The 110311-nt window shown below is 50.4% G+C and overlaps 3 protein-coding genes, 1 long non-coding RNA gene and 1 pseudogene across 20 annotated transcripts; 2 read left to right on the forward strand and 3 right to left on the reverse strand.

Moving 5' to 3' along the window:
• Positions 1–11891: 11891 nt before the first annotated feature.
• PKNOX1 (PBX/knotted 1 homeobox 1) lies at positions 11892–61662 on the reverse strand. 5 transcript variants are annotated; one of them, XM_027086047.1, is made up of 12 exons: positions 61516–61649; positions 42671–42739; positions 41612–41718; positions 38016–38143; positions 35829–36000; positions 33867–34037; positions 30027–30126; positions 29043–29140; positions 23459–23587; positions 19733–19809; positions 17412–17584; positions 12550–15072 (listed from the first exon to the last, which is right to left on the reverse strand). In XM_027086047.1, exons 3-12 carry the CDS (start codon positions 41660–41662, stop codon positions 14861–14863), a joined length of 1311 nt encoding a protein of 436 aa, XP_026941848.1. In that variant the 5' UTR covers positions 41663–41718; positions 42671–42739; positions 61516–61649; the 3' UTR covers positions 12550–14860. The 5 variants fall into 5 exon arrangements, with proteins under 5 accessions (XP_026942008.1, XP_026942090.1, XP_026941937.1 ...); XM_027086207.1 differs by lacking the exon at positions 23459–23587 and having other exon boundaries at positions 11892–15072; positions 61516–61622; XM_027086136.1 differs by lacking the exons at positions 42671–42739; positions 61516–61649 and adding an exon at positions 41969–42624 and having other exon boundaries at positions 11896–15072.
• On the reverse strand, positions 52467–54042 carry LOC113609701 (40S ribosomal protein S26-like; annotated as a pseudogene).
• A 235-nt stretch (positions 61663–61897) lies between the features above and the next one.
• Positions 61898–80726, forward strand: LOC113609227 (translation initiation factor IF-2-like). Of its 11 annotated transcripts, none has more exons than XM_027086598.1 (7): positions 61898–62638; positions 63262–63315; positions 76117–76246; positions 77141–77270; positions 77672–77982; positions 78210–80284; positions 80474–80726. In XM_027086598.1, the coding sequence occupies exon 6, from the start codon at positions 78837–78839 to the stop codon at positions 79752–79754; it is 918 nt and encodes a 305-aa protein (XP_026942399.1). In that variant the 5' UTR covers positions 61898–62638; positions 63262–63315; positions 76117–76246; positions 77141–77270; positions 77672–77982; positions 78210–78836; the 3' UTR covers positions 79755–80284; positions 80474–80726. The 11 variants fall into 11 exon arrangements, 10 of the variants coding, with proteins under 10 accessions (XP_026942399.1, XP_026942645.1, XP_026942269.1 ...); XM_027086844.1 differs by lacking the exon at positions 77141–77270 and having other exon boundaries at positions 61898–62361; positions 62545–62646; XM_027086468.1 differs by lacking the exon at positions 77141–77270 and having other exon boundaries at positions 61898–62361; positions 62545–62638.
• A 10849-nt stretch (positions 80727–91575) lies between these two features.
• On the reverse strand, positions 91576–101911 carry NDUFV3 (NADH:ubiquinone oxidoreductase subunit V3). 3 transcript variants are annotated; one of them, XM_027087354.1, is made up of 4 exons: positions 101752–101911; positions 100409–100529; positions 94345–95436; positions 91576–91818 (listed from the first exon to the last, which is right to left on the reverse strand). In XM_027087354.1, exons 1-4 carry the CDS (start codon positions 101803–101805, stop codon positions 91655–91657), a joined length of 1431 nt encoding a protein of 476 aa, XP_026943155.1. In that variant the 5' UTR covers positions 101806–101911; the 3' UTR covers positions 91576–91654. The 3 variants fall into 3 exon arrangements, with proteins under 3 accessions (XP_026943155.1, XP_026943300.1, XP_026943231.1); XM_027087499.1 differs by lacking the exon at positions 94345–95436; XM_027087430.1 differs by lacking the exon at positions 100409–100529 and having other exon boundaries at positions 101752–101860.
• A 140-nt stretch (positions 101912–102051) lies between these two features.
• LOC113609874 (uncharacterized) lies at positions 102052–107249 on the forward strand. The gene is made up of 2 exons (XR_003428867.1): positions 102052–103007; positions 105553–107249. It is a non-coding gene; the product is annotated as an uncharacterized LOC113609874 (long non-coding RNA).
• The last annotated feature ends 3062 nt before the right edge of the window (positions 107250–110311 follow it).

The following is a 110311-nucleotide window of genomic DNA, read 5'->3' on the forward strand; positions in this document are numbered from 1 at the left end:
TCACCCCTTTTTATAAGAACCCCAGTCATCAGGTTAGGGCCACCCTAATGACCTCATCTTAATTAACTGCATCTATAACTACCTCATTCCAAATAAGGTCACATTCAGAGGTGCTGGGTTAGGACTTCAACCTATGGATTTGGAGGGGATGCAGTCAGCCCCTGACGCCCCCAACATAACCTGCCCTCATCCCTTTGTTGACACTCCTGACGTCATACCCGACACTTCCACTTGGATCCTATTGGCTGATCCAGCTGCCAGCACACAGGGTACCTTTGAGGGAATTTGAAACAGGCAATCCCGCTGCTAGATGCAGCCCTGGGGGCACACAGCTTGGCAAGGCGACAGTGCCTTTGTGCAAATTGTGCTGGGACTGTTAGACCCCAACAAGCATTGAGTCCCGCAGAGAGCAGCGTCCTGGGCCCAGTTCAATCTGGGTTTGAATCCTGACTCTCCCACTTATCAGTGCGGGGTTCTTGGGCAGATTGCCCTGATTTCTGTGTCTGTAAAGAAGGAGGTAAGTTCGACCTCACTGGTATTTGGAATCCAATCAAACTAGATCAGGGTCCACCCACGGTCATGGTAAGCCTCAATCATGGTAATATTACCATCCCTCTCCCCCTGTCCCGCTTCCCCGTTTGCCCCTCCTCAGGGCACTGCCTTGTGGGACATGCCCCCGTGCTTCCATGCACTCACTTCCCAGAACTTGCACACCCTTGGGACTTACATCAACCCATCACTATGCGATGGGACTAAATTCAGACTCTGCAGGGAGCAGTTCCAAAAGCTAGTTATTTGAGGACAGATTTTTTTTTTTTTTTTTTTTTTTGCGGTACACGGGCCTCTCACTGTTGTGGCCTCTCCCATTGCGGGGCACAGGCTCCGGACGCGCAGGCTCAGCAGCCATGGCTCACGGGCCTAGTTGCTCTGCGGCATGTGGGATCTTCCCGGACCGGGGCACGAACCCGTGTCCCCTGCATCGGCAGGCGGACTCTCAACCACTGTGCCACCAGGGAAGCCTGAGGACAGATGTTTTTAAACACAGTTGAGAGCCTGAAACCTCACCGTATCTATGCCTGAGACAGTTGACTCTTTCCCTCTCCCACCCATTATTGAGAAATGGAATCCCAGGAACCCAGAACGTCTCCAACCAATCACTGTGGATTAAGTCTTTAGAATGTGTGCTTTCACATGTGTTCATTATTGAGTCATAATTTGTGTGGTGCTGTCACCCCCAAACGCTGTTCCTCTAAATAAAGGAACTCCTAAGGGGCGAAGAGCTGGGAGGTGAGAGAGTTCTGTGGCTGACTGTTTGGCAAGCACTGGGGAAACAGTTGTTTTTTTTGCAGGACTTCTCAGAGCCTTCAGTTTGCTAATGAGCATCAACACTCTCTGTATCACTTATAATTCGGTTCTCCTGCAAGTGATAGAAAACCCAGATGACAATGGCTCCATTCAGGTTAGAGGAGATTCTCTCTCACTGAATCACAGTGCAGAGGCCAGCAGTTCCATCAGCAGCAGAAACCCAAGACCTTTCTACCTTGCTGCTCCTCCATCCTCAACGCAGGCTTCTACCTCATGATCCCAGATGGCTGCTGGAGCACCAGCCATTATGTGTATGCTCCAGCAAGCAGGGAGGAGAAGGGGATAAAGAAGAGTGCCTGGGCTTCCCTGGTGGCGCAGTGGTTGGGAGTCCGCCTGCCAATGCAGGGGACGCGGGTTCGTGCCCCGGTCCGGGAAGATCCCACATGCCGCGAAGCGGTTGGGCCTGTGAGCCATGGCTGCTGAGCCTGCGCGTCCAGAGCCTGTGCTCCGCAACGGGAGAGGCCACAACAGTGAGAGGCCCGCGTACCGCAAAAGAAAAAAAAAAAGAAGAGTGCCCTCATCCCTTTGTTGACACTTCTGACGTCATACACGACACTTCCACTTGGATCCTATTGGCTGATCCAGCTGCCAGCACATGAGGTACCTTTGGGTGAGTTTGAAAAAGGCAATCCCTCTGCTAGATGCAGCCCTGAGGGCACACAGCTTGGTAAGGTGACAGTGCCTTTGTGCAAATTGGAAAAATGGTGAATTAGTCCATCGCTGCCATTTCTCCAGGCAGACCCAGGACGCAGGCCTGTGCTGGGGACCCTCTAGTGAGCAGAGGTCGGCCTGGAGTCAGCTAGCCTCACCGTCTCTGCTCCACACCCTCGCTCTGGCCACAGCAGTATTAGCACAGGAGGCTGCCCTGCCCACTGGCCTGAATGTGGGAACGTGTCCCACCTTAGCTGCAAGGGAGGCTGGGCAGTGGAACATTTATTCCGTGGCCACAGGCTCAGCTTAAAATGGGGGGGGGTGTCTAAGGAAGTCCTAAGGAAGAAGAAAAAGTAAAAATTGGGTGCCAGTTTCAATCTCTGCCATACCCTCACACCTTCCCAAGGTGCCCTTTTTAATAAAAACCCAAATGACAGAGAGAGCTGGCTCAGGACACTGGTGTCCCAGAGAGCAAGCAAACTGATGGAGCTCCTTGGGTCCAAACCCATGGTCAGCCCACGTGGCTGGTGGACCCTCCCTCCCCCGAGCTGGGGTGGTGGACATGGGTCATGCCTGGCCGTGCTCAGCAGGAAGGGGGTCTTCCTGGGTTGTGGATTGCCTCGTCTCATGACTCAAGTCCTGGGGGGAGACAAAGCCCACCTCCTAACCTCTGGACCGGAAGCGCCAGCCACTCCCGCATCATCCCTTGCAGCTAGGGTGCAGGCCCCCCGACATGCCTGGAGGATGAGATTCGCCACCCCGACCAGGTCCGGGGCCAGGGCCGCCAGGAGGGAGGAGGGACGGCGAGCCTCTCTGCAGGGTCCGGCCGGCATGCAGAGGGCAGTGCCGTCCCACCCACTGGTGACAGCAGCGTGGCCCCCTCCCCATCCCTGGTGTGACCAGCCATGGGTGGGTGGCCAGCCTGAGCCTGGCCCTCCCACTTCGTGGCCATCAGTCAGGCCCCCCTGACAGTTTCCCTTCTGCCGAACAAGCCGCGGGCTGTGCCGGTTGCAGCAGGAGCCCTGAGCAGGGACATGTCCCCTCCACCGCCGCCAGGGATGGCTGGGTTTTCATCCCGCCCTCATTCTCCCTCAAGCTGAGCGCACAGTGGGTTCCAGAACCCTTCCCGCTTCCCGGAGCCAAGCCAGCTGGAGAAAGAAGCAGCTGTTCTCCGTGGCGGTCTCGGTAGTGCTGGGAAGACTCCTGCCCCCATTAATAGAGCTCTTCAGCTTGAAATACTGTCAGCAGCCCCACGCTCCTTAGGAGACGTGCCTCCACGTGCGCACAGAGACCTGCAGGCTCACAGCGAGGCTCTTCTTTATCTACCAAATCGGTCAGCATTAGAGAGGAAGCAGTGGGAGGTGCTGGGCATCCCTGCCCACCCGGCGTGGGCCTCCACCAGCTCCCGATGAGGGCAGATCAAACCGGGACAACCCCCGGGGAGGGCGGCTTGAGAGCAGGAGCCTTAGAATCCTCCCTCATTCACTCACTCGCTCACCAGATAGCCACTGAGGTCCCACCACTGATCAGGCACCGGGGCCTCCCTGCTCGTGGGAAGAATCAAAGAAGAAATAAAACAACTGCAAAGGTGATCTGTGCCACCAGGAAAAAGCAAGAGACCTATGGACGATGGATAAAAAGCGCCGTCTATGCACGCGGTAGAATAGTATTGGGCCTCGAAAAGGGGCATCTGACACACGCCACAACGTGGATGAGCCTGCGGGACATTACGCCGAGTGACATCAGCTGGTCACAGAAGGACAGGTACTGTACGGTTCCTAACTCACAGAGGTCCCTAGAGGAGTCAGATTCATAGGGACAGAAAGTGAGAATAGTTGGGGCCCGGGGCTGGCGGGGGGCAGTGACAGGGAGCGAGTGTTTAACGGGGACAGAGTTTCCGTTTGGGAGGATGAAATAAACTGTGCACTTAAAAATAGTGAAGATGGGCTTCCCTGGTGGCGCAGTGGTTGAGAGTCCGCCTGCCGATGCAGGGGACACGGGTTCGTGCCCCGGTCCAGGAAGATCCCACATGCCGCGGAGCGGCTAGGCCCGTGAGCCAGGGCTGCTGAGCCTGCACATCCGGAGCCTGTGCTCTGAAACTGGAGAGGCCGCAACAGTGAGAGGCCCGTGTACCACAAAAAAAAAAAAAAAAAAAAAAGTTAAGATGGTACATGTTACGATATGTGTATTTTACTACAATTTTTAAAAAATTTATTTAATTAATTTATTTTTGGCTGCTTTGGGTCTTCGTTGCTGCGTGCGGGCTTTCTCTAGTTGTGGCAAGTGGGGGCTACTCTTCATTGCAGTGCACGGGCTTCTCATTGTGGTGGCTTCTCTTGTTGCAGAGCATGGGCTCTAGCCGCGCAGGCTTCAGTGGTCGTGTCGCGTGGGCTCTAGAGTGCGGGCTCTAGAGCACAGGCTCAGTAATTGTGGCTCGCAGGCTCAGTAATTGTGGCTCACGGGCTCAGTAGTTGTGGCTTGCAGGCTCTAGAGTGCAGGCTCAGTAGTTGTGGCTCATAGACTCAGTAGGTGTGGCACACAGGCTCAGTAGTTGTGGCTTGTGGGCTCTAGAGCGTGGGCTCGGTAGTTGTGGCACATGGGCTCAGGAGTTGTGGCTCACAGACTCAGTAGTTGTGGCTCGTGGGCTCTACAGCGTGGGCTCAGTAGTTGTGGCTTGCGGGCTCAGTTGTGGCATGTGAGCTCAGTAGCTGTGGCTTGCAGGCTCTAGAGCACAGGCTCAGTAGTTGTGGCTCGCAGGCTCTAGAGCAGAGGCTCAGTAGTTGTGGCTCATGGGCTCAGTAGTTGTGGCTCAGGCTCAGTAGTTGTGGCACATGGGCTCAGTAATTGTGGCTTGCAGGCTCTAGAGCACAGGCTCAGTAGTTGTGGCTCAGGGCTCAGTAGTTGTGGCTCATGAGCTCTGTAGTTGTGGCATGCGGGCTCAGTAGTTGTGGCTCATGGGCTCTAGAGCGCAGGCACAGCAGTTGTGGTGCACAGTCTCAGCTGCTCCGCGACATGTGGGATCTTCCCGGACCAGGGCTTGAAGCCGTGTCCCCTGCGTTGGCAGGTGGATTCTTCACCACCACGCCACCAGGGAGGCCCTCACCGCAATTTTAAAAAGAAAGAAAAAGCAAGGAAAGGGTTGAAGATCTCTGGGAGGCAGAGTGGCCGCGTTTCCCAACAGACTGGCAGGGCTGCGCGGTGGACAGCAGGGGAAGAGCCCAGCAAGCTGAAGGTACAGAAGGTGCAAAGGCCCTGGGGCAGGAGATGCTCTCCAAGTCAGGGCATGGGCCGAGGACCAGGCGCGCAGCGGGAGCAGGTTCAGGGCCGAGTCAGAGGGCAGCCCCGCAGCTGAGGTGGCCCGTCGCTTCTGGCTCGGTGCTCTGCTTCCTGCAGGAGCACGTCTGCCCTGGTCTGAGCCATGCACCCACCAGAGGCTGGCTCTGGTGGAGTTCACGTCGGCTCTTTGGTGAACGGAAGCCCCGTGCGGCATGCGTGTGCCGGTGCTCTGGACACGGCAAGTCCACGGTGTGCAGAGGTCTCGCCGAGCATCTCCTGATGCGGTTCTTACAGCAGAGGCCATGAAACCACGAGAACAGAGGAGGGGTCCAGGCCGGCAGGCGTCGTCAGAGCTGCATCGCCAGCTCCTCCTCAACCCTTTACCACAGGGGTCCCCAACCCCTGGGGGCCGCGGCCTGTTAGGAACCGGGCCGCACAGCAGGAGGTGAGCAGCGGGCATTCAGGCAAAGCTTCACTGCTGCTCCCTGCCGCCGGCATCACCACCTAGACCATCCCCCACCCCACATCAGTGGGAAAACTGTCTTCCACGAAATCGGTCCCTGGTGCCAAAAAGGTTGGGGACCGCTGCTTTACCAGAATGGCCGGGAGGACAGCAGGGGAGCAGAGAGGGAGGTCGGGCCGTGAGCAGGGAGAGACAGCCCGGCATCTGGGAGCTGGGGAGAGCCAGTGGGTGTGATGAGGTCGGCTCTGCATGAAGGCTGGCCCTGCCTCAGAGACTGCCCCCCGCCCGGGGTCCCTAAAAGCTGGCCGTGGAACTGGAGCTTTGCCCAGACGGCTCAGTGTGCCCCCCGGGGTCCCCTGGGCAGGATGCTCGCGTGGGCTCTGCCAGTGGACACACCTCCCTCGAGTCCAGGATCCCCACCCTTGAGTCACCATGGCAAGGCGGGCGGGCGGCGTGCCTTTGGGAGTCGATCTCCTCAGAACTTTTTAAGTTCTCTAATTTTTTTGAAATTTAAAATTAAGTGAGCATCTCAGTATTGTGTAATAATAAATACATGTCAGCTATTTTTAACTGGGTGGGTAGAATTGTAGAGTGCAGTATTTTGGAGCACGTATTTACTTGAAGGTTTACAACTTGAAAGAAAGGGGGAGATGGACGAACCACGTGTGCCACTGGAAGACTATGGGAACCGTCAAAGGCCAGTTGATGAGCCCCGAGGGAACGAACACACCCCGAAGGGGGGCAGCTGGGGAGGAGACGAGGAAGTGCTGCGGGACCATCAGATCTACCCCCTCCACGTGTGACGCTGCAGCAAGGGGAACACGATGCAGGGTGGCCCCCGCGGAGGCACCGCGTCCCCTTGCTTCCCGGCCGGGGTCTTGCGGGAGCCCCCAAGGCAGGACAGGAGGAGGAAGCCGGGGTCCTGGACGCTGCTGAGGGGCTCCCCCAGCCCCCAGCCCCTCCCTACAGCCATGAGGTTGGAGATGGGGGCGGCAGTGACTCCCCCACCCGGGGAGGGGCCTTGGCTCGGGCAAGCCCTTGGTGCCTACGTCCCCGGCCGGGCACGTGACCTCGCGGGACGGGCAGCCCGCAGCCCCAGTTGCTGCGGCTGCCCCTGCAGGACATGGAGCCTCCTGGGCAAGGCAGGCACTGGGGGGTCCGCGGAGGGCGGCCACGTGCGCATTTGTGCAGCCGTTGGCGGTTCGAGAACACGCATCATCGCTTCAGAAACGCAGCGGCACTTAATCGCCAGGACGCGCAGGCTGCTCGTTACAGACGGGCCATAATTTAAACAAGGCCCTAAAGCCTCCGTCCTAGGGACACCTGATTTGCCGCTGGCGCGTTTCTTGTGCGTTTTAGCGACAGGACTGGTCTCTCTGCAGTCTATGGCTCAGCCTTCTCATGGACGCCTCCGGCTCCCGTGATCTAGCCCAGCCATGTCCCCCGGTGGGACCGGGCCGGCCCACGTGGGGATGGCCACATCCACCTCCTCCATCAGGTCAGGAGTGTCCCAGGCAGGCCCGACCTCCTGCAGCCCCAGGGCTCTCAGCAGGCAGGGTTGAGTTACAAGCACACCAGTCGGGAGGGAGCGGGTGGGAAGCTGAGCCCCTCGCTGCACAGCCCCGGATGCCTGTCCTCGCTGAAGACACCACCGCAGGGCCAAACGTAAGCTCCGCACCCTGGACAAGGCAGGTGACTGGCTGGAGGGCGGCGTCCCTGGCAAGATGGGCCCTTCGAGCCCCTCTCAGTGCCTCTCCTCGGGCCCAGTATCCAAGTGGGGGGAAGGTTAGTGACTGGATCCAGACCAGCATCAAAATCGACGCGGCTCACTCTCTTCTCCTGGGTCCAGTGCCTGACGTGGTGAAGGAGAAGGGGCACCGCGAAGGCAGGGCACCGCGGAGCGCTGGCACCGGGGCTGCCCAGGTAGGCACCCCCAGCAGCATCGGGCAACGACGACATCTACCTGCTCACACTTCCCACGTCTAGCAGCTGCCCCACCTCCCAGCGCAGCTCCCAGCGTCTGCGAGGCCACCCGCCCGTGCGTGGCAGGAGGCTGATGCCGTGGCTGGAACCTCTGCACGTGGCCTGGGCTTCCTTACAAGGGCACACGTCCTGAGTGGTACAGCGCCAACAGGACGCTGTCCACTTTTGTTCTAACCTCAGTCACCAGCGTCACAGACACGCATCCTGCCTGACGGCAAGGCGGAGGAGCCAGACCTCAGCCAGTTTCTAGAGAAGGGGACTTGCTCGACGGACAAAGTTCTAGAAGAGCACATGGGCCTGGAAAGACTGCTGTGCCACTGCGGGGAAATTAACCTGTGGAGACCCCAAGGCTTGCCGCGAACCAGCATTGCCTGGCAAAGAAGCAAGACGGGAACGGCTTTAGGTCGCTCAACAGTAAGGTGGGAGGCGACCGAACAGCCCCTTCAATTCCCCATAAAAACAGTCTCTAGGCACAGTTCTTCCCACTCCCGATTCCCATTTTTAATTCCTGACCTGCGGTGCAGAGAGCTCGTTGTGCACTCCGACCCTGTCTGGACAAGGCCCCACCTCATCTGAGACGGGCTCATCCTCAGGACCCACTCCTAATGCCTGCCCTCCCCGCTCCCTCCCAGGCATCCTCCCTGGGACCTTCAGAAAGATATGTATCCTTGAAAAACAGCGTTTCGTACATTTCCCATGTGCCTAAATGGTGAAACAGGTCTGGTTCCACTTCCTTTTTCTCCACTCAAACCGATCGTAAAATCTTGTTTTCAGTAATCATTTTGGGGCCCCAGTTCCATTTTGGATGTAGAGGCCATGAGAACACTTCGCAGCCTATCAAGGAGAAAAAGTGGATAATCTACATCTTTAATGCTGCTTGAGCTCAGAGAGCTGCGGTTGCAAGGCGAGCAGGTGACTGAATCCGAAAGAGGGACAAGCCCCCCAAGGCGGGAGGCGGGGTTGCAGGCTGGTTCCCCTTTGGCAAAGCCGGCAGCCCAGCTGCAAAGGGCACCGCCTCGGCCGGCGAGCGTTCTCTCCCCCGTGTGCCGGGGAGCAGGGCAGGGGCTGGAGACCTCCCCCACACCCCCAGCCCGGTGCCCCGGGGGAGCAAACGCCACCCACCACCCTGACCCTCCCCTCCTTCGAAGCAAAGCCTTAATCCAGCGGTGGAGGGACAACCCCCCGACCCCACCCAGGTGAAGGCTGCTGCTTCTGGGGAGGAGCAGGGAGCCTCTCAGCCCCGCCCCAGGGACACGCCCCCAAACCCCGAACCACACCCAGACGCGAGGCAGAGGCTGCGGCAGAGGCGGGAGGGGGCAGGATGGCTGGAAAGGCTGACCCCTGGGCCCCAGGACGCAGGACCTGCCTGCGACCGAGCCTGGACTAGGAGAACACCTGCCTCCACCTGGGGGGCGGGGCGGGGGGGGGAACAAAGCAGAGAGACACGCCCCCCCCGCCCCCGCCCCCGGCAGTGGGCAGGCAGAAAGCTGGAGGCCGGGCAGGAACACGGACGGAGGCCACGAAAGCAGCGACCAAACTAAACCCCAAACCCAGCACGAGGGCCCAACAGACGGACTCAGCCCCGCACCGCGAGCCTGCCGCTGGCTGCACCCACTTCCGCGCGAGGCCTCTCGGCTTTGGTCTCTGCCCTTCTACAAAAAGTGTCCGGCATTCGGCCACGTAGCATGAGACACGCGGCGAAGAGAAGACAACCCCTCGTCCTCAGAACCAGCCCCGAGAGTGTCCTCGTGCCGCCCGTCGCTGTCCGAGCCCGGACCGCACGGCCGCTCCACTCGGCAGGGACCCCCAGGGCGCTTCCCTGACTCCTGCCGCCACGGACAGCACGGCCGCGGGCACCTCTGCAGGTCCTCACGTGACCCTGCAGAGGAATTCTGGCAGAGCCTGTAGGACCAGAGTCCAGCTCCATCTCCTCGGGGACGGCCATCCCGGTGACGCTCCCACACTCCGTGCCACCTTCCGAACCGTTGCCGGGCAAGGGGCAGAGTCTCCTCGTGGTCTTGGTTTAGTCTGGTGGCGGTGAGGCCCAGAACGTCTTCACGTGCTTGTTGGCTGCGCGGGTTTTCCCTTCAGTGAACTGACTGACGATCCTCTGCCCTGTTCTTTTGATTTCCGAGAATCCTCCCTTTACCCTCAATATGAACTCCTTGCCAGCTTTGGATGCTAACAAGGAAAGCGAGGGAGCCGCGCTTCTCCCCGAGTGTCGCCCGTCGGCGGTCCGGGCTGCCGCCCTTTTGCTTTGGCCGCATCCCCCAGGCCTCGTCCTCTGACTCGTGCATTCGGCCTCGTAGGTCCTCCTCGCCCTGTGGTAATGACGGTGAGCTCCTCCATTAGCTTCCGCTGGCTTCGTGGCCACCAGCCCTGGGAGCCTGGGGCCCCGCCCCTCGTCCCCACACTCTGCTCCTCCTGGAAACACCCCTTCCTTGGCTTCTCTGGCTTATGCCCGGGAGCACTTCCTGCAGCTCCAGGGCTGTCCTCCTGCAACAGAACTCTCTGGCTGGAAAACTCAGGTCTACACTCAGAGCATAAACTACAAAGGGCTTCACCACTTACTTGGATTGACTGCAGTGTTAATATCAAAAAAAAAAACAAAACAAAACTGAGTTAACATAAAGCAAAATATTTTTTAAATATACCTGATTTTTTTCTCCCAACCATTTTCTAAAATTGTGTAAGCAACTAGAGCCATCAACATCACTAAAATGTTCCTTTTCAAAGACACTGGGATAAAAGAATTCCTGATTTATCCCTGTATGTTAAAGCCATTATTGGCTTTTATAGGGTGCTCTCTTGGGTTCGTTTAAACAGTGATATAAAAAAATGGAAACATCTGTGCGAGAAATGCCTTCTCAATACTATTTGTATGTAAAATACTTACCAAATTATTTCATTAAGCAACACTAACTAGTCCTTTATAGACTAACAAGGAAGAGCTGGAAGAGATCTTGCTGAGCTGAGATGGCCCTGGACCCTCCTCTGCAGAGGCCGGGCCTGGGCTGGGGGTCAGTGTGATGAGCGGAGCAGGCTCCCAGCCGTGGGCGGAAGTGCCCGCCCCCTAGGCCAGCATTCATTAAGTGATTAAGCTATGGCTCTACTGTTTTGCAAATTTTAGTTTTAAAATGGTCCGGAGACCTTAGGTCTTAGTGAAAATAAGAGGATCTGTTTGTAAAAGGGCAAAACTAGCTTGTGCTAAGAATTTCTTAAGAGTGTGTATAACACAGCACGTGGGCTAAACATAATACATACATTATTCAGGACATCTCCTAATGCAACAAGATGCAAAAACACTGGGTATTTGGTCCAAATTCAGTTCTTATTTTCACGATTTGCTAGCTCATTACTTATTCACTCACCTCTCTCTAGGTAGAATTTTATTCATCAAATATTACCTTGAGCTAGACCAAATCTTATAAACCAATTTCTTCCTTTGATAAACCAACTTCTTCCCATTTACAAATGAAGCCCTTGAAGCCCAGAGGGGCCCAGGGCTGAGCCAAGGTCTCACCTGGTGAAATTTCACGCCTACCCTCTCACCTCTGACCTCAAAAGAGTTGGAGAGAGAGGAGGGTGACTCCCTTTTTCTGTCAAATGGATCCGAACAATGTCTTGGAGCAACACATTTCATAGCTGTCACTCCTCATTCCAGCCAAGTTCACGATTTCAGATGCACTTTACAAAATCACTTAAGTCTGCTGACTTTAGCTTGTAAGTATAAACGGTTTGGGAGTTAAAACTCTCTGACAGTGTTGCAGTGGACACCCCCCTTCAGTATGTCCGGGAACTGCTCTGGCGGGTAATGTGACAACGTGAACCATCAAAGGCAATACCTTACGAATGAATCATTTTCTCATTACTATCAAAGTAATTAGACTTGTGGCGAACTACGATAAAAAACAAGTAAAAACTTTCCAGTTTTTCTCCTGGAAAACCAATGACGACCTGAAGAAACTTAGAAAAGATTCTTGAAAATGTAACCGGGCCCGAACGTGCCAGGGCGGTGCGGCCCTCATTTTAAGGATGCGCGGGGCTCACCGCGGACCCCGAGCGCCACCAGCAAACACGCCAACATCTGAACGTTGTTCTCAAAATGGAAAAGCAGCTGCGGTGACACGGACTCTAGAAAATAAAACGTCCATGAAGCATGTTTCTGTTTTTAATTTTTTTGCTTTGATAGATCAGTTGCTTCACAAAAATCCCTTTCAAAGACAGCCATCCGAGAAAACAACTGTTACAGTATTCACATGTAAAGATTGTCAGTTCACAGACCAAACAACGGAAACGGGAGGACGGCGGAGTTATTCCTGTCCCTAACTGCCAGAGGTGGGCCGTTCTCACCTTCCGGGGATGTCTGAGCTTGTCTAAAAGAAAAAGTGCTCCAACACTTTGTCGCCCAGGTAAGAGTCGGGTCACGGGCAGGTTATGCAGAGATGACTCCCGGGACCCTCGGGGCTGAGGTTCCAGCATCAGGGCTCTGTGGTCTGTGAGCGAGCTGGGGCCGGGGCCCATCTCACTTTGCATGCTGGATAAATGCTTACACTGTCTTATTTCTGGAATCAAGACACGGAAAGCTCCGTTAGTGCAGCAGCTGGAGCGTGGCCAGGGCACGGACCAGCCATCCGCTACCGGCTCGCAAGCTGAGCAGCAGGTAACACACCGCGCTTAACCTGGGTCTCAAACCACCGTCAAAAGCATCCTTCACAGGGAAAGAATTTAACAAAAGCAAAGTCAAGGTCGAATTTGTTCATTTAAAATGAAAGCTCAACGGGTCGTGCTCTCACAGATGCTCTCAAAAATCCGAGGGCTGGAAAACGGGTATTTATTAGGGACCAAGTGACCACCAATACGCCGGGCAGCGGTTAACAGTCTGCCTGTCGGGTTGTTTCAGATCCCCTTGGTTACTCAGGGGAAGGGCTTAAAGGAACCTCAGGCTGTGTCCAGAGCGCCCTCTCTCGAGTGGGCTTCATCCTTGTCCTCTGACAGTGGCGAGCAGCACGCAGACTTCGGCTGGAGGGAGTGTGGCCGAGACCCCGGGCACCGACGGCTGGACCCCCACGCGGCCCCGTGTGAGCACTGCCGTGGCCTGTGCAGCATGCATCCCGGGACAGGATTTCTGCTGCAGGGAAACGGGGACCTGGAGCGACCACCTGCCCCTGTCACTGATCTGAGCCCAAGGGCAGAGGGATGGGGGGGCGCGCGGGGGGTGGGGGGGGAGGCGAAGGGAGGGAGGTGGGAGGGAGGGGCTGGCCGGTTTCCACAGGGCCTCGTCTTAAATTCTAACTTCGTTGGACTTCAAATGATCTTTTAAACTGGTGTAGACTTGACTTAAAATATTTGAAATTGTTTACAAATGAGGGACGCAATAGCTGCTTTATAATGTTATTTTCTCCCCCAAAAGAGTCGAGAATCAAGTTTTTCTTTTAAACCTCCTGAAATATTTTAAAAGAAATTCCTGTGTGTTTCTTGCTTCCTTCTGAGTTACCTAGGAAGTGCTCTCCTATGAGTAACTTTAATTATTAATAATTTCGGGGGGGAAAGTCAGTTCCAGAAAACAACGTGCACCAGCTCAGAATACCCCCATGTAGCCTTGGTCCACAACCAGTTACTGTCACTGCTTCTCAGGAGCTGACGACCTTCCCGACCGTAAGACTGTCCTTGAGAAGTGCGCTGAGCTTGACGGTAACACGAAGATTTCCTCCGTGAAACCAGGGCCTCTGCTTCCTCTCTGAGGAAGAGCCCCACTTGAAAGCAAACCAACAGAAACAAATCAAAACCCAAGGAAACAAACCCAGTCTGCTCTGCGGTTCGTCTGGTCACCAGGAACCGAAGTCCCAACACTACTCCAGATCTGATGTGATCGAGTCAGAGGGAAGGACCACGTGCAGGAGAGAACACCGACCCAGGACCAGCGTGAGACGCGGCGGCAGGAGGGCCACCGTCACCCCGTCCTCCAGGCCCCACTCGTTCCCGTCCCGCAGGGGATGTTTGTTAATCGTGTAACAAAGCCGAGGGCTTGCTCTTTACCCCGGCTCTGAGCCAGCGGGATAGAGGACACTTCATATTAGTTTATCATAAACATTCTACACGTAACATATGGCTGACTAAAAAATTCTAAAACAACACCCAGCTAACATGGTACACTAACCATTTAACTGTGGTCAAATTTAAATTAGACTGAAATATGTCAGTAAGAGCTTTGAACTGACCACTGGCTACCATTTCTTAACTTACCTAAGCTCTACTTAGCAAGTACCTTTAGATGTTTGTTTAAGATAAGTGTAGGATGCAATCTGAGCATGTACGGACAGACTAAAATTTGAAGATATCAAACCTTCATTAAATAGGTGTTTCTTTTATAGGAGTAAATGTAAATTGCTACCCTGGGATAGCAGAGAGCCATGGAACGCTAGCTAACTTTGGGCAGGTTCGTCAAATTTGGTCAATTCAGAACATTCCAAATTGAGACAGTAAGCAGGTACTGTTTCTCCTCTAGAAATTTTATCCTCGATATAGTCATAATCCAATTCATAACGAATTTATAAAAATAGCTTTTTATCCAATAATTGCAGCAAGGTAAAAATAGGAGTTTCTTTTCACATACAGCAAATGACACAGGCTCACGGAACCACATTAGACTCGCCATACATTCGCCGCCAGGTCGCACGCGGTTTATTGCTGTGTGCTGTCATCCGCCTCACACCGGCAGTTTTCAGGGCCAGAAGCTGCTTCCTAATCCACGGGCTCCGTCAATAAACCAGCCCACTGAGACCTGCCTTCACCACAGAGCTAAATTAAAACTGCATGATTTTCTAAAAATGGCAGCACTATTCCTTAATCTAGTCGGGGGTTCAGGGGGCGGGGGAGGGGGTCTGTCATTCATCATACTTTTAGCGTTAAACCTTGAAAGAATTTCCTTAAAAACACGCACACACACGCACACACACGCACACACACACCTTGAAAGAAGTCGCTGCACCAGCAAAGACGCCCTGGAAGCTTACTAGGAAATACAAAAGTGCACTCTTCTATGCCTACATATAAAACATATTAGAAATAAAACTGTGTAAAATGTTTGCTGTGCCAACTATAAAAGGCGGGGCGGCGGCCCTACTGCAGGGAGTCGCTGTTCTCCAGCACCAGCCCGCCCAGGTGGCCGGGCGCCAGCGCCGCCCCGCCGTCCCCCGTGCTGTCCACCGAGTCGTCCTCGCTCTGCTCGGCCATCATCACCTGCTGTACCGCCAGCGTGGCCCCGTCCGACGACAGGGACTGCAGGCTGTCCACGTTCATGCCCACGGGCGCGGTGATGGTCACGACGGCTCCTGCGGCACAAGGCGGCTGTCACCACACCATCGGCGCTCGGACGCCAACTGTTACCCCTCGACCTGTGGGGCCGGGCTGCCTGACCTCCCGCGAAGCCCCCTGCCCATTCCTGGGACCATCCGCAGGGAGTTAAGGACCCGTGTCTCTAGGATGGGCCCCAGACCCTGCGCGGCTAAGCTCTCAGTCTACAGAGGGTCCGAGGGTCAGGACGGTAAAGGGCACAGACGCCCGGGGTGCAGAGCGAGTGCCACACAGAGGACAAGAGACCCAGGACACGGGGGAGAGGCCTCGAGACAACAAAGCGGGGAGACGGGGTGGGAGGACTGGGTCAGAGGAAGGCAGGCCGGTCTGAGACGGAGACGGAGAACCTGCGACACGCGTTCCTGCTCCCCCAGCCACCAGCGGAGGGGGGAGAGCACCAAGGGCCCGCGAGCGGGACGCCGATGAGACACGCTGGGCCGAGGACGGCGCTGCGCTAGGGAACCCCACATGGTGGGTCACACGTGCCCGTCCATAAAAATCTGCACAGCACCAGCGGGGGAAGAAAGCAAGAAGGGGTCATCTGGGGTTTACGTAATTCACGCGGCGTTACGCTTAGGGAACGTCTAAAAACGATTCATTCACGCATTCATTCCTGTCTGTGCACAGACCACGGCATCAGACACGCACTGGGAGCCTCCACGGGAAACTGGTACTAAGGGTTGTCTCTGGAGAAGATAAGAAGCCAGGGTGGAGGAAAGGTTACTTCTCCCTGGATATCCTTGCCTGAAGTTCTTCCCCAGTGGATAGGTATTGCCTTTTCCAGGAGCGGGGCAAGGGAGGGGGAGAGAGAGAGGAAAAAAACCTTTCTAACTAATCCTTGAATTAAAAAGGAAAACAAAAATGGAAGATACAAATGATTTAAGTACGAAGGTAAAACCACTGCCTATCAAAACCCAAATAAAGAAGCCAAGGCTTTACAGGCACATCCCGTGAGGGGCCCCTTCCGAGCCCAGGGCCAGCCCGGCTCTGGGACACCCTGAGCATCGGCAGAGGACAGATGAGTGCATGTGCGCAGGAAACAACCGAGGCCAGGAAGAGAATCAGCCCCAAAGATCACAGAGCACAGTGTCCAGAGCTGGCAGAGCTGGACTGGACACACCCTGGAGCACAGGCCCTGGGCCGGGCACTGACAGGTCTTGCCTCTGTCGAGGGGGAAAAGCAGGCCAGGACCCAGCACTGCTGGGACCACCAGGCAAGAACCAATTGCAAAAGCAAAGCCCAAGAGGATCAGAGAGTGCCCAGTAACCTGACCGCTAGAACATAGCTCAGGAAGAGCCGGAGCGATACGGAAACACCCATCCCCCGATAAGGTCACACCCACAATGTCTGGCCTCTAGTCAAAGATTACCAGGCACGCAAACAGGCAGGAAAACAGCCCATAATGAGAATTCAGTCACCAGAAACGAGCCCAGAGCTGACAGATGTTACAAGTAGCAGAGGAGGTCATCCAAACAGTTACTGGCGACTGTGTGCTGTTTGTTCCAAACTTCAGTAGACCGTGAAAGATACGAAAGCTCCCATGGAGCTTCTAGACAATGCCCAACATGAAAAACACAGGGATGGGATTAGCGGAAGATTAAACATCACAGAGCACAAGACTGGGGAAGCTTAAGAATAGAAACAGAGAAACTATCCAGGATGAAACAGAGAAGAAGAATCCAAAATCCTGGAGAAAGCAGCAGTAACTGTGTGAGTTGTAACGCCCTATCACAGGGGCAACTGCAGCCCCTGGGGGAGGGGAGCTCAGAAAATATATTTGAAGAAATAATAGCCCCAAAGTTTCCCAACTGAGTAACAGTAAACTGCTGAGCGGAAAACGTAAGAGGAGAACGAGAAGGTAAGAATGTGATAATAACACAACTTATTACATTTAAAAATACACACACACAACCATCTTAAGTGTGAGGAACTCACGCACACAGAAGATGCTCGTCAACTAAACACAGAAGGAGCGGCCCGTGATGAGGGGACGCGGGTCAGAGGGAAGAGAAAAGCTGGATGAGGGCCGCAGGGACAGAAAGGGTGAAGCGCCAGGCAGTGAGCGCACGACACGTCCACTCGCTGCACCGAAGCAGGAGGGACAGAAAGAGGCGGGAGGGACCTCGGGGGACTGGCCTGGGACCCGGCTCTCCCGGGCACACCTGCACCCCTAACAAGCACCAGGCCCAGCGCTCTCTCATGGTCAGATGCAGAACGACCACGGCCTGCCCTTGGTTCACAGCCTCACACACCCCCAGCCCCCAGGACAGCGGCCGCCCACCGGCTGCGAGGGCACAGGCCCGGGCCCGGTCCCCACCTTCGGACACGGTCAGCTCGCTGGCGGCTGGCTGTGCGGCTCCTGAGGCGATGGAATCGGGCCAAAACCTCTGGACGGGTCTGTTCTGAGCAGTTTTCTTCTTTGTTTTTGGAGTTTCTGAGCAACTAGAATCCAACATCGGCTGCAGGATGCGTCTTCTCGCATTGATGAACCTGCGAGCAGGAAACAGGTCAAAACGGCCCTTCTGAGGCCGCCCAGGGCAGTCACAGGCCCGCCTGGCGAGCCACACGAGCAGGAACACGTATTCCCTGTTAGAAGCAGCACTCAGTGACGACACGCTATTATCTAAATGCCCAGAGAACACGGCTGCTTTTAAAGTGATCCATCTGAATACAGACCAGCTCTTCCATGGGGCCTTTCCTCCACTTTAACCGACGTTTCCCTGTCGGTGAAACTGCTATTCATAATGACACTGATGATACTGTCAACGTTGTGAATGTGGCATGATTTTCTCCGAGGAAGAGAAAGGTCAAAGCAGCAAAACTACATGCCCTGCAGTCGTGACGCCCGAGGACTCGCAGGCTGTGCGTCTCCTATCTGGGGGTCCCACCCGGCCGAGCCCTGAGTGTGGACAGATGTCCGGCTCTGAGGTTGCCTAACTTCAAAGTCCTAAGATTCAAAAACACCTACAATTGCACTAGGACATATTCTAATAATACAAATGACCGGGCTGGCGCCTCAGAGCTTCGTTCAGCGTCGATCTCTGGTCCCTGCAGCTGAGCGTGAGCTGGACTCCCCGGAAGCTCACCGCCGACCCCAGCGCCACCTGGGAAGGGACACCCGCTGCTACCTTTCAATCTGTCTCTTTATCCATCTTTGTCAAAGCTGCTACGAGGCAGAGGCATAAGCTAACGATGAGTGTTGTCCAATCCCGCTCCAAGATATAATTTTTGCAAATATAAAAGGAAAGAAAGTCAGAAGAGGTAAAAATAGCTTCAAATATTAACTAAAAGACTTTAGAAAGTTTAGAATTTATAAAAGTCATGTTTTAAACGGTGATGAATTTCAAAATTAAAAGTTGAGGTCAAACCTTCTAGATAAGACAATTCTCTTAAGACAGCAGAGGAGCAACTTAGGGAAGGGCAGGGAGCCCACGAATGAGGAACAAATAGCGAGGAGAAGGCTGATTGGCGACAAACACATCAGAACATCCAGAGCCGCACCTCTGCGTCTCTCATCCCTCAATCCATCCATCACTAAACCAGACACAGTCTCTACGTGGGGCCGCATGAAAATAACGGAGAACATGCTAAGACATTACAAAACTCACAGCCACACAGTACTCGAAACCTTTGAACTCTTGTTAACACTCTATCTAAAAGGTCTAACAGGAGCTAATTCAACGGGTATGGTCTATTACGGCTAGCTAAGTAAAAAGTACTGGCCCAAGTGCAAGATACTGGAAACACCTGATGCAACGCCAAAGCATACCTCCTGCATACACAACTGCCCAAAACGGAAGAATTTATCATTTATATTGGAACTCACCTGACCTTCAAGTTTAAATTTTAACAGTTAAAATGAAAAGATAACAATGTTTACAAGTGGTAGAATCTGTATTTCCTTTTCTTTTACGCGAGCCAATTTCATTAACCTGAAATCAATTCCTACATCTGAATAAGAAGTAAATAAAAATGAGGCCAATGACTGCCAAGCAGAACGCAAGTGCACACCCAGACCTCAACGCCGCTCAGTGATGTGAGCGCCTCTTGTGTGAGGGGAAACCATCACGGTCAGGGTCCAAGTGTCCACACTGCCATGTGACACAAGAAGCAGAACAGGGTGTTTCATAAAGAAACGCTTCCCTCTCAGGACCCTGAGGCCTCCTGTGGGGCAGGACCACCGCGCGGCCGGCCGGCCATGGGACTCCCTCCCCCAGTCACTGCTGAACAAGTGACACGGGTTTCAAAAGGTGTGAGGGGTGCGGAGGGGCCACCAGGGGTGAGGGGAACTCACCTCGGCCGTCCACCGCCCAGAGGAGCTCGTCCACAGAAACGTGGTGTTTGTGAGTGGAGGCTGGGGTGAGGGGCGCTGGCTAATGCCCTGGAGAAACCCATTTCTAATCGAGGGAGGGGGATGTCGGCCAAAGGCCCTTAGTGGGGTACTGAGCATTGAAAATTTAAGGTGGAAGTGTGTGATTTACGCTTACCTGGCTGCCACCGATTCCAGACTCTGATAACACAGGAATGCTAGTTAAAAGAACTCATGTACTTCAACCGAAATTTACTACCTATTGGCGTGAGGCCTGCAGGCGCTCCGCCGTGCGGACGGCACCGTTTCGGAAAGCAGGGGCAGCTTACCAGTTGTTCACCTGGAGTAGCGTCAAATTTGTCTGAGCAGCAATCTGTTTTTTCTCATCTTCTGTCGGGTAGGGATGCTGAAAATAAAAAGAAGGGTCACCGTGAGCTCCAGCTTTTAAAAAGGAACTCAAGATCATCCTGGTGAAACAGAAGCACACAAACAATCGTTAGTAAAAACCGGCGTCAAGGGTGCTTGCAGCTAAAACCTAACTTCAGTCTCATCATGTTTTCCAGAAATGCCTAAAACAAATGAAGCCTTTCTCCCAGCAGCCCAAGAACACAGGTGTTGCAGCAGCTAGTGAAAGCCCAGGCAGAGGTGTGACGCAGACAGGAGTCCGCACACTCAAAGGCCACGGTGAAGGGAAGGGCGCGGGGCACGCAGAGGGGCTCCTGGGCTGCACCAGCTGCTGCTCTAAGCACCCGACACAACCTATGGCTTTTGTATCAACGTTACAGGTGTAATTCAAGGACCATAAACCGCATCCATTTAAAGCAGATAAATGGCTGAGTTTCGACCCACAGCAAGACAGAGCGCGCAGGTCACCCCTGTACATCCTACGGAGATTCACTGATTCCTCACGGACACAGAGCTGCCGCCACCTTGATGTTACGATGAGGAAACTGAGCAGGGCAGTGCACACCCTCCCCGCATCCTGGGCCGGCTGAACAAGAGGAGGCAGGAAGCGGATGGGGCTGCTCCAGGCCGTCACATTCAGGCGACACGTTTCCGTCACGGGGAGCGCCAGCACGAGCTGACACGGATGCACAGGTGTCACCTACGGCGTCACTAGACTCGTGTGTGCGGCTGGCAGAGAACCGAACTGAGGGCTGGGGACGGGGTGTCTGCTATTTACTCTTCCTTTCACGTATGACCGAAATATTTCACTCAGAAAAAGCCAGAAGTATAATAAATACAGACACACCTAGGAAATACTGCAGGTTCAGTTCCAGACCACCTCAGTAAAGAGAATATTGCGATAAAGCGAGTCACGAATTTTTGTGTTTCCAAAAATGTTATATAAAAGTTATGTTTAGGCTCTACTGTAGTCCATGAAGTGTGCAGTAACATTACATCTAATAGAACAATGTACATACCTTATTTTAAAATACTTTATTGCTAAAAAATGCTAACCATATCTGAGCCTTCTTGCAAAAGTCACATCACAGATGACTGAGCACAGATCATATCAAATAATAATGGAAAAGTTTGAAATATTGAGAGAATTACCAAAATGTGACACAGAGATATGAAGTAAGCAAACGCTGCTGGAAACAATGGCACCGACAGATGTGACCACGCAGGGCTGCCACAACCTTCAGTTTGTGAAAAACGAACATCTGAGAAGCACAATACAGTGCAGTACGCTTGTACCAAAATCCACAGACGTACCGGAGGAAAACAATTTCTATCTGCAGTAATAAACAACTTCTCCAAGGTCGGTTACCATCTGCCTGTAGAAACCAGTACGACATTCACTCTAAAATGTGCATGCACTGAAGGCCCTTATTTTGCACCGAGCAGGACCCCAGGGAGTGACTGGCACCCACAAAGTAAGGAGGTGGGGGTCTCTTTTGCTTTTTAAGCGAACACTCCGTGTGTCCGGAAGGGCACTATGCCTTCTGGGATATATAACCACATTTATCTCAACAGCAGTGGTCCCACTCCTCACACTAACCCACAGTGACTCACTTTCATTCTATAGGTGAGCATCTGGCCCCAAGGGAGAGTTTATGGAAACAGAAATATTGTTCTTGCCCTTTAAAAAGCTCGTAAAATAGGGGCTTCCCTGGTGGCGCAGTGGTTGAGAGTCTGCCTGCCGATGCGGGGGACACAGGTTCGTGCCCCGGTCCGGGAAGATCCCACATGCCGCGGAGCAGCTGGGCCCGTGAGCCATGGCTGCTGAGCCTGCGCGTCCGGAGCCTGTGCTCTGCAACGGGAGAGGCCACAGCAGTGAGAGGCCCGCGTACCGCAAAAAAAAAAGGCTCGTAAAATAAAAAGGGGGCAGGAAGCAAGTACACAAACCAGAAAACAAAACAAAACAAAACAAAAAACCCACCAAAACAGTAACGAGTGCTGCCTAGAGTGTCAGGAAAACTACAAGGAAAGGACAGTATTTCAGAGAAATGAGGTCAAGAAGAAGACACAGGAAATGCTTCATAGGGAAAAAAAAAGGCATTTTAATTGAACCTCTGAGCAGGGTCTATTTTAGAAATGATTAAAACATTAAAGGAAACTTAACAGGAAAATAGCCAATTCCATCACTTACTTGTGTTGTAGTCCAATCACTACATTACAGACACATTTACCGGTTGTAATACAATGTATTTAGAAACATGTACGTTCTACTTTTTCACTTACGTCCACGTACCTACAGCTTCCTAGTGCTTTTGGCCCTCGCTTACCGTGTTAACTCGCTGTACAACCTTCCTAACGCGCACACCAACCCATTTCCCATTATGGCAGCAAACAGCACTGTAACATTCTGTCCCTAAACGTCTCCACTGCGCGTGACCCTCGCTAGGACCAGCTTCTAGGCGGGGTCGCACTGCCGATGACGACCGCGTTCTCCCGCGGCACGTGAGCCGCCCCCTCCGGGCCGGGGCACAGCCCGCAGAGCCCAGCTCCGGGCAGAGGAAGGGGTCTCAGCAGCGACCAGGGCCAAACCCCAGGGGGACTGGAGGCAACAGCCGGGTGAGGACGGAGGCGGGCGCCCAGGCACGGACGCGGCCGCAGCCCGGGCGGGGGGCGCCCCCAGGGGCAAAGGGGCGCTGCGGAGACCCGAGGGCACCACGGCGCACGGGGTGGAGGCGGGAAGGCCGGGGCAGTGAGGACGCGGCCGCAGCGGGTGACGGCAGCGCTGACGCCCAGGCGCAGGTCCGGGCCGACCAGCTCAGCCCTCAGGAGCGGCCGGGCCGGGGCTGCGGATGGACAGGTCCGCGGAAAGGGGTTTCTCCCTCCCGGCCCTCCAGACCCTCTGGACCTCCGCATCCACCCGCACGCCGCCTGGGCCCCTCCCTCCGCCCGCACAGGCCGTAACCCAGCGGTGCGCCCACCTTCCCACCTCCATCCTACCGCGCCCCCCGGGGCCAGCCCGGTCCTTCCCAACACAGCAGCAGCGAGAAGGCTGTCACTCCTGGAAGCTACTCGCGGTCACACCCTCCCCCGAGGTCGGGGGCGTGGGGACTGGGTTCAGGCGGGGAACCAGCCAGCCTTCCCCAGAAATCGGTGGGCAAGCGTGCACCCTGAGACAGGACGGCTTCAGGGGGACGTGCCAAGGTCCCGGTGAGGAAAGGGGGCATGCAGCCTAAGGCACACCAAGCTCCCCTTCACGGTCACGGCCACGTGCCGCCCCTCCGTCCACAAGCTCGACTCCTCATCTCCCTCCCAAATCCCACGTATCAAACATCGCTACTTTCCAAGGTTTTGCCCCAGAGCACCTCTTCTCCGCCCACTTCTCTCATCAACCTCACCTCCCCGCAGGCACCCTCCACGGGCAGTTTCTCTCGCGGGCGCGTACCGTTAACAGCAGCTGAACTTACTCCCTGTCACCAGCTTTTGGGTAACCCTCCCTTCTGTCCTGTGCTCGACCCATCAGGGACAGTCAACAGAACACCGATTCTTAAACCCAGGCCTACCAGCCCACATAAGTCCATTTTTTCTAGAAAATCAGCCAGAAAGAAAGCATCACGGAGGTCTGGCTAGTTGCAGAGCACGTGTGTCCTCACCCCGATGTGCTGGAAGAGCCAGGACCTCATCACATTGGTGGCGTGCTTCGGCAGGACCCCCCTCTTGTTCTTAGATGAACCGTCATCTTGATGCAAGATGCTGAGATCCTGGTTTAACTGTAACTGAAGCTTTTAAACAATTGAAAAATAACGTTAGAAAGCATAGAAAATGATGACATATCCAAGTAGCTTATGAGTGCAGGTGTAGAGAATAACCAAGGATCTTACAGCTACGTGTCTTATTTACAGGAAAGGCATAAACACGGGGACCCTGTAGGGCTGATTTTCCGAGGATGTGGCCCCTCGCGTTGTAACCCTTTACACTCGCATCTCAGCCGCGCAGGGGCCCCCTGTCTGGCGATGCAGGTGGGACGGGCACCGAGAAGCCCCGAGTGTCCCACCCTGCACGCAGCCGAGCCCCGCCCTCGCACACACTTGTCCTCAGCTTGTCTCCTCTGGCGACAGATGAGACAACAGCCCATTTCCTGGCCTGGAGCAGGATTCAAGCAACCAACAAGGATGGACAGGGAAGCTGGAAGGGCCACTAACTAGAGGAGCCCGGCCAGGAGAGAAAGAAACACACAAAGTGCGGACAGAGCGACCACAGAGCAGAGGGGCCAAGGCGATGACCTCTGCCCAGACGGCTCCACGGCCACTCAAGACACTGCCCCCCTCACCCTGAGAAGAGCCTGAGATACAGCCTGTTCATTCCATCTCGGAAGGAGAGGACACGTGTGTAAGTCCCCTTAGATGAGCGTCCGTCCACTCACACAAACACGAGGAAAGAGCATCATGCCCCAGGCGTCCAGCCAGGGGCTGCAGAGATGGTGCCAGTGGCATTCATCCCCCAGACCAGGGAGAAAACCAACACCCCGCGCTGGGGCCTCCACACAGACACATCGGGACCTCTCCACTGTGATCCATGCTTTACCTTAGAACTTCTGTGTGACCACCTAGAGGGGTGGGACAGGGAGGGTGGGAGGGAGGGAGGCTCAAGACGGAGGAGATATGGGGGTACGTGTGTGCATACAACAGAAACTAACATAGCATTGTGAAGCAACTGCATTCCAATAAAGATGTACTAAAAAAAAAGGAAAAATCAATAAATAAGCATCAACTTCTGTAGGTCAGTTTCAGTATAATACAGTCATAAACATCATTTACAGGACTTGGAAGTTTATTTTGGAGAGGTATCTATTATTTGTTCTTCCTCCAGATTTACATCATTTTGGATAATTCTTTAAAAGACTGAACACCAGCATCTAAACAGACAGAATTTATGACTTAAAGGAGACATTACAACCACTAACTAAAATTTCTTAAAACCTAAGATTATTACTAAGGGCATAACTGTTTTCTGGAATGCATGTGTTTGTTCATTAAAGGACTGAACAGTATTTTTTTTTAAAGATTGATTAATTTTTGGCTGTGTTGGGTCTTAGTTGAGGCACGAGGGATCTTTCGTTGCAGCGCTCGGGCTTCTCTCTAGTTGTGGTGCGCAGGCTCCAGGGTGCGTGGGCTCTGTAGTTTGCGGCACACAGCCTCTCTAGTTGAGATGCGTGAGCTCAGTAGTTGTGGAGCGCAGGCTTAGTTGCCCCGCGGCATGTGGGATCTTAGTTCCCCGACCAGGGACCGGACCCGCGTCCCCTGCACTGGAAAGCAGATTCTCTACCACTGGACCGCCGGGGAAGCCCCGAGGACTGAACAGTATTAAGCAAATGCCTGTATGCTCACACTTGTGTGCAACAGGAAAAAGAATGAAAAATGGGCTTTTAAAACTAGTTCCACTAGGGCCAAAATGGAACCTGTCTGCTGTGTTTGCCACAATTCAATACATGACCTTCTTCATGCAATGTGACATGTATTTCAGTTTCAGTGTTGCTTTTTTTGTGCAGGGTTAAAACAAATGTGGACTCATGAACAGGGAAAGTGACAGCTGGCCACATGACTCGACCGCACAGATGCCACCAAGGGGGCCTGGGGAGGCCAACGAAGCCGAGGGTCTGCGGGGGGACCGGCCAACCGGCCCCCTGCCCTCCAGCAAAGCCGAGCCTGCGCGTGGCAGGGGGATTTAAAGCCGAGGAAACTGGGTGAAAACCCATTTAAGAAGCAGCGGGGCCCCCATACCACTCCCCATCATTCTCTGCGGGTGACTGATCTGCCCCCAGCCCTGCAGAGACTCGGGGTCTCTTTCCCAAAGAAACAGACCAGAGGCTGAAGACAGAGCATAGCTGGAGGGTGGGAGGAGGGGCGAGGCCAGAACGAGGGTGAAGAAGATCTGCACACAAGGTGGGAGACCCCGCCCACTCCTGCCCCTGCAACTATGCTTCCGCCCCAAGCAAGAGATCAGAGTCCTGCTCCGGGGAAATGAAGGAAGAAAAGGCTGAGGGAGCGCCGAATTTGGAGGCCAGGCCACAGAGGAGCCGGCCCGCCAAAGCGCAGCACCTGACGAGCACCAAAGAGCATTCCAGTGCCTCGTGTTTACATTTAGAAGGACAGCCAACTGCCCCCAAACACCTGAACGCCTCCATCACAAAAAGCCAACGGCAAAGCAAATGAATGGTATGACGTGCGGGAAACAGGGCAAGTGCAGAAAGCAAAGCACGTGCCAACCATCCGTGAACCAAGGGCAGGAGAGCACAGTGGGCAAATAGGAGCCTCAGAAGTTACAACCACACTGAAATGTAACACCTAACAGATGCGTTGGAAGATAAAAGGCAAGTTCTCGAAAGTAGATAGAAAGTAGACAATGGGGATACAAATATAAAACTACAGAAAAGTCAAGAGACTCGGTTCAGAAGGTCTAGCGTCCGGTCAGTAAGGGCTCTGGAAGGAGAGAATGTGCAGGTTGGGGGCGGGGGCGGGGCTGTCACAGAAAGTTCAGGAAAATGTCCCAGCCTCAAGGACACGAGGTCCCTGGCAGTGCCCAGCGCAGCCGACAAACAAGACCCGCGCCAAAAACTCAGGGGAAAGAGACGCATCTGACAGAGGAGAAAACACCGAAGACGGGAAAGCGGAGCTCACGCTGACCTTCTCGAAGGCAGCGCGGCTGCTAGAACACACTGACGGCGCCCGGGGAGCCCCTTCCCGACCTGGAATCGTACATGCAAACCAACTGCGTGTCAAGGATGAGACCAAGTCACTTCTAGGTTTGCTAAGTCCCAACACGAGGCACCTCCCACACACGTTTTCTCCGCAAGTTCTCGAAGGGGCAGTGAAGCCTAGAAAGTAGAAGACGTGGGCTCGCGGGGAAGGGGCTCCTCAGGGTGACGCGCCGGATGCCCGACGCGCGACGCCCGGCCGAGGTGGAGACCAGGAGGCCGAGAGCCCCGAGGCCACGTGGCCCCGACCAGCTACCTGACAGGGACACCGAAAGCATGCTAGGCATCCGTGAGGATTCAGCCGCCGACGTCATGGAAACTGTGCGGGGGTGGGTGGGGGGGAGAACCCAGCTGCTACCTCGGGCAGCGTGATCACGGTTACACACGCAGCTCAGCAGAAACCAGCATTTACACGCTCGTGAGGATGTTCACAATGAAAACGCATCAGCTGCACTGTGTCTACATGGACGGCATCCTGGCCAGGGAGGGGACGGGAGAGAGCACAGCCCCCAGCAGGACAGAAAGCCCAAGCTACAGGTTGGACGGGTGAGTTAGGGGAGGGGATTTTATTTCAAACACGGAGGGAACAGCAGAAGCAATGGCCAGGAGGCTTGAAAGCGGTCACCCAAGGGGAGCGAAGGTGAGGGTGGGGGCTGCTGTGAGTCTGGTCCAGGCCTCTCAGCAACGCGGGCACAGGGCGACCTGATACCAGAGAGTCAAGCATCACTGTAAATCGTGAAAAGGAGGCGAAAACTTGTCACACGTCAGACAACAGCACAACCCCGACCCATACGAATAACGGTTTTGTACAAATAAGACTATCCCGGGAAAGGGGAGCAGGGTGGGGCGAGGAGAAATCAGTGGAATCTCACTGCCCTGGCTACTTCTTATTTTCTCAGAAAAAAATGCTTTTAAATGAGTATGTACTGTGAGCACAACGGGGGACCCTTCTGTAGAGGTGGCGCAGCCCAGGAAGAGCGCCCGGCTCCTCCGTGTGACCGGCGCCAGGTCAGAAAACGCCCCCGTGGCCAATGCGCCTGGCGCGGGGAGGGGCCGGCCACCGCCATGCACCGTCAGAGACAACCACGCGCTTTCTTGCCCTCCAGTTTCTAGAACACAGAAGCCGTCACTGCTGAGGGACTCACCCTAACTACCTGCAGCCCAGCAAGAACCCAGACGTCGGCCAAATGAGAAGGAAAAACGCGCGGAGTGACCACAACAGCTCTGCAGGATCACGTACCTACATGCGTGGGCTCCCTGGTCACAGAAGGCCCCAGCCGGGCCCCAGCCGGTCTATTTACTCTTCTGTGAAACCCCCCGCCCGCCCTGCGCGGGGCTTGTCTCTCCAGCTCCCCAGCCCTGCCGCCCTGCAAGGGACAGACACCGGGGCTGTGACGGGGAAGGGACAAGTGCAGGGTGGGCTGCGGGGTCACTGAGGACCAGAGCAGAGGCGGCTCCTGGCCAGCAGCCTCAGGGAGCAGGGGCTCCGCGGACGTCACCCAAACTCTGCACGTCTGCTATGTAAACTTGGTGAAATTCTTCCTTAAACAGCAGAACAAATGAGCCTCCACTGTACCAGTAAGCACTGGACTTCACAGTGTTTCCTTCCGCTAAAAACAGTTCACTGTGAGGCCAGGAAACGCTCTGAAAACCAGCTTTCTGTTCCCAGCCACTGTAAATGGAAAACTTCAGGCACGGCGGGCTGGCCGGGGATGGCGGGCCGGCGCTGGGTGGCTGGGCCTGGGGGCCACCTCGTGTCCTGGCCTCAGGTGTGCCCAGGCGGCCCCTGCCCCAGGCCCTCTCACACCTGCTTCTGATTTAAGAAAACACTGACATCCCCAAGGCCAGGCCTCAAAGTGGTTAACGAGGATGTACAAAGCATCTGTGCAGGCCAAAGACAAAGAATAACATAAAGAATGAATCAATGGTCTTCAGTAAGAACTGATGGCGAAAACACTGCTTCTGATTTAAACCTAGCTAAGTGTAAGACATTAAAAAAATGTGTGTGTATATCCCTAGAACGTAGAGGGGACTGGTCTCGCGTTACCACAAAGGCACAGGGAGGGTAAGACGACCCCCAGGTCGGGGCACGTCACGGCACTGCCAGCGCTGGCGTTCTGCCGGCCCAAGCCCACCCCCTCAGCTGGAGGCCTGGGTCGGGGTGAACGTCCGGGGGTCCGGGCAGGGTGCGTCTACGCAGCCTCCGCCCTGCTGAAGCGGAGACAACCACACAGCCCCGTGTTAGACGGGACAGCAGTGGCCCCTCGCGGGGAGGGACCTTTTCCTCCTTCCTTAGGCTTCTCTGAACTCTGCAACAATGTGGAAGATGAACCGTGAAGAAAACGCACGACACCGACATTCAGGTTAACTGGAGACTGCCCGCATGGCCTTCACGCCGAGGGGACGGCTGGAGCCCGGGCCGCCTGTGCCCCTGTCCCTGTGCTAACACACCCCCAAGCACCCCGCGGGGCCAGCTCACGGACCTGGGAGTTCTGGATCCGGATCGTGCCGGGCGACAGCGCCTGTGTCACCACCTGGCCTTGGGGAGTGACGACTGTGACCGGCTGATAGACTGTGCCCCCTAGAAAGGAACACGAAAAGCTGAATCACTCTCCAGTCCTAACGGTTATAACCGCTCTTCTCGGTGTGCTCACCGAAGAACAAACTCTGTAGCTTATGAGCTCTGAAAATCGTTTCGAACGTCAGCAGCACTTGGCTAGCCGACGCTTCACTTGGGCGGTGGGGGGGCGCGTGAGCCAGGGCTCCTCGTGAGACAGCACAGGGCGGGGCGGCTGGGCGTGGTCTGTGAGTCCCCTGCTTCGCTCGCCTCCATTTCCTGGCACGTATTCAAGGACTTGGCCAAAGGTGTTAGATAACAAATATTTTTATTCTAGTTATTTTTTCCATCCAACGTGCTTTCATCTTCCTGCGGAGGTTTCCCTTGTGTGGTTATGGGGAGGGTTTTAGGTTACTTTCTCCCCCCCTTCGGTGCCCGTTCCATTTTCATGATGGCTCTGTATGTGCGACGTACAGGAAAAGCCACCACAGGAAGAGGGCGGATCCCAGAGGCGCCTGGCGCACCCGGGACAAGGAGCGCTAACGCGGAGGCTGCGTTCTCACCTGCTTACCATCGACTTCTGACGCTGCTGGAGGTTTTCCAGGTGCTGCTAAGAGCACAATTAACAACTATGTTATTTGAAAATTTCTGTTCGTTTTTGCTATATATTTTCAACTCCCATATAAAACCTTTCCTGCCAATATTTTTTGAGAGGGAAACACAATTTGTATAAAATATTTGTTACTGAGAATGAACAAGAACCAGGCATTCAAAGAGCTCTAGACATTGACGCTCCTGTATCAGGAACTGGCATTAATTAGAAACCACGCTGATGCACTTTTTCATTCTAATATAAAGGCCTTCTTTCTGCAAAAGCTCGAGGCAAGTGTCCCTTTTTCTGTCGTCATACCTGCCACTGTTGCCATGGTGACGCTCCCCTGCTGCAGAGCGGATGCTGGTACCACGATTCCTTGGGGGCTGAGAGTGCCTGTGATGGCGCTTTGAACCTGCTGTAAGTCATGAACACACAGCGAACGGGTTATGTTATCAGAAGACAGAAAACCCATGTTTAAAACTCCAAAACACGTGGCATAATGGCATCATCAGTAAAGGAAAGACGCTTGAGGCAAAGAGCATCATCAGAGGACAAGCCTTCGTAAGGCTTGCGTTACAGACGTATCTGGAAGCAAGAGGTGCCGAACTGACTGCGTGTTAAATGTGAGGTATTAGTTCCAGCTTAGCTTCCAAAAGATGATCTCTCACCTCCTCCGCATACTAAACACCCTGCAGCCCTGGAGGTACAACTAGGAAGACTAAAATCACCTGATCGAGTCACACACCTTCTCCATTCAACTTGGCTCAGAGTTTTCCAAGAACCAAAGCCTCCTGGACAGGATGAGCTATTCAAAAGATGATGCCACAGGCTGGGGAGCCCCCCCGGGGGCACAGCCTGTACCTGCCCTTCCCACAGCACAGAGCACGCCGGAGCCCCCAGTGTCCACGTCTGTGGGGTGCTGGGTCTGGGCCTGGCCTACTGCAGGCTCCATGCAAGTGTCCGTAAACACCATGTCGGAGAATCTACCCATCTGAAGTCAGATGCAAATGGGCCAATGTATCCATTTCCTGTGATGGCTGGACTGGGAGCCGGCGAGGGGCGGACCTCTGCACCCGGCATCCAGCACGGGGTCTGGCACACAGCAGGCACCCAGATGCTTGAGCGGTTAAACAGCCTAAGTAGAGAGCCTTCAAAGACAATTACCCTGTGGGCTATCACATCCACTTGAACGTATAAGCTTTGCTAGGTCTACGTGAAGCTTGCTACATAAACTTGGTCAGGATAAAAATTAAGCAATCCAAATCAGTATTCTAAGCTCCCACATTAAGAACCTAGAAAAAGAGGAGGCAAATGGAACCAGAGCAAGCAGAAGGAAGGAAATAAGAAAGATGAAAGCAGAAATCAATGAAACTGAAAACAGAAAACCAGAAAAATCAATGAAATAAGAGCTGCTTCTTTGCAAAGATCAATACAGTGACAAACCTCTAGTAAGACGGACAGAAAAAAAGAGAAAAAAAACAAATTACCGATATCTGGAATGAAACAGGGGAGATCACTACAGACCCTGAAGATATCAAAAGATGAAAAAGGAATACTACTGTAAACCACTCGACACACGTGAATTTGACGTCTTAGACAAAATCCAACGTGAAACAGATAATCTGAATAGCCCTTTAAGTAATAAGGAAACTGAATTAGTAATTTTAAAATTCCAAAAAAGAAATCTCCAGGTCTAGGTAGTGTCACCAGAGAATTCTACCAAGCATTTAAAGAAGAATTAACACAATTAACCAATTCTACATATTTCTTCCAGAAAACAGAAGAGGAGGGAACATTCTCCAATTCATTTTATGAAGCTTATACTATCCTGATACCAAACCTAGCCAAAGACTGTACCAAAAAAAAAATAGCTACAGACGAATATCCCTCAATACAGACACAACAATGCTTAACAAAATTCAGGAATCTTTACAAAAAGAATTACATGCCAGGGCCAAGTGGAGTTTATTTCAGGAATCAAAGCTTGCCCAATATTCCAGAAATCAAGTAATGTGACTCCACCGCATTCACAGGCGAGAGAAGAAGAATCGCACAGCACTCTACGCAGGAGAGCATTTGCCAAAATTCAGCATAATAAACACTCTCAGAGAAACAGGACTAGAAGGGAGCTTCCTCAACCTGAAAAAGAGCATCTAGAAAAAAAACAAACCTACCACTATTCCCCCGACACCGGGAAGAAGGCAAAGATGTCCCCTGAATCCCATTCCAGATAGTCCTGGATGTTCCAGCAGAGCAGTAAGGCAGGAAAAGGAAACAGAAAGTGTAGAGATCAGAAGGGACAAAACAGAACTGTCCCTATTTGCAGATGACAAGACTAAACAGGTAGAAAATCCTAAAGAATCTACAAAAAGGATCTCCTCGGACTAATAAGGAAGTGCAGCCAGGTCCCAGGATACAAGATAAAGATACAAAAATCAACTGGATTTCTACATATTGGCATGGATTCTGAAGTTAAAAATATAATAAATTTACGATTGTGCAAAAGAGTGAAATACTTAGGTATAATTCTAAAACCACGTGTGCAGGAATTTTATGTCAAAAGCGAGAAAACACTGATGAAAGAAATCACAGAAGAGTAAATTAGTGGAGAGAGCGCCGCAGCTGTGGGCTGGGAGAGTCAACACAGTAAAGGTGTCAACTCTCCCCAAGGTGACACACAGGTTTAATGCAACTCCTGTCAAAACCTCAGTAACATTTTTTTGCAGATATAGACAAGATTATTCTAAAATTCATGTGGAAAGACTAAGGAACTAGAATAACTAAACTAATCTTGAAAAATAATAAAGTAGGAGGAATCGGTCTACCCGATTTTGAGACTTATATAGCCACAGGAATCAAGACCATACGGTCTAGATACACAGATCAATGGGACAGAACAGAGAACACAGCAACAGGGCCTACAAGTATGACCAACTAGTTTTTGACAATAGTGCAAAGGCAATTCCACGGAGGAAGGACAGCCCTTTCAACAAACGGTGCTGGAGCAAATGGACGAACTTAGGCAAAAAAACCCAAACCTGAAAATGGGCCATGGATTTAAATGTAAAATTTTTAGGAAAAAAATAAGAGAAAGATCTTTGGGACCTAGGGCTAGGCAAAGAGCTCTTCGACTTGACACTGAAAGTATGACTCATAAAAGGAAATTTGATAAATGGGATTTTATCAAAATGAAAAAGGTTTGCTCTGCAAAAGACCCTGTTAAGAGGATGGAAAGATACGCTAGAGACTTGGAGAAAATACTGGCAAACCATATATCCAATGGAGGACTTGCATCTAGAGTACTCTCAAAGGTCAACCATTTTTAAAAATCCAATTAGAAAATGGACAAAAGACACGAGCAGACCTTCTACCAAGGAGGATACACAGATGGGAAATAAGCACATGAAAAGATGGTCAACACCGCTGGCCATCAGGGAAATGCGAATTACAGCCACAATGAAATGTCACTACACCCCTTCAGAATGGCTAAATATTACAGTGCTGCAACATGGATGAACTTGAGGACATTATGCTAAGGAAAATAAGCCAAACACAAAGGGACAAACATGGTATGACTGCCCTTACATGAGGTACCGAGATTAGTCAAGGTCACAGAGACAGAAAGCAGGATAGTGGGGTCCAGGGGCCGGGGGGAGGGGGAGGGAGAGTGAGGAGTCAGTGTTGCAGGGGGACAGGGTCTCAGGTTGGGAAGGTGAGAAAGTTCTGGAAAGGACGGTGGTGATGGTTGCACAACAATGTGAATGTGCTTAATGCCACTGAGCTCTGCACTTTCAAATGGTTAAAATGGTAAGTTTTGTGTTATTTGTGTTTTACCACAATCTTAAAAATTCATTAAAAAAAAAAGAATTAGAAAGAAATGACTGGTACACTGGCCTCCAGAAACATGGGGTCCAGGATCCAGGACACAGAGTGAAGCCTCCCTTTTTCACCCAGGAAGCCCAGGTGGGCTCTCTCTCTGGCCTGAGGGAACACATTCCCGGCACAGGCCACGTTCAGAAACCCAGAGGATCCTCAGAGCAGGAGAGCCGAGGGCAGCCCCACAATCTGAAAGGGCTGCGGCCTCAGACATCAGCACGTTTCACCCTTGCCGACGCTGCAGGGACCAAGCAGGAGCACAGGGCCCGCCGTAAATACCTGGGACTGGACAGGGGAGTACGGGCTGCCAGGTTCCCCGCTCAGGAGAGTTTCACTGTTCATTTTCGTTTTTAGACAAGCAATATAGCGACTGCAGAAATCTTTGCAGAGTTCATTAACCTTTTCCAGCTCAAGAAGATGAATACGCAGAACCTGGATTGCTTTTACCATCTAGAAGCAAGAAAATGAAGACTTTCAGACCAGAAAAAGGGAGCATGACGGTAAGTTATCATTTATCACCACACGACTCTCCTTGGTTATGAGCTTGGTAATGACTCAGCTTGGTTATGAGCCAGCCAAGGCCACCTGTACCGCCAGTAACAGGAGGAGAAAGACACCAGATGTTACGCAGAACCACCAAGCATTCCAGCCCCACTGACCTGTGGCTTGTTGTTTCGGCTCCACGTGGCTACAGGGACAGAGGCGGTCACAGCTCTGGAGCCGCCGGGCCTCGACCTTGGCCTCACCTAGCGACTCACCCTCTCCCCGCTACTGCTCCTTCATCTGTAAATGGGGATGAATCCGTACGCACCTCCCGGGTGGTTCTTAATGTTGAAGAAGTTCAACTTACCAACTCTGCCTTTAATGGACTCTGCTTTGGGCATCAAGTCTAAGAACTATGCCTACCCCTAGATTAGCCCCAGATCCTAAAGAATTTCTCTTACAATTTTTCTAAAAGTTCTTCGGTTTTATACAAAGTCACTACATTTGGGGGTAATTCGTCTCCCAGCAGTAGATAACGGACACTAGTGATGAACCATTACCATAAACACCACTTCCTGTGAACGAGCAACCTAAGACTCAGCTCCTTCCCCATGACCTTGGTGGTGACAGTTCACACATCTCTGTGGAATCAACCAGTCAGCCAGCGAGTAGTGAGAATGACTACTAAGTACCAAGCTCTGCTAGGCCCTGTGCTAGGGCACCAGGCAGGAGAGCCCTGGTCCCTGCCCGCCTGGCCCATGCTGGCTACGCCCGTTCCCTCCTTGCTGATGGCCGCATACGGAGATGCGGAGGCAGAGAGAGCATCAGGCCCTCATCCCCAAAAGGCAGGCACTGTTGGTCCCATTTCGAAGACGAGGAGACAGACTCAAAGTCAGACAACTCACCTATAAAATCTATTTGGCTGTAAGGGTGGAATATTAATGAAAAATTAAAAACAGTAACACCTAAGACCAAGGCAGTTTATTCAGGGAAAAGTTTTCCAAAGACCCTTTCCTGCTGATGAGGGGCCTAGGGCTCTGGTCTGGGAGCTGGCCAACTCTAGTGGGAATCCAGCCCCAGACACAGGCTGCCAGGGCTGCCCGGTGCTGAAGGATGCCACTCCCCTTGGGCATAGCAGTGATGTCAGCCCAACGAACTCTCCATTGCTGTCGGGAAGCACAGAGAACCCAAGGTTTTGGAGCACTGGACCTGGGAGTGGGGCACCCGCGTGAGCCAGGCTGGCTTCAGACAGGAAGCCTAAGGGAGGCCGTAAGGGGTGTCGGTCCCTTGATAGGCCCGTCCCTGCTCTGTGCTCACAGGCCACTCCGAGTCATCCACAGTCTGTCACCCACCACCAGTGCCAGCCTCCAGACAGAGCTGTCTTGGAGAACAAAGTTGTGGTCCACGATCGGGGAAGAGCCAACACCTGAAGCTGGGCCCAGACACGTTCCCAGGAAGCAAGACACAGGGCACGCCGACCCCAGTGGACCTTCCTGAACATACAGGAGGGACTGAACCCCCAGCCCACTCAGGATGCAGGCTCAAGCCATCCTGTTGGATTATTACAGGAAGGGGTCAACAGAGAAGGCTGGAGACCTGGCGACATTCAAGTCACACACGGAAAATTATCTCACGAATTGTACAGTTCTCCCCTTCGGCAGAGCCACAAACAATCTGAAGTTCTAGTTAGAAATTTAAAATTTATCGAACAGATTAAATTTAGAAGAAATAAAAATTAAGACCATGTATGTTACTTACTAAGTTGTCAGTTTCTGGATCCTCACAAAAGAAGGGCTTTCCTTCCTTCTCTTGCCTCCTTACGAAGCTCTCAATGTCCACGTCAAAGCTGGCAGAAGTTGTGCCTTCCGAGCCCTGTGTGGACTGCTCACATTTTTCAAACAACAAAGCTAATAGTGGAAACAGCGGATGCCTGGGGGGAAAAATTTAAAAGATGTGTTCTACACTTTCATGAAAATGTTTTAGTATGTACATGTGCAATGTTTTATGTAACAGCTTTGCTGAGATATAATTCACACGCCACACAATTCATCTATTTACAGTTTATAATGCAACGGATTTTCGTATAGTCACAGGGTTGTGCAACCATCACCACAGTCGATTTTATAATATTTTCATCCCCCAGAGAAACCTTGTAACTGTTAGCAGTCACTCTCCATTTTCCACCAAACCCCAGCCCCAGGCCACCACTAATCTACTTTCTGTCTCTACAGATTTGCCAATTCTAGACGTTTCATATAAAAGGAGTCATATACTATGTGACCTTTGGTGTCTGGCTTCTTTCACTTAGCGTGATGTTTCCTAGGCTCATCAGTGTTGTAACATATAACAGTACTTTCGTTCTTTTTTATGGCTGCATAATATTTCACTGTATGGTTAACACCAGTTGGACAGTTTTAAATTTTACTTTCAGATCTATACTCCATTTTGAGTAGATCTTTGTAAAGGATGTGAGATTAGGTCAAGGATCTTCTCTCTGCATGTGGATGTCCAATTGTTCCAACTTGGACAATCTGTTGGAAACTCCACCTTTCTCCACTGAGAAGATCAGGTAGACTGATTCTTCCAACTTTATTCTTCTTTTCACAATTGTTTTAGCTGGTCTAGTTCTTTTGACTTCCATATAAAATTTAGAAATAACTTGTCTATATGTACAGAAATATCCTGCTACAACGTTAATTGTAATTGCTATAGAGCAATTTTAGGAGAAATGCCATCTTTACTATGTTGAGTCTTCCAATCCATGAACATGGTATGCCCTTCATTTAGGTTTCCTTTGACTGCTTCCACGGGCATTTTATAGTTTTCAACATAAAGGTTCTGTATGTGCTTTATTAGAATTATACCTACATTTTTTTGGAGCTCTCGAAAGTGGTATTTTCTCTTTAATTTCAGTTTCTAATTGTACATTACTGGTAGAGAAATAGGATTGGTTTCCGTGTGTTGCCCTTGCAACCTGTGACCTAATTAAACTCACTTATTTAGTTCTGAAGTTCTTTGGTACACTCTTTGGGATTTTCTATATGTGGACAATCATGTCAGTTCTGCATAAAGCCAGCTTTATTTCTTCCTTTCTAACCTGATATGCCTTTTCTTTCTTTGTCTTGCCTCAGTGAACTGGCTAAACGTCCATTACAGAGCTGAACAGGAGGAGTCAGGGCGGACATCTCTGCCTTATCCCCAAACTTGGGGGAAAACATTCCGTCTTCCGCCATTAAGTATGATGCGAGCTGCAGGGTTCTTTTGTAGTTTCCCTACATCAGGCCAAGAAAGTTCCCCTCTATTCCTGCTTCACTGACAGTTTTTAATCATAACTGGCTGTTGACTTCTGTCAAATGCTTTCCTGCATCACTTGACATGATCACGTTGTGCGTCTCACTGGCTGATCTCTGAATGGTGAACCAGTCTCACATTCCTGGGATGAGCTCCATTTGGTCACTAAATAGTCTTCTCTCTACACGTTACTGGATTTTACTTGTTAATATTTTATGAATGATTTTTATGCCAAAGGTCATGAGGATTACTAGTCTTTAGTTGTTTCTTTTTTTATATTGTCTTTGTCTGGCTTTAGTATCAGAGTGATGTTCAATTCATAAAATGAGTTCAGAAACATTCCCTCTTCTTCTACTTCCTGGAAGAGACTGTGTCGACTTACTGCTTTTCCTTCTTTTTGGTAGAATTCTCCAGTACAACTATCTGGGCCTGAAGATTGCTTTTTGTAAGGTTGACTAAAATGTAGATTTACATTCCAAAACTTTTTTAAAAAGATATTAGGAATAACATTGTAATCTGAGAAAACTTTTACACCAGTAGTTATCACATCACGCCTCACTGCTCTGTCTGGCTAATAGCTCACGTTCCATTTAACCAGATTTTCCATTCTCTTTACTCCTCTGAACACCCACACGCTTCACATCGCATTGCTACCTATAAATGGCCTGCTTGTCTGCGTCCATCGGGGTCTGGGACCCCACAGGGGGAGGGCTCACTCCTTCCACATCTGGTTCAGAGCAGGTGGGGTCTTGCTCCGTTTTTAACTCTGTTACTACTTGCATCTGTGAAAGGAGGAAGAGAACTTTTGTTACTAGAAAGAAAATAAGCTGCTACCAAGTACAGTAAGTCCCCTACGTACGAACCTTCAAGTTGTGAACTTTCAAAGATGCAAACAGACTATAAACCTATTACAGTACAGTACTATATAGCCAATTGTGTTAGTTGGATACCTAGGCTAACTTTGTTGGACTTATGAACAAATTGGACACGCACTTGCTGTTGGAAAGGAACACGTTTGTATGCAGGGGACTTGCTGTATTCTATTCTCAAACAGAAATGCAGTGGAATGGTAAACTGCCAGACGGTTATGACAGGCAATAATACGGAAAGAATACTACCAACAAAGTCCTTTGAACTTAATGTACTTCTAAACGGCTAAAACAAAGGTCAAATTTCCAAAACATTTAAAAATTGAGAGGACCGCTATCTGTGAAATGCTTATGATTTTCAAAACCGTAATAACTCTACATCCCTGAAGGGAACTGGTACACATGCAGTCTTTCTCGTCTGCCTCTCCTTGTTATCTGTCCTCATGCTGAGTAACGTTGCAGGAAGAGAAGAATAAACAAATAATCCAAGCTTTCTTATCTTGTCACAAAAACAACTCAAACCCAAGATGCTCCATATTTGTGACAGGGCTGAAATTCTCCCTTACCTATCCTTAAACTCAGGAATACACAAGCTATAAAAATGTTACGGGGACTTCCCTGGTGGTGCAGTGGTTAAGAATCTGCCTGCCAATGCAGGGGACATGGGTTCGAGCCCTGGTCCGGGAAGATCCCACATGCCGCGGAGCAACTAAGCCCGTGCACCACAACTACAGAGCCTGCGCTCTAGAGCCCACGAGCCACAACTACTGAGCCCACATGCCACAACTACTGAAGCCCGCGCACCCTAGAGCCCACGAGCCACAACTACTGAAGCCTGCACACTCTAGGGCCCGCGTGCTGCAACTACTGAAGCCTGCGCGCCTAGAGCCCGCGCTCCGCAACAGGAGAAGCCACCGCAATGAGATGCCCACACACCACAACGAAGACCCAATGCAACCGAAAGTAATAAAATTTTTTAAAAAAATGTTAAGGAAAGTCACTGCATCCAGAAAGCAAAGACCAGCTGTGTTTAAAGAAACAGTGTTAAACGTAAGAGGAAGCCTTAAAGATATTACCACTGAAATTGCTTTAAACTGGCTGTGTTGTTTGTAACATCCGGGGAAAAGTATTTAAATCCTTCAACATAAAGAATTCAGTTTAAAAATAAAACAAAATCGCTACAGTAAACTTCTTGTTATCCCTGAGCAGATCACCGCTCTCCTCGGCTTCTTCAGGACTGGGGTATCTGGGATGCACCTGCCCCGCCCACAACTGCCACCCCCCGCCCCTCAGGGAAGCAGCCTGTTGGGGAACCTGTGGTGGGGTGTGGGGTGGGGGGAAGCTCATCCACGGAGATGGGAGAGCCTGCATCCTGCCAGGAACCCAGCCTGGTGCTCGGGGCTGCAGCCGAGAGGGCAGCCCTGCAGGTCCGGGCTCGGGCCCTGTTCTCAACTCTCCAGCAGGCCAGAGCGAGCAGGTTACTTCCATTCTGCTGCCTTTAGATGGAACAGCATACTTGGGAATTGCTTCTCTCTTAAAAAAATAAACCTGTGCGCCACAACTACTGAGTGGGACTTCCCTGGTGGTGCAGTGGTTAGGAATCGCCTGCCAGTGCAGGGGACATGGGTTCAAGTCCTGGTCCGGGAAGATCCCACATGCCGTGGAGCAACTAAGCCCGTGCGCCACAACTACTGAGCCTGTGAGCCACAACTACTGAGCCCATGAGCCACAACTACTGAGCCCACGTGCCACAACTACTGAAGCCCGCGCACCTAAAGCCCACGTGCCGCAACTACTGAGCCCACGTGTTGCAACTACTGAGCCCGCGTGCTGCAACTACTGAGGCCTGTACACCTAGAGCCCGTGCTCCACAACAAGAGAAGCCACCGCAATGAGAAGCCCGTGCACCGCAACGAAGAGTAGACCCTGCTCACCCCAGACCCAGTGCAGACAAAAAAAAAAAAAAAAACAAACAAAAGTGACTGACTAAAGCCCAATCAAACACAGTCCTTCTGGAGAGAAGTCTGACAGTATTATTAAAAAAAAGCCTTATAAAAAAATGATCGTGAAAAAAGAGAAATCTAAATGCCCAGCCTCAGCGGACCGGCTAAGCAATGCGGCCTGTCCGTGCCGCAGACGGTCAGATCCTCACTGAAAGGGACGCTCACGAGCGGTGCTCCACGGCACGGGAAGTGCCGGGCTGTTTGTTACAAGCGAGGCCTTCCCCCCCTGCGCCCAGCCCTGCCCTGGACCCCCTGCATCAGGGCAGGGACCAGCTGGGGGAGACGGACCCGTAACAGGGTGTGTCAGAAGGTGATCACTGCCACGGATGGAGAACAAAGATCAGAGGAAGGGACCGGGAAGCGGGTGGCAGGTGGGGAGCAGGCCGTGGGGGTAACCAGGGCCGGTGGGGGGTCCTCGCAGAAAGCGGGGCGAAGCAAAGACCTGCAGGACGGAGCGGAGCAGAGCCAAGGGGCAACCAGAGCCAGGGCCCCGGGGCAGGCAGAGGTGAGAGCCTGTGAGGTCGTAGGGCCCTCCGGGCAGGGGGTCCACGAGGAGCCACCGCAGGGCCCAGGGACAGCGGGGACATCGTTAGATGTGCATTTGAGAAACAAAATCTCTAGGAAATATCAGAGGACTTCCTGGTGAAGACAGCAGCCTGAAATAGAGTTCCCTACCTCTAAGAAGCAAAAACATTTAAAACATTTTTTTAAATCAACAAAACCAAAATCACTGCAACAGGAAACATCCCAGGAATGGAACAAAACTGTCCATCAAGGAAAGACCCGACTTGAGAAGGGGACAGGGTCGCAGCTCAGGTCCTACACACCCCCTGAGTCTCACCAAGTGGGGAGTGACAGGTGGGCGAGGCGCCCCAGGCCTGTGGGGGGGTGTCCCTAAACCCTTGAGCAGGGAGCCGGGCGTCATGACCGTCTCCTGCAGGGGCAGGAGACGTACAGACAGCACCGCAGCTGCACCCCACGTGCCATCGGACGGTCCCCTCTGCCACCCACATGCAGGGGAACGAAACCGCACAGCTCCCGCCCAGGCCAGCAACTGGGCAACACGGGAGTCTATGATTATCACCACAACCTTTAAGAGCAACGATACTTACTAACACTGACATTAGAAAGGTAAATTCCCAAGAAACTATGACTTAGGGGACTCAAAATTACTGGCAATCTCGGTGTCATTTAGGGAACTACTTGAACAATTCTACCCCTAATCTTTCTGAGCACCAAGATATAATAAATGCACCAAACGTTCAACATTGAACCTGCACCCTCACGGAAACTAGCTGGCGAATACACAGGGCACTGTTCGTGTTTCAGTACTAGGTCGGCTGACTACTTAGGATGTGGACAGAGCGCCCGTGCTCACTTGTTGCCCATCTTGATAGCTGTCTATGCTCAACGTCTGTGTAGCCATCATGGTGAGTGAGTTCTTTATAAAACATCAAATCATCTTGAGTCAAAAGCAAACGGTGTCTGGGAAGACAAAAGCAGAGAAGCATCGGTTAATAACTCAGAGCATTTCTTGTCCCTTATTCCACAGCACCCGTATACCTTTTTAAATACATATCTTCACACGGAGAGTAAAAGCCATCCTCCACACTACGGTATAAGCCAAATCCTACTCAGCAGCCCCGCACCTGCCTGGCGATTGCGTGTCTGCACTTGCCCCAGGCCCGGACACGTTATCACGTCTCCAGGCATTTGGGTTTATTCCTTCACTCACCCAGCAAACACCTAGTAATGTCTACACGTGCGGGACACTGTCCTGGGCCCTGCGGCTTTCCTGGGGCCACAAGGAAGAGGAAGGCCAGGCAGCACACGGAGGGCGTAGGGGCGCTCAGGCAGGGTGACACGACAGAGGGTGAGCACGCAGCTGGCAGGTCACACGGCTGCGTGACGGGGCAGGTGCACTGACACTGAGCCCGGGGAGGCCGACCTCAGGCAGGAAGGACACAGGTGAGCTCAGGGAGGCTGCGCTGGGCATCGGCTCACATCTGCACGCGATGCAAAGGTGGGAACGCTGTCATTCACCTGTCACCACGCACACAGGTAAATGAGACGAGAGAAACCAGGTGGGGATGCCACCCGTGCCCCCCACAGACAGGAGGACAGTGGAGCCACGTGCAGTGGGACAGCAGAGTTGGGGGGCAGTGGGGGACACGGGAGCAGGTCACACCCACTCATGGGCCACGTGGAGACTGTGCGCCTTCTTGGGGCGGGGGAGGGAAGCCCCAGGAAAGTCTGACCAGAAGGGCCCTGAGGCTCCCGGCTCGGGACGGTCCCTCTGACGGTGTGCAGGGCAGGTGAGAGACTGTAGGGCCGAGGAGGGCGGAGGCCGTGTGGTCGGGGCCGATGGGAGCACAGGGCGTGCAGATGGCCCGGGATGGGCAGGGGGGCGGGTCCGGGGAGGGTCGACAGTTCCCACCTGAGCCACCGGCAGAGCAGAGCCGCATGTCCCGAGGTGGAGCCAACGGCGGGGAGCGGGGTCTGCGGCCTGGGAGGAGAAAGCGAGAGATGGGACGTTGAAGGTTTGAGACGCTTCTCAATACCCACGAGGGAATTCTGGACGAGCGAGTCTGGGCCACCAGTACCAGCCCGGTAATCGTCAGGGCGTGGCCAGCACGTGCAGCGGTGTAAACGTGTCCTCCAAGTAGCCCAGGTCCTGACCCCCAGGCCCTGCAAGTGGGGCCTTACTTAGAAACAGGGTCTTTACAGGGGTAATCACGTTAGGGGTCTCGAGAGGCGTGTCCTGCCGAGAGGGGGAGGGGAGAGGCGCCGAGGGCGTGGCCACGTGAACCTGTGTGAATCCGAAGCAGCCTGGAGTGGTGCTGACACAGGCCGAGGACACCCAGAGCCGGTCCTGAGCCCAGTGCCGGGAGGGGCCCGAGCTGCTCACCTACAGGCGTCCACCTGACAGTGGCTTCCCAACAGCTGACCTGAACAAAATGCACAGCAGAGGCCCTGGAAGGGCCTCGACCAAGAAGGCAGAGCCACAGCCACGTGGGTCTCGGCTGGGGGCCAACTCTCCACGGTCACTTTCCAGCATCCGGCCGGCCCGCCCGCCCCACGAGATGACACTGCGGTCGAGCCCACAGCTGCGGGATCTAGGCAGTGGCGGATCACTCTTCCAACTCTGGGGGCTTTCAAAATGCCCATAATAAATAGTGGGGACAAGTCAACGTTTCATTTTAAAAACATATAGATGTGTAGTCCTTCTCTCTACCAACCTGGTTGAAACTTCAATATCTGACATAACTTGGTACAACCGTTCTAAAGGAAAAAATTTGAAATTTGCGTCAAAAGCTTTGAAAATACATACTTCCTCTACAGTGGAACACCACGCAAGAAGTGGAAAAATAAGAAAAAAAAGGCAACTCCATATGACTAACATTTTGTTGAGTAAAAAGGTGGGGACAGAGTGCCAAGGTCCCACTCCCGCAGGACACCGAAGGCGCCTGGAAGAAGCTGCCAGCAGATGGCGCCGTCCGCTTGAAAGGGTGGTCCAGGCCCGCCGGCAGCCATCTATCTGCAAAGTCCTCAGGTGCTCAATTCCAGGCTGCAGCAAAATGGTCCTCCATGTTGGGGCAGAAACACGGCCTGGCACCTGCAAGCGGGCAAACAGCCCCCAGCAGAATTCACAGGCTCACACATCCCGCAGAGCTGCCTGGGCTTGGGAGGAAGCGCGTGCCCTGGTCCAGGCCTCTGGCAACCTCAGCTACTCAGCTACAGGCCCTCGCAGCCCTGGCCAAGGCAGGCCCAAGACAGAACCTGAGTGACTAAGGGAAACCTACCATTAACTGGGAAATAAAGCATCCAACCCAAGGATGAAAGGTCAGCAGGCTCATCTTTGTTTAGCAAAAGCTCTTCTTTGAGGCATTATATGAAAACCAAGGTTAACTTGAGATTTCTAAGCAATCAATTAATCCCTAATTCTCTCCCCCATTACATAGAAAAGTAAGCTTCTATTATATTCAAACTCAACAACAGTGTCCTCACTTCTTTTTTTAAAGGTTATACTCCATTTATGATTATTAAAAAATATTGGCTACATTCCCTGTGCTGTAAAATGTATCCTTGTATCTTATTTATTTTATACCTAGTAGTTTATGTCTCATAATCCCCTACCCCTACCTGCCCTTTCCCTCTCCCCCCTGGTAACCACTAGGTTGTTTTCTATATCTCTGAGTCTGTTTCTGTTTTGTTATAGTCACTAGTTTATTTTATTTCTTAGATTCCACGTATAAAGGAAACGTACAGTATTTGCCTTTCTCTGACTTATTTCACTAACGTAACACCCCCCAAGTCCCTCCATGTTGTTGCAAACGGCAGGATTTCACTCTTTTTTATGGCTGAGTCGTACTCCATTGTGTAAATATATACCACTTCTTTATACATTCATGTGCTGATGGACACCTCAGTTGCTTCCATATCTTTGCTACTGGAAACAGTGCTGCTATGAACATTTGAATCAATGTTTTCATTTTCTCCGGATATACGCCCAGGAGTGGGACTGCAGGATCATATGGTAGCTCTATATTTAGTTTTTGGAGGACCCTCCATACTGTTCTCCATAGTGGCTGCACCACTTTACATCCCCAGCAACAGTGCACACGGGTTCCCTTTCCTCCAACTGTCTTCAATTCTTAACGTCACGCAAGGCTCTAAAATCCAAGTCAAAGAACTGCCAACCCAACAGACTTAACAACACCATGGTGTTGAAGGGCGAGACACGGTTTTGTCCATTTTATTGCTACAAGTTTCATCCAGTTAAAAAAGAACACATTTATGGACACTGTCACTTTGGTACCCTTTCAAGAGTTCCAGCCAGACTTGAAGAAAACACAACTTTCCAATTTTCATGTACAGAAACGTTAAAACTAAAAGTAATTAAAGAAATACAAAATTTAAAATTATACATCCTTTCTCAGCTAGCAATTATTAACTTTAAAACAACAGTGCGCCACTTTGCTAGCAAAGACAAAGTGAAACCCAGCACCCTGCAGGAATCCTAGGTCTCACAAACCGTGTAACTGGTTTGGAAGGCGATTTGACCACATGTATAGTTACCCATAAAAAAAAGTTACACTCTTCTCAAACTCAGCTAAGAAGACAGCATTAGTGTTGCAACCTGAAAGGCAGACAAAAAAATGAAAGGTGAGCCAAATCTAACAGGCAGGTGTTTCAACATCTCTAAGCATCTAGTCAAGGACGACTGACAAGTCAGGGAAGAACCAGAGGCAGACAGACTGGCTGAGTCCCACCAGGTGGAGAAGGCCTTCCTGCTCAGAGCAGACGGTGAGTCCGGGAAGGTCCAGGACGGCTCAGTCTGCAGAGACAGGAAGAGGAGGTGCAGCATGCGGGTCAGATGGTGGAGGGGGCCCCAGGTCAGCAGCACCCCAGCTCCCCTCATCCCAGCCCACGTGGTCCCTGAGATGAGAAGCCCGACTCGCCTGAGATGACTTCCTTCCTGCCTTAGTGGTGTCTCTAAGGCCTGTGGGAGATTTAGATTTTAATATTTTTGTGTTTAGCTTCAGAATAATCTATGTATTTGACATTTAAGTTGTGTGCAGTACGCAAGAAATTTTGGCAAATTAATCTTAGGTTTTAGCCTTGATTCCAGTTTAAAAGTATAACTGAGTTACTGGTTTTACACATTTCTTTTTTAGTGAAAAGGCACAAGAAATTTACTAAGATTGTAAACATTACTTCATTTATGCAAGTTTACCGACTGCCAGGGTCTATTCTAGGTCCTGAGGGTGCAGCAGTGAGAAAACCAAGTTCCTCATCCGACGAACGTCACTCCCTGGTAGAAGGTCTGGAAAGTTTGAGAACTTGAGATTCACTACATGTGCAATTCTAAGTTACTAGATCTACTGAGAAGGTTTTATTTATTTGGTCAGATATTTAAGGTGCTTAAAACAAAAAGTGTATCTACTAAACTTAAAACTAGGGTTCAAAATGCATAAGGAGATTTAAGTTGTATATGGGACTGATCATTAAAAATGGTGCATGTAGTCTGATCATCTTGAGTTGATCAAAGGCTGTCTTATGGGTGAAAGATCAAAATTTACTAAACTTATAAAGAGAAAAATGAAATCTATAAATTCTAACGTAAAAGCATAGAGAGAAAAACAGGGCTGTAGCTTTGTAGCCTTAATAAATGTTGATTTAAAAATAACCTCAGGGCTTCCCTGGTGGCGCACTGGTTGAGAGTCCGCCTGCTGATGCGGGGGACACGGGTTCGTGCCCCGGTCCGGGAGGATCCCGCGTGCCGCGGAGCGGCTGGGCTCATGAGCCGTGGCTGCTGGGCCTGCGCGTCCGGAGCCTGTGCTTCGCGGCGGGATAGGCCACGGCAGTGAGAGGCCCGCGTACCGCAAAAAGAGAAAAATAAAAAAATAAAATAAATAAATAAAAATAACCTCAAATAATCTCTTCTCAAAAGAGAAAAGCTCAAAAGCCTCATTTCAAAGGGCATTAAAAACTCACGGCAAGCAGAACAACTAAGCCCGTGCGCCACAACTACTGAGCCCACGAGCCACAACTACTGAATCCCACAAGCCACAACTACTGAGCCCACACACCTAGAGCCCGTGCTCCTCAACAAGAGAAGCCACCGCAATGAGAAGCCTGGGCAGGCCAACGAAGAGTAGCCCCCGCTCGCCGCAACTAGAGAAAGCCCGCACGCAGCAACGAAGACCCAATGCAGCCAAAAATAAAATAAATTAATTAAAAAAAAAATGAAGCCTTTCGTTTAAAAAAAAAAAACAACTCATGGCAAGAAAGTCAGAGGCAAATAATGTTTCTTATCCACATTGATAGAAAAGAGAACAAGAACCTACAAGTCATCCATAGGGGAATGGCGAAATCCATTACGGTTCCGACCATCAATCACGAACATGAAGGTTAAGTCCAAGGAAAAAGTCTCATGGGTGCTGTCAAGTGGAAAAGCAGGGCACACAATCTGCTGTGCACGTAACTGTGCCTTTCATTCAATCCACAAATGTTTACTGAAAGTCTTCTCTGGGCCAAGCTCTAAATGCTGGGTATGGAGCAGCAAACCAAACACAGTCCCTGCTGTCAAGAAACAACTTTACAGGCTTCCCTGGTGGCGCAGTGGTTGAGAGTCCGCCTGCCGATGCAGGGGACGCGGGTTCGTGCCCTGGTCCTGGAAGATCCCACATGCCGCGGAGCGGCTGGGCCCGTGAGCCATGGCCGCTGAGCCTGCGCGTCCGGAGCCTGTGCTCCGCAACGGGAGAGGCCACAACAGTGAGAGGTCCGTGTACCGGGAAAAAAAAAGAAACAACTTTACAACAATGTTGAAAAAGTATTTGGAAATTAATGTGGGGAGAAGAGACAGCTCTCTAGGACCAAGAGCGTGGGGTCCTCTCCTACATCCTTTATTATGTTTGATGGTCCGGGGACTTCCGTAGTGGCGCAGTGGTTAAGAATCCGCCTGCCAGTGCGGGGGGCAAGGGTTTAAGCCCTGGTCCGGGAAGATCCCACATGCTGCGGAGCAACTAAGCCCGTGCACCACAACTACTGAGCCTGCGCTCTAGAGCCCTCGAGCCACAACTACTGAAGCCTATGCACCTAGAGTCCATGCTCCGCAACAAGAGAAGCCACCACAACGAGAAGCCCGCTCACCGCAACCAAGAGCAGCCCCTGCTCGCCGCAACTAAAAAAAGCCTGCGTGCAGCAACGAAGACCCAACGCAGCCAAAAATAAAAAATAAATAAATTTATTTAAAAAATAAAATAAAATTTAGAAAGTTTGATGGTCCTCTCTGTGGAGGTCTTCTGTAGCCCTGGTTAATTAATCCTGAAACACATCATGGTTTTTCTTGCTACTGTCAAAAGTATCTCATTGTCACTCTACTTTCTGGTGGACTGCTGGGTGAGAGATGCCCCCAGTCTGCGCAGGCTAACCTTGTACCCGTCAACATTCCTAACAGCTCGTGGAGAGGCTGCTGGTGTTTCTCAGCACACGCAGATGCAATCCCAATCAAGATTCCTGCTGTTTCTGAAAAACTCAAAAAATTGGAAAACATCCTACAAGGCCACAGGTAACAACTAAGAAGTGGCTAACGGCACAAGAACAGGTAAACAGGCCAATGGAACAGCAGAAGTGAGACGCTGGACTCGTCAGGGCTGGAAGGAAAAGTACCAAAGATGCAAAAAGCTTTGGAATTTTGATGCTTTTACAAACACCTCTCTGAACTCATCAATTGCTGCGAAGTGCTGGTGAACGCGGGCTTTTGGTGTTGCTCCACACACACACTGTACGTGGTCAACCACGCGCTCCCGCTCAGCCACGGGCACGCGGACTCTCGGCCACCTGGGCGGGCCAAGCAGAAGCTCCCGCAGGATCAGAGCTCTGCATCAGAGTCCTGTTTACGGGGCCCACGCTAACGCAGAGACGCACAGAGAACTGGTCCAGGAGGGTCCATCTTCATTTGCACTGCCAGCATCACAGCGGGGCTTAGTGAGGGCAGGAAGGAAAACGAGGGAGGAGATATCTTCCCAGGGTCTATATATGTGCAGACCTAAGTGAGGCACTTTTAGAGCACATCCCCAAACCGCGACACTCCTCCCGAGATGGGGGTCTTTGTTCCCTCCTCTTCAACGTGGCCTACACTCAGCGACTTGCTGGGAAGCAGGAGAGTGCATCCGGAGCAACGCTGTGTGACTCCAGGGCTGCGGAACCTCCCGCCGCCATGTTCACTGGGACACTCACTTCCGGAGCCCCGAGAAGTAAGAAGTCTGACTAAACAGAGCGGCCCCTGCGCTCACTGTGAGGAAGCCCAGGCCACAGCGAGAGTCCACGCAGAGGTGCTGTGCTCAGCAGCCCAGCTCACAGGCAGCAGCAACTTCCAGATTTGAGGAAACCCCTCCAAAAGACTCCAGCCCTCAGCCACCCAGCCATCCACGGCCCGGCGCCCTCCAAGCTGAGGACCCCAACCTTGTGGGGCAGAGACGGGCCGTTCCCACCGCAGCCCTTCCAAACTCCTGGCCCCCAGGCCCGTGAGCAGTGAGGTGTGCAGCCTCCTGTGCCCCCGCCAGTAGGGACCGGAGCGCTCGGCAGTCTCTGGAGCCCTGCTGATGAGCGAACAGGTGCAAAGAGGTGGAGCGCCTTTGAGAGGCCGATCTGTCTGGCTCCCAGGCCCTGCCATTCCCCTATGTGCTATTTCAGAGAACACAACAGAACTCTGTCTGGTAAAAATTAATAAACAGAACCCTTAATTAAATAGAGTTGGGGGCTTCCCTGGTGGCACAGTGGCTGGGAGTCCGCCTGCCAATGCGGGGGACGCGGGTTCGTGCCCCGGTCCGGGAGGATCCCGTGTGCCGCAGAGCGGCTGGGCCCGTGGGCCGTGGCCGCTGGGCCTGCGCGTCCGGGGCCTGTGCTCCGCAACGGGAGAGGCCACAACAGTGAGAGGCCCGCGTACCGCAAAAAAAAAAAAAAAGAGTTGGGAGGGCAGCAGGCGCACTCCCACACCCCGACGGTAGGGCCACCCGACAGAAAGTGGACAGACTCCTCTTCCCGCCTGGCAAGGCCTCAGCCCAGGAGACGCTGCCCCAGCCCAGCCCAGCAGGGAAAAGCCGCCGGAGGGAACCATTCCTCCGGCGGACTCTCGACTCCAGAGTCAAGCTCTTTAAAAGAGCTCTCCTCTCCTGGCCACGCAGGGACTTGCACGGGCGCCCCATGGTTGCAGACGCCAGATTTCAATTCTTCGTTGGTCCCGAATAAACCCATTTTGCTGGAGAAGTAACCAGCAGTCTATCTGTTTTATGGCAACCGTTTCTAAGATAACTGTAGAACTCACAAGGAAATCAGGCAAATGTTTGACAATCTGACAGCTCTGATGCCTACAGATGTTAATTACCTCAAGTCAATCTATGAATTATAGTGTCATTCAAAACGGGAGACACTAAGAGAACGGATGAAGAAGGTGAACCACCAGGTACACACCACAAATGACCTCCAGTCATGTAACGGTCAACGCTGCACACACAGGTAACTCTGCTTTGCAAACAGTAACGAGTCCAAAGAAAATGACGGCCCGGTGCAAAGTGTACAAGTGGCATCTCCCAGCGACAGCCAAGGTTTGCAAGTCAGACATCTCCAAAATACCGTAACAATTACTGAAAAGGAAAGGGACTCCTCCTTCCTGCCCGATCAACACGTATGAGAAAGACATGATGCAGCCACCGTATGTTGCCAGCACATGGTAACGATACTACCCATGAGCACGTAAGAGTTGAAATGCTGGGCGATGAAGACCCCAATTGCAACCGTAAAGTTTATTTTCCAGAATTTCACTTTGGAGAAGAGCCATCTGGTGGTGTTGATCCAACAACTAAGCTTACAGAACAATCACCAACCATCACACCTCCATCCCCTGAGCTCCCCGTAATGCCTCCGGACCTCTCCCCCATGGCCACTCTTCCCAACCCCACCCGTCCCCCAAGTCCATTCTCCACACTGCAGCCCCAGTGATGGGGTTTCTTAAGGCTTGCTGCTTTCCCTCTGCTACCAATTTTCAGAGTAACGTGCTGGTTCCCTAGCGTTCTCAAATAGTGACCAGTGAGGCTGTGATCCACGGGTTTAAACATGTAAAAAATAAGTACAGGGCTTCTCTGGTGGCGCAGTGGTTGAGAGTCCGCCTGCCGATGCAGGGGACACGGGTTCGTGCCCCGGTCCAGGAAGATCCCACATGCCGCGGAGCGGCTGGGCCCGTGAGCCATGGCCGCTAGGCCTGCGCGTCTGGAGCCTGTGCTCCGCAACGGGAGAGGCCAAAACAGTGAGAGGCCCGCGTACCGCAAAAAAAAATAATAATAAGTACAGCTTTTTTATATATGTATATATTTTCTGATGTTCCAAATTATCCCATCTTTTTCCAATGTAAGCCCCTTCAGTTACCTCCTACAGCTTTTAACGCACTCTACTAATTCTTTTTTTTTTTTTTTTTTTTTGCGGTACGCAGGCCTCCCACCGCTGTGGCCCCTCCCGCCGCGGAGCACAGGCTCCGGACGCGCAGGCTCAGTGGCCATGGCTCACGGGCCCAGCCGCTCCGCGGCACGTGGGATCCTCCCGGACCGGGACACGAACCCGTGTGCCCTGCATCGGCAGGCAGACTCTCAACCACTGCATCACCAGGGAAGCCCTTTTTTTTCTGTGGTACGCGGGCCTCTCACTGTTGTGGCCTCTCCCGTTGCGGAGCACAGGCTCCGGACGCGCAGGCTCAGCGGCCATGGCTCACGGGCCCAGCCGCTCCGCGGCATGTGAGATCTTCCCGGACCCGGGCACGAACCCACGTCCCCTGCATCGGCAGGCGGACACTCAACCACTGCGCCACCAGGGAAGCCCTCTAGTAATTCTTGATAGCTTTCTTGCTTTCAGGTAAAACGAGATACTCCAGGCTCATATTGTTTATTTTCTATGTCAAACCCAGACTTTGCCATTGATCCAAGGGGCTTTGATTCCAATGGGAAATGATACGTAGAAACCACAATCCAGGTGCTGTGTGCTCATTGCTACTGGTTGGTCACTGTTTCTAACCTTTCCAATGGACAGGGATAAGAAATGTTTTCTCATAAAAATTTTGTACAAACAAAATAACACTGATACCTCCAATTCAAATTTGGGATTACAGGGTATTTACTTTACTTCAAATTAATATTTGTATATCTCTTTTCTTACCCTGAAAATAATTTCCAAATGACAGTAACATAATGACCTATTTATCACTTTATATGTGTGTGTGTATATATATATATAGTTTCAAAATAATATGAATATTACTACTAACAATACAAGTACTAAAAATTGTTTAAGATTTCTTTGTAGTTTCTTTGTCTTTAGGATTTATCCCACTAGGATAGATGTACAATCCAAGCTGTTTTGAAGTCACTGGAAATAATAATTCTCTGTGTACTTAAGCCACCAATTCAATTCCTAGTTAGGTTCTTGTTCTTTCTTTCTTTCTTTCTTTTGGCTGTGCTGGGTCCTTGTTGCTGTGCGTGGCTTCCTCTAGTGGCGGCGAGCGGGGGCTGCTCTTCGTTCGTTTTGGTTCGTGTGCTTCTCATTGTGGTGGCTTCCCTTGCTGCAGAGCACGGGGTCTAAGTGCACAGGTTTCAGTAGTTGTGGTGCACGGGTTTAGTTGCTCCGGGACATGTGGGATCATCCCGGACCAGAGATCGAACCCATGTCCCCTGCGTTGGCAGGCGGATTCTTAACCACTGGACCACCAGGGAAGTCCTCTTTTCTTTTTTTTTTTTTTTAAGTATAATTTCCATGTTATTGTGTTTTCAGAGAATAGTATTTCTTCAGTCTTTAAGGACTTAGCTCCTTACTTGGGCTCTGGTGGAGGCCATGGGGCAGCACCCGCAGGTCTAAGTCAGGGTGGGAGTGTTCCAACCTTCCGGCTTCCCGAGAACCATTCTTGACTACCATGCTGTGCTCACACAGTAACGTACTTTCACATATAGCTTGGGAAGCACACAGGTGTCGAAAACACTTGCTTCGGAAAAGTCCCTGACGGCTTCGGCCTTTACTATGTTCCGAATGACGAACTTCTTAATGGGCTTATTCTTGGGCATGCATTGGGCACAGCTGGCTCGGCCCCTTTTGACATGACCATTTTTCCTTCTTTTCTTGGTCATCTTAGAAGCAAGGAGGCAAGGGAGCCCTAGTTAGATTCTTTTGATTCATTTTGCTTTAATTTTTAGGTAGTCCTCCCCCCTCCTTTTGATTTAATTTTACTATAGAAGATACGTTTGAAACCTAATCTATAACCCTGTCCCCTCCCTCTCCAATAAGGAACTCATTTTAATAGTCTGGGGTTTAAGCTTTTTTATCATAAGCAAATAGTCATACCCTCTCTCAGATAAGAGTGCACACCCTTCTCAGCTCCGGGCCTTCCTTTTCTCACTTACCACATCCTAAAGGTGCTTCCCAGCAGGCTGTCATCACCTTCACTCCTGTTTACAGCTGCAGAGTGAGTACTACAGGTGTAGCACACTCAGTGCAGTTATTTAACCAGCCCCTCTGTGGACATGGGTGTGTCTCCAAGTCTTCAAAGGGATCTTCTGGAAACCCAAATCTGATCAGGACACACCCACTTAAAACCCTTCAGAGGATTCCCACTGCCTACAAGATACAGATGATAACTTGTAACGCAGCATGACTGGGTCATTACTGTGCTCCTCCCTCCCCGCCCCCCATCGCCCCACTCTCCGCACCGCAAGCATACCAGGCCCTTCCAGGTTCTTCAGAGCCCTGGGCTTCCCCCAACCCCCAAAGCCTCTGAGCACAGTTCCCGCCCCCATCTGGACTGGTCACCCTAATCCTCGTCCCCTCGCCCACTCCTGTTCCCCTGGACCATTCACATCAGTCATCCCCAACTTAGAAGAGCTGCCCCTGACCTCCGACCCACATCTCAGAGCAAAACATGCCTCCCTTTTACAGTCTTTCCTACAGCTGTAATCTTACATTATTCCGATGGGCCTCGGATTAACTTGTGCCTTTACTACTTCCTGGCAGGAAGGAGCCGTGCCTGTCTTTGTTCACCAGTGTACTCCCCGCCGCCGTGGCAATGTCTGGCACACAGCAGGGGCACAGCCATTTTGTTAGTGAATGGTTGTTACATTTAACACAGTAAGTATCTGTTCCATGAAAGTCTGCCCTAACTCACGCCAGTGCCTTTCTAAAATGATAAATCTGGGGACTTCCCTGGTGGCGCAGTGGTTAAGAATCCGCCTGCCAATGCAAGGGACACGGGTTCGAGTCCTGGTCCGGGAAGATCCCACATGCCGCAGAGCAACTAAGCCCGTGCGCCACAACTACCGAGCCTGCGCTCCAGAGCCCACGAGCCACAACTACTGAGCCTGCATGCCACAACTACTGAAGCCCGCACATCTAGAGCCCGTGCTCCACAACAAGAGAAGCCATTGCAATGAGAAGCCCGTGCACCACAACAAAGAGTAGCCCCCGCTCACCACAACTAGAGAAAGCCTGTGCGCAGCAACGAAGACCCAACACAGCCATAAATAAATAAATAAAAATTTTAAAAAAAGAATTACTAAAAAAAATTTAAAAAGATAAATCTTGACTACCTTTCTCCATTTCATCTAAAGTTGCTGGTCTGTACAAGTTTTCTACCTCCAAGTTCAATTCTTATTTATTTATTTATTTATTTATTTAGTTGCACTGGGTCTTAGTTGTGGCAGGCGGACTCCTTAGCTGCGGCATGCAAACTCTCAGTTGCGCCATGCATGTGGGATCTAGTTCCCTAACCAGGGATTGAACCTGGGCCCCCTGCATTGGGAGCTCGGGGTCTTACCCACTGCGTAACCATGAAAGTCCCTCCAAGGTCAATTCTGATCATTTATATCTTCTTCATAAACTATCCACAGCTTTTCAAATTTACTGCCATCAAATTGTACATGGATGTTCTCACTTGTAAAATTTTCATATTTGTAGTCATATCCCTTTTTATTTTTTTTTAAATTTATTAATTTATTTTTGGCTGTGTTGGGTCTTCATTGCTGCGCGTGGGCCTTCTCTAGTTGCTGCGAGCAGGGGCTACTCTTCGTTGCGGTGCACAGGCTTCTCATTGCGGAGCACAGGCTCTAGGCGCGCAGGCTCAGTAGTTGTGGCGCACGGGCTTAGTTGCTCCACAGCATGTGGGATCTTCCCGGACCAGGGCTCGAACCCGTGTCCCCTGCACTGGCAGGCGGATTCTTAACCACTGCACCACGAAGGAGGTCCCCGTCTTCTTTTTCCTCTAAAATATACTATGTATGGCTCTAGGGCTATACAAAAACAGGCCACAGTGGGACGTGGCCCATAGGCCTGCAGTTTGCCAACCCCAGGCCTAAAGTTTAGCTGTCCCAAGAGACATGTTATACTTGACAAATATAACCCCAGCTACAGCACACTCTCTAACTCAGTTTCGGTGATGTCAAGTCTCTTGCACTTTTCATTTAATCCACACACATGCTGGTGCGTCCAGGCAGCTCCCTCCCTCCCAGGCTGCCATGCCCACCCAGCTAGGCTTCAGTTTCCCAGCAGGGCACCTCCCCAGCTGCTCTTAGAAGCTGCTCTAAGAGTTCCACCAATTCCACTAACCGAGAAACACAGGAAATTCTGGGGTAATTTCAGTCTTAGTGGCTGTGAGAGCCGGTTATGAAGCCAGAAAACGGCTGGGAGACAATACAAACTATATCTCTAGATTTTAGGGGGCAGTTGCTTATCTTTCCCAAAACATTTAATTGATGATCCTTTTCTAAACCGAACCTGTGCACTAATAAAGCTAAGAAAGCTGTCAAGGAACCCAAGACTCTCAAAATTCTATATTCAAAAAACCAGACCCTTTCTGAGACACCTTGCAGGACACCAGCCGTACGTCACTACAGTGCAGTCAATTTTCCTCCTGTGTGTGGGGCTGAGGTGACTGCCACTCGAGAACACCAGCCAGATGTCCCCTGCCTTCTGTCCTGGCTCCATGTCCCATCCCAGGGCGGTGTTCAGTCAAGAACTCATTCTGAGGAAAACATTTGTCAAGATATCACTTTATTTTTCAAGCAAGATTTTGGGAGGTACCACTTGTAGTTTAATATTCAAATAAAATCAGACGTTAAATCCTGTTAAAATCTATCCCCCCAAAATATTTCCAAGCCAACCACCTATCTCCCCAAGAGACACAGCAAAATTCTAACAACAAAGGTTTTTAATGGTTTCAGAACCCATTTCAGTAAATTCTGGGCTGAATGGCCTTTCACAGCTGATAGATTCGATTCACACCACAGCTCTGTCTTTAGGGCCATGACTATCACCGGCATCACTAAACACTGCTATTTAAAACTTTCATGACATACTTGCTACTGACGGTCAATGAATACGTTGTAGGAAAAACAGGAACCCCCACCCTTCAAGGCAAGGGCTCTTTCTTGGGACCATCTTTTCCCTAGGGCACCGTCTGAGCTCAGGGACAGAGCACCGTGGACGTCGGCCTGGCAGCACCATCCCTATCCTGATCGGGCTGGCGCTCAGCTTGGCAGCCCAGAGGATGATCAAATAAACATGGGAAACAACAAGACCTAAACGCTTGAAAGGCTTCACAACATCGGGCACGGCCAGAAAATAAAGAGACTGTAGGCAAATATTTAAAATGAGAAATGTGTCAATTATGTAAATACATGAAAACATATGTAATAACACTGACTAAAAACACAACTCAAAGGAGCTGAACTGATGAATTTGTAAAAATTTATGCCCATCCCATGAAACCCAGGTTCCACACAAGGCATTTTGGGAAATGCTGTTCTAGGTCAGTACTTCTCGACCAGGGGGGATTTTTGTCCCCCAGAAAACACTTGGCGATATCTGAAGACATTGTTGGTCGTCACAACTGGGGGTGGGGGTTCCTCTGGTGTCTGCTAAAATCCCACAACGCACAGGACACGAAGTACCCAGCCCCAAATGTCAGCGGGGCCCCAGCTTTGAACGCCTGCCGTAGAGGATCACAGGGGTGTTTCACTTAGGCTGCAATAAATTGTACTGAAATAAATATTTGTTTTATAGGGTTCTTTTTTATTTATTTATTTTTGGCTGCGTTGGGTCTTCGTTGCTGCGCGCGGGCTTTCTCCAGTTGTGGCAAGCAGGGGCTACTCTTCATTGTGATGCGTGGGCTTCTCATTTCTAATTGTGGTGGCTTCTCTTGTTGCGGAGCACGGGCTCTAGGCACACGGGCTTCAGTAGTGGTGGCACGTGGGCTCAGTAGTTGTGGCTCGCAGGCTCCAGAGCACAGGCTCAGTAGTTGTAGCACACGGGCTTAGTTGCTCTGCAGCATGTGGGATCTTCCCAGACCAGGGCTCGAACCCGTGTCCCCTGCATTGGCAGGCGTATTCTTAACCACTGCACCACCAGGGAAACCCACGTATTTGTTTTTAAAAAAAACTGTGCACAAACACATAACTGAACTTAGACTATCGCAAAGTTAAATTCCTGATTTTTAATGCAAAAAAAATACAAACTTTGGGGGCTTCCCTGGTGGCGCAGTGGTTGAGAGTCCGCCTGCGGACGCAGGGGACACGGGTTTGTGCCCCGGTCCGGGAAGATCCCACATGCCGCGGAGTGGCTGGGCCCGTGAGCCATAGCCGCTGAGCCTGCGCGTCCGGAGCCTGGACTCCACAACGGGAGAGGCCATGACAGTGAGAGACCCGTGTAGCGCAAAAGAAAAAAAAAATACAAACTTTGGTAAAATGTCTCAGACAACATGTGACATATAGTGAGGGCTTGCCAAACTCTCGTGAAGGCATTATCTCTGCAAGTCCGATCAGACTGTTCAGGAAGCTGCGATCACAATTCCTACCATCCACAGTCCCTTCCGAGTGACCCCACCCACCACTGCAGATCCTGCTGAAAGGAGCCCACCCCTCCCTGGGGAGAGCTCGGGGGCCAGGAGCCCCTGGCGCCCAGGTCAGCACCTGGGGGACACGGTGGAAGGCGAGAGAGCTGTCACCCTGTCTCCAGGATGTGCGCTGGGAAACAGGAAGAGGATGAGGTGGGCAGAGCTGGGAAACAGAGAACATGCAGCAGACAGTGTGCAGAAGCAGTCAGTGGTTAAGAGCAACAGTGGAAGTGGACAGGGAAGGTCAAGACCAGGGTGGCAGCCGGATCCCGCCAGGGCCCAAGCCGCAGTTCCATCAGCCCCAAGGCCCAGCACTACCTTGGTCCCTGGACCCCGCTGGATTCCTTTTTTCCTTATTCCTGTGTGACCCTAAACCCCCGGACTTGAAGTCGGCCCGCTCCCTGCCGTCCTGGGGCCTGACTACAACAGCCAGGTGTCCATCAAAGACAGACACAAACGATAAAGGCAATTCCCACCATGTGCCCTGCAGCCTGCCACCAACAAGGCTCTGCTAGGCCAGAGGTTACACCAAATGACACACACCGTTTGGGTGGCAGGGTCGCCCTGAACAGAAATAATCCCCCAGACAGGAGCGCATCACCCCGTACTGAGCAGCTCACCCTGAGGGGAGGGATGACAAGGCCTGCTGCTGGACCCGTCAGGACGAGCACACGCCAACACTGAAGGGAAGACTCAAGACAAAGGGCGTCTGAAAGGTTCACTAACTCACTGGCCCTCAATCCTGCAACGTGACTGATCAGTACTTTTCAAGATTCTGACAAAGCTGTAGGACCCTTTCCCCAAGGAATCCTAGATGGAAAGAAGCAGCTGCTCTGTCCCCTCCCCAAGTCCCCCAGACGCATCCTCAGGGCCACAGTGCTTCTGCATCAGGAGTCTAAAACCACCTCGTCAGACGGCAGGTCTGCTGGGTCAGTACCAGGCCCTCTGTGAGTGAAACTCCCAGGAAGAGTGACTAGACCAGCGGGGCTGACACACCGACACTAGGCGCGGCTGCTGGCGAGGGCACCCAGCAGCCAGGCGCCCTGTCCACTTGCTGGAGGGCAGACAGCACGGCTGGAGGGGCCTCATTTGATGCGGCCCTTTGCAGCCAGGCCTTTCCAACCAAACAACCATGCCTCCCAGCCCTTGAATGTTTATTCTAACAATTTCCAAACTGAACCTTTTCTACACTATATTTCACTTTCCACGTCTTCCTAAACAGATTGTACAAGACAGAACAGTAACCCATCACAGTTGTGAGTCATCACAACTGGTGTCAGGCAGTAAACCCACGTGGCCTCACCCCATACTGTGAAGCTTTGGGTTCCCTCGCTGCACTGTTTTTACTTCCTCGTCACCCTTGCCATCAGTATAAGCATCTGAAGAAGGAAGAAGGAGGCACATACATATTCCTACTAAGGGATGGGCTGAGAGTAAACAGCCTTCCAGTGCAGAGGTTCTTAACTTGGTCTCTGTGAACCTGAATGAGAAAAAAAATCACATCTTTATTTGCAATAACATCTGGCTGAAAGTTAACACTCACTCAATTCCACCGGCAGACGTGAAATCCTGGAGAGCACCTGTGACTTCTTCACCAACAGAAACCGCAGGTATTTGCACAAAGCATTAGCATCATATACTGAAGAAGAAGATATTAGAGCCAGTGTTCAATCTGTTACTAAGTGAGCTACTAAAAAGCATGTAAAGAGATTTATCACCAGTTTGGTTCAGTATTTTGATAACTGTATTTCAGTGTAATAGGTTCTCTTCTTGATCCTCTCTTATTTTTTCTAAACCGTTTGTAGGAGGAGAGGAGGAGTCTGGAGACGAGCAGAGCGCAGGGAAAGGTCCCCTGGGGCGCATGATTTGCATCAGTCCAGAAGTTTCAAGGTTTTCTTCTAAACAGTTTCAATTAGTTTGAAACAAAAGCGAAAGTTAGAACCAGAATGTTACCTTTCACTAATCCTAAGTAATACTTTCCTAAAGTCACAAGACACTGATACGGAAATGTAAATGCAGGACACTGAGGACAGCTGTTTGCACCCAGTTCCGTTAGTGCTGACACTTAAATCCTCAGCACAGAACGTTAATCTTCCGAATCGTACTTCACCTACCATATTTCAATTCCCACTTGTAAATCTCTGAAGCAGGAAGAGTCCTTCCACTGCTGCCTTCCGAAAGCCCTGTGTCAGTCAATATCACACAGCCGTGCATCGCTGATTCAACCAAATACTGTAACTAAACGATCTACATACCACTCTCCACGCTCGGTATATTAAGAAAAAAAATGACGTAAGGCAGATCTGAGTCAGTGAGCCATCTTCCAAATGCATGTGCAACTAGACTTGAGAGTATCACCAGTAACTGACTGGCAAAATGCTTACATTTCGCTGCGATTCTTCCATACAATATTCAAAATACTTCATATAAAATTATGTATTATATAAATACATAAATCCCTTTTCAATATGTCAGGAAAAATCATACAAGTATACCCAACGAAAGCTGAGGGTTTCATTTACCATAAAGTAGAAAGCACTCCCTTCCTAAGGAAAAACCAGTAGTTTCGATTAAAAACTAAGTCTTGGGGGCTTCCTTGGTGGCGCAGTGGTTGAGAGTCCACCTGCCGATGCAGGGGACATGGGTTCGTGCCCCGGTCCGGGAAGATCCCACATGCCGCGGAGCGGCTGGGCCCGTGAGCCATGGCCGCTGAGCCTGCGCGTCCAGAGCCTGTGCTCCGCAACGGGAGAGGCCACAACAGTGGGAAGTCCGCGTACCGCAAGAAAACAAAAACAAAAAAACCTAAGTCTTGGGATCAAAATTAATTTTAACCCTCTTACGAATGGCAAATCTATCCTGGATGGTTGCAGGTGTGCGATCAAATTTACCAAATGCATATTCGCGCATGTATAGGTATCCCCCCCGCAAGGATCTGCCTTCTGCCCTTACTTGCGCCCCCAGTCCGCCCCGCCCCGCGCCGCCCCCGTCCGGGACTCCGACCCCAGCAGCACGCGCTGATACGCATTCTAGGAGTCAGACTTCAAGAAGGAGAACCTGGCTGGCCGAGCCTTGTAACCGCTAACAAAACGGCGTTTCAACAGCCCTGACGATGATATAAAGCAGACTAACGCTCCCTGCCTTTTCTGAAGTGACTCACGATCTCTTTCTAAAGGAATGTGGAATTCCAGCGAGTGGCCGGACCGTGCCTGACGCGCCCAGGCCTCTACTTCACATCGGCTGTTTATTACTCGCGACGCATTTGTCACTCATTCCAGACACCGGGCACCCGGCTCCCTCCCAGCCTCGGACTCGGCGACGGCCAACGCAGTGCCTCGGTGACCCCCCGAAGCACCCCCGCCGCCCCCGCGACGCCGGCCCCGCCCCCGCGCGCGCCCGCCCCAGGCCCCGCCCCCGCGCGCCTCCTCAGCCTGGGCCCCGCCCCCGCCGCGCGCCCCCGCGCCCCCCGCCCCGCCCGCGCAGGGGCGCGCGCCGCGCTCCGAGAGGGACGGTTAGGAGCGCGCGCCTCACCACGGGCCCCGCGCGGCGGCGGCGGCGGAGCCTTCCAGAAATTTCCGCGTCCCTAAGCCCACACCGAAAAACAAGCGGGGCGCGCCCCCGCGCCGGCCCGGCGGACAGCGCCCCTCCCCGCTGCCGCGGCTCCCCTCCCCCACCCGCGCCCCCTCCCCGCCCCCTGCCCCGGGCGGCGGGTCTGGCGCGGCCCTCCCGGGCGGCGGCAACCCGCGGAGACCCGGGCGGCGGCGGCGGCGGGGCGGTGGCCGCGGCGCCTGCAGGCCGGCGTGATTGATAGTGACGGGGCGGCGGAGCGGCGGCGGCGGCAGAGCGGTTGAGTGACAGCTTACCTGGGTGCCAATCTTCATCACACTGACAAGCGGCTGCAGCAATCGGGACCCGCAGTGCCGCGCCCGCGTCCAACCGTCACGCCGACGCTGGGCCACGCGACACAGCCTCGCTCAATGGGAGGAGGGCGACGCCGACGCGCGCCGCATCAATATTCACAGAGGGGGCGGGGCCTTCCGGGCCCGGGCCCCGCCCCGTCCCGGCGCCGCGGCGGCCGGGGGCGGGGCCTGGCGCCGGGGGCGGAGAGTGAGCCGGGGGCTGGCGGCTGCCGGCCCCACCCCCGCCTCGCTCCCCAGTCGGGCCCCGCCCACGACCGCTGCGCCGCGGCGCGAGGAGAGGCCCACCCCGCTGGCCGCGAGCCCCGCCTCACTACTACGCAGATGGAGGCGTGGCCTTATCTCGCCACGCCCCCTCCGCGCGCCCCTCCTCGGCCGGGGGAGGCGTGTGGTGGGGCTCGGGTGGGCGAGACCATTCGCGATGGTCCGGCGGGGAGGGCGGGCTGTACCATCCGCGGGAGGAGCCTCGGGTCCTCTTCGCGCGCCAGGGCGCCGCGGGGCCCGGCCACCCCGGGCTGCCCTCGGAGGCCGGGCCGCGCGGGCGTTTGGCGCCCAGGCCCCTACTCTGCGCAGCGCCCTCTTTGTGTACAGGCCCGCGGCAGCCCCCCGCTTTCTTCCCCGCGGATGCGCACGTGCGTCCCGAGCGCGGCGGCTGTGCCCAGAGACCCGCCTGACCCCGAGCGCCCTTAGCCCTGGTCCGGGCTCCAGCCACTGCAGCACGCTCGCCTCTGGTCTCGCGCTCTGCCCTCAGGCACCTGTCCCCCGGTGATCCACGCAAGGCCCAGTCTGTAGGTGAAGTGGCCTCCCTTAGAGCGACCCGGAAAGTGTGGTCGTATTTCAAGGTGGACTTTCAAAGGCGGTGCTGCCTTGCGTCCGCGGGCCCCGCCGGTGGCCGTGCGCTCCAAGACGTGAAGGGAAGGGCAGGCCTTCCCTAGTGCAGAGGCACGGGGCTTGGCTGACTGTCCATTTTTGCAGAAACCTTCCTCCTGTGTGGGATCGCTGTCTGGAGAAGGGCTCCCGCGCTGCTCCGGGAAGAAGCAGACCCAGGACGGGAACACGTGGCTGAAAGGTGCTGGGGTGGGTTCAGTTGTGAACAGCTCGTCAGGACATCCCTCCTCTAAGTCTTCAGGGTTCCAGCAACAGCAGGAAGCCACAGACAGTCTGTGTGGCCCTGCAGAACGGCTCTGTTTTCCAGAGAGTAGGTTGTAGCAGCGCTTGGGCTCAGGGGAGGCCAGTGAGCCACTGACCAGTGGAAAGTTGGAGGGAGGGGACCCCAGAATCTCAGTGATGCAGACCGGCTACCTATATGTGCAGGGCCCAGTGCAAAATGGAAATACAGGTCCCTTATTCAAAGGATATTAAGAATTTTAAGGCAGGGACAGCAGAGCATTATACGAAGCTCGGGCCCAACCGTCTGCACTGGTCACAGGCGCGGTGCAGCAGCCCTGGCCTCACTGGCTTCATCCTAGTGCTGGCCCAGGGCTGAAGCTTTCACCTGGTTCCCATCAAGTGTGTGAGGCAGCAGGGGTCTCGGACCAGGAAGACCTGGGGGTGTGCAGCCCCCTGATAGCCAGGTACAAGTCACCAGGCAGTTGAGGCCCAGGCCCTGCACGCCAGTCTGGCCTCTGCGCCTGGTCTCCTCTACCCGTGCCCCCCATGATCTGGCCGCTCTTTCTTTCTTTCTCTCTACAGGGCCATCTCCAGAAAAGAGGAAGAGCTGCAGGTGCCGTCGGTGATCCCCTCCAGGTTTGCGGCTCTGAGGCTCACACATTTGGGGGCCCTCTTTAGGAAAAATAATTTAAAATGAGGTAGAAGTGGGGTCACGGAGGGCAAGGCTTCCTTTGCTTCCATTTGCCTCCCTCCACAGCCTGCCCCCTAGTATTGGCACCAGGGTGGTTTACTAACAGAAAAGGAACGTTTGTGCACAAGCAGCTCTTCTGAGTACTTTCCAATTTCTTTTTTATAAAGATTTGCTACTATTTTCCCAAGGACCACGTCTAGGTGTGTGAAATGAAAAGCCTCATATAATTGTTTCTAGAACTGTCCAGATGACAGTAGGTGCTGTGAGGCCAGGAGGGGAGGGCACAGTAGGTGGGCACAGGCAGGGAGGTGGAGGAACGCTTTGAGGGACCCACAGGAAAGGCAGAAAGAACTCTGCCAAGGCGCCGGCCAGCCTGACAGCCCCTGTGCAGCGCTGTCTCAAGCTGGAGCGGGTTGGGGAGAATGTAGGAGAAAGGCGAGCCTTGGACCCTGCCTGGTGGAGCTTATGAGCCAGTGCACAAAGCCTGTGGCGGCCTGGATGGGGTGCAGGGAGCTGCACTGTGTGGGGGAGATTACGGGGTGAAGGCTGGAGGAGGTGACGGGGGCAGGCAGGGCTTGGGCCATCCTCAGAGGATGGCTGGGATCTGGGGCTTTGGTAAGAAAAACGAGTGAGAAAAACACCTAAAAATAAGGGCAAGTCTCTTGGCTTGTTATGGCGGCCAGTGTGGCTGATGTGTGTAAGCTGCTTCAGTTTGCATAGGTGAGCAGGAAGTCACCAGCGATGAGTAGGGGATGATCCTTTTAAAAATATGTCAGACCTTATCACTGCTGTGCTCAACCCCTCGAGTGTTACCCATCTCATTCAGAGCAAAAGCAAAGTCCATGCAGAGCCCCTGAGGGTCTCCCGGATCTCTCTCCCCTCTGCACTTCTGACCTCAGCTCCCACCATCCTTCCCCTCACCCACTGTGTTCCAGTCTGCCACCTTGCGGCTCCTTGCTCTCTGCAAGCATGATTCAGCCTCAGGGCCTTTGCACTGCCTATTCCCTGTGCTTGAAGCACTCTTCCCAAAGATATCTGCATGGCTTTCTCCCTCACTCCCTGAAATCTTTCTCAACATCACTTTCTCAGAAGAGGTTTAAAATTGCAAACTCCCAACCCATTCCCTGTCCTCACCCTGCTTCCTCCTCTGTGGTACTTGTGTAGATACATGTAACATATGATGTAACTGTATAACTATGTAGCTTGTTTGTTATGTCTATCATCCAACACTCCCACCCCCAACACACACACACATAAACACTAGAATCTACTCTCCAGGAGAACAAGAATTTTACTCTGTTTTGTTCACTGATGTATACCGAGCACCTGTACTAGTGCCTGGCAAGGAAATATTTGTTGAATGCATGAATGAGTGCTTCTGAGGCATGGTGTATTGGTTAGCTATTGCTTCATAACAAATTATCCCAAACTTAGTGTCTGAAAACAACATACATTATCTCAAATTTCTGTGGGTCAGGAATCTGGGCGTGTCTTGACTGGGTCCTCTGCCTCAGGGCCTGTCACGAGTGGCCATCAGGGCTGGGGTCTCATTTGAAGGCTTCACTGGGGAAGGATCCATTTCCAAGCGCACATCATTGTGGGCAGATGGACTGAGGCCCTCAGGTCCTTGCTGGCTCTTGGCTGGAGGCCCCTTCAGTTTCTTGCCACATGGACCTGTCCAGAGAGGAAAACAGTGGCTTGCTTTATCCAAGCCAGCAAGGAAGAGAGTCTGCTAGGCAGACAGAAGTCACACTGTTATGTAAGGTAATCCCAGAAGCATCTTCCCATCACCCTTGTCTAGTCTATCGGTTAGAAACAAGTCTCAGGTCCTGCCCGCACACAAGGGGAGGGGGTCACAGGAAGACACAAACACCAGGAAGAGAGGATCCCCCAGGACCATCTTAGGGCCCACCCAAGTGGTATTTCTTTTTCTGTGTAAAAGAGAGCACTGTGGTGTAGTCAGAAGAGCCCTGGGCTTGCAGTCCCCAGTGCTGGGGGTGGAGTCTGGCTTTGCCACTTGCCGTGTGAATGTGGGTGAGGGCACTTGACCTCCCTGAGATCCAGCTCCCTGCCTTCAGTGGGGACTTCGTACATCTCTCAGGGGATTCTGCAGAGGAGGCAATGAGCTGCGTGTGGAAGGCTCCCAGCACACAGTGGGTGCCCAGGGCCGAGACTGGAGGAACCACGGTTCTTCATGCCTGAGCCCCGTTTTTTTTAATTGTGTAACTTTTTATTATGAAACATTATCTATCTGCAAGGGAACAGATAGCATATACGTACATTTATATAATAATAAAAGGAATATAAATATAGTTATCAATCTTGGGAAATAGAACAATGCCATTACCTTTCAAACCCACTGTCCCCTTTCTTAAATGCTTTTCTTTTTCTCTAACCAGAAGTAAACATATCCTGACTTCTGTTTTTTGTTTTGTAATTCCTTTGCTCTTCCTTATAGTTTTACCATCTAGATTTGAAATCTCAAATAATATATATATTTTACTTTTCACTGTTTTAAAACAATATTTGAATTTTATTGAGTCTTGTTCTTTTAACCTAATCTTTGGTTTGAGACATCCATTTATGAGTCTGCACAGTACTGAGGTTCACTCGTTTTAAGGGCTGTCTACTATTCCATCTGTATAACCACTGTTTATCCAATCTACCCTTTTTTTTTTTTGACATCTTTATTGGCGTATAATTACTTTACAATGTTGTGTTAGTTTCTGCTGTATAACGAAGTGAATCAGCTATATGTATACATACGTCCTCATATCCCCTCCCTCTTGCATCTCCCTCCCACCCTCCCTATCCCACCCCACTAGGTGGTCACAAAGCACCGAGCTGATCTCCCTGTGCTATGCGGCTGCTTCCCACTAGCTTTCTATTTTACATTTGGTGGTGTATATATGCCCATGCCACTCTCTCACTTCTCCCAGCTTACCTCCCCGTGTCCTCAAGTCCATTCTCTACATCTGCATTTTTATTCCTGGCCTGCCCCTAGGTTCATCAGGACCTTTTTTTTTTTTTTAGATTCCATATGTATGTGTTGGCATACAGTATTTGTTTTTTTCTCTCTGACTTACTTCACTCTGTATGACAGACTCTAGGTCCATCCACCTCACTACAAATAACTCAATTTCATTTCTTTTTATGGCTGAGTAATATTCCGTTGTACACATGTGCCACATCTTTCTCCATTCATCTGTCGATGGACACTTACGTTGCTTCCATGTCCTGGCTATTGTAAATAGTGCTGCAATGAACATTGTGGTACATGACTCTTTTTGAATTATGGTTTTCTCGGGGTATATGCCCAGTAGTGGGATTGCTGGGTCATATGGTAGTTATGTTTTTAGTTTTTTAAGGAACCTCCATACTGGCTGTACAAATTTACATTCCCACCAGCAATGCAACAGGGTTCCCTTTTCTCTACACCCTCTCCAGCATTTTATCCAATCTACTCTTAATGAGGTTTAGACTGTTCTTTCTTTGCAAGGATTATAGACATGATATTAATATTCTTTTGCATGTCTCCTGGGGTACACGTGCAAGAACTTCTCAGGGGTGTGCATCTAATAAAGAATTGTTGGGGGCTTCCCTGGTGGCACAGTGGTTGAGAGTCCGCCTGCCGATGCGAGGGACGCGGGTTCGTGCCCCGGTCCGGGAGGATCCCACGTGCCGCGGAGCGGCTGGGCCCGTGAGCCGTGGCCGCTGAGCCTGCGCGTCCGGAGCCTGTGCTCCGCAACGGGAGAGGCCACAGCAGGGAGAGGCCCGCGTACCGCAAAAAAAAAAAAAAAAAAAGAATTGTTGGATCATAAGATATAATGAGTGGCTAAAGAAACTCCCAGATGAAGTTGCCATTGAATAACACGGGGAAGGCTCTGGCAGAGATGGTATTTGGGGGAAATGTGAAAGTTCAGTTTTGTGCATGGTGACTTTGAGGTATTTTCCAAATGACTTCTGAGAATAACAAGTGAGTGTTTTGTAAACAAATCTGGAGTTTGTGAGAGAGGTTATAGGTCGAGATACAAATTTGGGAGTTGTATCAATCAGGAAGATTTCAAGAGCGGTTTAATAAAAGTACTGTTTTAAAAAGATACTTAAGTATCCAGGGGACTAATTAACAGCAAACCACTGTGAACTCCTAGGCTGAAGGGAAAGGGAGAGGAATCAGTCACTAGAACGCCGAAGAAAGATGTGCGTTCCTATCTTTCTATCTATCTACTTTCTCTCTCTCTGTGTCTCTCTCTATTTCATGGCTCGTGGTTTTGTTTTTATTTATTTTATTTTTAAATTTTTAAAAAATTAACAATAATTTTATTTGTTTACTTTCACCTGTGTCAGCAATTTGGGTTTTTTGTTTGTTTGTTTTGGGGGGAGTCTTTTGCCACTGGTTATTGTATTTATTTATTGACTTTATACAGCAGGCTCTTATTAGTTATCTGTTTCATACATATTAGTTGTATATATGTCGATCCCAGTCTCTCAGTTCATCCCACCACCACCCCCCGGAGCCCCGGTTTTCTAAAGGGGAGAATTCCAACAATTAAGTCCCTACAAGATCAGGGTGGGAGACGCTGCCCCCAGCTGTGACGGCTCCTCCTCAAGGATCCCAGCACAGCGCAACAGGGACGTGGCAGCCACGGCCAATGTCAAAAGATAATGTTGACCAAAGAAGGAATCGTGACTCTCAGGCAGACGTGCAATCAGCAGGTGGCCAGCAGCTTCCTGAGCTTGTTAGCTGAGCGAGGGAACTGGTAAGACGCTCCAGCCAGTTCAAAGGAAAATGCAAAGGACACACACCTGTATAGGCAGGAATATTGGCGGGAACTTGCAAATTGTGCAAATCTGGCCTTGGGTGGGAGGATTTGGGGACCGTGGGGTGAGGGCTGTCCCTCCATCACAGAGTCCAGAGACAAAAATAATTTGCATCGTCACTCGTTCGCTACAACCATAAGATAGCTCAAAGGCAAGGAAGAGCTAGAATCAGATGACCCAGAAGGGTGAGCTCCAAAGAATGCGCAGTTGCCCACTGGAGACGCCCAGGCAACGTTTCTGCTTATTCCAGGTGTCCTTACACCAGGTGTATTACTTTGCTAGGGCGGCCGTAAGAAAGTGCCACAGACTGAGTGGTTTAAACAACAGAGAGTTATTCTCTCTCAGTCTGGAGGCCAGAAGTCCGAGATCCAGGTGTCAGCAGGCTTGGTTCCTTCTGAAGCTGAGCGGGAGAATCTGTCCCAAGCTCTCCCCCAGCTTCTGGTAGCTTGCTGGCAAGCTGTGTCACTCCTTGGCTTGTAGAAGTTCACCCTGATTTCTGCCTTCGTGGTGTTCTCCCCGTGTGCCTCTGGGTGCCCAGTTTCCCCCCTTTTTTAAGGATATCAGTCATATTAGATTAGGGCCTACCCCAGTGACCCCACTGTAACTTGATAAAGACCCCGTATCTCCAAATACAGTCACATTCTGAGGTCCTGAGGGTTAGGACTCACCATATGAATTCTGGGGGGACACAATCCAACCCTCACACCAGGAAATCCTACCCTGGAAACACAGCTGGCCAGGCAGAATTGTGCGGGGGACTAGGGCCTGAGCTCTGGTCACAGCATCAAATCGCACCAGGTCCGTGCTGTGTGGGCCCCTTCCCCACCCATAGGTCAGCGTGGTCTCGTGGCCTCTCCTGGCCAGTGGGCTGCAGCCCTGGCACCAGAACGACTCGGCTTATTGGGGTGACTCTCTGTCACTAACTGAAAATCTCATCAGGAAAATGTTTCCTGAGGCATTCTGGGGGCAGGGGCGCTGCAGTGGTCCTTGTCTTCCAGGCTTGCCTCCTGGCCAGGCATGCTCCCCTGAGATGAAGCCAAGGATACAAAATACCAGTCAAAACAAACAGATGCTACAGGGAAAAGCCAGCTTCCTCTTGGTTTTATCCTGACCTTTTATTAACCAATGTTTCAGACTAAGTCTTCTTACTTGAACACGTTCCCTGATGCAACCTCACGTTTTTAGGCCGTGAAACCAATTTTCTCTTGATCATTTTCAGGCACCCGGAGCCTTAACTGAAATACCGGATCGTTCCCTAGATTTTTGCTACATTAAACTATATTGTCCAGTTAAAAAAACAAAGTACGAAACACCGTGGTAGAGGACGATTCCTGGCTGTCCCCTGAATGCACAGCCTTTGGACAACTCTGCCAGTGAAAGCTTTGTTCCAACCACCTGCCCCAGCGCAGCCGTGCCGATGGCACGAAGCTTCGTTCCGCAGCTCCTGTTTCCCAGCGGTCCCTCTCCCTGGCCTCGTTGTGGGTCGCACCATGATGGCTGCCCACCCCTCAGAGGGACCACAGGTGCTGGAGTTGGCTGCTCCCGAGGAGAGCCGGGTGGCGACTTTTTTGAGCGGGACCAGAACAGGCCTCCTCGGGCCATGCAGCTGGAAGTGGCACAGTGACCCAGCTGCTCGCTTGCAGCCGGCGACTTTCCCAAACCAGCAGCTGCTTCAGCTTCCTTTGTGATCGGACCAGTTTCTAAACTGGGTAACGGTCAAGAGGCATGGTCTGGGCTGTCACGTATTTAAAAATCTGTTTCTCGTTGAAGTTACAAAAGTAATGGCAACACGAGCTTTCGCAGGGCCGAGCACGCTTCGTTTTGATCGTTGCCGCCGGCGTAGGGGGTCCAGGGTGGTGGGTGGATGAAGCCCACCTCTGCCCGAAGCATCCAGCCAGGCTGTGCATCCACTTCCTGGTCTGAGAAACAGAACTAATAAGCAGAATACAACTTCTCTTTATTGTTTGCTGTGAAGAGTGATCTGATTTAAGCATTACTCGAAGGCCCCTGCTTATCTTACCAAGCACAATGTCCTCAACGTTCCTCCATGTTGTAGCAGGTGACAGGACTTCCTTCTCTTTCAAGGTTGAATAATATTCCATAGTCTGGATAGACCACATCTTGTTCATCCATTCACCTTTCAGTGGACACTTGGGTTGTTTCCACCCCTTGGCCAGTGTGAGTAATGCTGCTCTGAACGTGGATGTACAAATATCTGTTTGAGTTCCTGCTTTCGGTTCTTTGGGGTCTGTACCCTCGTGGGCGTGAGGCGGTATCGGTGATTTTTAAGACTCCTTTGCTTCCCAATTTCTCTCCCCTCCTACCTTATGAAATACTTAAGAGCTTAAATGTATAAGATAAGGAAATTCCCAAAAATGAGGAATTGGGAAGTTTAGACTTACATCTAGAGGGATTGGAATGAGTCCCTTTTTACCACCCTGAATTCTCCCAGCCAGAGCCTGCCCTGTCTCACTTCACAGCTGGCTTTGGGTTCATGAAAACACATACAATATTAGAAATTAAGACTAAAAGATGGTTTTTAAAAGATTTGTATTCATTCATTTAAACCTACAATAAGAAACCGATTCCACGTTACTCAATAATAAGTAACATTTTATGAAAAATCATTATTTTCAAAAAATGATTAGTGAGAACAAGGGACTTGTTTCATATTTTTGCAGATCTCTTTAATGTCTAGCTTGATAAAAGACAGCTGGATTCTCATAGCTGCTTCTGTGTTCAGTCTCTTGTAATATATTGTTTTAGTTGATGTCTGTGAAGAAAATTTGACCTCGCAGGGATGTGTAGCAGGGAAGTGGAGGAGCGTTTATACAGGTTCTCCACCAAAACTGACAAGTGAATGTTCCTTAGGGGTTCATTGCAATGTGGACTCCAGCAGCACTGCAATGTACCTTTCCTGCTGTTAGACTAAAACCCACTGGTCTCTCTGGCACTTTGGATGGATCTATGACCCACACATGATTTTGTAACATGGCCATTTGGTCATTTGGAAAATATTAATTCACTGAATGGTGCAGTTATTCCAAATGTTGACCCATTTCACTAGACAATATTAAAAATCACAGTTGTGCGGAATGTAAATTGGAGTAGCCACTATGGAAAACAGTAAGGAGACTGCTCAAAAAATTAAGACTAGAACTACCATATATGATCCAGCTAGTCCATATCTGAGTATTTATCCAAGGAATACAAAAACACTAATTTCAAAAGATAGATGCACCTCAATGTTCATGGCAGCATAATTTACGATAGCCAAGATGTGAAAACAACCTAGGTATCCATCAACAGATGAATGGATAAAGATGGTGATATATATATATGTACCATCGTGTCCCCGCAAAAAGGCAAGGACCGTCTTAGTATTATTAGAAAAGTAGTTTTTTTTTAATACCAGTTATCTTTTAGTTGAAGTATAGTTGATTTACACTGTTGTGTTAGTTGCAGGTGTACAGCAAAGTGATTCAGTTATACATATATATATTCTTTTTCAGATTTTTAAAAATTTACCGAGGTATAGTTGACTTACAGTGTTGTGTTAATTTCTGCTGCACAGCAAAGTGATTCACTTATACAAATATCTGCTCTTTCTCAGATTCTTTGCCATTATAAGTTATTTATAGTTGCTATACAGTAGGTCCTTGCTGTTTACCTATTTTATATATAGTAGTGTGTATGTTAATCCCAAACTCCTAATTTTTAAAAGTAGCTATGGGCTTCCCTGGTGCCGCAGTGGTTGAGAGTCTGCCTGCCGATGCAGGGGACACGGGTTCGTACCCCGGTCCGGGAAGATCCCACATGCCGCGGAGCGGCTGGGCCCGTGAGCCATGGCCGCTGAGCCTGCGCGTCCGGAGCCTGTGCTCCGCAACGGGAGAGGCCACAACAGTGAGAGGCCCACGTACTGCAAAAAAAAAAAAAAAAAAGTAGCTTTGACCCTAAACTGCTGAACCCTGAACGGGTCTGGGGGCCCTTGGGGCCCATGGGCCACACATTGAGAGAAGCTGGTTAGACGTGCGTGCCGCACGGAAGACTATTTAGTTCCCCGCAGGACCTCTTCAGCATCGTCTTTTCCTCCTTTCCATCGTTCACCTGCTATTGTCCTGTAATTGAGAGCCCACGGGGTGTGAGGTCCCGTGCGGGTGTTCAGTGGTCGGTGTGACGCTCCCTCTCTTTATTCTGAGCGGAGCCCACGTTTCATACACCCCTCCAGGGCCTCTCCCTCCACACGCCGGGAACCGTACAAATATCGTCATATCGTGTCCACTCCAATCGTTCTGCGTATCACTCGATTCTGTAATCCTGTAAGAGACCCTTTGCTGAGGAGGTCTCTGAGCAGTGGAAACATGGCAACAACAGCAGGACGGAGCAAGCCAGCAAGTGCGGTCAGGTGTCCGGGAATTTAAAAGGATTCCAGTCGTACAAAGCCCGTCCTCCCACCACAACGGAACTACACTACAGATCAGTAACAGAGAGATAGTGGGAAACCCCCAATATTTGGAAACCGTATTACACGCTTGGGTAGAATACGCATAACACAAGGTTTGCCTTTCCGACTGTGTGCAGGTGTCCAGGTCAGTGGCCTGGCGCACACGCGCTGTAGTCCTGCCATCACCGCGCATCCAGAGCGCTCTGTCGTCTTGCAAGGCTGAGGCGCTGGGCCCTGGAAGGGCAGCTCCCCGCACACACCCCAGCCCCTGGGGGTCACAGCTCTGCCTTCTGTCTCTGCCTCTCGGGGGCCTCATCTGAGTGGCCTCGTCTTTTGGTGACTGGTTTATGTCACTGGGCACGGTGTCCTCAGGGTTCATCTGTGTTGCGGCATGGGTCAGAATTTCCTTCCCTTTTAAGGCTGAATAATACTTTTGCTTTATTTTTTATTTTTTTAAAATTTATTTTTAGCTGCGTTAGGTCTTCGTTGCTACGCACGGGCTTTCTCTAGTTGTGGCGAGCAGGGGCTACTCTTTGTTGCGGTGCACGGGCTTCTCATTGTGGTGGCTTCTCTTGTTGCAGAGCACGGGCTGTAGGTGCGCGGTCTCAGTAGTTGCGGCATACGGGCTCAGTAGTTGTGGTTCGCGGGCTCTAGAGCGCAGACTCAGTAGTTGTGGCGCACGGGCTTAGTTGCTCCGCGGCATGTGGGATCTTCCCGGACTAAGGCTCGAACCAGTGTCCCCTGCATTAGCAGGCGGACTCTTAACCACCGCGCCACCAGGGAAGCCCAATTGTGCTTCATTTTAAAAGAGAGACAACGCCCTCAGGCCGGAGGAAGACAGAGGCAAGAGCTGTGAGATGACCCAGTGTAGGCAGCTGGCACTGGGCATGGGCTCAGCTGCATTGGGTCAGGACAGGATTTCCTGGGCTTCGGCACCTGGGATGGTTAGTTTCCTGTGTCAGCGTGGCTGTGCTGGGGTGCCCAGTTGTGTGGTCACATACCCGTCTAGATATTGCTGTGAAGGTATTTTTCAGATGTGATTAACGTTTGAATCAGCTGACTTGGAGTAAAGCCAAGCGCCCTCGTAATGCGGTGGACCTCATCCGACCAGCTGAAGGCCTTTAGAGAGAAGACTGAGCTTCCCTGAGGAGGAAGGAATTCTCCCAGCCGACTGCTTACCAGAATTTCTAGCCTGCCAACCTGCCTGCAGACTTCAGGCTTGCCAGTACCCACGTGGCATGAGCCACTTCCTTAAAATCAATCTCTCTCTGTCTCTGTGTCTGTCTCTCTCTATGTGTGTGTCTGTATCTACCTATCTGTCTGTCTCTCCATCCTATTGGTTCTGATTCTCTGGAGACCCCTGAGTAAGACAAGTACCCTTTCTGTCTCTAGTTAGGCCCTGAGAATGGCACATTGAGGCCACCACGAGAACAGGCAGGCTCCATTTACTCGCTGCACCATTTCGTCCTTCCCTACCGTGGATGGCAAGGTGGCCGTGGGAGGACCCTGGGAGGCTCAGCTCCAGGTTCTTCCTACAGGAATGATACAGCTGAGGCTCGGCCTCAGAAGACGTGCTTTCAAGTCCTGCTTCCTCTCTGCCCACAGCCATCCGTGTCCTTGGGAAGGGTGCCCTCCTGCCTGAGGAGGAGTGGGGGCGGGTAGAGAGGATGAGGGGGTACAGAGAGATGGTGGCCTAGCTGCGGGCCCCTCTCCCACCCCTGCCCGCCGGCTGGCTGCACTGGCCTTCGCAGGGCCTGGCGTCTCTGTGGCTCATCGGGGAGGCTGATGATGGAGGCCCAAGGGGAGAGGGAGGCGGAGCTGGCACGCTGTCCTCCTGCCCCCCCGCCCCCCAGAAAGCACGAAATTAGCACAGAAAGGAGCATGAAAATGAGAAAACGTTTCTCTTTCTTCTTGCCGCCTCATTCTTGGCTCTCTTCCTGATCTTGCTGAAATGAATGTTTACCATCTCTTGAGACGTCAGAGAACAGAGCTGCTGCTTCTGCAACATATTTTCAATGAGAAGAAAAGAAAGAACCAAGCCTGGCTGGGTGGTGGGCTGTGCCGCCCTCCCGCTGCCCGTCGGGCTGGGTGGCCCCATGTTTGGCTGTGTCACCATGTATGACATTATCTAAATGCACTTTTACTTTTTTTTTACTTTATTTTTTTAACATCTTTGTTGGAGTATAATTGCTTTACAATGGTGTGTTAGTTTCTGCTGTATAACAAAGTGAATCAGCTATACATATACATATGTCCCCATATCTCCTCCCTCTTGCATCTCCCTCCCCCCTCCCTATCCCACCCCTCTAGGTGGTCACAAAGCACCGAGCTGATCTCCCTGTGCGATGTAAATGCACTTTTCTTACGTGCAAATATTAGTCAGGATCAGTGGAAAGATTAAAGAATAGATTTGTTACCCGAAAACAGAAAGTGCTCATGTAATTAGAGACCCGGAAGGAAACCCGGGGTCCTTTCATGGGAAGAAAACTGGACAAGTTGAGGGCTCCCAGCAGTCCCGAAGGGCCATGAAGCCGGCCGGGCCCTCATCCCGGGCAGTGGTCTTCACGGCTTAACTAACTGGGCGTCCCCTTTTACTGCCTTCAGAGTGAACGAAGAATACAAACGCTTCCCTAGTAAGGATTCAGAAGGCTTGTTTAGCAGTGGGGTGGAATCACTTAAAATTAGCTAAGCTTTTGCCAATTGTACGTAAAAGTTTTCAAAGGCTTTAATAAAGCATTTCTTACTTATTCTGATTCCACTATAGGCTTATCTACACCATCGTATTATCTCATGGCCAAAAGGTTTGCGAACTAAGATAAGCTTTCACTCATGCCTTGTTCCAATCCTCAGCCATCCTGCATTCCCAAAGGCACGTTAGCCGTTTTTAAAAATTAGGGGGCTTCCCTGGTGGCTCAGTGGTTGAGAGTCCGCCGGCCGATGCAGCGGACACGGGTTCGTGCCCCTGTCCGCATCTTTCCAAGCAGGGGCAGGTTTGTTGATCTGCAAGGACACATGTTCCTCTGCTGCACGCACGCTGATGCTGTGTGTCGCCGACCACGCTTGGTAGCCTTGGTGTTGAGATGAGCACAGTTTCCTGGATGTATTGGCCTCTCCCGCGGGCTCTTGAATCCCCACCGTGAGTCAGGCTGGTGGGAATTAACCAGCTGCTGCAGCTTGTTTTTATTCTGTGTGCTCATCTGCCTCTGGGAACCAGTGATTTATAAATAAACATTTATTATTTACAAGTTCGGAAATGTTACATTTATGGAACTCCAGAAATAAACTGTCAGCGACCAGGAAACATATTTTTGATGTATTGCAAATGTACTTCCCACGTCAACGATTTGCCCAGATGGCCCTCCAGTTTGTCAGTTGAAGATGAGCTCTTTCCTCGTAGCATCCGATGCTTTGAAAGTTTATCTTCCTCTTTCATGGCCATGCTTCCCGTGGGGTCTAATCTATTTTCTGTCTCCTTGTCAAGAATACCTCAAGATGTGATGCAGTAATCTGAGGGCCACGGAGTAGTGACTCGGTCCTGTATTTACGAGGCATCCTTCTCCAAGGGAAGCAAGGTGCTCTAAGGACAGCTCATGTGCGGTACACAGGGGCAGGTATTACTGTTATCTTTTTAACCTTTTCATTTTGGAAATTTTCACAAAAATTCACAAAATTTTTTGCATGCACAGAAGTAGAGGGAAGAGTATCATGAACCTGTGTGGACTCATCATTCAGCTGTAAGATTACCAACATTTTGCCAATCTTTTTTTACGACTTTCTTTTTTTCCCCCCAAACAGACAACCCTTTATTGCAGGTTTTTTTCTTTTCTTTTTCTCTGGCCGCTCCATGCAGCTTGCAGGATCTTAGTTCCCCGACCAGGGATCGAACCCATGCCCCCTGTAGTGGAAGCGTGGAGTGTTAACCACTGGACCGACCACCAGGGAATTCCCTGAAGTATAGTTGATTTACAATGTTGTGTTAGTTTCTGGTCTACAGCAAAGTGAGTCAGTTATACGTATATATATATATATATATTCTCTTTCAGATTCTTTTCCATTATGGTTTATCACAGGTTATTGAATATAGTTCCCTGTGCTGTGCAGCAGGTCCTTGTTGTTTATCTGTTTTATGTATATAGTGTGTATATGTTAATCCCAACCTCCTAATTTATCCCTTCCCCACCCTTTCCCCTTTGGTAACCGTAAGCTTGTTTTCTATGTCTGTGAGTCTATTTCTGTTTTGTAAATACGTTCACTTGTATCATTTTTTTAGATTCTACGTATAAGCAATAGCATGTGGTATTTGTCCTTCTTTTTCTGACTTACTTCACTTAGTATGATAATCTCTAGGTTCAACCATGTTGCTGCAAATGGCATTATTTCATTCTTTTTTATGGCTGAGTAGTATTCCATTGTATATATACACCACATCTTCTTTCTTCATTCATCTGTCGATATTTTGCCAATCTTGTTTCATCTATTTCCCATCCTTTTTTCCCCTTACAGAGTTTAAAGCAAATCCCAGAGATCATGCTATTTCACTGCAGTAGGATGCAAGTGTTAATAATTCCACTTTATGGGAAAATAGAAGCACTGAAAAGTATCGCCCAGAATGATACACTGAGTCTGTGGGGGAAGGTAGGCACCAGAAGCCAACTTGCCCCCGTCCTCAACTTCCCCCTGTCCTAACTGTGCTCCTGCAAACTGACTCAGCCATCCCACACACAGATTGACTCGGGCATGTAGAGAGCATGTCACCCACGACACAGTGTCAGCTGGGACAGAGGTCTTCAACCAGATCCATCACATGGAGAGATTTATCTCAGCCCACAACTATTTAAATAAATTAAGAGCTTACTTCCAGAAAGTAAAAATCAGAGTCCCTCTGAAGAATAACTAGGAAGCTAAACGCCCCAAATTACATTTACTCAGAAGAATGTTATTTAAAATCCAAACATATGGAGTCATAAAGAATAAATGTGTGACCTTTTGTTTAACTGCAACCCTAAAAATACTTATTTTTGTTGTTGCACTGGCAGCTCCAACGTTCCTGCGAGGAGGATGACAGCAAACACCATCTCCCGCCAAGACATCCTGAGTGTCTGGGGTTTTCTGCTGAGCTTTGGATGCCGCAGCGTCGAGGAAACTTTGCCAGACGCGTCACCCCCTCCGGCCTCCCCACAAGGGTGGGGCTTCCGGGGCAGCTCCCAGAGGCTAGAAGGCCAGTTCGGGAGTTTCCTCGGCGCCTCGAGGCACCCCCTGGGCAGCTGTCGTACGACAAGAATTGAGCCGTCTTTGTCTCCGGTTCCGGCTCAACCCCTCAGACCACACCTGAGTTTATGCTAATGAGGTGACTAACCGTGGCCCCTTGAGAGCTTCAGGTGTGGGCCGGGGGGGGGGGGCCCATCGTGCCAGAAAGACCTGGGTTTAGAGGGTGGGGACCTGGTGTCGAGTGACATCAGGCTGACCTCTGACCTCCAGGGAGAGCGGGGGGGGGGGGGGGTGTGCTGGAAACTGGATTCAATCACAAGATCAGAGTTCAATCATGCGTGTGTAACAAACCCCTAATAACTCCAGGCGCTGGAAACTCAGATGGGCGTCTGGATCACGTGGCTGTGCTGATGGGCGGAGGGCTCGCCCAAGGGCCCTCCCGGACCTCACCTGTAGTCATCGGGACCTGCTTTCCTGAGTTCCGTGAGCCATTCTGGCGAACCATGGAACTGGAGGGGGTGCCTGGAACCCCCAAATTTGTAGCCAGTTGGTCAGAAGCACGAGGGGCCTGGAACCCCCAAAGTGCAGCTGGTGTCCGGAGTGAGGACGGTCTTGTGGGGGCCGTGTCCTCAACCTGCAGGGTCTGCGCTGAGCCCGGAGTTGGTGTCAGAGTCGTACCGCTCACCCCAGCGCACTCGCCTTGGGCCCAGGCGCCCGGTCCGGATCTGTCCTGCGACCACCCCCAGGTCTCAACATGGCACCCCGGGGGCCTGGGGGCCACGCCCTAAGAGGAGGCAGTACCCCCAGCCTCACCGCGAGCGCGGGGATGGGCCAGCTGCCCTAACGTCTCCCCCCGTCGCCGCTTCGTGTACGTTTGGGAATGGACCAGTTGTAGTAGATTTTGTTATCGAATAACACACGACGTTGAAAGCTCAAATATGGAAGCAAACAAAAATATAGACTCCGATAAATGAAAATACCCCCAGTGTCCCCATGGGCTGTCGCCGTGCCCTGGAAGAGGTGCCCTTTTCAGGGGAGAAGGAGGAAGCCGGCCCGGTTCCCGCAGGGAAGGCGGGGATTCCGCACCCGCCCCCAACCCTCCCCCTGCCCCCTCCTGCTCTGTGCCCTGAGGGGCCATCGCACTGGCTGCCCCCAGGATCCTCCTCTGGCTCCCGGGTGGGCCGATGTGGGCACCTTCAGAAGGCAGAGGGTCGGCAGAAAGCGAGGGGTCATGCCTGGGTCACCGTGGGTGCAGGGTCCTCGCCCGCTGTCACAGCCCCAGGCATCCGCCTGCCTCCCGGTTCTGGGACCGCCCCTCCCCTGCCCTCCCTCTGGGGGCTCTCAGCTCTCGATAACCAACCCCATGTGAGGAACCAGCGGTGCCTCATCCCTCGGCCCCAGCTCGCAGCCAGTGCCCGCAGGAAGTGTCCTCAGATGACTGGGACTGTGTCCCGCCGGGAACACGGAGGGGGCCCAGAAAGCAGCCTACACCCCGCGGGAGCAGCCGCCGTCCGCCCAGCACTGAGGCTCATGGTGGGGAAGCCCGGGTGGTTCTGGTCCGACCAGGCTGGGGTGACAGGGGGCAGGCCCGCAAAGGTCACTGAGGACAGAGGGCAGAGGGCAGGTACCCTAGGCTGGCAGACCCTCTGTGCGGCGGGGACGGGGAGGCCCCTCCTCCATCGTGGGCCTGGGGTCTCCCCAGTGTCAGACGTGGGAGACCCGCCTCATGGGCCGACAGCAGCAAACGCTGGAGAGGCCGGGATACCTGCACCCCGGTGTCTCAGGTTGTCACAGGACCAGGAGATGGCGAAGGTGTTACCAGGGCAACACGGGCCCTCCAGCCTCTCTCAGATGCTCCAGAGAGGAGTTTCTCAACGTCTGGTCCAGTCCCACCTGCCTCTCAGTCACTGAGCATTTGTTAAAGTGCGGATCGTTGGTGCTGAGGAAACCCCCTGCCCCACACGACTTAGATAAGTCCGCGCTTCCTCACGACCCCCGTAGGACTCGCAGAAGATGCCCCTTTTTTTTTTCTAGAAGATGCCCTTTTACACACAGGCCCTCCAATGTCCCGTTGTTTGTCTTGTGAAGGGTGAGCTGAGATTAGAATTGTCCCTGTGAAACCAGCTGGACACAGAGACAAACATTTCCGTTCAGCGAACTGAGCCGTCTCTCAATGGCCCTGCCTGTAAAGCCCAAGGCAGGCCCCCTCCGCAGAGAAGCTCTGATCTTGGGCGTCCCCTTCCCTTAGCAGCCTGAATAAAATCAATCTCCACTCTCGTTTGTTTTGTCCCCGCAGCTCCCACCCTGGGCCCAGGAGTCACCGGCACCCTTGGGCGATTCCTACGGGGTCAAGTTTGAGCAGCTCAGCCCTAGAGGCAGCAGCATCAGAGCATCTCGAGGGCTGCATGGTCCGACCTCAGACAGACACTGTGCACAGCCAGGTGAGGGGCACGCGGGCGTCAGGCTGGGGGATCCGCTCTCCAGATGCAGGTGTGTCCTCGGACTCGTGTTCACGGGCCTCTCTGATCTGCTCCAGGGGGCAAAAATTAGACTTTGTAAATAGAAACTGATTGAAGTAAGTAAATCAACGGTAAGCATTTTGGGGTCAAAACAGCCTCTTCACTCCCCAGGGACCCAGACTTCTATGCTCACCAGGTCCTGCCCATGCAGCCTTTTATTGGTTTGCCATCATCACCCCTGCTGACAACGAGTGATCTCCCTGGGAGGATCCCAAGAACTGTGGTGGCTGCCAGGCGCTTTGGCACAGAATTCCTCTCTGAGTCGGAGCCCGAGGCCATTAGCGCGGGGGAACAGCTGCGAGGGCCACACCTCCTCGAGTCATTTGAAAATTTTATGACGAATAAAAACGATCCATGACACAGACTTATGCATTATATATTAACCTAATACCTCTACAATTACACCACCAGCAGTCTTTTGTGGCACACATATTTTCCTAAGGACGCTCCAACTCCAATAGTAAAACGTTGACTAGCCAGTGACACTACATAAAATTTCCTCCTTCTGTATTGTCAAATCCTTAATAACAATGACAAGTCTAACATTCAGTGAAAGGAGGAGAGCGAGGTGGAAACCCCAGGAATGCTAAAAGTGTGGAAAAGAGAATTATGCGTTTTAGATTAAATAACCAAAAGACTGAGCAGAAATACAGGGTCAAAAGATGCTGAAAAATAGGGCTTCCCTGGTGGCGCAGTGGTTGGGAGTCCGCCTGCCGATGCAGGGGACACGGGTTCGTGCCCCGGTCCGGGAAGATCCCACGTGCCGCGGAGCGGCTGTGCCCGTGAGCCATGGCCGCTGAGCCTACGCGTCTGGAGCCTGTGCTCCGCAACGGAAGAGGCCACAGCAGTTAGAGGCCCGCGTACCGCAAAAAAATAAAAATAAAAAAATAAACCTTAAATATGGTTGAAGCACCACAAGCTCTTTAAGCTGTGCCCTGCGTGCAGGTGACCTTCGTTTGCAGCAGTACACCTGGCGATGCCATCACGATGCTTTAAAGGACCTGGTGGCACAGTGAGAACAGGGAAGGTGGGAACTGAAAGCCGTGAGCCAGAGAAGGACCTGCTTAACTATTACATTTCAAATGGATAAACAACAAGGTCCTGCTGTAGAGCACAGGGAACTATATCCAATCTCCTGGGAGAAACCATCATGGAAAAGAATATGAAAAAGGACGTGTATATAAATGTAACTGAGTCACTTTGCTGTACAGCAGAAATTAACACGACATTGTAAATCAATTATACGTCAATAAAATAAATTTAAAAAAAAAAGAAAGAAAAGGATCTGCTTGGAGGACCACGAGGCCCAGGCTGGAGCTCGTCCTGCCCACAAACCTCGCTGTGCAGTGTGCACATGTTAACTCTATCCAGATCTATCTCCTTCCCTTCCCGGTCGCCATCTCAGGTAGGACGGTCAGGTCGCCAGCACCCAAGTGAGGTTTCAGCAATGCCTTTCCCCCTTTCTGTTTCTCATTAACTCTGTCATTTAACAATTCACTCTGAAGGGCTTCCCTGGTGGCGCAGTGGTTAAGAGTCCGCGTGCCAATGCAGGGGACACGGGTTCGAGCCCTGAACCAGGAAGATCCCACATGTCACGGAGCAGCTAAGCCCGTGAGTCACAACTACTGAGCCCACACGCCTAGAGCCCGTGCTCCGCAACAAGAGAAGCCACCGCAATGAGAGGCCGGTGCACCGCAACGAAGAGTAGCCCCCGCTCGCCGCAACTAGAGAAAGCCCACGTGGAGCAACGAAGACCCAGTGTAGACAAAAATAAATAAATTAAAAAAAAAGAAATCTCAGCTTAAAAATTCGCTCTGCAAACAGCATTTGGTGGCATGAAGCTTTGTCTATTTCCATGCAGTAAACCCACATTTTCATTTCATGCCACAGCATCCTTTCTTTCCTGATTTCTCCCATGCTGGCAGCAGCGGCTGGCCATATGCTCAGAGGGAGACGGTGTTTTCCTTTGGCTTCCCCCAGCTGGCTCGGAGCAGAGGACGATGTATTTTAAGCCCCACGCTTTAAAAACCTTGGCAAGACTTCTGATGAGCTAAAGACATCAAGATATACTTGTAACCTGGGCCCCGAGTAGTTTGGATTTTGTAAGGTTTTAACACCAGTGCTTAAAAGAGAGAAAAAAGGGCTGGCGGAGCCCAGGCGACAGGTCGGACTCCATCCCTCGAGGGCTGGTCCCGCTCCGGGGCAGGGCTGGCATCCCAGGACAGAACGTGGTGGTCCAGGAAGCCGCTCCGTGGCCCTCAGAGCCTGGAGGCAGCTCTTGCCAAGGGGGTGCAGGTGGTCGGTTGGCCTCGACCACCTAAGAAAGCGCAAAGAAGCTTCTCTCCAGGCTGCCCAAGTTTGCCCCTTTAATGTGTTTGCCGGGTTACCTGTTTTAGACGTTAGACGGGCATGGCTATGCCTGGCCATATTCCGTCCCTGATTTGCTCCACCCATTACGTCCCTGCTCAGCTGGGGATTCAGCCGGCGGGGTCAACAGAAGAAATAGCTTCAACCTGATTTGGTAAAAAGAGTTGCTTCTTTCTTTCTTTAAAAATTTTTTTCCAAAGATTTAAAATTTTATTTTTGAGTAAGTGATAAATTCACATACTTCAAAAATCCAAATGGATAAAAGGAACATACGTGGAGCATTTGCGTTCCAACCCACGTCTCCATCTGCCACAGGCATAGTTCTAACATGGACCTAATCGTTCATGCTGCCCTAGGATCTGTTTTGTGGAAGGTCCGCTCCTTGAGTGTGGGTAGACCTTGCTTAACCAGGTCCCGAGCAGCCCACTTTCTGGGACACCCATTTCCGTCGTCACCCACCGCCCGGCTGAGGTTCTCCACCACCCAGCCCCGCAGTGGCCGAGGAGCTGATTCGGTTTTACTGTTTCATTTCCAATATTACTTAGGTTAAGACTTGATTTGTAAGTGTGGAACCCGGCATAAATGAAAGGTATTTTAATATGCGCTGGGCAGCAGGGACCGCTTGGGGCACAGGGCGTGGGTGGTTTGGAGAGCAGAGTCTGCACCCCTCACCTTCCCCTGGGTCTTCCTGTGCCCTGATGTCTGGAGAAGCCTGTGGTGGGTGCCTGCCCTGTCCATCTCCCCTTTCACCAGCACCCTGTTCCCCCCACAGAAGAAAGGCTGGCTTCTCACTCATCTGGGAGACTGCTCGGATACATCATCCCAGAGATGTTTAAAAAAAAAGAAATCTCTGGGGCACCCCTCAAAGAAGCAACTCACAATGTCAGAGGACGCCCCACTAATCAAGGCCCTAGGACCGCGCAGTGGGGCTCCCATCTTCCCTGGGCTTATATGTGTGTTTCTGTTATGAACAAAATGTAGCATTAGACACAGACATTTTGGGCTGTGTCACGACGTTGGTTATTTGGCGGGGGGGGAGGTGGGCTTGAAAGCAGTGGTCCCATGTAGCTGTGCCCCTTCCACCTCCAATTAGGTAAGAAGGACGAGGGTCCTCAGACAGCAGAGCAGACTCAAAGTCAGACCCCCTCCCCTGGCTCGAGGGTACGACTCCCGGCTTCATCCAGGCGATAACCTTTGGCAGGTCGGAGATCCCACCTAGCCGTGTGTGCGTCACGGAGCTGGGATACTCAGTATTTGCGGGATGCAGGGGCACCTGCTGCACGTTTCCCACAAGGAAGTGTGTGGTGAGTGCTCTCCCTAACTGGGGTTCAGCTGCACAGTTTTCATGATTTCAAGGAGGCGGGGAGAAGTCCTCACTTCTGACAGATCAAGGTAACATCCTCAAGTAAAAGAAGCAGATACCGGAGAAAACTGAATGTTTCACGTGTTCTCCAGACTTGGGAAAACAGTCACTGATTTTTGCCAAAAGGTAACTGGTTACTATAAATCCACACTCTTTTATTTTTCTTTTTGACATGGGGCAATCTTGCCTGCTCTCACTCACTCCTGCCTGTACGAATGTATGTGTTATATTTAAATGAGCTTAATGGGAAGTGCTGAGGCTTTTGTGTGAAGATGCACTCAGCCATCATCATGGCACGTGTGCAAGCTGGACGCTGACCCCAGCCCAGGGGCGGCTCCCCCGTGGCTAAGGGGACAAGCCTCAGGCCCCTCCCGGGAGTAGTGGAGGGGCCGGCCAAGGCTTCACACAGTCAGGTGGCGTCAGACTTGCAAAAGGAGGGTATTTGACCACAATCACTTAAGACCACAGTCTCTTGGGACTTCCCTGGAGGTCCAGTGGTTAGGGCTCTGCACTCACACTGCAGGGGGCACGGGTTCGATCCCTGATCAGGGAAGTAAGATCCCACGTGCCAAAAAAACAAAACCAAACCACAGCCTCTTTCCACTGCAGGGTCCTCCATCACTTTCCACTCCTGGCCGGCTTGGAGTGGCTGTCGGGGCACACTTTGTCTGGGTTTACAGACATGTCTATGGGTTCACACCGACTTCCTGTGTGGCCGAGCTACTGAGAGCTGTCTGCCGTGGGCACGGCCTCTGGGGACACTCCTGCTTCCCACCGAGCCGACCCGCCAGGCACACGGATGTGAAGGTGGTGACCAGAGGGGAGACTGCAGTATGAACGTCACGGACATGTGCTATGACCATGTCTCATGACCGTGAACATGTAGCATGCTTACAAACATGTGACGTGAACGTAAGCAGTGACCACGTCCTGAGAGGTTTGGCAGCAGCGGTAGGTGGGGAAGGAGGAGAAGCAAGTTTTTATTTTTGTCTTTTTTAACGTTTATTTATTTTGGGCTGCATCGGGTCTTAGTTGCGGCACACATGATCTTCCCTTGTGGCGCACAGGCTTCTCTCCAGTTGTGGCCCGTGGGCTCAGTAATTGCAGCGCACAGGTTAGTTGCCCCGCAGGCATGTGGGATCCTAGTTCCCGGACCAGGGATTGAACCCGAGTCCCCTGCTTTGGAAGGCAGAGCCTCAACCACTGGACCACCAGGGAAGTCCTGAGAAGCAAATTTTGAAATGCAGGGAGCCAGAAACTAGTCGTGGAAAATTCTTTAAATCATGAAATATGGCATCAGATTTGATTCCCCTCCATACCTAGACGAACAGAACTCTCTGTGGGGAACAAACTCCATAATACAGTACATGCAATTAAACATAGGCCTTGCTTTCTCTTTTTTGATGGGAATCATGTGAAATTATATTGATCAGAATTCCTGTGCTTGAAGCAGTGCTACAAACAGCGAGGATGTCAGTGTGCGGTCACAATTTTTACGTGTCCAGACTAAAAACAAATTTCGATCAACCCTGCAGGTGGAAAGACTGAATTATCTTTCTCTTCTATCAAAATAGTACTATAAAAATGCCATGTGAAGAAGGATTCAAAAAGTATGCAACCAAAACTTATTTTTTTATTAACCGCTTGACACATAAAGAGGTATGTCAAGCCATTAATCAAAATATCGTGTTATTTTTCTGGATTTTGCGAGGTTTACAGTATCTACCAAATTTTAAAATTTGTAAGCTAGTTTTTCCTCATTCTAAATAATATCACCTTCATACCTAATTTTGAATTCATAATTGTGCATTATTTTTATTTAAGAGCGCTCCATATTCTGTCAGATTTAGGCCCCACAAAACCTGAATCAATCCTCAAGAGTGCGCTATACTTTCTCTCTTTTTTTTTTTCCGTTAATTTTCATTGAACCTCTTCTAGCCTTAAGTACTAGTCATTCATGGATATAGGAACTAATTGAAAAAAATAGTTTCAATACAAATCACTAAGAAATACATATCCAGTAAAAACTTACTTTATAAGTTTAGAAATGTTTGTTAAAATTGGACTTTATAAGTAAGTTACTGAGACTTGTAAAAAAATACTTTAAGAAAAATTAGGTTTTTATTAAGAATACTGTATTTTAAAAACTTTAATGTTTTCAAAAAATTTAAAAAATTGTTTAAATTTTAAAATATTTTTTTAAAAATTTAATATTAATTTAAAAAGTCTCTTCTGTACAAGAATCTGTCAGACATAAAAGAACTCATCTGACACTTTCAAAAATAAAAAGCATTAAATTATTAAATTTTAACAGATGGAAAGAAACTGAAGTAAAAAGGAAGGAGTTCCTAAACGTCAGAAACACATTTTTTTTCAAGACACACTGGTTCCTAAAAATCCCATTGGATCCAGAAACAGCCCGTGCGAGCCCTGCAGAGCCCGGTGGCTGTTCTCCGAGTTTCTGCTCTAGGCCCCAGCTAACTTGCTCTGAAGGTCCAGCTGAGTCACTCTCTCAGGCTTCCCCCCGACCCCCCTGCCTCCTCCAGACCCCTTGACTTGTTTGATTCTTCCTTAGTCGAGGTTTCTGACAGTTCCATTGTCTTGCCACCCTGACCCTGTGCTCTGTCCTAGCTCTGTGCAGAGGGGCTGTGCGGTCAGCCCGGCCCCCTCCGCGCTCTCCAATCCCTGGGTCGGAAACGAGCTCATTCATCTCCGAGCAGCTGGATTTCACTGCCTAGTTTTTTTCCCACCAAGGGCGTGGGGTGATAGGCTGTCTGGAGAAAGGAGTTAGAAGATGGTAGATGTAGGGACAGATGGAAGTGCTATCACCAAAGGCTAGATGTCCAAACACATGGAAAAGAAAGAGAAAAGGAAATGTATTTATTTATTTTTTAATAAATCTATTTATTTATCTGCGGCTGTGTTGGGTCTTCGTTGCTGCGTGCGGGCTTCTCTCTATTTGCGGCGAGCAGGGGCTACTCTTCGTTGCGGCGCGCAGGCTTCTCACTGCGGTGGCTTCTCTTGTTGCAGAGCACGGGCTCTAGGCGCGCGGGCTTCAGTAGTTGTGGCACATGGACTTAGTTGCTCCGTGGCATGTGGGATCTTCCCGGACCAGGGCTCGAACCCGTCTCCCCTGCCTTAGCAGGCAGATTCTTAACCACTGCGCCACCAGGCAAGCCCTGTAAAAGTCTTTTTATTATGAAAGTTCCCAAGGACTTAATAAGTTGCAGAGAACAGAATCGTCGATCACCCAGGCTCAGCAATTATCATTTTCCCATTCTTTTATCATCTCTGCAGCTCAGCCCTTCCCATACTTTTTGTCAGAATATTTCAAACAAATTACCAGTTAAAAAAAAAAAAACAACCAGACAGTGAAATTCTTCTCCTACAGGACAGAGCCTGTTGTGGACTGAATGTTTGTGTCCCCCTCAAATTCATATGTTGAAGCCCTAACCCTCGATGTGATGGGAGGAATTAGGACTAGAGAGGCCAGGAGGGCAGGGGGCCCAAGATGGGATTAGTGCCCTTATAAAAAGAGACACCAGAATCTTACTCTCTGACTGTGCCATGTGAGGACACAGGGAGAAGGCGGACACATGCAAGCCAGGAGGAGGGCTCTCACCAGACGTTGAATCAGCCAGCACGAGATCTCTTGATCTTGGACGTCGAGCCTCCAGAACTGTGAGACAGTGAATGGGTGTGGTTTAGCCACTGAACCTGCTGCATTTTGCCGTGGCAGGCGGAGCCCTGGCTGCCTGGTTCAGCGCCAGCACTTACCACATTAGCAATGCCAAAGGACTTACAGCTTCCTGAAAACACAACGCTCTTCCAGCATCCAGGCCTGTGCATCACACCCCCCATCCCCCGTGCCTCGGAGACCGACCTTCAGGGCTCCCTCCACCAGCTACACCTGCACCGGTGAGTCCCTGGCCCCCTTCCAGCATTCAGGTGAGACATCACGCCCCACAGAGCCTCCTCTGATGAACGCCCACCCTCATCTCTTCTCCGTACAGCTGACTCATGTCGTGAGACTCGGCACGTGGCCTACAATGTGCCTCACAGGCCTCCTTTCTCTCTCAGGCTGTGAACTAGGGAGAGGCCGGCGGCCTTTACCATCTGTGAACCCGAGGCCCGGACCCGAGCCCAGCGTGGAGCAGACATTTAGACTGATGTGGATTCCAGGCCTGCCAGAGAGAAAACTACTCCCAAAGGAGCATCACTTCGGTGGTTAATATTTTACACCTTAGTCTCTGTTTCAGACCCTTCTAGAATAAAGGCCAGAGGAGGGCGGAGGGAAGGAGGGCAGGGGAGAGGGCAGTAGAGCTGGGGCGCTGAGCATGTGGAGAACACCACTTAGCTGGCCTTTCACTGAATCAAATGATCTGTGGCCGCCGCATAACACTGGGGTATTAACACTTAAAACTGCAGCCCTCAGACAAACCCCGCTCTCCGCGTCTTTCTGTAAGGCCCACAGCAAGAATGGTTTTTAACATCTTTAAAGGGTTGAAAAAAAAGAATGACTGAGCCGCACTGACTGTATGTGTCAAAGCCAAAAATATTTACCATCCGGCCCATTTCTGGAAAAGCGTGCCACCCCCCCTGCTTTAACAGACGGGGTCGGTGTGCATCGTTTCTGGCTCACGCAGCCTCCCTGCAGGGTGAGGCACATCGTGCCGTTGGCGAACTCATTTTACAAACCTTTGCCTGCATCCGGCACGCAGGGTACGGGGCCACGGTCACACAGCACTGGGGGTGAGCGAGGAAGCACCGAGCACTTTCTTGGGTTGGGAGACAAATAGAACGTACAAACTATCAAAACACAAACCTCGGGCTTGGAAGCAGCATCAGAAAAGCCACACGATAACCTGCTGAGTTTCAGGTTAAGCAGCGGCCAGTAAGCATTAGAACCAGGGTCCACAATAAGCAGGGCCTGCACTTAGGGTCTCTGTACAGCCTCCTGCGGTCCCAGGGTATGTGTTGTAACAGGTGTAAGAGAACCAACATCTAGGAAGATGTCAGAGTTCAGGTGACGTGATGGGAAAAATATAAAAGGAGGTAGAATCGTTACCTTATTGAACTCAAAAGCATATTAAGCCGGTTTAAAAATCTCACAGAAATGAGAGCAATGCTTGTGCTCATGAATCACTTATGATCATCAGCTTCGCTTCTGGAAATTCATCGTCAAGAAACAATACAAAATACAAAATGAGTTACATTCACAAAGGTGTTTCTGGTAGCACTCTTTAAAGGAGAACATGGGAAATTACACAAATCCAAAACGCTGCACTTGGCGGGTAACCACGGTGTTGCCCCCAGATGGAGGACCAGGGGGTCTGAAGACAGAGCCACACCCAGTGCTGTTTATCGTGGCCGCAGGAAGCCTTTTCAGGGGGCGGGGCAGAGGGAACCAAACTCCCAGAGAGACTGAGAGATGAGCCCGACAGCACTGGTTCCAAGGGAAAGCTTCATGCAACTTAAAATATATTTGGACTGGTTTTTATGTAAAAAGAACTTCAACTCTCCGTGGTGTTAACAGCCCAGGGAAACACACTCCGTGGCATCAGAGTCCATGCCCACCCCCCCAACACCACAGAGCACAGGGGTTCTGTGGGCCAGTGTGAGAAGCAAGCTATCCAATGAAAAAAAGCCCCAGAAGGATAGAAAACTGTACATACATTATATGGTCATATCTAAACAAAACCACCACCACCACCAGGAAAACCTGTTCAGTGTTAATAATGGTTGGGTTAGCAGAGGGGATTTTAGGTAATCTTAGTATTTTCCATTTTCTTTCTTTTTTTCTTTTTCTTTTTTTTTGCGGTACGCGGGCCTCTCACTGTCGTGGCCTCTCCCGTTGCGGAGCACAGGCTCCGGATGCGCAGGCTCAGCGGCCGTGGCTCACGGGCCCAGCAGCTCCGCGGCATGTGGGAATCTTCCTGGACCGGGGCACGAACCCGCGTCCCCTGCATTGGCAGGTGGACTCTCAACCACTGCGCCACCAGGGAAACCCCGTTTTCTTTCTTTTGGTAATGGGGTTTTAGTGCTATTATAATAAAAAACGTGATTAGAAGAATCTTGCAGAGTTGCTAAGCCTCCAGGGTGGTAACAAAGTCTGAGACATGTGATCACGATATTAGTTTTCAACACCATGTTTTCGGTCCTGGTATCCTTACTTGGACTCATTTTAAGAAATGCAGGATTACAGAAATGTGAGTCAGAAGTTATAATACCCTGTACTGTTTGCTATAAATTGCCTAGAGGCCAAGAACCAGAATTGAAATGAAATAAGGCCCACGAGTTTGGGCACATAAACATCAGGGAAGTGTGAGAACAGGCAAACCAGGAAACGTCCCCGGTGTGCAGACGGACATTCTGCTTCAGGGGGGGACGCGAGGCCCCAACAGATGGGTGCAGTCTCTCAGCCCAGCAACACCTCATCTGGATTTGTTACTTCTCAGAGCGGACTGTTTATTCCGGCCTCACAGGGGCCTGGTGCAGGCACCAAGTGACACACGGGAGCCTGCTCACACAGCGCACGTCCCCAAGCCTGGGTAATGTTCCCGCAAATGACAGTTATTCGGCCAACCCAGAAACCCTCTGTGGCTGAACGAGCTCAGTCTGCCAGGCCACCTGGGAACCCAGCTGCTGCTGGACCCTATATGACCTTCACCTGTCTGTAATGCCGCCGCTCGAAACCTCCCCGAGTTTACATCCCATGCCTAATTCAAGTGAGCAAAAGAACTCCCATCCTTCTGATAATAAAATGCCATGATTTAGTAACTTCTTTGCAATGCAGCAGGTAGTTAAAATGTGTAAAACTCCTATTTCCAATTCATCAGGAACTAGGTCTCCCAAATCAGAAGGCCCTGCTGCCCTTATCAACACCTTGCTGGTGAACCAGAAAACGCTGAACTGACCAGGGGCCCAGCACAGCAGAATCACAGAGGGAAAGCACCTGCAATTCTCTAACTGTGTGGATCTGTCCAGTGACCCACACTTTATAATTAAGGAAAAATTCCCGGACTTCTCTGGTGGCGCAGCGGTTAAGAATCCGCCTGCCAGTGCAGGCGACACAGGTTCAAACCCTGGTCCAGGAAGATCCCACAGGCCGCGGAGTAACTAAGTCCATGTGCCACAACTACTGGGCCTGAGCTCTAGAGCCCACGAGGCACAACTACGGAAGCCCGTGCTCTAGAGCCCGTGCTCCGCAACAAGAGAAGCCACCGCAATGAGAGGCCTGGGCAGGGCAACGAAGAGTAGCCTCTGCTCGCCGCAACTAGAGAAAAGCCTGCGCACGGCAACGAAGACCCAACACAGCCAGAAATAAATAATTAATTTAAAAAATTTTAATTAAAAAAAAAAAGAAAAATTCCCTGCACATAGATGCATCTAAACACATGGTGAATAAATCATCAGCAGGACTGCTGCCAATTCACAACTCACTATGAAAGGTGTGGAAGGGAAAGCAATCCTACACACCAGGCCGCATGACCACTGAGCAGATTTTATTTTCGCACGCAAGAATGCAGAGACACCGAAAGGTTAATCTTTACACTGAGCTCTCAGTGGCGAGGTGACTCTCGTCCTGAGGAGGGCTGAGGCATCCTGAACTTCAAGAGCTCCAGGTTTAGGTCCAAGAAGGTGTACGTGCTGTAGTCATGATGCTGGAGATTCTTGTAGGTGGTGTTGTCAAATGGCTCAGCAGGGGTGGCGGCCAGCGGGGACTCTGCGGGGGAAACACAGCGCAGGTGAGGACCTCCGGCAGGGAGGGAGCTTCTGAGTGAGTCAGCGCACACTCACTCACTCACTCACTCACACACACACACACACTCACATACCAAGCATTCTACACGAACCTTTCCTGAATGCACTGTCTACTTAGAAAAGCCCATAAAGCAACACTGTCTTCAAAAGCAAAATAAAGAAATTAGCTGAAAATTTATACTAAAACATATAGCCTCAATAATGTAAGAAATGGAACAGCTTTTACAACGTGCCTTAACATCTTAACTTTGTACACCTCTAGCCTTGAAGATGCCAAGAACAGTTATGGAGGGACTTTCAGGTCATTTAAAGATGCAGAAAAAAAGCAGATCTATTAAAAAATGTCTCTAATAGAAATAAACCATTCACAGAAGAGAAATTTAAAAGCAGAAACTAAGTGAACCTTTTAAGTCTCTAAACGCAAGAAAATTAGATAAAGCCCAGTGGTTATAATAATAATGACACAGTTAAGGGGAACTGGAAATGAGATGTGTAATTTCTGTTGTTTAACTTTTTTTGAAGAAGTTGTTGGTATACTTTAGATTCACAGACTAAGAAATACTTAGCCTTATTTCTCTAAGTGGAAAGAAGAATTAAAATCCACACGCCTACACAACTGGTGATCTTAGAACTAAGAGCGTGGATGAAGCACAAGACGCCCGGGTCTCCTGCAACATGACACGCGACACGATGCAGGCACAGCGAAGCTGGCGTGGGGTGATGGCTCAGCCTGGTTAAGTTCTTACTGACCCTAAACCACTGCCGTCGAGACTCTCGCCACTCCTACTCATGCGGCACAAAAAATAACTACAGTTTTCCACTATTTGGATTCATACCAAAAGTTTTGGTTTTCATTTTTTTGGTTGTATTAAAATAAATGATGTCTTATTTAAAGAAGTGACGTCTTTCCAATCTCAACACGCAGAGTATCTTCGATGTGGTACAGGGACATCCCAAGCAGATGCACTCTTACAGCCCAGGTGGGGAAGGTGCTGACTGGAGGGAACGAGGGTCTGGAGAACGCTTGTCCAACACCAATCCCCCGGGAGGGCCAGGAGCCAGGCAGCTGGGCTGGGAGAGCTACGAAGTCGGCCCCGCTGTAGACGCTGCCCCTGCAAGTGAGCTGCACTCCTGGGCAGTGTCTTTAGCCTCTGAAGGGCAAAGAGAACACTGGAAAAATAACACAACCATGAAAAAGTAGGGGCAAATTGTTTTCAAAAAGATTGCAGTCTGAAAACCCCCAACTCTCTATGTTATCATCCTGAAGGTTTTACAAATTTACAGCAGAATGACTAACAGCAGCATCAGGAAAGTGGTTCTTGACGTCTGGAGAAGTCTGGCAGGGGCTGGTACTTCGCACATTTATGAAAGAGGAGATGGAGAGGGAAGAAAACACATCAATCCTGTCAACATAGTGCAACCCGTAAGTATAATTACAGGTAATGTAAATTAGGCAAGGGGGGGGGCTTTAAAAAGAAGAGAGCAAACAGGAAGGAGCGGGGTTTGTCAGTGATGCGTTTTCAAGAGCCACAGATCCTAAGACAGGAGACCTGCTTTACAGTTTTGCCACGATCCACCTAGAGCACACTGCATTTTATGAGGTTCAAAGTGCAAGAAAATGGTAAAATAATAGGAATAAAGTTTCCCTTTAAAAATTTACGGTAGCAGGGCTTCCCTGGTGGCGCAGTGGCTGAGAGTCCGCCTGCCGAGGCAGGGGACACGGGTTCGTGCCCCGGTCTGGGAAGATCCCACATGCCGCGTAGTGGCTGGGCCCGTGAGCCATGGCCGCTGAGCCTGCGCGTCTGGAGCCTGTCCTCCGCAACGGGAGAGGCCACGACAGTGAGAGGCCCGCGTACCGAGAAAAAAAAAAAAAAAAAAAAAATTTAGGGTAGCAAAATAGCCCTTCATAAAAATTCAATATAGAAAAAGCAGCCCGTTGCGCTTTTTAGGAGCAGGAACTGTCTAGGGTAAATCAGACTCGTGCATTTCATGGCTGCCTCCATGTCACGGCTTTACTCCCTAAAATGCGATTTTCCCTTAGGCATAAAGATGCTGAAAGCCACAGCCTGTCTGGCTCACCTGAAGACCATCAGTACAGCTGGAACTATCGCTCCTCACCTGTGGGAGTTTAATAGGACAGCCCCCCCTCCACTCAGTGACATGCTCTGCAGGTTCAAGAAATGAACACTTAAACACCCTCAAAAGTTAAGGGTGACGACGTTAAATTGCCTATTTTCACAAGTTACACTAGTTAAGGGACAGTCCAAGAGTGCCAAGGGCATACTCTTCCACTGTGATATAAATTTCAAATGTTTCAGGAATTTTTATCCATAACTAACATATATCCCTCAGCCTATCTGAGACAGTGCTATAGGCCATATTCCTATTGCAGAATCTGATCAAGCGTAAGGCTTCTTCAGATCACACAGCTCTTCAGTCTCACCCACCACCACAGGACAAGAGCTCTCAGCCCCAAGTCAAGGTATACCCTGTGTGCCGTCCTGGCTTTCCATCTGAGTTGCTGAGTCTTCGATGATTCCGCCCTTTTCCTCAAGCTTTAGTACCGCTGTCTTTTCATCAAAAACGTCTTTATTGTGAACAGGGACTGGCTTCAAATTTTTCACTGGTAACTGATCTTCCAAAATCTCTTCCTTAGCCTTCAAGATTCCTTCTGCTACTTGCTTTCCCAGATTTTCCTTTTGGAACAGGGAAAGAGCCACCTCCCCATCAGGCTCTGGTACTTGTTTTTCCAAAAGCCTTTCTGTGGTCTCAGGAGTTGCTGGCAGCCGTCGTCCTGCTCTGGTTTCCGCAGACTGAGTGGGCGCTGGGCTGCCATGCGGTCGCGTGGATAATCCTGATTTCGTACGGTCAGATGAGGTTTTTTTAACTTCCAGTGGCTTCTGGCTTTCCTTATCTATTTCATTGGACGCAGATACTTCCTGCCACTGTTTTTCCTTTACATCTTGCTCCATAAACTTTCCACCTGCGTGTGACTTGGGTGCTGCGGTTTTTGGTTTGGGGTCTTTTCTGTCCTCTGATGGTTGACGGGAGGCCCCTTTCTTCGCCCCGTGGGGCCTCTGTGCAGAGACGAGGTCCGGATGCGGCTGCTGTGATACACTCTTCTCTTGTGCGGATATTTCAATTTGGGGGGCCCCACCTGCAGAGGAATGGGAGGCCTGTGCTACGGGAAACCCTCCTCTGAGCTTGCTCTTTGCCTGAGGACCCGCTTCTGAGCTGTCACCCTCCTCATCTGACTCGGAATCAGAGGAGCTGGACGAAGATGAAGACGAAGATGAATCATCTGTCCCTTTCCTGCCCTGCTGGGTTCCTTCTGAATCAGAACCCTGTTTTCTGAATGGAGGTGCAACTTTCTGAGGAAACTCTACCACAGTCTTTCTTGGCAAAAACTTCAGAACCCCTTGGTCTGTGAGCGGCATGCTGGCATCGGGGTTAGGGCCAGCTAGCACCCTGCCTTGCTTCACAACTGGTGGGGAAGAAGTGGGTGAAGGTACGTTTTTAGACAATTCATCTGCTGTTGGGGTGGCTAGCTGCTGGCCCCTCTCCTTTGGCTCCACTACATCTAGGAAATGGCATAAAGAGGAAGATTATTTTTAATATTTAGTAAAACAGTGAAAATTCACCAAGGCCACAGACATTTCATTACATATCACCTTGTTATTGATAATATCTTCAACATAATCATCTTAGGAACTGTTCTGTCAAAACCCATTCTTAAGTGAAAGGCAAGCCACACAAGACAGAGAACAGTAAAAAACGTAGATGTTTTTCTTGGTAGCTGAAACTTTTTAAGATGGGATTTTTACCAATAGAAGTAACAATCTTGTCTCCATTTTTTTGCAGCGAGAGCTTCTGGATGGTAATTTTTTAAGCTACTATTTTCATCTAAATTTAAGATAAACTATAATATAAAGATATTTTCAGATAATGAAGTGTTAGAAATGTATCATTTCTTAAATCCCTAAAAAAACTGGTGCACCTCAAATATTTTAAAAAATTACCCGTATTGTATGAATTTGAACTTTCTGAACAAAACGGCAAAGCAGAAGTAGAGACAGTGGCCTGGGGTGAGCATATGCATGAGTCTAAGAGTGGGAGATCAGACGGAGGGGGTAATGTGACTCAAGTGAAGATGCTGGAGAGGATGGGAAGTCCTGCAAAATCATACCATTTGGGGATTTCCTCTGCCAAGGAAAAGTATTACAAGACCAGAAAAGTCTAAAATAATTTAGTATCATATATATCATTGGAAACAATGAGTTTTAAGCTGTTACAAAAAGATGCTGATATAAACGTCTTAGACTTTGTAGAGTCAGTTACAAAAGAAAACGAAAGCCCGCCACAGTACATTCATGAGAGCTCATTTCATTCAGTTTTCTCAGGTGCTAAATCTCTTTTAACCATACAGATTAGAAGAAAAATACAGGACAAGTGTTTATAAATTAAAATTACTTTTCAAATCTAAAGCAAAACTTTATAAAGTATATTTCAGATGAGCAAACTCTAAATGCATTCCTTACTTTCAAGTCTAGGAGTCTACTTTATACTAAAGAGTATACTACTTCTTTAAAGTGGAAAAAAATGTATTTCTAACTTTACCATCTTACTGGTATCCAAAAAAGTTTCTAATTGTTTTCTGAGCTCAGGAACTCTCTCTCTCTCTCTAAAACAGAATGATAGAAAATGGTCAAAGAAAACTGAGGAATAACCAGAAATAATGAGAAATGGGCCAGAGAGAGGTTAATGGGCAGTGTAAGAGGATATGACTGAACAGCTGGAGCAGTGGGTCACTGCTTAAAAAACCATCAGCGTGTCACCTCCACCCCCCCCACCCCCTCTGCCATGCCCTGTCTGATTCTGTGGCCGTGTGCCACCCCAGAATCTGCATTCTGACTACAGGAGAACAGAGCTCCAGGATCGTGTTAAACATAAAACCATGGCAAAGGCATGCACATGCACTTGAACTCTCTCTCTGTCTTTCTAAACCATACCTGATATAGCCCAGAAATTTCTATAAGCAATGGGTAACAGGCTGGTCTACAAACCCTGCTAGCCTGCTCACCTGTATCATTAATACACTTTTAGGCTGAGCATGAATTTTCCAGTGTGAAAAATTAACTAAAAGTAAGGCTTATTTTAGATAGGCTGCTATCTAATTATTATGCCTCAATCTTCTAAAATTTATTGTGGAGATTTTTAAAAATGTAAATAAGTTATTAAAACGTTAGAGTTTATCACCTATTGAAAACAGGAAGAAAACTTCAAATGATATAGTTTATTTTGTTTGAAAAAGGAAACTTCTGTCTTATTTAATGTCATAAGAACATTAATGCTCTTATTAACATTAACATATAATGTTAATAAGAATATTAATGTTTTAAAATATCTTTTATTCAGGCTTAGTTATTGGGACAATTCCATGGAAAGGCTAATAGAATAAGCCTCAGTAGCATATTTGCTTTTTATTAAGAGCCAACCTCTGACCTGCTGCAGCACAGGCCCAGCGTCCTCTGTGACTCAGCAGGAAGCCTGCCACGACGATCTGTAGCTGCCACCAGTGACCTCTGTGCCAAAGTGCCAGTGTGGACACCACACCTGCATTCACAGTGCAGGATGTTACCTGGAGACACAACCATCGGGTACAGGAACAATGGCTCTCACTTTGAATATAAGTATGACTTTACCTGTTTGTTTTCATGAAACCTCTTGCGTGTCTAGAGGCGGGATGCCTGCATACTCTGAAAACGTTTTAGTTTCAGGGTGACTTTCCTTGAAAGATAAATATATGAAAACACAAAGCTACTTAAGTGAGACTAGCCATGGAGACACCCCTCCCAGCACAAGAGGGGGGCTTTCAGGGACGGTTTCGAACCCTCAGAGACCATCACAACCCACGTAAATAAAGGTCTACGAACACTAGTGACAGCGCAGAGACAGGAGTTCTCTATTGCTTCTCTATCTCCTCTCAATTTGAATTTCCTGAATTTCTTTCCTGCTCATTGAAAAGCAAGGGAGGGCATGACCTTCAACGTTTTAGTAGTCCCCTACTGAAAGGAAAAATGCCTTTGGTGTTTGAAACAGGTCAGCAGCCTTACAATACTGCCACATCTTGTCAGTGGGTCACAAAACTAATTTCAGAAACAAAGCACATTCAGAAACAAAGGTGCATTTCAACAAGATGTGAAAGACTAGTTATTCAAATTCTGTATGGTAACTAAAACCTTTTTACATGTTTTTTACTATTAAAAAAAGTTTTGTTTTGTTTTTTTTGGTTTTGGTTTTAATGAACATGCGAGAACCGAGACCTTTTTCAGAGGCAAGACAGCACATTGCTTATAAATATGGGCTGTGGGGACTTACTGCCTGGGCTCAGACTGGGCTCCACTACCGACATCTGTGTGACCTTGGGCAGCTCAGGAGTCCCCCACCCACTTTCTCATCTATAACCCAGGGATACTAATGGTACCTTCTCACGAGGTGTGGAGGGGAGATATGGAGTGCTTAAAACAGTGCCTAGCAACATTGGTTAGAATTAAATACATCAAATTCCTATTTCCGTAGATTCCTCGTTTCTCAAACTGGAACAGGGGCTTGAAGCAGATAATGAACTTTGGCTTCCTGACAGAGTCTTTAGAAAGCCACATAGGAGTTATTCTGTCAATGGTTTATTACTGATTATTGCAAAATTCAGCCTAGTGATGGAATTCACCAGAACATCAAAGCTGGCAAGCCAGGCAGCTGTGCAGGGAAGGCACCCACTTGGAGACCCGGATTCTGATGTCTGTGCTCGCCATGCTGGCAGCTCCCCTCAGGAAGGAAGCGTTGGCTACGATGAGCTGCGCCCCAGGTGGAACAATGGAGAGCATGTTCACCCCAGATGCAGATCCCCGGACTAGATGTGAACCCAAGGGTGAGCGCTCAGGGCCCGGTCTGCACGCAGGGAACTTTCCCTCGAGCTTCCAAAACCACCCACAGTGGCAATGCGCCACTGGCGGGCCAAAGCATTTCTGTATCTTACACTCACCAATCACTGACACTTCGCGAGAAATACTGAGGCCTGCACGTGTTGACTTAGAAGCATCATTTCTTTTTCTTCATGGAGGGACTGTAATTATTTTTTAAATTCTGAGATACAAACATAATGTGCATTAAAGATGGTGTAGCTCTAAAAACTGTCCTCCCACCTGACAGCACATACACACGACACACCGGTCGTCAGTCTCACATCGACCAGGCCAAGACTGGCATGCTGATCCCGCTGAGGGCGGCAGGGCCCGCCACGCCCAGAGGCAGAAGCTACATGAGCCCGAGGCCAACTCCCAGCTCAGTGTTCCCTTCTCGTAACTGCACCCCAAACCGCCACAGGATGTAGTATTCCATTTCCACTCATATGCAGAAGCATGTTTGTAAAAAGGGGGATCTTTGGAAAAAAGAAGAGTCCTTATGTTTAAGATACCTGTTTAGAAACGTACAGATGAAAATGAAAATGGAATTCTGGCTTTAAAAACACAGCAGGTACAGGACAGAAAACAACGCTCCTGCTGAATTTGGACGGGAGCACGTAGACACCACAGGGAGGGTACACCTGCTCAGCATGGATGGATGGCGTGTGAAAGGCAGTGGGTGGCTGGCTCTCTCAACAGCGCGCGGACGTTTTATAGGCTGCCCATGTCTCCGTGGGCAGATGAAGGGGGACAAAAGTGTCTACACGCTTTTCAAGCATTCAAACTGAGTAAATGATATTTTGATGAAAACAAGACAAACTCCAATTATCCTTCTAAACCCCACACAGTCAAAGCTTTATAAAGAGACTGTATATATCATATGCATGTATTAAGAGTTAACTAGGGTTTCATCAGTTAAGACTAAACGTGGTGGACCTGGATTATAACCAGGTTTACACTGCTGCATTTCCTGCTCTCCTCCTATGAGGATACACTACATTGGATTCAGGGGGAAAAGTCAAAACTGGTGATAAAAGTCAAAATGACTGTGGACAGAGCTGGAAGCAGATTAGAATCATGCTTCACCAGAGTCATAATGGAAGACGGTACCTACTCCTAACTCTCTCTCCACAGTCGTAAAAGGATGCCTGCAATCCTGGGCTATGACCAAGCAAAGCCTGGGAGACTACGGATAAGTCCCAGAGACACTGAAAAGTCACAATCAGGGAAGAAAAAAAAGGAGGGGTTCACAGCTACTTCACAGGAGTATGGGATCGGTATTAGGGCCACCTAAATGCCACAGAGCCTGCATACTCTGCAGCCCGTTGCTATCCATGGAGTCTGGCATTTAGAAAATACAGAGAGAACAGTTCAGGGCTAATTGTTGAGTTCAGCCTTAACAGAGTTAACTGTTATGTTACTGATGTGTTTGGTCTAAAGCCTGTTACAGATACTATGTCTGATTATAACCTGGACACTGCTAGAAACAAAGAGTCCAATTATGTAGCTAGTAAACTCCTTTTCCTGCTTGGGAAGCTGACTGATTTACTCTGTATTCTGTCTCCCTTAAAACGACCACTAAAATCTTACTTTTTGGTGGACTTTGCTTCTTGGGATTCGGTGGCAATCCCTTTTCATTCTTTCCTGATTCTGCAGAGAGAGAAACTGTAGAAGCAAGTCCTCGAAACACTCCTGCTTCTAGGAGCACAGTCTGACAAAAGAATGGCACAAATACGAATATTTTAGAGTGATACCGTTTTTAACAGCTATTACGACATGAATATTACGTATTATTATGACATATAAATGCTTTGCATACATATGGCATATTTCTAACAGTTATTACAATTCTCTTAACCTATGTGTATTATGGAAATTTGGGAAAATACTAAAAAAGCTGCAAGAAAAAAACACCTCAGTTCAAGAACAGTCACTCTTAGCATTTGGGTATTTCTCCAACCAGACTTTCTCCTGAGCGTACTGTTTTGTACTCTCCAATTACCTATCAACCTACAAAGTACTGATTCTTTTCATAAAATGTTTTCCTGTACTTAGAATATAAAGTAGAAGCACTATCTAGCCATGAAAAATAATGTAGATGAATAATAGTTGCTTCCAAACTGCCTGCCATATATCGTAAGTGGAAAGCATTTTACAGAGCGTTAATTCACTCAGCATACATTTACTAAGGGCTGCTATGTGCTGGGCACTGTTCCAGATGCTGGAGACAGAAGAGAGGTGCCTACAGCCCACGTATGAGAGTGAAACATTTGCTTCTTATGGTTATGACGTCAGCACGTGTGTATATGTATACATGAAAGCTAAAAAAATATGAACTGGGACTAGATATGCAGAGGTAAATAGTGGCCTCTCTGACAACAGATCTCCCCTCCAACCATCTGTACTTTATTTTGCCACGAATAGTTCTTGCTTTTGTAATAAGAGCCCCTTTTAATTTTAAAGATAGTGAAGGGGACTTCGCTTTTCCTATATGGAGAAAGCCCTTCTTTCTTCCTTTTTATTCACAGATGAGGTAACCTAAGCTGGCTTCACATGGCTGCCTCGTAAGTTACCGGGTCAACCAGGTGCCTGAAAGTGCCCTTATTTCCTCGCGGGTTAAATAAGCAGTAGAGACACTGTCCTCAAGGGTTCGGACAGGGCTCGGCGCGGGGCACCAGCGGCCCCCACGTCTGTCGGAGGCCCGGACCGCACACCGGAGCTTCCCGGTGATCCAGGACCAGAGGGAGCGGTGGCCGGGGTCGCCGGGACCCTCGCCGCTCCCCGGGCCCGGCCCCCGACCAGACGTCCTCTCCTCGGCCCAGGAAGTGGGGTCAGCGGCGTCCCCGGACGGCTGGAGGTGACCGTCAGGGCCGCGGCCCTCGCCCCGCCCTCCGCGGGCTCCCGGGCGCCGGCCCGGCCCGGCCCCCCTTTACCTTCAGCCCCCCGGCTAGTCCTTGCCGCAGCAGAAACGAGGCCGCCATGGCCATGACGGGGGCGCGGGCCGGCGAACAGGCCGGGCGGAAGAAGGTCACACCTAACAGACGCGGCCGCAGCGCGCCCTCTGCCGCCTGAGGGCCCGCCCCCTAGGATGAAGGCGCCAATCACAGGCAGGGACGGGGCGGGGCGGGGGCTCCGGCTGCTGCACGCGCACCACGGCCTAGGTCCTGCGCGCGCATCCTGGCGGCCTCCAGGTTCCCCGCGCTGCGCCTCGAGGCCACGCCCCCGGGAAGAGCCACCAATCACTGGCGGTTGGGGCTCGCGGACCCGGACGGCGCGGCGGCCTGGGCGCTGGGTCACCGAAGTGATCATTGTGGGTGCCATTTCCTGTACTCCGTCCGGAGTGGTCACCTGTGGTCACCCTGCAGGGCAGCCTCAGGTGGGACCGTGGACGCTCTTTTGGCCTGTGACCGCACTAGTCCCGTAGCCAAACAGATCAGAAGTGCAAGCTTTAGTTTACTTGAGTGTTTATAACTTGCGGTGCAGACTCCCCCCAAGTTAGGCATAGACACGGAGTAGGTGTGGTTAGGTATTGGCTTCCTTCTCCCCCATTGATCGTGCCTTCAATCCCCGCTCCTGCTCATGCCCGGTGCCGGGAAGCATTCCAACCAAGAGGAGCATACCCACACCTCAACTCCACGCGGGAGAGGCCCCCACCGTGGCTAAGGCTGGAGACTCACACAAGTGCCAGATAAATGGGTAAAACAGATACCCCGTGAAACCGTGCCCCAGGGTTAAAAAAGCATCCGCATAGGATTAACAGAAACTGGTGACTAACAGAAATACCTGAGCTTGTCTGACAGAACAGCAGCTAAAGGAACAGCTCGCTAAAAACTCTGCTTCTCACGTGCCTTCGCTGACCAAGCTCACCTTAATTACTTCTGACTCCTTAGTCACGCCTGTAGATAACACCTCTGACCTATGCGTCACTGTAGTAATGGAGGCTTTAGTGGTTTTTCAAGAACTTTAGTGGTTTTTCAATGACCACTTCGGTGACCCAGCGCCCAGGCCGCCGCGCCGTTTTTCAGGAACTTGGGGTGGGCTCCTGTCCGGTTCAAGCCGGCTAAGACTGGTTGGGATCACCAACCCTAAACCTGGGCCCGTGCCAGGTGTCGGACGAATGACCTTTCGAGATCAGAGGGTGGAAAACTCCACCCTCAGATCCTGCTAATCAGGAGGAACAGATGTCACCGTGAGTAATTTTAGTGCTTTTCCAGATATTTGGCTCATAACATCTGCTGCAAATCTCTAACTATCTGAGGGCCTGTTCTGCCAGTTTCTCCCAGAGCACAGAGGGCCTCATTCCTGATCTCCACCCTGAGCTCCTTTCAGGGGGTGTAGAAGGTGAGCGGCTGCAGTGGAGGATGACCTCATCTTTGTAGAGGCAGATGGCAAGGGACAATTTGTAGTTGGCAGCAGCACCTAAGCCTGGGGGGAGCAGGACCTCCTTGGACGCTGCTGCAGTCAGGTGGGGAGGTTAAGCAGGCCTGCACGACATTTGGCCAAAAGGAACAGAAGCAACAGTGCCAAGTGCAAGAGGCAAATAGGAAATAAAAAAATCAAGCAGGGGCCAGAGAAAGGGCCGGTGGTTTCACAGGTATTTGTGGAGAGGAGATTATATCTTATTTCACAGTCAGCGGGAAAAGTGTAGGCTAGATTTCGCTGCCAGCGGGGATTGTTCGTCAGTTGTTAATTCTCTGCCCCAGTCGTTCTGCAGGCACCGTCACCTGTGCCTGAGGTTCTAGCAAGTGATGATCCAGCGTTTTTAGGCAAAACCTCAAAAACTTGTGTTTGTCTGTATTCCTTAATGAATCACATAAAATTCTGTCTAAACTACTAGGAATCCACCACCCACCCAAGCAAGGGTGAATTAAACTTCTTTTTAAGATAACTGGATCACTTGGGCATCACTTGGACCCAGTGATGGGTCCTGAACTCAAAGGTGTTTGGGCCAAAGAGGAAAATTAACCTACTCAGCTATCACACCTTCCATACGCATGACCTCACTCTGCATCCTGGGCTAATATGTACATACTTCGTAAGCCCCAAAGGAAATGTATTATGGCATTATCCTATGTAAATAAGGATGATTTAATTATGTCTTAGATTAAGATTTTTTTAAAACAAAGCTTTCAATAACAGTGTAGTTTTTAAATTTATTTTTATTGAAGTACAGTTGATTTACAATGTTGTGTTAGTTTCAGGGGTACAGCAAAGTGATTCAGTTATATATATATATTTTTTTCAGTCTTTTCCCATATAGATTATTACAAAATATTGAGTATAGTTCCCTGTGCTATACAGTAGGTCCTTGTTGTTTATTTTATGTATAGTAGTGTGTATATGATAACAGTGTAGTTTAAAACTATTGTTTAGAATGACCATACATAGCATGCCTTACTAAGTTAGTAAGATAATTTTCTTTTTAATAATCGAATAAAAAAACCAGATTGCTTAGCAAACAGGAAAAGTAAATTTAAAAGCTTTTACATAAAGAAAAAATAAGAAAATAAAGTTGAAGTTATACTGGATGTACCTAAAACTGTGTTTTAAAACATATGTAATGACTTCTATTTCTGGCAGTATGTGGCCACGAGACGTAATGAAGAACCCTCGGGTTACAAAACATGTAGCAATGCTGGGTACAGTATTACAAGCATAATTTCAAACGACCGGTTCCGTTCTCACGCCAGTTCTGCTTTCCGTGGCCTCTGCTGGCTCCTATTCATGACTGCCGGGCAGTGATGTACTGGGAGCTCGTGTTTCTGGGCTCTTTGTGGGGATTCCCAAGTTCCGGGTTGAATGTGTGTTCCTCCCGAGTGGATTTGGGTTTTGCCATACCCTTCTTAGTGCTGGTTGTCTTGGTCGAGTGTGATCATGTTTTTCACAGTCTGGAGTGTCCTGGACCACAGGAAGTGTGTGTCTCCAGGGGCCAAGAAACAGAAGCCAGAAACTCCAAGAAGCCAGCACTGCCCTGGGAGCATCTGCTGATCTCAGTAAAGCCAAAGCATTGGTTTAACTGACATCAGAAGAGGAGACAAGACTTTGGCCCTGAGGACACTTGGGAGTGGGCTGGAGAGCATCAGAGGAAGCCCTTGCAGAGCTCCCCTCAGTGACAGGGTGAACCTGGGCAAAGCCACCCGCTAGCAAAAAAATCTGCAAAGAAAGTCCACAGGAAATGTGTCTATCTCAGGTGGGGATACATATCTCAAGGCCTATTCTCTCTTGAGTCTGGGGTTAAAACATACACATACCTCCCATGGTCCAGGACATGCCAAGCCCTAAAATTAAAATTTCTCTCTAGCAAAAGATACTATAAAAAGTGAAATGGCAAGCCACAAACCGGGAAATCATTTAACTCGTGAGGAATTGGTACCCAAAATACACAAAGTGTTTCCTACTTATTAACAAGAGGGACAAGCCACCCAAAAGCATCAGATAGGGGCTACCTCTGGAGGGGATTTGGGAGACTGGAGTGAGGCCTAATGGAAGGGAGCCTTGGGGCTTCAGTTCTATTTGTAATGGTTAGTTCTTAAGGTACATTGGGGGTACAGGAGTGTTTGCTCTCTTATGTGCATGGTTTTGATTTGTAAGAAATATTTCATAATGCATTTTGATGAGTTAAAAAACCCCACAAATGTTTTGTTTCATTTGGTGCTTCAAAGTTATAAGATTGTTTTCTTTTCTCTTTCCTTTTTTTACTTTTTGACCATGCCGTGAATCATGTGGGATCTTAGTTCCCGAATCAGGGATCCAACCCGTGCCCCCTGCAGTGGAAGCACAGAGTCTTAACCACTGGACCACCAGGGAAGTCCTGATATGATCGTTTTAGATGCCCACTGTTTCATGGAAAAGATGTCGATTCCAACGATGCTACTAGAAAGTCTGTCTTCTTGTACACTGACGTGACGACTAGGATTATCCAGCAAGGTCCTGTGTATGTGAATCCTGCATATCTAAGCATGCTCTAACTCATTCTCGATGGACCAACTGGGATAAAAGTTGCATCCAGCTTGGAAGATCTGCTTTCACGTTTCTCCCACCTCACCAAGTGGCTGTTACTGGAGACTTTCCAAGCGTCTGATGGACAAAGGTCGCTACCAACTAAGCGAGAAGCTGAGTGCTGCCACTAAGAACTTAGTTGTTATAATACTAGTGTCCTCAAGATGAAAACACGTGTCGTAGTAGCCTGCAGGGGCTGCTGTAACAAAGGACCACAAACTGGGTGGCTTAAAACAACAGAAATTTATTGTCTCACAGTTTTTCCTGGAGGTTGGAGTCCTGAATCGAGGCGTCAGCAGGGCCACGCGCCCCCTGAGATCCTGGGTAGAGTCTTTCCTTGCCTCTTCCTAGCTGTGGTGGCCAGCAGTCCCTGCTGTCCCTGGGTTTCTGCTGCATCAGTCCAGTCTCTGCCTCTGTTTCCACAAGGCGTACTCCTCGTGTGTCTTCACTGAGTCTTCCTTCTGTGCACGTCTGTGTATCTAAATTTCCCCCATTATAAGGACACCAGTCGTATTGGATTAGGGCCCACCCTGATGACCTCATTATAACTTGATTACCTCTGTAAAGACCCTCTTTCCAAATAGGGTCATATTCTGAGGTCCTGGGGCTTAGGGCTTCCATATAGCTTCAGTATATATGGGGGAAACACAATTCAACCCATAACATATGTCAAAACCACACCAAATGGGAGATTATGAGTGACTTTATTTTTTTAATGGAAAAAATTGTTAAGCTTTATTGAGATATAATTGACAAAACATTGTGTAAGTTTAAGGTGAATAATGTAATGATTTGACGTATGTACAGTTGACCTTTGAACAACAGGCTTTGAACTGCATGGGTCCACTTACACCTGTATCTTTTTCAATAAATATAGTACCTGCATTTTCCTTTTACAGATCTTTACATTAACTAAGTGTAGGGAAAAGTTTGTGTTCAATTAGCAACCACAATATGCGGAATCAAAAGAACTGGGGTTTGAGTCCTGATTCGGAACAAACCGCGTCAGCTTCCTGCCCTTTGAGGCAGAGATAGCAGTACATGCATTTCGACTGCACAAGGGGTTGGCACCCCTAACCCCTGAGTTGGTCAAGGGTCAAGTGTATATATTGCAAATTATTACCACAGTAAGTTTAGTTAACACTCCCCTCGCCTCACATAGGTATAATTTTTGTGTGTGTGGTGAGAACTTTTAAGATCTACTCTATTAAATTTCCATTATGCAATCCAATATTCCTAACTATGGTCACCATGTTGTACATTACATGCCCAGTGTTTATTCATCTTATAACTGGAGGTTCGTAGCCTTTGACCACCTTCACCCATTTTCCCCTGATTCCCCACTCCAACCCCTGTCCGTGTCAACTGCCAATCTGCTCTGTTTCTATGAGTTTGGTTTTTTTATTCCACATATAAATAAGATTATACAGTATTCATCTTTTTCTGCCTGTCTTATTTCACACAGAATCATGCCCTCTAGGTTCATCCATGTTGTTGCAATGGTGCAGTGGCAGGATTTACTTCTTTTTTATGGCTGAATTATATATATACATATATATATGTATATATATATATGTAGCATTTTCTTTTTTCTTCTCTTTTCCGTACAATTTTTATTTTATTTTTTATTGAGATATAGTTGACGTATAACATTGTATTAGTTCCAGGTGTACAACATAATGATTCAGTATTTGTATACACTGTGAAATCATGACCACAGTAAGTCTAGGTAAAATTCATTACCACACATAGTTGCAAACTTTTTTTTCTTGTGATGAGAACTTTCAAGATCTATTCTCTTAACTTTTTAAAAAATTAATTAATTGATTGATTTTTGGCTGCATTGGGTCTTCGCCGCCGCGCGCAGGCTTTCTCTAGTTGCCACGAGCGGGGGCTATTCTTTGTTGCGGTGCGCGGGGGCTTCTCTTTTTGTGGAGGACGGGCTCTAGGTGCGTGGAGCACGGGCTCTAGGTGCGTGGGCTCAGTAGTTGTGGCTCTCGGGCTTAGCTGCTCTGCGGCAGGTGGGATCTTCCCGGACCAGGGCTCAAACCTGTGTACCCTGTATTGGCAGGCAGATTCTTAACCCCTGCGCCACCAGGGAAGCCCCTTCAATTAGATTTGATTAAAATTAAAAAGGTAGATGTTATCATGAAATTTGATGAAAAAAATCTTGAGGAAAATAAGTCTTGTTGGCACAAGTACTATAAGAATTCAAAGTATGAGGCAAGTGATTTATCAACTCAAAAACTTCAAAATGCTTAAGTTTTGTTTACATCTGATGGTCAAGTACAGATCTTTAAGTTTTCATTTATAGCTTTTGATACAATGCAGGATTCCTCTTAAGTCTTTATTATTTTTCCTCCAAATAACAAATAATAAAGACTTAAGAGGAATAGTGCAACTCCAAAAAAATTGTAGTTATTTCTCGAGGTTGTAACCTATAACATGAAAGTAGGGAAGCTTCAAGGTCAGTTTAGTGTGTGTTTGTTTTTTTGCGGTACGCGGGACGCGCAGGCTCAGCGGCCATGGCTCACGGGCCCAGCCGCTCCGCGGCACGTGGGATCTTCCCGGACCGGGGTACGAACCCGTGTCCCCTGCATCGGCAGGCGGACTCTCAACCACTGCGCCACCAGGGAAGCCCCAAGGTCAGGTTAAATACGCACATTACGGTTAATTGTATCTGTTAGAATGTGTGTTACAGAACATTTAAAACGATGTAAACCACGATTGTAAAGAAAGTTAAATTTGCCTGCAAGCCTGTGATGACTGGCTGCCCCTTTCTAGGATCTCTGTGCTCTTGGTATTGTTATCCCACCCAGAAGAGAAACTGTAAATTCACCTGCGGGCCTGAAAAATACCCCAGACCATGAAAGTATGGACTTTCACTGTACCGGCTAGATTAGCTGAATAGAAATGATGTTTATAGCCGACTCACCTTCAGAAACACTGTGGAGCCTCCTGCTTCCTCTGCTTTCTGCCCAGCGTCAATCCCTCCTTGGAAGCTCCCTTGCGATGATCTCATGTGAGTCTCCGGCTTAGCTCCTGCCCCTTCTCCCCACCCCCAACCTCCCGCCCCCAGCCCTCTGCGTTCTCTGTTCTGTGATACAGACTCTCTTCCGTAGTCTGCCTCCATGAAAGCCCCTTTTACCTCATTGCCTTAAAGGAAGCCCAGCTTTTCCCAAGCATTCTGCTTTTTTTTTTTTTTTAATATTTATTTTATTTTTGGCTGCGGGTCTTAGCTGCGGCACGCGGGTTCTTCCTTGGGATCTTTGTTGCGGCACGGGGGATCCTCCATTGCGGCATGTTGGATCTCCACTGCAGCGCGTGGGCTCCTCATGGTGGCACGTAGGCTCAGTAGGTGTGGCACGCAGGCTTAGTTGCTCCGCGGCACGTGGGATCTTAGTTTCCCGACCAGGGATCGAACCTGAGTCCCCTGCATTGGAAGGCTGATTCTTAACCGCTGGACCACCAGGGAAGTCTCCCAAGCATTCTGCTTTAAGTCTGGGTGTCAATTCATCCTTGAATCAAACTGGAGGTGGGGCTGAGTCAGGCAGAGTTTCCATGCCTCATGCCTATCGTAATTCGTCTTATGCAAAAATAGCTGATCTTTTAAGACTGCCAATTAGTTGTTCCATTTATTTACTTAGCAAATATTGAGCACTGACTTCATGCCAGGTTTTGTGGTGCAAGCTGGGGCATCGATCGGTGACTTGCCAATTTAGTAGGCATCAGTCCCTGCCTTCATGGCGTTTGTAGTCTGGAGACAGACATTAAACAAGTTATCACGGTGCCGTGGATGCAAATAATGGAAAGTCAGGAGAGGCTTCCCTGATTAAGTGATGACTCCACTGTGATGAAACTGAGTGACTGGAATTAACTAGGGACATAGACAGGGTGTGGGGAGAACATTTCAGGCGGAAAGAATAGCACGCGCTAAGGTCCTGTGGTTAGCAGAACCATTGTTCCAGTGAACGGAAGGGTAGTCACGGCTAGAGCACTGAGACTGAAGCGGGCCTGGTAGGGAAGGAGGCTGCAGAGTCGTTAGGAGGCAGACCACACTTGGTCTCATAGTGGAAGATTAGGATTTGGTTTCTGTACTGAGAACAATGAGAAGCCACTTGTTGATTTTAAGCAGGGAATTGGAACTGTGTTCTGAAAAGGTCCCTCTGGCTTCAGTGTGGAAACTGCATGAGGTGGGGGTGGCGGGGAGACAAGGGCGGATGTGACACCAGTGAGCAGTGAGACTCCTGTGGGCTGTGTCGTGGCGGAGGCCACGGAGCTGGAGAGAAGGGGCGTCCAGGAGGATTTATGAGATTAGATGAAGAGTGTGGAATATGGGGGCGGAGAGTCCCGAGAAATCATCCCGCATAACTGATGCCTGGTGACCCACTCCATGAGCATAAGAACACAGGAAAGGAGCCCTATCTTGGGTTGAAATATAGCAGTTCAGAGGCTTTGCGTTTCGGGCGCGTCTGGCTTATCGTCCCTCAGCTC

The sequence above is a fragment of the Aethalodelphis obliquidens genome, unplaced genomic scaffold (assembly GCF_003676395.1).
Source record: "Aethalodelphis obliquidens isolate GAN/ISIS:26980383/991018 unplaced genomic scaffold, ASM367639v1 scaffold1, whole genome shotgun sequence".
NCBI lineage: Eukaryota > Metazoa > Chordata > Mammalia > Artiodactyla > Delphinidae > Aethalodelphis > Aethalodelphis obliquidens.

What these genes read in the sequence shown, in the direction of transcription:
- PKNOX1 (XM_027086136.1), bottom strand. Translation starts at nt 41,662, where the DNA reads ATGATGGCTACACAGACGTTGAGCATAGACAGCTATCAAGATGGGCAA. An exon ending in GCTATCAAGATGGGCAACAA is followed by an intron (nt 38,144 to 41,611) that starts GTGAGCACGGGC and finishes CTCCTTTCACAG; the next exon opens with ATGCAAGTAGTAACAGAGTT. An exon ending in CACCATGGCAACAGTGGCAG is followed by an intron (nt 29,141 to 30,026) that starts GTATGACGACAG and finishes GTTCCTTTCTAG; the next exon opens with GGGGCACAGTCTATCAGCCG.
- LOC113609227 (XM_027086669.1), top strand. Translation starts at nt 78,837, where the DNA reads ATGGGCTGTCGCCGTGCCCTGGAAGAGGTGCCCTTTTCAGGGGAGAAG.
- NDUFV3 (XM_027087354.1), bottom strand. Translation starts at nt 101,805, where the DNA reads ATGGCCATGGCGGCCTCGTTTCTGCTGCGGCAAGGACTAGCCGGGGGG. An exon ending in GACTAGCCGGGGGGCTGAAG is followed by an intron (nt 100,530 to 101,751) that starts GTAAAGGGGGGC and finishes TTCTTTTGTCAG; the next exon opens with ACTGTGCTCCTAGAAGCAGG. An exon ending in GAAGCAAAGTCCACCAAAAA is followed by an intron (nt 95,437 to 100,408) that starts GTAAGATTTTAG and finishes GCCATTTCCTAG; the next exon opens with ATGTAGTGGAGCCAAAGGAG.